This window comes from Coturnix japonica, chromosome 29 (genome assembly GCF_054131305.1).
Source record: "Coturnix japonica strain WE chromosome 29, WE-NBRP24, whole genome shotgun sequence".
In the NCBI taxonomy this organism is placed as follows: Eukaryota; Metazoa; Chordata; class Aves; order Galliformes; family Phasianidae; genus Coturnix; species Coturnix japonica.
This window is the reverse complement of record NC_140691.1, coordinates 7,224,573-7,338,788: the sequence shown is the minus strand read 5'-3', so window position 1 is coordinate 7,338,788 and position 114,216 is coordinate 7,224,573. Positions and strand designations below refer to the sequence as shown.

Sequence of the window (114,216 nt, the reverse complement as noted above, 5' to 3'; positions counted from 1 at the left end):
AGGAAAAGCAACAAGGCAAGACATGTAGTCTCATCGTTGATTCAAGGTGACTTATCATTGTCATTTGCTTGAATATGAGGACGTCTCTTTTTAATGGTTGAGATTTTCGATGATACAGGTCGAGAGGAACTCATGTTGTTTAGCTTCCTCAATAGGCGATTGTGGAAATCCTGGTTTCCATCATCTTGTACCACCGTGGATTCATCTACATCAGGCACATTAGCCAATTTGTCAATAATATCATTTTGTGTTTCCTCCACTTCGTTTAACCTTTCCACAATTTTGACAATGGCTGAAGTATACAGATTAACTTCTGTGGTGCTTATAAATAATCCAAGTTCCTGAAGTCTGCCAATTAGTTCATTCACAAAGGGTTTCCTGTCCCCTTTGCCATATACTAATGCAAGTGCACTGGCATGCTTTTCTGGAGCTGCTTTTGTAAAGTCACGCCACATTTGTCGTGGAACGCGGACTGCTTCAGGATCATGTAATTGGTCTGGATCATTACGATTGAACTCGCGGCTGTATAGCATTTCCACCAGAGCATTTTCTCTCAAAAATTGGATACCTTTCTCAATATCAGTCCATTTCTTTCTCTCAGGCTCCAAGTCCCGTTTAAAGGGGAATCTATCTCTTACCGCTATCAACATCCGCTTCCAGAGGGTTGTCACGGAGTTCTCTCTAGAGCTCACTCCGGGACAGTAGGCACAAACCCGGGGCAGCAGGAACAAAAGCCCCCCCCCCTTTTCTCTAGCGGCAGTGCGGCGCGGCCTGGCTCGGCCACGTGCGTTTCAGAAGAGGGGAAGGGAAGGGAGATTGTGATTAGGTCTAACAAAAAAAATGAGGGAGGAAAAAGGTGATCTGAGAACGAATGGCAGTTTAATAACCTAATAACACTAAACAACAACAAGAGAGTTTCAACAAAGAGAATACCAAGTCCCCAATCTCACCGATGGAGCTGTGGAAGGCAGGAAGGTCTGACCACGTTGTCTCCTCGCAGGGAGCCGGTCCAGCAACGCCGTCCCCTTCCTCACTTCCCTTCCGGTGCCCCACCCCACATGCTCATTAAGGCAGTTCACAGAAAAAAAACTTGTCCCCTTTACTCCCATTATGAAGCATGGTGTTCTGATGTGGAATACCAACACCAACCAAATTGCAAAACCATAACATTCCACCCCTTATTACACATCATCACATCATGCCTAACTTTTATCAACATATAACAGAACAGTAGTTAACATGCATTACATATGTACATACAGATATATATATATATATACACACATGGAATCACAGGCTGCACTCCCCCAGCATCAAATTTCCCTGTGGCACACACTGAACATCCCCATCCTTCTGCATCACCCACCAGGTGCACCCAGGTCCCTGTGCAAAGACAGTTCCACGGATGGGCCTCCCCTTTCCAGAGGCTGGAAGGACCCAAACCGCTTTTCCCAGCATATTCTTTACATGCACCACAGGAACCTTGTCTCCCTCCACGGTACGCAGGGAGTTGGACTGTGTAGGGCCATCTCGGTTGGCTGATCCTCGGGTGTTTACCAGCCAGGTGGCTTCTGCTAGATGTTTCTCCCAGTTCTTAAATGTTCCACCACCCATCGCTTTCAGCGTGGTTTTCAGCAAACCGTTGTGGCGCTCGATCTTACCAGCGGCTGGTGCATGATAGGGGATGTGATAGATCCACTCGATCCCATGTTCTTTGGTCCAATTGCTCACCAGTGAATTTTTGAAATGAGTCCCATTGTCTGATTCGATCCTCTCTGGGGTGCCATGTCGCCACAGGATTTGTGTCTCTAGGCCTAATATGGTGTTTCTGGCAGTGGCATGGGGCACCGCATATGTCTCAAGCCATCCGGTGGTTACCTCCACCATGGTGAGAACATAATGCTTACCATTACGAGTCTTTGGCAGGGTGATATAATCAATCTGCCATGCCTCCCCATATTTATACTTTTCCCATCGCCCTTCCCCCCAGAGAGGTCTCATCCTCTTGGCCTGTTTGATCATGGCACAGGTGTCACAATCATGGATGATCTGCGCAATAGCGTCCATAGTTATGTCCACCCCTCGGGCTCTAGCCCACTTATGTGTTCCATCTCTGCCTTGATGGCCTGAGGTCTCATGGGCCCACCGAGCTAGGAATAACTCTCCCTTATTCTGCCAATCCAGGTCTATCTCAGCCACCTCAATTCTGGCAGCTCGATCTACCTGGTGGTTATTTTGTTGCTCCTCTGTTGCTCGACTCTTGGGCACGTGGGCATCTACGTGACGCACCTTTAGGACCATGTTCTTTATTCGGGCAGCAATGTTCTTCCATAGTTCAGCGGCCCAAATAGGTTTACCTTTCCGCTGCCAGTTGTTTTGTTCCCATTGCTGCAACCACCCCCACAAGGCATTGGCCACCATCCATGAGTCAGTATAGAGGTAAAGCACTGGCCATTTCTCCCGCTCAGCAATGTCTAGGGCCAGCTGGACAGCCTTTACCTCCGCAAATTGACTCGATTCTCCTCTTCCTTCCGTGGCCTCTGCAACTTGTCGTGTGGGGCTCCACACTGCAGCCTTCCATCTGCGATGTTTCCCAACAATGCGGCACGATCCATCAGTGAACAGGGCGAACTTCTTTTCGTTTTCCGGGAGTTCATCGTATGGTGGGGCCTCTTTGGCGCGTGACACCTCTTCTGCTGGTGGTGCCTCAAACTTTTTACCTTCGGGCCAGTCCATGATCACTTCTAGGATCCCTGGACGGCTGAGGTTCCCCATCCGGGCCCGCTGTGTGATTAGTGCAACCCACTTACTCCATGTGGCATCTGTGGCATGGTGAGTGGAGGGAACCTGCCCTTTAAACATCCAATTCAGCACTGGAAGTCGAGGTGCCAGGAGAAGCTGTGTTTCAGTGCCAATTACCTCAGAGGCAGCCCGGACCCCTTCATATGCGGCTAGGATCTCCTTTTCAGTTGGAGTGTAGCCCTCTTCCGACCCCCTATATGCTCTACTCCAGAATCCTAGAGGTCGGCCTCGGGTCTCATCTGAGGTTCTCTGCCACAAGCTCCAAGTGGGACCTTTCTCCCCAGCAGCCGTGTAAAGGATGTTCTTCACATCCTGTCCCATCCGTACTGGCCCCAGGGCCACAGCACGGGCTATCTCTTGCTTGATTTGCTCAAAGGCCTGCTGCTGTTCAGGGCCCCACGCGAAGCTATTCTTCTTTCGGGTCACCTGATAGAGGGGGCTCACAATGAGGCTATAATTTGGGATGTGCATCCTCCAGAAGCCTACCACACCCAGGAAGGACTGTGTCTCTTTTTTGTCAGTGGGCGCAGACATTGCAGTAATTTTGTTGATCACATCAGTTGGGATGTGGCTACGCCCATCTTGCCATTTCACCCCAAGAAACTGGATTTCTTGGGCAGGGCCCTTCACTTTGTCTCGCTTAATAGCGAAGCCAGCAGACAGGAGGATCTGGATTATCCGTTCTCCTTTTTTAAAAACCTCCGTCGCTGTATCACCCCACACAACGATATCATCTATATACTGCAGGTGCTCTGGAGCACCGCCCTGTTCCAATGTGGCTTGGATCAGCCCATGGCAGATGGTCGGGCTGTGTTTCCACCCCTGGGGCAAACGATTCCAAGTGTACTGAACACCCCTCCAGGTATGCAAGGAGCCCCCTGGCCAGTCACTATACGATGTTTCTGCCAGTCTCTACCAGTGAGGCTTATCTCGGCCTCCAATACAGACAGTTCCTGCGAACCCCCAGTCACCCCATGTATATGTATCCGTTCTGTCCCTTCGAAACCTGAGGGTATCAGAGTGCACTGTGCACCGGTATCCACCAGTGCTTTATATTTTTGTGGTTCTGATGTGCCAGGCCACCGAATCCACACCGTCCAATACACTCTATTATCCCTTTCCCCCCCCTGGCTGAGGGCAGGGCCCCTCTATTGGTTGTCTGAGGCGGTAGAGGCAACCTCAGTAGTGGCTGACCTCTTTTGTAATTTTCTTACCCGTGCTCGCAGTACAAAATTGGGTTTGTCATGCCACTTCTTCATATCCTCTCCATGGTCACGCAGGTAGTTCCACATGGCACCACGTGACATAGGCTCACTGCGGTCCTTCACTCGGACAGGTGTGCGTTTGCATCTGACAGCTGAGACTGCCACAGGTTCACTGTGGTTCCTTGCCGCAGACCAGCTCTTCTGCATGTTGTCCTGTCTTTTCTCCATTTGGTCCATTCTATCCACCATTTTACAGATGGCTGCGATGGTGGTACGGTGTGGCAGTAGTGAGTATTCGATATTTTGCAGTGAAAGGATGAGCTCAAAAATTTCAGGTCTCCTATCCAGCTCATCATACCTGTTAGAGTTCGTTAATAGTACACTGGAATACTTCCCTGGTGCTGACCGTATGAGTTTCTTGCATATTTCCAGAGTACCACTCACCTTTTCTGGGTCATGGTAATCCTCTGGGTCCCCAGGGACAAACGTGGGATCGAACAGCATTTCTGCCACAGCCATTTCTCTCAGGTACTGGATACCTTCCTCAGCTGTACTCCATTTTTCCAGTACAGGCTCCAAATCATTTTTGAGAAGACAGGTTGCCTTTACAGCTGATAGAATCCTCTCCCAGAGATTGGCGACTCCATCGAGACATCTGCTGATCCCTCTATCAATAGATGAGTCTCGAGCAATGTTTCCTAATTGACGAGCCTCATCGCAGCTTAGGGACATGCAGGAGGCCCCATTGTCCCAACACCGGAGCAGCCAAGTGACAAGGCGTTCACCTGGGAGTCGGGCAAACTCCTTTCTCGCACTTTGGATTTCAGTAATTTTCAGAGGTTTACGAGTAGAGGAAGCAGTGACTTTTCCCTCATCATCACTATCTTCTCCGCGTCTGTTAGTCTTTTGGGTTGCCTTTCTCGGTGGTTTTGGGGAGGGTCCCTCGCCCGGATCTTCCTCTACTTCCTCCATCCGTTCCAGACGTGAGGACACACGTTCCCATCTCTGGCCTTCCACTGGGGCGACTGACACTGATGCTGGTGCTTCCTGTGGTCGGCTGGGATTAACTTGTTGCCTTCCCCTTAGGGTTTGGATCTCATTCTCGAGACTCTCTATCTTTTTCATAAGCCATTCGATCTGAGATCCCCCTGATCTCCCACACTCACTCAGGGGTTCTATTAATTTCCCAAGGTCCCTCTGGTGTTCAGGGGTGAGATTACCTGATACTGGGGGTCCCGATGCTTCTGGCCCTTTTCCTGAGTCTCTCTGCACTATTCTTTGCAAGTCTTTCTGCAATTTATAGTAAACTACTACAATTAGAGAGACTAACAACACAGTATTCCAATTGACACCCCAGTCATACTTAAGGAATTCAGAGCATTCGTGAGCCAGTTCAAGCACGGTGCCTGTGATGTTCGTTAGTCTGGAAGGGAGCCAGGCAGATATCTCTATCCCTGCCAGCCATCGGCTTAATAAATCTACCCGTACCCCCAACATCAGGAAGTCCTTAAGCCAGGACCACAGGAACCTACGGACTATCAGTCCTACATACAGGGCTGCTGAAAAAAACCACCTAATTACTGCCCAAAACATTGCCCTGAGCTCTGCCCGCATTCTCCACCAAAAATGTCACGGAGTTCTCTCTAGAGCTCACTCCGGGACAGTAGGCACAAACCCGGGGCAGCAGGAACAAAAGCCCCCCTCCCTTTTCTCTCACGGCACGGTACGGCAGAGTGCGGCGTGGCCCGGCCCGGCCACGTGCGTTTCAGAAGAGGGGAAGGGAAGGGAGATTGTGATTAGGTCTAACAAAAAAAATGAGGGAGGAAAAAGGTGATCTGAGAACGAATGGCAGTTTAATAACCTAATAACACTAAACAACAACAAGAGAGTTTCAACAAAGAGAATACCAAGTCCCCAATCTCACCGATGGAGCTGTGGAAGGCAGGAAGGTCTGACCACGTTGTCTCCTCGCAGGGAGCCGGTCCAGCAACGCCGTCCCCTTCCTCACTTCCCTTCCGGTGCCCCACCCCACATGCTCATTAAGGCAGTTCACAGAAAAAAAACTTGTCCCCTTTACTCCCATTATGAAGCATGGTGTTCTGATGTGGAATACCAACACCAACCAAATTGCAAAACCATAACAAGGGTGTAGGACCGATTTTGGCATGTGCCAATACCTCTGTCCACACGTGAGTCCCTGGAAATGCTACCCAGTTGGCGAGCTTCACTGCCATCGAGCCACGCACTGTTGGCACCATTGTCCCAGCAGCGAAGTAACCAAGTGACCATATTTTCTTTTGGCTGACGTGTGTAATCCTTTCTTAGATCTCGAATTTCACTCAGTTTAAAAGATCGATCAATAATGGTCGTAATACTTTGCTCACCTTTTGCTCTATCAAGAGTCCCAGGTGTTGATGGTGGCAACTGTGTTGATGAGGCTGCCCCATCTACAAGTTTGGACTTGAGAAATTCTCGTAAAGAAAAAGTAGCTTTTGGCTCCTCTTCTGACTCTGACTCTGACCCTGATGCTTGTGTTATTTCCTCCAGGTAACCCTCCTTCTTTTTCCTCTCTCCTAACTTTCTCTGCTCCTCTAACTTCTTCTGCTCCTCTAACATCTTCTGCTCCTCTATCATCTTCTTATACCCCTCTAACATCCTCTGCTCCTCCAACTTCTTCTGGTCTTCTGACTCCCCCTGCTCTCCCGAGTCACCTGAGTCTCCTGAGTCCTGCTCTCCTAACTCCCTCCGCTCTTCTAACTCCTTCTGCATTTTCTCTAACTGAGTTGAAACTTGTTTTGTCTTTCACCCTCTTACAGGGGCAACCAACATTGTATCTGGTGTCCCCGATGGTTGGTCCAATTGGACTACATGTGCCCCCGGTGGCTGGTCAGATTGGACTACATGCGCCCCCAGTGGCTGGCCCAATTGGACTACATGTGCCCCTGGTAGTTGGTTAAATACATTCAACTCACCCTGGAGGGCACATAGCTGGTCTCGGAAAGTGTTCCGCTCAAACTGGACGGCACCAAGCTCAGTCTGGAGGCTGTTGTAGTTGGACTGGAGAGTGTTGTACCCGAACCAGAGGATGTTATGCTCGGCCTGGAGGGCAGTGTGCTCAGTCCGGAGAGTGTTGAGCTCGGCCTGGAGGGTATTGTGCTCGGTCTGAAGAGCGTTGTGCTCAGACTGAAGAGTGTTGTGCTCGGTCTGGAGGGTGTCACAATTGGGTTGAAGGGCATCGTGCTTAGGTTGGAGGGTGCCGCACTCAGACTGGAGGGCGTCATACTTGGACTGGAGAGTATTGTACCCGGACCGGAGAGCGTTGTGCTCAATCTGGAGAGTATTGTGCTCGGTCCTGAGGGCATTGTGCTCAGTCTGAAGAGCGTTATGCTCGGACCGGAGGGCATTATGGACAGACTGAAGAGTGTTGTGCTCGGACCGGAGGGCATCGCAGTTGGGTTGGAAGGCATCGTGCTTGGCCTGGAGGGTGCCGCACTCAGACTGGAGGGCGTCATACTTGGACTGGAGAGTATTGTGCTCGGTCTGGAGGGCATTGTGCTCGGTCAGGAGGGCATCACGCTCAGTCTGGAGAGTGTTGTACTCGGACCGGAGGGCACTGTGCTCGGACTGGAGAGTGTCGTGCTCGGACCGGAGGGCGCTGTGCTCGGACTGGAGAGTGTTGAGTTGGGATTGCACGGAGCTTTTCTCATCCCAAAGTTTTTCTGCATCAGCTCTAAGATTCTCTTTCTCGTACCAGATTGAGTCTCGTTGGTACAGGAGATCTTTTCTCGCAGCTTCAAAAGCTTTTTCTCTCTCTACCTTCTCAGTCCAAAGTTTTTCTGCCTCAGCTCTAAGACTCTCCTTCTCGGCCCTGAGACTCTCTCTCTCAGCTTCAAAAACTTCCCTCTCAGGAATGGTACTGAATAAGGCCCGATAAGCATTAGCTAGGCCCAAAATCATTTGTGCCTCCTGAGATCTGCCTGAGCCACAACATTCCTGCCTCAAATATGCAATCAAACTCTCAGGATTCTTCAAGTGTTCAGGAGTGAAGCTCCATAACACTGAAGATGTCTGTCCTTTGAGAATCTCTTCAAAGCCTCTCCACACTCCCTGCCACTCAGTATTCTCTGGTTCTAGGGAAGACTTCCTCCGGATGTTATAAATCCAGATACTGAGTGAGATTATTACAATAATCAACAGTAAGATCGGGGAGATTAAGAGTGTGGCCCACTGATCATTCAAAAACTGCATAAAGGATTCATAGAAAGAAAGAGGAGCACGCTTAAAAATCACCATTTCTGTATAATTAGTTGCATTAGTTGCTCCCTCTGGAGCTGTATACAGATACGAAGTGAGCATTGCTAACCATGCTTTCAATCCATTATACAATTGTATAGCTCCATAAGAAAAAGTGGCTAGCTTAAACATGACCCAATATGTTCGGAGCGTCTCAAAAAAGGAACCAATGGCACACAGTCCCTGGTAAAACAAATTTAGTAGAGAAAACATTTTTTTTTCCTTTTTTTTTCTTCAATAGAGAGGAAAAAAAGTAAAAGAAAACAAAGCTCAGCAGTGTTTATAAAATATACCGGAGTATTGGCAGTCCGCCTGGACTTTCAAGGTCAAGCTCGCAGGTGCAGAATCGCAAACCTGAGATAGCTCCTTAACAGGGAAAAAAACTCGTAGCTCTGTTAAAAGCTAAAAGAGCAACAGAAGAAAACACAGAAAAACAGCAACTCAATTTGCCCGCATTCAAAAGGGGAGAGAGCGTCTAGGATGGGGAAGCGTCAACAGCTGTGCCGTTATCAATACCAACACCCCATTCTCTCATGAAATTCTTTCATTCCTACGAGCTAACTTGTAATGTTTTGCATGCCATCTGACACTCCAGTTCTTCAGGCATTGTTGCCTGTAGGTAATATGAGAAGTAGTGGTTGTTGGTTGTTGAATTGTTTCATTTTTTAATGAATTCTGATGGCAAACAAGCAGCGTTCCCTTTGATGAGACTGTACACCAGGCTGTGACAGCTTGTGTTGTGATGTGAGGTGGAATTAGATGGAAGAACATTAGCAGGGGGAAGATTGAGTGAGGGACTGAGTGAGTGTTGGAGCTCAGTATGCTTCATAGGGAGCATGGGAATGATGGTGGAGTTCTTTATTCCGTAGTGAGGCTGGAGAAATTTCTGTTCACCAGCTGTGCAGTAAACCAAGGGTACGTACTACCGTGTTTAAGAACCAGCTGTGTTGTCTTAGGAACGTGGTGTGAATAGGCACGGAAAGATTTTTGTCTGGTTTTGTCTTCTGTAGAGACATTTCAAATGCCTGCAAAGAAGGAAGTGTATAGGTCCCTACTTAAGAGCGGTTGTACAGGGATGGGCTGCGGATCTGGAGTGGTAGAACCGAATGGTCCACTCGTAATGGGAAGAAGCGTGTTTTTATCCCCTGTGCTGGGTAGCCCAGCTGCGGTCCCAGCGCTCCAGCTGTGACCTCCTCAGGGCTGAGCAGAGGGCGGGATAACCGCCCTTCACCCACGGGTGGCACCTGGCCTCACGCAGCCCAGGACAGCGTTCGGCAAGGCAGCCCGGGTGGGTTCCTTGCAGGTTCAGCCTGGTGTCCAGCAGGACTGGTGGTTCTGCTCCAGCTGGCTGACCCCAGCTGTAGCACGGCCTGTGGATGTTGGTCCCCAGGAGCAGAGGTTTGCCATTGCCCTCTCTGAAGCCCGTGGGGTTCGTGTCTGGAATGCAACAGTGGCAGCAGTTGCACGGCAGTAGGAAAAAGGGGAGAGAGCGTCAAGGATGGGGAAGCGTCAACAGCTGTGCCGATATCAATACCAACACTCAATACCAACACTTTGTTTTTCAATTGTTTTCAATGTTAATTTATTGTTTGCAGTCTTTCTGTTTTCTATTTGAGGTTAAATTGGACGGTGATGACAAGGGTCCGTTGGGGCCAGTGTGTGTCCCAGGTGCTGCCTGGCCCCAGCCTCCTCAGCTGCCCCATGGGCTCTTCTATTGCTGCCGGCGGGGTGGCCTCTTCTTTGATGGTGCTGAGGCCTGTGAGTCGCCGGCCTTCCTCTTCGGGGCTCGCCGGGTCCCCTCAGGTGGTCTGGTGCCGGAGGGCCCTGCCACAGGCTCTCCTGGCTCCTCCTGAGGCGCTGCCTGCTCTGTGGTGACAGTTGCAGGGTTGCCATGTGGGCGGCTGGGATGCCCACGAACCTCTTGTGTTGCCCTGCCCAGCATTTCGTCCCTGTTGGAGCTGGCAGGGCTGCTGGAGGGTGCTGAGCCAGGGACAGGTGGCTCCTCTGGTGTGGCAGCTCTGGGCTCTGCTGCTGTGGCCTCCTGTGCCCCAGGAGCAGGGGGGATGTTGAGGCCCAGGAAGCGGCCTGCCACCCGGCTGCACCTCCGCACCGCAAAGGCGATGAAGTGCCTCACAAAGGTCACCGTGTGGCCGTGCAGGTCAGGATCCAGCATTTCTATCAGGATCCCCTCTGCCAAGCCTACGAGGAGCAGGGCCCAGATGACACTGTCAACCAGGATATTTGCCTGTGGCCCCTCGGTGCCCAGGATGCGGTGCAGGTTCTGGCGCAGCCAGGACCGCAGGGGCCGCAGCAGGGCCGGCTGCTCCCTGAAGAGGGAAGCCCAGGTGGCAGGGGAGAGGCCGCCCAGAGGATGGGGATGCGTGGGCACTGCAGGCCATGGCCGGGCTGCGTGGTGGAGTGCGGGTCTCCGTGTAGCAACAGACGCCTGTGCAGCTGGTCTGACCTCCACCTCCTTGTACTTGTCGTCCGCTTGCACGGAGTGAATGATGGTCTTCACGTCCCGTTTGCACAGCGGACACTGGGGCCTGGTGCTTGTCCACCGCTGGATGCAGCGGAAGCAGAACTGGTGGCAGCAAGGCATGGCGTATGCTGCGCTGTCCCAGTTCTCCAGGCACACGGGGCAGCGGGTCTCAAAATCTGCCTCCATCCTTCCACCAGTTGCGGTGGGCCAGTGGGAGCGGGAGATGGTAACGTGCTCCCCAGCACTAACGCTGCAGCAGCAGCAGCAGGTGACACGCTGGAAGAGGACAAGAGACATTAGTCAGACTCCGGCCTCGGAAGGGTCCCTCAAGTTGTGCCCCCCCGCTGCCAGTCTCTGTGCCGCCTACCTGTGCTGCTGCACACGCTTCTTTCTCTAGGATGTCCCGTCTGCCTGCTCCCGGCAGGCTCGGGGAAAGAACAAATGGCTCTGAGAAGGCCGCTGGGAGCTGTGCTAACAGCACCCAGAGCACTTTCCAGCACCAAAGCTCGCCCTGTCTACACTCCAGTCCTCGCACACACGCTTGGTCAGAGGCCAGGCACGAACTGCTGGGCTGAGCTGCTGCGCCCGCATCAAAGCCGCCATGGCCTATGGGGTCACAATCCGTTGCCTGGTGATGTCTCCAACCATGGCTTGGCCAAGCTGCTGGGTGTCACCTTCGCTTGACCTTCGCTTGGGTACATCACTGCCCGTCTCACAGTGATGCCGCAGTCCACTGCTGGGTCATCACAGTGAGCCGTCCTCACCCGCAGCACGTGCTCCAGCCCCAGCTCAAGTTTCCGGGCTTTTCCCAGTGCCGCTGCCCTCTCCCTTCCCCACATCTCATGTGCTTGGCATGGGTGTTTCCTACCAGAGTGGGGCCTCAGCCATGTGATCCCATGATCCCCCTCAGGTCTCCCTGGCCATTACACACATGCAAAACACATATGGCGTGTAGTATTCAATAAAAGTTCATGTTTGTCTCTGATAGATGGACGTGATGATCTTAGTGGTCATTTAACACGTCATGGACTTTGAGTGTCCTCTGTTTTCACGCACGTAAAGTTCTTTTGTGATTAGTAATTTCTGTCTTTTGTCGCATCCATTTCAGTTGTCAAAAGAGTTATTAATCCCATCGGTTCTACCAGTGCTTATCTTTGATGTCTATGGCGCTCCATGTATCATTAGCCCTGTTCTCTCATGAAATTCTTTCATTCCTACGAGCCAACTTGTAATGTTTTGCATGCCATCTGACACTCCAGTTCTTCAGGCATTGTTGCCTGTAGGTAATATGAGAAGTAGTGGTTGTTGGTTGTTGAATTGTTTCATTTTTTAATGAATTCTGATGGCAAACAAGCAGCGTTCCCTTTGATGAGACTGTACACCAGGCTGTGACAGCTTGTGTTGTGATGTGAGGTGGAATTAGATGGAAGAACATTAGCAGGGGGAAGATTGAGTGAGGGACTGAGTGAGTGTTGGAGCTCAGTATGCTTCATAGGGAGCATGGGAATGATGGTGGAGTTCTTTATTCCGTAGTGAGGCTGGAGAAATTTCTGTTCACCAGCTGTGCAGTAAACCAAGGGTACGTACTACCGTGTTTAAGAACCAGCTGTGTTGTCTTAGGAACGTGGTGTGGATAGGCACGGAAAGATTTTTGTCTGGTTTTGTCTTCTGTAGAGACATTTCAAATGCCTGCAAAGAAGGAAGTGTGTAGGTCCCTACTTAAGAGCGGTTGTACAGGGATGGGCTGCGGATCTGGAGTGGTAGAACCGAATGGTCCACTCGTAATGGGAAGAAGCGTGTTGTTATCCCCTGTGCTGGGTAGCCCAGCTGCGGTCCCAGCGCTCCAGCTGTGACCTCCTCAGGGCTGAGCAGAGGGCGGGATAACCACCCTTCACCCACGGGTGGCACCTGGCCTCACGCAGCCCAGGACAGCGTTCGGCAAGGCAGCCCGGGTGGGTTCCTTGCAGGTTCAGCCTGGTGTCCAGCAGGACTGGTGGTTCTGCTCCAGCTGGCTGACCCCAGCTGTAGCACGGCCTGTGGATGTTGGTCCCCAAGAGCAGAGGTTTGCCATTGCCCTCTCTGAAGCCCGTGGGGTTCGTGTCTGGAATGCAACAGTGTCAGCAGTTGCACGGCAGTAGGAAAAAGGGGAGAGAGCGTCAAGGATGGAGAAGCGTCAACAGCTGTGCCGATATCAATACCAACACTCAATACTAACACTTTGTTTTTCAATTGTTTTCAATGTTAATTTATTGTTTGCAGTCTTTCTGTTATTTATTTGAGGTTGAACTGGACGGTGATGACAAGGGTCCGTTGGGGCCAGTGTGTGTCCCAGGTGCTGCCTGGCCCCCGCCTCCTCAGCTGCCTCATGGGCTCTTCTATTGCTGCCGGCAAGGTGGCCTCTTCATTGATGGTGCCGAGGCCTTAAGAAGGGTTTTTAACAAGACTAAAAGGTAAAAACAAGACTAAAAGGGAAAAGCAAGACAGAAAAAGAAAAGCCGCAGTGAAAGGGAAAAGCAAGACTAAAAGGGAAAAGCAGCAAGGAAAGTGAAAAGCAGCAGTGAAAGGGAAAAGCAAGAATAAAAGGAAAAAGCAAGACTAAAAAGGAAAAGCAAGACTAAAAGGGAAAAGCAGCAGTGAAAGGGAAAAGACTAAAAGGGAAAAGCAGCAGTGAAAGGGAAAAGCAAGACTAAAAGGGAAAAGCAGCAGTGAAAGGGAAAAGAGTAAAAGGGAAAAGCAGCAGTGAAAGGGAAAAGCAAGACTAAAAGTGAAAAGCAGCAGTGAAAGGGAAAAGACTAAAGGGGAAAAGCAGCAGTGAAAGGGAAATGCAAGACTAATAGGTGTCACGGGTTACTTAGATCTACCTATGCCCGTGACATGGGAAGCCACCACGTGGGCCCCCCCCCTGGGGCCCGGTAAGTAGGGGGAAAAGGCGAGTGGGATAAAACAGCAACAATCTAAGGAGGAAAAACTTATTTTACTAAATATGACATTGAAATACAAGATAACACAATATAATATAATTGAGGCTAACAAATCGAATGAAACAGAGAGAGAGAGTCCCCGAAAACCAAGAGGCCTACTGTGAACTCTAGGCAACACGGCTGCAACGCATCCCACTCTCCGAGAAGTTCGAGAGAAGAAGGAGAGCACTCCAGCCTGGAAACGAGATTATATAGAGTCCTGGTCCCGTAACTTATTGTTACTCCTGTTGTTCTCTGGGATATGTAGTCTTCTTCTGTGGACTGCACATTCAAGAGAAGTATCCATACTTCACAGTATGTTATGATGTGGAATACTGATAGCAAAATTACAAAATTACAAGACCATGACAGGGAAAAGCAGCAATGAAAGGGAAAAGCAAGACTAAAAGGGAAAAGCAGGACTAAAAGGGAAAAGCAAGAATAAAAGGGAAAAGCAGCAGTGAAAGGGAAAAGGAAGACTAAAAGTGAAAAACAGCAGTGAAAGGGAAAAGCAAGACTAAAAGGGAAAAGCAAGACTAAAAGGGAAAAGCAGCAGTGAAAGGGAAAAGCAAGACTAAAAGGGAAAAGCAAGACTAAAAGGGAAAAGCAAGACTAAAAGGGAAAAGCAGCAATGAAAGGGAAAAGCAAGACACAAAAGGGAAAAGCAGCAGTGAAAGGGACAATCAAGACTAAAAGGGAAAAGCAAGACTAAAAGGGAAAAGCAAGACTAAAAGGGAAAATCAAGACTAAAAGGGAAAAACAAGAGTAAAAGGGAAAAGCAAGACTAAAAGGGAAAAGGAAGAATAAAACAGAAAAGAATGACTAAAAGGGAAAAGCAGCAGTGAAAGGGAAAAGCAAGACTAAAATGGAAAAGAAGGAGTGAAAGGGAAAAGCAAGACAAAAAGGGAAAAGCAGCAGTGAAAGGGAAAAGCAGCAGTGAAAGGGAAAATCAAGACTAAAAAAGAAAAGCAGCAGTGAAAGGGAAAAGCAAGACTAAAAGGGAAAAGCAAGACTAAAAAGGAAAAGCAAGACTAAAAGGGAAAAGAAGCAGGGAAAGGTAAAAGCAAGACTAAAAGGGAAAAGCAGCAGGGAAATGGGAAAAGCAAGACTAAAAGGGGAAAGCAGCAGTTTAGGGGAAAAGCAAGACTAAAAGGGAAATGCACGAGTGAAAGGGAAAAGCAAGAATTATAGAGAAAAGCAGCAGTGAAAGGGAAAAGCAGCAGAGAAAGGGAAAACAGCAGAGAAAGGGAAGTACAGAAGTGAAAGGGAAGAGCAGCAGTGAAAGGGAAAAACAGCAGTGAAAGGGAAAAGCAAGACTAAAAGGGAAAAGCAAGACTGAAAAAGAAAAGCAAGACTAAAAGGGAAAATCAGCAGTGAAAGGGAAAAGCAGCAGGGGAAGGGAAAAGCAGCAGGGGAAGGGAAAAGCAGCAGTGAAAAGGATTAGCAAGAATAAAAAGGAAAAGCAGCAGTGAAAAGGAAAAGCAGCAGTGAAAGGGAAAAACAAGACTAACAGGGAAATGCAGCAGTTTAAGGGAAAAGCAGCAGTGAAAGGGAAGAGCAGCAGTGAAAGGGAAGAGCAGCAGTAAAAGGGAAGAGCAGCAGTGAAAGGGAAGAGCAGCAATGAATGGGAAAAGCAGCAGTGAAAGGGAAAATCAGGACTAAAAGGGAAAAGACTAAAAGGGAAAAGCAAGACTTAAAAGGGAAACGCAGTAGTGACAGGGAAAAGCAAGACTAAAAGGGAACAGCAGCAGTGAATGGGAAAAGCAGCAGAGAATGGGAAAAGCAGCAGAGAAAGGGAAAAGCAAGAGTAAAAGGGAAAAGCAAGAATAAATAGGAAAAGCAGCAGTGAAAGGGAAGTGCAGCAGTGAAAGGGAAGAGCAGCAGTGAAAGGGAAGAGCAGCAGTGAAAGGGAAAAGCAAGACTAAAAGTGAAAAGCAAGACTGAAAAAGAAAAGCAAGACTAAAAGGGAACAGCAGCAGTGAAAGGGAAAAGCAGCAGTGAAAGGAAAAAGCAGCAGTGAAAGGGAAATGCAGCAATGAAAGGGAAGTGCAGCAGTGAAAGGGAAGATCAGCAGTAAAAGGGAAGAGCAGCAGTGAAAGGGAAAAGCAGCAGTGAAAGGGAAGAGCAGCAGTGAAAGGGAAGAGCAGCAGTGAAAGGGAAGAGCATCAGGGAAAGGGAAGAGCAGCAGGGAAAGGGAAGAGCAGCAGGGAAAGGGAAGAGCAGCAGTGAATGGGAAAAGCAGCAGTGAAAGGGAAAAGCAGGACTAAAAAGGAAAAGCACGAGTGAAAGGGAAAAGCAGCAGTGAATGGGAAAAGCAGGACTAAAAGGGAAAAGCAGCAGTGAAAGGGAAAAGCAGCAGTGAATGGGAAAAGCAGCAGAGAAAGGGAAGAGCAGCAGAGAAAGGGAAGAGCAGCAGTGAAAGGGAAAAGCAAGACTAAAAGGGAAAAGCAAGACTAAAAGGGAAAAGCAAGACTAAAAGGGAAAAGCAAGACTAAAAGGGAAAAGCAGAACAGAAAGGGAAAAGCAAGACTGAAAGGGAAAAGCAAGACTGAAAGGGAAAAGCACAAGTGAAAGGGAAAAGCAGCAGTGAAAGGGAAAAGCAGCAGTGAAAGGGAAAAGCAGCAGGGGAAGGGAAAAGCAGCAGGGGAAGGGAAAAGCAGCAGGGGAAGGGAAAAGCAGCAGGGGAAGGGAAAAGCAGCAGGGGAAGGGAAAAGCAGGAGGGGAAGGGAAAAGCAGCAGGGGAAGGGAAAAGCAGCAGGGGAAGGGAAAAACAAGACTTACAGGGAAAAGCAGCAGTGAAAGGGTAAAGCAGCTGTGAAAGGATAAAGCAGCAGTGAAAGGGAAAAGCAGCACTAAAAGGAAAAAGCAGCAGTGAAAGGGAAATGCAGCAATGAAAGGGAAGAGCAGCAGTGAAAGGGAAGAGAAGCAGTGAAAGGGAAGAGCAGCAGTGAAAGGGAAGAGCAGCAGTGAAAGGGAAAAGCAGCAGTGAATGGGAAGAGCAGCAGTGAGAGGGAAAAGCAGTACTAAAAAGGAAAAGCACGAGTGAAAGGGAAAAGCATGACTAAAAGGGAAAAGCAGCAGAGAAAGGGAAAAGCAGCAGAGAAAGGGAAAAGCAGCAGAGAAACGGAAAAGCAGCAAAGAAAGGGAAGTGCAGCAGTGAAAGGGAAGAGCAGCAGTGAAAGGGAAGAGCAAGACTAAAAGGGAAAAGCAAGACTAAAAGGAAAAAGCAAGACTAAAAGGAGAAAGCAGCAGTGAAAAGGAAGACTAAAAGGGAAAAGCAGCTGTGAAAGGGAAAAGCAGCTGTGAAAGGGAAAAGCACCAGTGAAAAGGGAAAAGCACCAGTGAAAGGGAAGAGCTGCAGTGAAAGGGAAGAGCTGCAGTGAAAGGGAAGGGCAGCAGTGAATGGGAAGAGCAGCAGTGAATGGGAAAAGTAGCAGTGAAAGGGAAAAGCAGCAGTGAAAGGGAAAAACAGCAGTGAACGGGAAAAGCAAGAATAAAAGGGAAAAGCAGCAATGAATGGGAAAAGCAAGACTAATAGGGAAAAGCAGCATGAAAGGGAAAAGCGGCAGTGAAAGGGAAAAGGAACAAGAAAATGCAGCTCTGAAAGGGAGAAGCAGAACTGATAAAGAAAAGGAGCCCTGAAAGGGAAAAGGAGCCCTGAAAGGGAAAAGGAGCCCTGAAAAAGAAAATAAGCAAAGAAAAGCAGCCCTGAAAGGGAAAAGGAGCCCCGATAAGGAAAGGAACAGCATAAAGTAACACTGATAGGGAAAAGGAGTACATAAAGGGCAAAGGCAGCACTGAAAGAGAAAAGAAGCATGAAAGGGAAAAGCATCAAAGCAAGGGAAAAGAAGCACTGAAATGTAAAAGGAACAAGCACAGGGAGCAGGCAAGTAGGCACAGCAAAGCAGCAAGCAAAGCCCAATCTGTCAGAGGGGGCCTGCTAACAGGAAGCCCAGCTATTGCCCTCCCAAAGAAACTCCACCATTTTGACAGCCAAAACAGAAACTACGGTTTCGGTTCTCATGACTCTTCCCTGCGCTCCCAAATAAATGGTTTCGTGACATCCTCTACCACACTGCAACTGCTCAGAATAATCAAAATTATATCATTCATGACATAAGAAACTCACTTTTGCCTGGTGACAACGACAGTCCATTCCCATCCTGTCCCTCCATGTAATGAACATTGCATTTGGCCTTCTAACAGCCTCCTGGATGAATCCACCAAAAGCAAGGAAGCACCCTGCCCTTACTCTGAAGAGAGAAAGAAAGCAAGGTTCATGGAAACAGGCACACAAGGCTCGCAACAAGACACGGTGCTCCAGATCATGACAGAGATAGGACTACCACAGTGCCAGAACATGATTTACCACTAAAGGAAACATCTGGGAGCACATTCACAACTTCAGCACAAGCTGTAATGGCTCAGCATATTTAGCTTTCTTATCGTTCAGCTGGAGAACGAGATACTCCGAAGTATCAGTCAGCAAGCACTCGGATGAGCCTGCCCTCTGGTTTTAACGATGACAGACATCATTACTGCCACCTCTGACACCTTACCAGGAGATGCTTCCATTTGTTAGCCTGGTCTTGATTCCTTCCATCAGCAGCTGCTCCTAAACTGACCTCCATTCATACAGTGATACCACTGACTTCTAGCACGAGCTGACCTGCAATACAGAGAAGAGAAAGCAGGATGGCAACAAACACTGACATAGCACAATCTAATATTCTTGAACAGCCGCAAAAGAGACAAAACAGGAGAGAAACGCATCCGCAGCAACACCCCAGTTCATAAAGAAATGCAACTCCAGCCTGGCCTCAGCAGCCCTTATATATTTCTTACACATTTGATTAAGCCAACTGCAATTTGAACCAGGAGAATTCACAGTCTCTTGCAAATGTCACCGTAAAGCAGAACAGGACACAGCAAAAGGAAAAAAAAAAAAAAAAGAAAGAAAAAAAAAAAAAAAAAGCAATACAAAGAAATATAAAGAAAAAAAGCAAGCCAAAGACCTCGGAATCAAAGTTTAAAAAAAACACAGAAAACAAATAGAAAAAAAAACACATACTATCTGTAACAACAGAAAGACTAGCACAGTGTGAATACACTACAAAGGTAAGGAAAGAATGGCTCACCCACCACTGAGGATGGAAGTGCACAGAACAAACTCCACAGAGGAGAAACCATCAAAAAAAATTCCACCCAGGGGCAGTCAGCCTTCAAAAATGAGCTGTAAGAGAGGTGCAGCCAGGCTCCATCCCTTCCAGTCACTCAGCTGCATTGCCCTCACCTGCACTAACCAGGGCTGACCAGGTACCTTCCCTAGGTGATAATCAGTGGCTCAGACTGTGATTCAACAGTTCTCATACAGCGTATCTAAAGAAAAATAGCAAAGCATAGATGAAAAACACAACGACAAATAAACCATGAAGGATTTTAGGAAATAACACAGAATTTAAAAAAAAAAAAATAATAAAAGCAAAGAAAAAATAATAAATCAAACAAAAGAAAAAAACTAAGACAAGGAAAAACAGAAAAAAACTTATAAAAAAAACAAAAAACAAACAAACAAAAAAAAAAACACGACATAGAAAACGCCAAATAGGAAAGAAAACCATAGAACTGCAAAGGAAAAAAAATAACACAGCAAAGCAAAGCACAGATGATAAAAAACAACAAGGAAAACACACCTCCCTGACATGACATCTTGCCTCCTGAGCAGGTCACAGTGTCCCTCACTCAGATGTAGAGCAGGGAGGAAGCTGAGACCCCATGTGTTCCTTGCTGCGCACACCCATCTAAAAGGTCCATATGCTCCTTGGGAAGCACAATGCCACCTGGGGAAAAGAGAAAGCAGGAACAGGACATGCAGGCGGCTATCACCCAGCAGAAGGCCAGATCCTTCCGTCTGTTATCCACTCCTCTTTTTAGTCCTAATAGGGCCCCGAGGATACAGAAATAGCAGTGCTTAGCAGAAGGACTCGGAGAAGGACCGGTAGAAACTGTCAGGAGGACAACTGGCATCGTGTGGACACAAACAGGCTGTTGGTGCAAGGAAGGAAACAGCACCTGAGCATTTCACCAGACAGGTTCCCTCCTCTCTGTCTTCCTGCAAAGATACAAGGATAAAAACCTCATTTCCTCTGAGCAACAATTAGAAACAAGACCAGAAAATTATTCATTCAAAGGCACTTCTAGGAGATGTATAACAGAGTCCTTCCCAGTTACATGAGCTTACGCTGTGGCCTTTGGAGAAACAAGCTGCCTTTGTGGTCCTGAGGGTTCCTTTTTGTCATCTGTTGGGCACAGCAAGAGAGCTTTTCTTGTACAAATCTATGCCCTGTGTACCTTTCTCCATCCCAAAACCTAGAGTTGCGGTGCAGACACTGGATGCTGACCAGAGCAGTAAAAGAACAGAAGAGGGGAAAAGCAGATACAGGTAAGACACCTAAAAGAAAGGAAAAGAGCAGAAGAGAAGGAAGGATACGGTTAAGAACAAAGGACAGAAGATGGAAAGTGCTATAGAGGATTGGACTGGACATGAGCAGATCAGAGCTACACCAAGGTGTGGCTTCTCCCTGTGTCCCTGTCCACCACTGGCAACATCCCCCAATGACAGGGATGATGCTGCTCCAGCAGCTGATGGGGTTGTGGTCTGGGGTTACGTTCTATGCAGAGCCTCCAGAACCTGCTACAGACCTCCAGTTCCCTGCCACTTCTTTTTTTTCCAGGTGTCTGCACACAAGGAACAGGTGTTCTCTATGCCCTGCATGCTGGTAATTAGTGTGGGCAATTACTGTGTGGGAATTGGGGGAGGGAAATTCAGGGGTGGGATAGTGAGGAGGAATTGGAGGGGGCTGGGAAATTGTTTGGGTGGGATTGTAGAGATCAGATATGACTGTTAGGATGGGGGATATTTGGTTGGAAATACTGTCATTTCTATTACTCATTGCTTTGTATAAGTTATTAAATGCTTTATGTTCCCTCTGCTACATCTCTGCTTGCAGTCATTTGTGCAGTGACAAAGGTCCTCAGCCCACCTCCAAGGTAGGATGGAGCACCACAGATGGCAGTGTTCCACAGCTGCCACCAGCAGCCCCAGCTCGTCCCTCCACACCTGAGGTGTGAGTGGCTGTGAGAGGAATGTCTCTGTGGAAGTGCAGCTCATTCCTCCCCTCTGATGGGGTGTTATGGTTTTGCAATTTGGTTGGTGTTGGTATTCCACATCAGAACACCATGCTAATAATGGGAGTAAAGGGGACAAGTTTTTTTTCCTGTGAACTGCCTTAATGAGCATGTGGGGTGGGGCACCGGAAGGGAAGTGAGGAAGGGGACGGGGTTGCTGGACCGGCTCCCTGCGAGGAGACAACGTGGTCAGAGCTTCCTGCCTTCCACAGCTCCATCGGTGAGATTTGGGACTTGGTATTCTCTTTGTTGAGACTCTCTTGTTGTTGTTTAGTGTTATTAGGTTATTAAACTGCCATTCGTTCTCAGATCACCTTTTTCCTCCCTCATTTTTTTGTTAGACCTAATCGCAATCTCCCTTCCCTTCCCCGTCTCCCTAAACGCACGTGGCCGGGCCGCGCCGGGCCGCGCCGCCGTGCCGCTAGAGGAAAAAAAAAAGGGGGGGGGCTTTTGTTGCTGCTGCCCCGGGTTGTGCCCACTGTCCCGGAGTGAGCTCTAGAGAGAACTCCGTGACATTTTTTGGTGGAGAATGCGGGCAGAGCTCTGGGCAATGTTTTGGGCAGTAATTAGGTGGTCTTTTTCAGCAGCCCTGTATGTCGGACTGATAGTCCGTAGGTTCCTGTGGTCCTGGCTTAAGGACTTCCTGATGTTGGGGGTAGGGGTAGATTTATTAAGCCGATGGCTGGCAGGGATAGAGATATCTGCCTGGCTCCCTTCCAGACTAACGAACATCACAGGCACCGTGCTTGAACTGGCTCACGAATGCTCTGAATTCCTTAAGTAGGACTGGGGTGTCAATTGGAATACTGTGTTGTTAGTCTCTCTAATTGTAGTAGTTTACTATAAATTGCAGAAAGACTTGCAAAGAATAGTGCAGAGAGACTCAGGAAAAGGGCCAGAAGCATCGGGACCCTCAGTATCAGGTAATCTCACCCCTGAACACCAGAGGGACCTTGGGAAATTAATAGAACCCCTGAGTGAGTGTGGGAGATCAGGGGGATCTCAGATCGAATGGCTTATGAAAAAGATAGAGAGTCTCGAGAATGAGATCCAAATACTAAGGGGAAGGCAACAAGTTAATCCCAGCCGACCACAGGAAGCACCAGCATCAGTGTCAGTCGCCCCAGTGGAAGGCCAGAGATGGGAACGTGTGTCCTCACGTCTGGAACGGATGGAGGAAGTAGAGGAAGGTCCTGGTGAGGGACCCTCCCCAAAACCACCGAGAAAGGCAACCCAGAAGACTAACAGACATGGAGAAGATAGTGACGATGAAGGCCAGAGATGGGAACGTGTGCCCTCACGTCTGGAACGGATGGAGGAAGTAGAGGAAGGTCCTGGTGAGGGACCCTCCCCAAAACCACTGAGAAAGGCAACCCAGAAGACTAACAGACGCGGAGAAGATAGTGATGATGAGGGAAAAGTCACTGCTTCCTCTACTCGTAAACCTCTGAAAATTACTGAAATCCAAAGTGCGAGAAAGGAGTTTGCCCGACTCCCAGGTGAACGCCTTGTCACTTGGCTGCTCCGGTGTTGGGACAATGGGGCCTCCTGCATGTCCCTAAGCTGCGATGAGGCTCGTCAATTAGGAAACATTGCTCGAGACTCATCTATTGATAGAGGGATCAGCAGATGTCTCGATGGAGTCGCCAATCTCTGGGAGAGGATTCTATCAGCTGTAAAGGCAACCGGTCTTCTCAAAAATGATTTGGAGCCTGTACTGGAAAAATGGAGTACAGCTGAGGAAGGTATCCAGTACCTGAGAGAAAGGGCTGTGGCAGAAATGCTGTTCGATCCCACGTTTGTCCCTGGGGACCCAGAGGATCACCATGACCCAGAAAAGGTGAGCGGTACTCCGGAAATATGCAAGAAACTCATACGGTCAGCACCAGGGAAGTATTCCAGTGTACTATTAACGAACTCTAACAGGTATGATGAGCTGGATAGGAGACCTAAAATTTTTGAGCTCATCCTTTCACTGCAAAATATCGAATACTCATTACTGCCACACCGTACCACCATCGCAGCCATCTGTAAAATGGTGGATAGAATGGACCAAATGGAGAGAAGACAGGACAACATGCAGAAGAGCTGGTCTGCGGCAAGGAACCACAGTGAACCTGTGGCAGTCTCAGCCGTCAGACGCAAACGCACACTTGTCCGAGTGAAGGACCGCAGTGAGCCTATGTCACGTGGTGCCATGTGGAACTACCTGCGTGACCATGGAGAGGATATGAAGAAGTGGCATGACGAACCCAATTTTGTACTGCGAGCTCGGGTAAGAAAATTACAAAAGAGATCAGCCACTACTGAGGTTGCCTCTACCGCTGCAGACAACCAATAGAGGGGCCCTGCCCTCAGCCAGGGGGGGGAAAGGGATAATAGAGTGTATTGGACTGTGTGGATTCGGTGGCCTGGCACATCAGAACCACAAAAATATAAAGCACTGGTGGATACCGGTGCACAGTGCACTCTGATACCCTCAGGTTTCGAAGGGACAGAACGGATACATATACATGGGGTGACTGGGGGTTCGCAGGAACTGTCTGTATTGGAGGCCGAGATAAGCCTCACTGGTAGAGACTGGCAGAAACATCGTATAGTGACTGGCCAGGGGGCTCCTTGCATACTTGGAATAGATTACCTAAGAAGGGGACATTTCAAGGACCCCAAAGGATACAGATGGGCTTTTGGAATAGCTGCTATAGAAACAGACAATATTAAGCAGCTGTCTGATTTGCCTGGCCTATCAGAGGACCCGTCTGCTGTGGGGTTACTGCGGGTGGAAGAACAACGGGTACCAATTGCCACGAGAACAGTACACAGACGACAGTACCGTACTAATAGGGATTCCTTGCTCCCTATCCATAAGCTCATTCAACAACTAGAAAGTCAGGGAGTAATTAGTAAGACCCATTCACCCTTCAATAGCCCCATATGGCCAGTGCGCAAAGCCAGTGGAGAATGGAGGCTGACAGTGGACTATCGTGGCCTTAATGAGGTCACACCCCCATTGAGTGCTGCAGTGCCAGACATGTTGGAACTCCAGTATGAACTGGAATCAAAAGAGGCAAAATGGTATGCCACCATTGATATTGCCAATGCATTCTTCTCTGTCCCTTTGGCCACAGAGTGTAGGCCACAGTTTGCCTTTACTTGGAGGGGTGTTCAGTACACTTGGAATCGTTTGCCCCAGGGGTGGAAACACAGCCCGACCATCTGCCATGGGCTGATCCAAGCCACGTTGGAACAGGGCGGTGCTCCAGAGCACCTGCAGTATATAGATGATATCATTGTGTGGGGTGATACAGCGACGGAGGTTTTTAAAAAAGGAGAACGGATAATCCAAATCCTCCTGTCTGCTGGTTGTGCTATTAAGCGAGACAAAGTGAAGGGCCCTGCCCAAGAAATCCAGTTTCTTGGGGTGAAATGGCAAGATGGGCGTCGCCACATCCCAATAGAAGTGATCAACAAAATTACTGCAATGTCTGCGCCCACTGACAAAAAAGAGACACAGTCCTTCCTGGGTGTGGTAGGCTTCTGGAGGATGCACATCCCAAATTATAGCCTCATTGTGAGCCCCCTCTATCAGGTGACCCGAAAGAAGAATAGCTTCGCGTGGGGCCCTGAACAGCAGCAGGCCTTTGAGCAAATCAAGCAAGAGATAGCCCGTGCTGTGGCCCTGGGGCCAGTACGGATGGGACAGGATGTGAAGAACATCCTTTACACGGCTGCTGGGGAGAAAGGTCCCACTTGGAGCTTGTGGCAGAGAACCTCAGATGAGACCCGAGGCCGACCCCTAGGATTCTGGAGTAGAGCATACAGGGGGTCGGAAGAGGGCTACACTCCAACTGAAAAGGAGATCTTAGCCGCATATGAAGGGGTCCGGGCTGCCTCTGAGGTAATTGGCACCGAAACACAGCTTCTCCTGGCACCTCGACTTCCAGTGCTGAATTGGATGTTTAAAGGGCAGGTTCCCTCCACTCACCATGCCACAGACGCCACATGGAGTAAGTGGGTTGCACTAATCACACAGCGGGCCCGGATGGGGAACCTCAACCGTCCAGGGATCCTAGAAGTGATCATGGACTGGCCCGAAGGTAAAAAGTTTGAAGCACCACCAGCAGAAGAGGTGTCACGCGCCAAAGAGGCTCCCCCGTACAATGAACTTCCGGATAACGAAAAGAAGTTCGCCCTGTTCACTGATGGATCGTGCCGCATTGTTGGGAAACATCGCAGATGGAAGGCTGCAGTGTGGAGCCCCACACGACAAGTCGCAGAGGCCACAGAAGGAAGAGGAGAATTGAGTCAATTTGCGGAGGTAAAGGCTGTCCAGCTGGCCCTAGACATTGCTGAGCGGGAGAAATGGCTTGAGACATATGCGGTACCCCATGCCACTGCCAGAAACACCATATTAGGCCTAGAGACACAAATCCTGTGGCGACATGGCACCCCAGAGAGGATCGAATCAGACAATGGGACTCATTTCAAAAATTCACTGGTGAGCACTTGGGCCAAAGAACATGGCATTGAATGGATCTATCACATCCCCTATCACGCACCAGCTGCTGGTAAGATCGAGCGCCACAACGGTTTGCTGAAAACCACGCTGAAAGCGATGGGTGGTGGAACATTTAAGAACTGGGAGAAACATCTAGCAGAAGCCACCTGGCTGGTAAACACCCGAGGATCAGCCAACCGAGATGGCCCTACACAGTCCAACTCCCTGCGTACCGTGGAGGGAGACAAGGTTCCTGTGGTGCATGTAAAGAATATGCTGGGAAAAGCAGTTTGGGTCCTTCCAGCCTCTGGAAAGGGGAGGCCCCTCCGTGGAACTGTCTTTGCACAGGGACCTGGGTGCACCTGGTGGGTGATGCAGAAGGATGGGGATGTTCAGTGTGTGCCACAGGGAAATTTGATGCTGGGGGAGTGCAGCCTGTGATTCCATGTGTGTATATATATATATATATATATCTGTATGTACATATGTAATGCATGTTAACTACTGTTCTGTTTATATGTTGATAAAAATTAGGCATGATGTGATGATGTGTAATAAGGGGTGGAATGTTATGGTTTTGCAATTTGGTTGGTGTTGGTATTCCACATCAGAACACCATGCTAATAATGGGAGTAAAGGGGACAAGTTTTTTTCTGTGAACTGCCTTAATGGGCATGTGGGGAGGGGCACCGGAAGGGAAGTGAGGAAGGGGACGGGGTTGCTGGACCGGCTCCCTGCGAGGAGTTATTAGGTTATTAAACTGCCATTCGTTCTCAGATCACCTTTTTCCTCCCTCATTTTTTTGTTAGACCTAATCGCAATCTCCCTTCCCTTCCCCGTCTCCCTAAACGCACGTGGCCGGGCCGCGCTGCATTGCCGCTAGAGGAAAAAAAAAAAGGGGGGGGCTTTTGTTGCTGCTGCCCCGGGTCTGTGCCCACTGTCCCGGAGTGAGCTCTAGAGAGGACTCCGTGACATGGGGGCAGAAGGCATCTGCATTTCCCTCATGGCTCTTATTTCCTGTGTTACTGTGGGAAATGAGCTGAGCCACTGTGCCTCCCTACTATGGCAAGCTCTGCAGCTCTGCCACTGTCTTTATACTCAGCTGTTCCTGTGTGTAATGCTCCACACTTGGACCCTGCAGAGCCCAAAGGCCTCCTTGGCTGCTGTTACTCACCTGGACATTGAGGGTGCTGTGTCTCCAGTCTGTACCTGTTTCCAGGTGGCACTTGCAAGACACTGCGAGTCCACCTGGTTGGAACTGCAGTCAACAAACACAAATGTGAAAGAAATAAGAAAGGATTCTTTCATTTCACAGGCTTTCATCTCCATTGAAAGATGTTCTGCTGTGCAGCACAGCTGGGAGCATTTCATATGTGCAAAAAAGGGGGATAGGCCCTGGCTGTGCCCGGCCCCCTTCCGGCCCAGGCCCCAAAGCAGCCCCGACTGTGCTGGGTTCCCCTCTCACCTGGGCCCTGCAGTGGCCTCAGCTGTGCCTGGTCCCCCTCTGCTCTGGGCCCAGAGCTGGCCCCAGCTGTGCCTGGTCCTCCTCCATCCTGGGCCCCAAGGCCCTGCCTCTGCCTGCTCCCCCTCTGCTCTGGGCCCTGAGCTGGCCCTAACTGTGCCAGGCCCCCCTCTGGCACAGGCCCTGCCTCAAGCCCCGTCCCCTGTGGGCAGCAGTGCTAGTGCCTGTTGGTTTTGCTCTCTTCCCTCTCCTTTCCCTGTTCTCTTCACAAATGCTTTCAGATCCCCCAGGATGACGTGCACTGACACTGCTGCCTTCTTCCTGCACAAACTTTCTGGGCAGCTCAGCTTTTTCTACAGAGCAGCGTGCCTTTGGAAGTGCTTGGAGGATGTAAACTAACAGCAAGAGAACACTGAGCTCTTCTGGGTCTTTCTAGACATGGCAAAGGGACAGGAGAGAGTGCTCAGCCTCGAGTGGTTGCTTGTATGCAGAAATCACAGTTGTCAACATCTGTGCTGTTTTGCTGTAGGCAGTAGTGTGTGACAAGAAGCCTACAATTACCAATTTAGTGAACGTAATTAATTGTAACAGTTCCCCTTTCTTCTTCCCATGACACTTGGGTTATGGAGTTCTCCTATGCTATGTGCCGGTGTAATACCTCTGAGCCACAGCACTGTTGCGTTTAGCAAAGCTCATGGCAACAGTCTTTGGCCAACCTCAGAGCTACGTAGATGATGATAAGATATCCGATGATAGGAGAGAAAATGAACAAGCTCCAAGGTAAGTGTTGTTTTTTCCTTCTAGTCAGCATGCCATCGCTAAATCTTCCATGCTGTGACTTTTATTGTGACAGTGATGATCCCTTAACCTCACACCTTTAGCACAGCACTTTCTGTGGAGATTCCCACCAGTGACAAAGTATTAGTGCCGCTTTTCTGCCTTTTACTTTTTTGTCTGTATTTTCCAGAATGTGGGTATTTCTTTCATTGCCCACAAACACTGCCCAGTGCAGGAGGAGGCAGGGACAAGAGTCAGGAGCAAGGGCAGAATAGTTTCTCTGTTAGTGAATGGAATGCCAATGTTTTCTGCATATGGACTTGCCATAGTGCTTCTTACAAGGCCTAACAGTGGGATGAAATGTGCCCTGAAGCAGGTGTCCTTGCATGAAGGCAAAAGAGAATTGCAAATAATGCTAAGGGGGGCCACTAAGATGATCAGAGGGCTGGAGCACCTTTCCTATGAGGACAGGTTGAGAGAACTGGGCTTGTGCTTGGAAAAGAGAAGGCTCCAGGGAGACCTCACTGTGGCCTTCTAGTATTTGAAAGGAGCATATAAACAGGCAGGGGAATGGCTGTTTACGAGGGTGGATAGTGATAGGACAAGGGGGAATGTTTTTTAAGTGATACGGGGACGTTTAGGTTGGATATTAGGTTGATGTTTTTCACACAGAGGGTGGTAATGCACTGGAACAGGTTGCCCAGGGAGGTTGTGGATGCTCCATCCCTGGAGGCATTTCAGGCCAGGCTGGATGTGGCTCTGGGCAGCCTGGTCTGCTGGTTGGAGACCCTGCACACTGTGGTCCTTTTCAACCCAGGCTAATCTATGATTAAATGATTCTATGATTGTATCAGACCTCGGGGAAGTCACGTGGAAGAGACAAGCCTTTGAAATTAAGCTTGATTCGCTTTGCCCCTCATACACCTGATCACTGCATCCCTTACTTGGCAAATGGTCTTTCTGCGGGGTGTAGATGAGGAAAGGGGAGGAGGAAAATAAAGCAGCTGCTTTGTCTTAGAGCTCTTGTTTTGTTGGGGTCTGGCCCTATTTTCTGAAACTAAAAGACGATGTGTGAAAGAAGGACAGGGAAAGGCACAAGGAGGTTTTGGGTTTGGTGCTGACTCCAGCTCGCTGCTTGCTGCTGGGAAAGGCACACTTAGCTCCAAGGAAGGATGCATGCGTGGAAATCCAGTGGCCAGGGGCAAGGGGTACCCAGCAATAGAGGGCAACGAGAGCTGGGGTGATTTGCTTTTAAACTGCAGCCAGTGAAGTCCTGTCCCATTGGATCTGACATATGTCTCCCCATTCCCTTCCAGTTTGTGCAGAGATGGCATGAGACAGAGGGCATTGCTTTCTGCCAGACTGCCGGAGCAGAAGCATTTCAGGCGCCTAAATGGTTTGGTTTCCTCATTGTGGTGTAATGGGGTACGCATAGAAGGAAGACTTCCATTCTTGGGGTGGATATGCACATGGGAGGCTGTGCAGGGAAGGCTCCTTCCTGGCCAGTTCAGCCAGCAGCTGTATCCAGCTGGCAGAAGCCCCAGCCCATGAGGCCGGCACTGGCCCTGGGCCATAAAGCCACAGTAAGGGAAGCCAACATCAGCTCTGGAGCCTAAAGCCACAGTCAGAGAGGCGAGCACCAGCCTCGGGGCATACAGATGTGAACCCATATTCATTCCCACTATCTCCCCTGGGACTCCATTGAGCGCTATGAGGCCACATTAGTCTTGACTGGTTTTTAATGAAAATGACAAAACCATGACATCTGCACAAGAGTCACCTTCACTTCCCTGTTGTCTTTTAGTCTTGCTTTTCCCTTTCACTGCCGCTTTACCCTTTCACTGCCGCTTTTCCCTTTCACTGCTGCTTTTCCCTTTTAGTCTTGCTTTTTCCTTTTAGTCTTGCTTTTTCCTTTTAGTCTTGCTTTTCCCTTTCACTGCTGCTTTTCCCTTTCACTGCTGCTTTTCCCTTTTAGTCTTGCTTTTCCTATTTGACATGCTATTCCATTAAATTGTGCGATCATTAATCAATTATTAGCCCGGATAACTCAGTTGGTAGAGCATGGTTATGAGCATCCTAAAAGCATTTATTGCACAAATTTTAGTGGTCATTAAAATCAATATATCAGAGTATATGAAAATTGAAGACTTTTCCTGATCAGTTACAGATTAACACAATGGGACCCTCACAGATTTATTTTTAGGTTGCAGAAACTTAGGTTGCAGTACAAACATGTTTGTTCTTTTTAGTGGGTTTAACAGTAATGTTGTTATGTTGTATTTGACTTGTCTCTTTTTTCATTTTTAGAGTATTGTCAATCGAGGACTTGATTGAGTTATAATAGTTATGTTATTAATTTAAGTAGTGTTGCTATTCTATAGGCAGTATTGTAAGAAGAATTCTACGAAGCGTCCGTCATGGATCCAGATGAGAAGTTCACGGAACAGCAGCTACGAAGAAGGATAAAACTACATGAGAACTGATTGAACAAATGAACGGAACTGCTTGTTAAATATGATTAATCGGTCGTGAAATCAAACCCTTTTTCAGCCTAAAAGAAAACGGGGGAAATGTAGAGAGTGTTTTTTACAGCTAGTTAGCTGAGAAGGGTCGTAAACATGGTGCAGCTAAGCAAGCAGCCATAACACCTGCAAGGACAGGGAGAACAACAGGATGCCCTGGGATGGTGAGAATCTAGCCATGGTTCTGGGAACTCAGCAAGGGAGTAGCTTTCAGTTGATAACAACAAGCTGTTAAGATACTCGGGGATAGTATGTAATTGGGAACCAATGATGAGCTCCACTTTTGCAATATGTATGAGCTAATTATCCGTATTATAAAGGTACACGCAGCCAAGGAATAAATGAGATTCGCTGATCATATGTCAATGACAGGTGTGGTCGTCTGCTTTTCTCCCGCCGTTCTGCAACAAACACCTATATACAAATTTAAGAACACAACGGAGTAACTGTTACTGTTTATTAACAACCAGTTTTAATAATACGATAAAAGTATGTCCTGAGAAAGGGGAACAAACACGCTTCTTCAAGGTTTTTTAGCTGTTCTGGATCTCAGCCGTCGCTTGATGATCAGATGATCACTTTCCTTCTTTTGTTCCTCAGATTCCTGAAGAAAACATTTCAAAAGTTACTCATCTTTTCACACAAGACTGACAAGCTCTTCTTGACCCACGCAAACATATTTCTTCCCCTAAATGGATTTCAGAATGGCATTTGATTATTATATTTTATTCAGAAAACTATGGGATACCGAGATCATTTTAATGCAGCTTAATCACAAGGAACAAATATGGAGAATGTAAAAAATCCTGTTTATCTTAAAAAAGCACACACATCTGAGGAAAGCCTGAAGGCAGCTTTCATTTTGAAATACTTGTTTTCAAAAGAGTATTATAATACTTGTTTTGTGAAACATGAAGCGTTCAGAAAACATTTTTAGCCTCAATCCCTGTAGCTATGACTTGCCCAGAATTTCAGTTCTCGGTTCAGTTCCATGTTCTCAGAACTACAGTGAGAGAAGAAATTGTCTCATCTTCTTCATCCTCTAACAAAGAAAATAACATTTTGGTTTCTGCCCCTATCATTCGTCAAATCATCAAAAAATTCAGAGGGATATTACAGTATGGGCAAATGATCACTATGTTGAATAGATAAAGGACTATAATATAATTAAAAGATGCAGTTCCAACAGAGCAAGAATGTTCTTAGCACAATAACTGCCAACAGAGTCATGAAACTGGCATATCAGATCCAACTTGCAGTTGGCTTAGACAAGAGATCATAGTTTAAGCATACCTAAAAAGCTGTCTAAGTTGTGCTCTAAAAAAGCGTGTAGTAGAATAATCCCACTCCAACACATTGAAATTATCTATGATTCCAAATTAGAAGACATCTCCGTGATTGCTACATCACCTACTTAGTAAACTGTAAGCCAGCCAAACACAGAGATCTTTGAGGACAAAATAAAACAGAACAGCAGGAAGACCAACAAGAATGACTTGGTAGAATAAAGAAATACCTCAGTACTTTCAACCTCCTCCTGCAAATAGATGAAACCTCCAGTCTGTTTGGACTCCTTAGTAGTTTATTTTAAGCCAAGACTACAGTATAATCGCTTACCGAAGAAGCAGGTATATCTAGAGGGCCAGAAACGACAGTGGAATACAGCTTCCTTTTGCATCGTTTTGGCTTGGTCTCTCCTTCTTCGAGACTTTCAGGTTCGTTTGATTTAGGAGAACTTACTGCTGACATCAGCTTCTTGGCTAGAAGAAATTTGTTTTGATACATAAACCAATCAACTTACTGGTTTTGTGAGTCTTTAAATCACTGAATGCAAAAAAAGCTTCGTAACAAACTTGGTTTATAAATGACACATAAAATTTAAGTGAAAATACTCAGAAATTGTATTTGTTCATCGAGGTTCTTTATTGTTTCTATAGCTGAAACAGTTTATAGCTTCAGGTTCGGCAGCTTAAAGCACGCATTAATATGGAGTATGAAAGACAATCATGGCTCAGAAGTCGCTGGAAGTCAGAAACTTCAGCAGGAGTTAAACAACAGGCCTAACTTTCGTGCTGACAGAAGCACAAGACAGAACCAACTTTCTCTGTATACTTGTAGGTTTTCACAAATGTAATAATGAATCTCTGAAGAGACGAATAAATGCATTTACTTCATAAATCAAAGGACAACTTAACATGGCAGACAAGTCTAAGAACACATACATTAATAGCCTACAGCAGAAACAAGCCATTCTACAATGTCTAGAAAACATGGAATAAAACTTATTCTACACCAACCATTAGAGTGTATAATAGAAGGAGAGCTTTGAATAAAATCTCCAACTTTTTGCAGTGTTTCATCCTTCTTTTTAGTCAGTCTTGAAGCATGTACTCGCTTTCTCAGGAAGTAGTCTTTTCCGGATTTCTGTTCAACAGAGATGTGAACATGTGAAACAAGAGCATTGTTTAAACTTCATTTTAGTTCAACGTTATTTGAAGTTGACATTTTGAGCTTTACTACTGACACCTCTGTTCATTATTGATGATACCACAACGGCAAGTAATGTAGACAATTTTATACCCTTTAGGGAGTTGTCAAAATCTCAGCTATTTCAAGGCATACGTTTCTTAAAGTTTCTTAATAAGGCAGTAGTTTCTTTAAAAGTAGCTCCCAAGCTGCGGAGTTGTTTCTTACATAAGCTGTTCTAATTACATAAAATAAACAAACATACAAAACAGAAGACAACAGATGGGAAAAATCTACTACTCATACTCTGACCATGCCAAGGATACTGCTATCACATGTGAACATCTGTTTTTAATAACTGCCATGCATATTAATGATATGAACCTTAGTTTAATACAAGGGCTTCACTTACAAAAGCACACGATAATACACTAAAGCTTCTCTTCCCAACTATTCAGTGTGCAATATCCTTCCCTCCAAATCATTACACAGTACAGCCATTACACGCTCTGGGGACAGACTGACTTGCCCTTTGGTTAGCTTATGGAATTTAATAGGAAGAGCTCATAAGCATGTAAGATTCCCATTCAGGTATACACATAAGGATAAGACACTGCTTCTTTCGTGTGACCACACAATTACAGGAAGTCCCAAGCTAGCTTCAAAACTAGAACAAAAACCAACCATTTTCTCGTCACTTGCAGAGGGTGAATTAAAAGCCATGACAGATTTTGTATTTTTCATGTTCTCACTTTTCACAAAATCCTGGGAAAATAAGACAAGTTTCAGCCATGATTCTTTTGGAAAGAACAATTGATGTCACAAAAGTGAACACTTTAAACACTTTTGCTAATAGTAGGGAAGTATTTGCTAGTGGTAACTATTCCACTGTAAATCAAATAATAAATAAGCATTCAATTATAAAAACAGGACATGAAGATATCAGTATTAGACATCTCATAATGTCTAAAAAGCTGATTTATGTCTACAGGTTTCAAAGAAAATACACAATGGAGTTAAGAGAAATTCCCTTCTCTTAAACCATTATCACTGAGCTTGGCTATTAGTTTTGTTCATTAAAGCAGTTCATTGATTAAATTCTTCAACTACTTTACTGAGGTAGAAATAGCATTTTTTTAATGCTTAAATGAGAATGGTAAAAAGGCATCAGATATTTTGTTTTCTGTTGGGTCTAGGTCATACCTCATCCATGTCATCACTTCTTTTCTTTTTGCCTTAGGCATTTTCACTCCTAAAGGTATCATGCTGCCGTGCTGCTTTATCTCCATCTTATCAGGTTGCAGAGGTGTCAGTGGGATTTCCAGCTCCGGTTTTGGGAACCGACTAGTTTTGCCATTTTCTGCAGACACTCCAGAAGAGTCGAGGACAGTTTCCAAATGCTCCTGATAGCACAGAAGAATTTTAAGTGCAAGTGTTAAGGTAGCCATGAGATTAAAAAGCTATAAAGCAACTGGAAAAGGATATGTAAGCATTCGATTTCCTGCTGTAAGAACACTTGTAACAGAAGGAGTCTATTTCAGTTACAGCAGAGTTTTACCCTTCTTTCCTAGAACTTGTTACATTTAAAATTATTTCCAATCTATGATCACAAAAAAAGTTCTCCATGTTAAACTGAGCCTGATACTTTACAAGTCATTTTTTCTCAAGGGCACAGACAACTACACTTTCTTTAAATAGAGAATGGTGGTAGAACTGACACGATTTTCTTCATCTCAACTCTGCTGCGTCAGAACTGGGCAGGAACAGGAGCATTTGATTCAAGTGTTCGATTAACTTCCAGCTTAATCTTAGGGAATTTGCCCTTCCTCTTCTACACTAGAGATGTTATTTACATAAGTAAGGTCCAGATGGCAAGGTGCAAGCCCAGTACAAGTCATTAAAGAACTCCATTGCTATCTTTTCCCTGGAGAGAATACAGACATTCAAACAATGACACCGTACATAAGCTGAAGGCTATCATGTACCTGCTCATGGTCAAATGGCAGCAAATGCACAGCTAAGTGACAGGGAAATGTCAGTATGCATTTCCCCAGCAGCACTTACTGTCCACAATCCACCCAATCCTGTTTTTCTCAACAGGAACAACAAAGTCAGAACTGAGATCACCTGGACTCCTCCTTCTCTATGGCAGGAATTCAGCTAGCATATCAAAAATGAGTTCAGATGCTGGTTGAACACATGGAAGACAGGCTGCTGGGGACATCAGAAAATGGTAATGGCTGCTTCTACTGCTGCTAGTAACTAGCAAACTCCAGTGTCCCAAACACAGACTAGCAGCTTTTACTACTTACACTGTTCCGACCCCCTGAGGGGAGTCTTCTTCCTCTCAAAAAGTTACCAAAGATTGTAGAAAGACAAAAAGTAGTCAGAGCCACTTTATCAGGCTCTGCTAAGAATCTGAATGGAGTATCACCACCCAGTGTATTTCCAAGAATTAAGTTGGTTAATAAATACTTTGTTTTTAAAATATATGTAACTGCTATTTTATGAAAGTTAGCAATTAAAAACTTATATAGGAATGATTAACATCATCTGCTAACAAAACAATATCCAGAAATCCTGCAGAGGAAGAAAATAAGTTCAATTTGCTGTGCCCGTTTCAGTGGCTCCATGAATTTTTTCCAAGTAACTTATCTAATCATGAGCCACTTCATAAGCATTAACATGAGGAGAGTTTTCAACAGCACCTGACAAAAATTCATCACACAATTGTTTCAACAGCTTTTATTCCTATCAAAGGCTATAAAAACAGGTGATCTGATCACCTTGAAAGGGATAAATAAATTAAAACTTGGGAATTGTTTAGAGAACATGAGATCTTTTCCTACTCATTCCTTATCAAAAGCAATACAATCACAACATTTTCAGATCTGAAGTTTCATACTAACCTCAGATTCATTTAATGAAGTGAGGCTCCTAGTACATCGACGTGACAAATAATTGTATTCAGCTTTGCATCCTAATGGAATACTTTCTCCAGTTTTAGTTTTGCTTTGTTGTTTCCTAGGCTGTAAATATTTAAAAGGAGTAAAGATTAGGCTATGCATTAGACCTCCAAAATATCTCGAGTTTTCTAAAGTTACAGTGTAAAACCTCAAGCTCAGACGCCACATGAACACGTAAGCTGAAACACAGCACAAGTGTGGGAAGGTAGTAACATCTATTCATTGTGTGATCTTCAGATACACCCTACTGGGTCTCACTAACAGTCTCAGGCAGTATTCTGCCTCCAAAAGAGAGAAAGCGAGACATTATTTAGGGACAAAATCTGTAACGCTGGTCATTTTGTCATCCATTCCCCCCATACTCTGCACGCTCACAGCTGCTATGTTAGAACACCAAAGGCTAAACCTCTGCCTAATCTTCAGCATCCACATACGAATACATGGAAAACTGCATGGAAAAGTTCCATAATGTACACAGAGAGATGGTGTTCTAGTAAATAAAATATTTTTGAGAAGATGAGAGCTCATGTTTGAGTGGAAGACAAAAAGAACCAACAAGTACTCATCACTGAATATGTAGTTAAAGGACTATATGCTAAGAAAAATGATTCCAGCTCCAGTATCTCCTAGGAAAACAGAAGAACAAAAAGGGGTTAACAAGATGTTAAGTACTGACTTTCTATAAATATAATCATACCTTTTCATTTACACAGTCATTCCTTCTACTTTGTCTTTCTTCAAGTAAAGGTATTTCTGGCAAACACTGAGGGCTACTGTGGTTAAAGCGTTGTTTTAATTCCTTTATAAAGTCATCTTTGTCAGCCAGTTCTTTTCTTAACTCTTCTATCACAGTTGCATTATCCTAATAAACAGTAAAAACTGCTGAGTTGTGGGATTGGCAAAATGAATTAACACATACAAGCAGTACTGCAATTACTTAGTAGCATCAGTTTTAGAATTGCAGGCTAGAACACTTAACTATTCAAGAACAGTAACATTTCACGGATTTGTACGGTCACTGTTACAAGTGCAGTAGTCACAGAATTGCCTGGGAAGTTGTAATACAATATATTTTGATTCTTCTATTTTACTTATGTGCTTCAGCCTTCATCTCTCTTAAGATATAATAACCCGAGCTTTTATTTGTTCCCAAATCCTCGGTACTGTGAGAAAGTCGGCAGTTGTAGGGGAAGTTTTGCTATGAGAACATCTTTCTTCTCAGAGAAAGTGAATCCAAACATTCTCAAAAGAGCACAACTCATTTAGTCTTCTGTTTAGCTTCTGAAATTCTATGCTACGGCTTAGATTGGCTATCCTGATTAAAAGCTGGATGTTGAAATAAGAAATGCAACTTCCAGAGATCATCCCCCCTCTGCTTTTTGATGCTTCCCTTAATCTCTCTTTTTGTATGGCATTAGAAGCCAAAGTTTTGAGCTGTTTTTCCAAAGCTTCAACTAACTGATCTCTCTCCTCACGCCACTTTTGAATATTATGGTCCTTTCCCACCAGCTCCTATATTTCATGTTAAAAGAAAAGCATACACAGTAGAAACAAGCAGAATCTTTAAGACAGCCTAGAATTAATAAGTTTTTCATATAGCATAAATAAGGACTCAAGCTGATAGAAAGAGTTTATGGTAAGACATTTCAATTAACATATCGTGATGTCACTCAACAAGATCAGGTTATATGCATGTATTATATATGTATTTACTATGCAGTTTATTGTATTTAAAGCAATCTGCCAGTGCTCTGTAGTGACTAATTATTTGAATATCTTTCATGGTCTACCACTAATTTCAGTTGGCCACTTTCATTTTGCTCCAATTTTTTTTTTTTTTGACCTTTTTCCTGTTGCTTGGAAAACCTGCATCATTCATTTAAAAAAAATTTAAGAGCAAGTAAAATAGCCGTTTCAGTTGTTGGACAGTATAGTCTCTAAAATCCAGCTCATCCTTAAACTGGTTATTAATCCTTTCAAGTTCATCCATCTTGTTCCTGAGGGATTCCTCCACAGAACGCATCGTGGACACCTGCAATGTAAGCACAGCTCACGGTTAATTAAAAGACTTCTGTAATCCAACCTGGCCAAATACTTCTTTGTTAAATAAAGAGGAATTCACAAACAAGTGCTGAGTAGGAAAACGACAGCAAGTGCAAGGTTACCAAGGAAGACATGAATTATTTTTAAGCTTCAATTTTCCACCCCAAGCACACCCAATAAACTTTCAGACTAAGATCCTGCAAAATGGGTTTTAAGATATCTTCTTGTTTAATAATTAAATTTTAACTATTAACATCACTGAAGCTGAAACTGAAGAAAAAAAATATACATACTTATATTAAAGAGCCTCTGGAAATTAGTCTATTTCTCTTCAAGTAAATAGCATTCTTCTTCCCAATTATCAGCGTTTTTTCACAAGACTTAGGTTTTAGGCTTTGGAGTTACCACGGATACCAATGGCAAGTCACCAGTAACGTAGAGATAATAACAAGTCCCCTCCAGAGGCAGATTAGCTATTCTCTTCACAAACCTTATTCCAGACTACCAACCAACTTTACTTTCCTCTGTTCATTATCTATGTGAAACCATGTTTTAACTTCTGGTCCCCTCTAGAGCTTCAATGGCAACTTTACCTAAGACTTGCTGCTAGCCACACTAGAGTGAAATTTCCAGCTTCATAGTTAAAGTTTGAGAAGTTTTAACAGCAGAAAACCAAGCATAATCTTACAGAAAAAAATAGCTCTGACTACAAACCTCGCTTTGTACTTGCTGAATTTGTTTCTCGGCATCAGAATGTTTGCCTTTTAGATCTGCATACTCTTCTTCTTTCCTCTGCAAATCTTTTTTCAAATTCAGTACAAGGGCAGAACTCTCAGAAAGAATATTTTCTAGCCTTATGTTAAAAATAAAGAGACAAAGAACATTACTGTTACACATCTCATGGAAACAGCAATTACAGCTTAATCCATGCCCTGCCTGTTGGTTTCTATTTGTAAATAGACTCTTAAATCTATCTAGACCAGTGACAAGATTTAAACAATTACTTTTGAATTTCAGCTTGCTTCTCATAATCAGATTCTGAAGCAATAAATTATTCAGATGCTATTCTGAGGGATGTACAACAAAACCACCAGAAATCCCCATATTATTCTTTATTTCCTTGCACACTCCTGTTTTCCCTTGGAACTCAAGTAGCATACCAAAGCATCCTAAAGTAGTAGTTTGGCCATTGATAAGCATGCAAATGCATTAAGTCGAAGGGATGTTCCCATTAACTATTTTTAACTCTAGTTCATTCTCAAAGGGCTCTAAGTTAACTCAGTGGTTACTTACGATTCTATACGTTGCACTTTCTCCATTTCACTCTTTTCCTTTTCCCGAAGAGAGTGTTTCATCTGCTCCAAGCTGTTTTTCAGCTGCATAACTTCTTGAATCAGATTTGCTTTTTTGCTACTTAACTCTTCAACCTTTTTGTCTGCATTAGCAGACTTCTCCTGCAGAGTTGCTCTAACTGTCTCTAGATTAACAATAATAGATTCTTTTTCTTTAAGTAATTCATTGAGTTTTGACACATTGTCTTCCATTGTCTTGGAAGCCTCCAGGAGATATTCAAGCTCTCTTATTTTTACCTCACAGTTGGCAACTTCCTCCTGAAATTGTGCAATCACTCTCTGATCTTCTGCAGTCTTTTCTTCAAAGTCCTGAGTTTTCTTTTCTATTTGCTCATGTAACTGATTCACAAGATCATCTTCCTGACTAGTGTGAGTTGTAATCTCACATAGCTTCATTACAAGTTGACGATTATGATTTTCAGCATTATTCAGTCCCGCCTTTAGGTTTTCATTGTCTTGAAGCAGTGCTTTGATGTGCTGACTTTTTTGTGAGGAAACATCAACAATACTTCTGCATACTTCCCAAATCCTTTCAAGACTATAGTAAAAGGAGAGGTCCTGCACAAGATCTGAGATGGAAGAAGTCTGTGACTGAATGCATGCAGAACTAATTTGAGATGTCCCTGTCTCATCTTTTTCAGAGTCTGAGGAATCCTTTACACTGACAAAGTCAGTACCGATGGCGTGAAACTCTAAGTGACATTTGTATAATTCATCTAATTTGGTCCGCATTTCTTTTACTTGTGACACTTTATCAATTATATATTCTTTGGCAACTTCTATGTTGTTAGTTAGTTGTGAATTTTTGTCTTCTAGTGTCATATTTATAGATTTCTGTTTATCCAGTTCAGAAGCAATTCCCCGATAGTCAGCTTGACCCTTCAGAATTTGTTCACGGAGGACATCAGCTGTTTCTTCAGAAAAAGAAAGCTCAATACGCAGGCTTGTTACCTGCTTACTGAAATCTTCTTTTTTATTTTTTTCTCTGCTGCATTGTTCTTCAAGCACAGCTAAATGACGTTCCAAGATTTCAGTTCTTTCCCTCAGTGCTAGTACTTCCTTTCGGTACGTGGAGCACTTTTGTTTCATGTGTTCAATTTTCTTTTGCTCTACAGTGTTCTTTTTCTCTCATTTACAACTACTGTAAAACAAACAAACAAACAAAAAAGGGAAAAGGAATGTAGCTCAGATTGATTAAAATCATTATTACATAGCAGTTCACAACACCAAGTAGCAACTTCTAAGTGAAAAACTGTCATAATATGCAAGCCATGCCCTCACATCACATAGTATTTGATACTAGTGAAGGAATTAAAGTCCTCTGAACACGTAATCAGGTGCCTCAGATTTCTATACAGAATTAACAGCAAAAGGTTTTCAGTCTGGAAGAACACTTTTACCATGGCACTACTCAAACCTTCAACTCCACACCAGTATAAAATCTAATTAGATTTAAGAAACATGGGAACGAGATAGATAATTCACAGCTATATTCTTTCTATCTTCCGTGCTTCAGCAATCCCTATAAGGCAGCCAGGAATCACTCCATCTACATCTAAATGGTAGATAAACAGTTCTCTAAGAAATTTCATTCCAACTCACAGTCCTCTTACTTTCAAAAGAAAGATAAAACCCTGGACAAGTTGATCACTTAAGTGTTGATATCTGTCTCTCTTATTCAGTTGATCTCTAAACAAAATATGAGGATTCCTACTTCTGTCCACACTTACTCTTTTGCATATAAAGTTCACTCATAAAGTTGTACAAATTTGCAGATTCAAGTTTCCATAAATATTCCAATAGCTTGGGGCTGTTTTTTTCTTTAACTGGTGAGCAATTAGCTAAAATCACATGCATTTTCTTTCTATCAAAAGCGACTTCTGCTGTATTTCATCATTGCTTTAGAATCCAGTTATGTCCATTCCATAATATGCATACTTTAAGTATTAAAAAAAATAAATATAAGTCAAGACTTACTAGGGATTGTGTCACCACAACAATATATTCCATGGTGATTCTTGTACAGTCCTTTTATTACTACAACTACAGAAATGCAGAATTTTATAGCGCCCACGTGCAGCCTGCATTACATACAGATTCACATGTACTGCATGGAAACAGCCTCTTAATTCATCTAAGGAGTTTTATATACAGTCCTCAACTGATTTAAAAGTCATACTGAAGAAACAGCAGTGGCATATTCCACCCCAAACCAGGTTTTGGGTTTTGATTGCTGCTCCCAGCAACACTAGTGAGGGGAATATGATTTATAAGTAATCTAAACACTTTATGCTGAAAACAACAAGCAAGCACTAAAGCAAGATAAATAAGACTAGGGAGAAGATGTGTAATGTTCAGTCTAGAAGCTCCTTACACAGGAAGTAGGGAAAAAGCATTATTACAGAGCATAGGAAACAAGACCTAAAAGCTCAGAGAATGGTGTAAATATCCTGAACTTTAAGCTGAGATAACCTAGCATCTCCTAAAACACTTTTGCTCGTGCTACTTATATAACTAATTCTACAAAAGAACCAGCACAACATACCTGTGCTCATTGTTCTACTGTGTATATTTAACATAGCTAAAGAATATATATTAAGCGGTTTTTGAAATTGGACGCTATTAATACTCACAAATAGAAGAAAATTTTAACATGATTGAATACTCAGTACATCTTAACAGAAAACTTCATGCTGACATTGTGACTATCAGCTACCCATTTTAATTCCTATGTGGAGCATTGCTGTCATTAATTTTTAAATGAGAACTTTGGTCAAATGATTAGAACAAACCCACTACTATTTGGAGTATGGAGGAGTCCACATCCCTCCCTCAGTCTCTGGTAAGATGCTTATATGTGATGCCATTCAGTGGTCACATTAGGATTCAATATTTATGCCAAATAAAGGCAGCAGGGACAAATCATCCAAGAACAGCATCTCATCCAAAGAAGGCCTTGACATTCTCCCTTGCACATATTTTGCAAGAGGAATACAAGAAAGGAAGGGACTACAGCTAAGTTTTAGATTTTCCCTTCTACATTGTATATGCCTTCCGTAATTCTAGGAACACTGATGCTCAGCTGTGCCCAGAAGTGAAGTTAAATGCATCAGAGCTTATCCAAACCATTTTGCTCAAATATTGCCCATGAGCGAGCAATTAGCAGGTCGTCAACAATTTTGATAGTTGCTTCAGGAAAAACAAAACAAACAAACAAAAAAAAGCACTTGAGCAGCTGATGCTACTCAGAAGATCAGCAACAGCAGTTGAAACAATCATAAAGAAACTGCTTTAAAACTATTACCAAATCTGCAAGTGCATCAACAGATGAGGAAAAAGCAGCAAAAAGGAAAAAAATAGTGCAAAAACTTTTATTCTTAAGCATTCAAAAATGAACAGCATAGGACCTTCTGAAAAAGGGATATTTACATAACAGTTACTTCTATTTACAGTTTAACACAGTGGCTTTTCTCCTTATACCATAAGGTAACGTGCTTCACAGCCTTTTGCTTCCTATCCGGAATAGGAAGCAATTTATTGTTTTGGAAGACACCCTGTTCAAGGATGGAAGAAACTGTACCTTTCTTTGGAGGTGGCTCTTCCACAGTAGGCTTATCTTCATCAGTACTGCGCTTTCTTCCCACTTCCAACTCAGTTTTATCTTGTTTCAGTGCTTTAACTGAAAGCACTGAAAATTGGCTGCTTTCAGTTCCTTTATTAGTGTTCTCTTCTGCCGGTTCTGCTTTAATGGTAGTTAAATGGTAGGTAGTCTTTTCCTGTATTGATATAAGATCAGTTACATTGAAGCTTAACAAAAGGAGCACTTAAGTCTCAGTAATCTTCTGTAGGCAAATATTTACACAAAACCATACAGCTAAAATATTTACCCGGTGACTCTATAGACATCAGTTACAAATCTCAATAGCAGACAGAACAAGTACACCTTCAGATAATGACAAGTGCAATACTCGGTAGAGTATACAAGGGAAAGCAAGAGCCTAGCAGGTTACAAAGTAAAAGACTTGCACACAATCAGGAGTTTACCAGTTTATCAAAGAATTTCCTGTTTCCAAGAAGTCAACAAAATTACAAACATGGTCAAAGAGCAAATGGTCAGCTCTCATACAAGTTCATCACATCACACTTCTGCTAAGCTGCTAAAATCACTTTCATCGTGACAGATATAATCCAACCTTAAAGCTTAGTCAGCTCTGTCACGCATATTTTAGATTGTGTCCTTGACCACAAGTGAAGCTTCCTTACTTACAAGATGACGATTGTTAAGCCATGCTGGCACTGCCAAGGACTGATTATTCATCTTTAGTAACTTATGAAAAGAAAAGCCTCAGAAGTGTTCAGGCTACACGATCTCACAGATAGAGTTGGAGCCTTGTTCTTGGAAGAAGTAATAGGTGAGGACATGACTACTCATCACAGTCAGCTTTAATACCATGGAAATACTAAGTTGCAGTGATGCAGACAGTCAAAGACTAAGAAGGGTCAAGTTGCTAAGCTTACAAGGTTAGAGATCTGAGTGACAGAATTAACTATAAATGTTTTCAGAGCTACTTCAGGCTACCAAACATCAAAAAATGAACAAAAACCACCAGAAGTGGTATGCACACATACTTAATCAAGCTAGTCTTCACATATTCAGTAGCTCGCAGTACATTAGTCAGGATAAAGTTTTATGGACTGCATAGAACGTGGAGATATCCTGACCATTCATACTCGTACTTCCAACTCTACTCAACATACTTTTACTGTTGCTCTTCCTCTGATGTAGGAGTGTGAGGCAGGAGTTAGTGGAACACGCTGATATTTTTGTTGTTTGTGTTAACAACAACTACCTTCAGATAAATTTGAATTGTTTACAATTTCAAGCGAGTACCAGCTACATACAGAAAATCAGTTTTCCAAAAATGTGTTGATTACAAGCATAGAATTAGTATTTTTCTTTTTTTGTATAAGGATACGGAGATGTGTAAAACTCACATAATCTTTTACTTTTTCTTCTAAATGAGATTTTAAGTCTTGTAGCTCTGTAATAATGTCATCTTTCTGCACCACGATGTCCATTAGCTCTCGAACCCTTTCATTTTGTGCATTCATTTTCTTGGAAATAAAAAATAAATAAAATTCAGTCATCAGTTTCTAATGTAGTGTTAAGTAGCTGAATTACACAACGCATTAAAGGCAAATTCAGTTAAGCTAGGCTTGGTAAGAAATCTATTAATGGAGCCTACTGGAATAGCATTTTAAGCTACCACAAGTTGGTATTAAAACAATTTTACACAACATCTTCTTGATAAAGTTACCTCAGTTGCTTCTTTAAATTGCTCAACAGACTCATCCAATTTAATCACCTGCATTTCAAAGTCTGTAACACACAGAAAAGGTTGTATTAAATAAGTAGCCAATAGATAGTTTATTAAGTAATCAATTTTTCCAGATATTCTAACGCTTAGGTAGCTTTTGAACAGATTAATTAATTTGCATGTGGTCTTCACTTATTGGGAGTGATTCAAAAGTTTTCTATATTTCTTGGAACGAAAACATTGCATCAACAAGACATAAAAGAAGAGTAGAGATTACAATATAAAAGTAAAAATCAAGATATAGATATATAAGATATATTTAACCCCATACTTACGAAAGTGTAAAGCTGCTAGTTGCAGTTTAAAGGAGAGGGGAAAAAAAAGAAAAGAAATAACCAAAAACCGTGGAATTGCTGAACCTGAATATACACAAGGAACAAATTATCACTTATCTACATGCTATGGTTCCAAAGGTAGAACATCTCCTCTAATTCCTACTCAAACTGGTTATTTCTCTTTTAGATTAATGAACTATTTCTGTCTTCTACCTTTCACATCGCATAACTCACCTTTGTTTTCTGCATCAGCTCTTCTTCAGTTTTAAGTAGTTTGCTGTTTTTCTCTGTTAGCTCTTCTTTGGTCTCCATCAGTTCAAAGTTAGTTTTCTCCAGCTGCTTTTCAAACCAGCCAATATCTTCCTTCGGGTCCTCCAGGGATACAATGGAACTATGTGCTGCCTCAGCTTGCTCTTTAATATCCATGACATCATAATGCACAGAATCAAGAATGCCCTCAGGATCAACACAGGTGTCAGGCACTATGCTATGTTCTCCACCCTGAAACGTAATTTATAATCAGTTAAAACTGGTGAATAGCTGACTACATAATAGCTGTTATTTCTACAGATAGTCTGGATAGCCACTATGAAGACAGCCATACAAGAAGTTTTTAATTTCAGCTTCAAAACCCACCTCACAAATTCACATACAACACGACAGTGATTCGTATGGGGGGAAGATAAGTGGCATTCTAGTAACAGCTAATATATTTTATAGTATTTGATGACCACGCTCCCTTTTTTTTTTTTTTTTTTTTTTTTAAATATTATCCCAGATTGATCTCCTTCAAATTTAACGTACAAGTTCGGACTCCCCTTTTCTTTGTAAGACAGCGTAAATTTTCATTTTGTGTTGCAGAAACAAGGAAAATGCCCAAATTCCCAAAGCTTTCTGAAACTGTTCTTAAGGCTCAGCAACTATTCCTGCTAGATGAAGAATAGATGTATCTTGCTCATCATACAGCAACACAGCATGCACTTCTTTGTAAACAGCCTTGTGTTTCTACAAGATGTGCCCATAACATTTAAATAGTAAAAAGGAAAATATTTAAGAAAAAAAAAAGAAAAATACCAGGGTGTCATGGTTTAATAATTTTGTAATTTTGCTATCAGTATTCCACATCATAACGTCATATAAAGCATGAATACTTTTACTGCTCCCGAACACTTGCAGTATATTGATGATATTGTCGTGTGGGGCCATACAGCAGCAGAGATTGTCAAGAAAAGAAAACAGATAATCCTAATTCTTTTGCAAGCTGGTTTTGCCATTAAGCGCAGCAAGGTGAAGGGGTCTGCCCAGGAAATCCAGTTCTTAGGTGTAAAATGGCAAGATGGGCATTGACACATCCCAGCAGATGTGATTGAAAAAAATCACTGCTATGTCTCCTCCCACCAACAAGACAGAGACCCAATCTTTTCTGGGAGTAGTGGGCTTCTGGAGAATGCATGTCCCAAACAACAGCCACATAGTAAGCCCCCTCTATCAGGTAACACGGAAGAAGAATAATTTCTCGTGGGGTCCTGAGCAGCAGCAGGCTTTTGAGCAGAGAAAACAAGAGATAGCCCATGCCGTGGCCTTGGGGCCAGTACGGACAGGACAGGATGTAAAGAACATCCTCTACACTGCTGCTGGAGAGAAAGGTCCCACTTGGAGTTTGTGGCAAAGAGCTTTAGGAGAAACCCAAGGCCAACCCCCGGGACTTTGGAGTCGAGCATATAAAGGGTCTGAGGACTGCTACACTCCAACTGAGAAGGAGATCTTAGCCATGTACGAGGGGGTTTGGGCTGCTTCTGAAGTAGTTGGGACAGAGGTTCAGCTCCTTCTAGCACCTCGCTTGCCTGTGGGCCCCCCTGTCACGGACACAGGTAGATTTTTGTTTAAACCGTGACAACTACCCAGAATGCAGCATAAGGGAATTTTTGCCTAGAACTCTGGAGGACTATTTTTAACTCAGAAAGGTCAGAGATAGAAAGTTCACACTGATTTCTGGGTCACCAGCCTCACCGTACATCAGCATTTTTGGTTTTTAAATGATACATAAAGTTCTCAATAGCACTGCTCTAGTCGGTAGTTCTTTCCCTTTCCGTGCAGCTTGCTCTGTGCATGGCTTGTGAACCGCTATTCAGGCCAGACAGCTGCAGCCCCAAAGACCTGCCATAAATGTACAAATTCTACCAGGATAATGTCTTGGTAGTGGAGAAACAGGATGCGCAGTCATATGGCTCTCACACATACCTTGTACAACCAGCTTGGCTCTGGACTGGGCATCACCAATGTCACAGGTGTACACGTCACTGTCACTTTTCTCCAGATTTTTTATGCTCAGCTGCAGGTCTTGTCCTTTCTGTGCCCTCTTGTATTTCCTGCCAGGCCTGAGCTCAGCAATGCCTTTCCTCCATATGACGAAGGATGCGGCTTTCTCGCTCTGACATGTAAAAAGTGCACTTCCACTTTCTTCAATTTTCACATCTGAAAGTTCCTTGATAAAGTAATTAGGTTTTTCTGGAAGGAAAAAAAAAAGGATGAGGGTGTAGGACAAAGGGATTTGTTACCACAACAAGTCCCAAGCATACAGAGGTGTCCTGAATCTCCTTTGCCCTCATTTCAGAATATCACATAGAGATGCAAAGAGTCTAAGAAGACCACAGAGTCCACCCATTTACATAGGTTTGATAATTCCAGTAGATATCTGGAAAGTTCAATACCATTATACATGCGCTGGTAGGATATCATCTGATAAACTGCATATAGTTTTGATTACACATATTCAATAGAGACTAATTCAGATTGACATCTTTTCTTGGCTCACTAACAACCAAGATCATAGAACCATAGAATGATCACAGAATCATAGAGTGGCCTGAGTAGGAAAGGACCTCAAAGAGCTTCTAGTTTTAAACCCCCTGTCAAGGGGCCACCAACCACTAGACCAGGCTGCCCAGATCCACATCACACTGGAGAATCATTCGGTTTCCAGATTATTTTAAGGAAAAGATTTTAATCCACCGTATTTTCTGAAAACTAAGAATTGATCCTTCTCAAGGAAACAGAAGAGAAAAACATCACCCACAGGCTGCAGATATTTACCTCGACTTCTCTACATGCCATCCCCAGTGTGCTTTTCAACTCACCTTGCACAGTGACCCTGGCTTTTGTTATGGAGTCCTCTGTCTCACAGGGGTACTCCCCACTGTCCTTGGCAGTAGAGTCATGGATGATCAGAATGGTCCCACTTCCCTCCTGCTGCAAGTCGTACTTCTGGCTTTTTCTGATTGCTTTGCCATCCTTGTACCACCTGATGTTCAAATCCGGTTTTGACAGCTCACAGCTCAGGCTGATGTCCTGCCCTGCTGCTGCTGTCTTATCCTCCAGCTGTTTTGAAACCTCAGTAGGTTTTCCTGGAAGAAAACATGCTTTTTGAGTAACATACACTTAGGGTAGGATGCCTCTCTCAAAATACATGCATCTACATGCTGGAGATAAGTTAGAGAGGCACTTGCAACAGACGCCATCCTACAGCCAGCAGTAATCTGAAAAGTACAGACAATAGAATTCCAGGCAGCATTTATTCTCTCTTAAATCTACCCAATTGAGGATGATGAACCATGTCTGAAAACTGCCTCTTTCTTCTCTCCACTCATCACACTGGGAGCCTCGGATGATGCTCTCAGATGCACATGCTCTAGATAGGAATTTGTTGTACAGCTAGATGATGTGAAGGCCATCCCTTCAGCTTATACTTAGAGGATATTTGCTCCCACAGTTCCCTCAACAGAGCATTCCTGATTTACTGTTAATGGAACAAGCTGTAGTGAGATGCCCATTTCCAACACTACCCCAGTGCTTTGGGTAGTTCTCACATTTGTGTAAAATGTTTTGTCATTTTACTTATTTTTAAGAGAAATTCTCAGTGCTTCGAGGTTCAAGTAGAAGGTTGCTATTCACTTTAACCATATTATGAGTTAGCTCTCACGACAATCTTATCAGAAGACAGTTGAAGGAATTAGACCCCAGAATCTCTCCCATCTCATTACCTTTCACAGACAGAGAGGCTTTGGAGGTTAGACCACGGGCAGTAAAAACGACTTCCCCAGCGTCAGTAGGAGTCACACTTTTGATAATGAGAGTATATTTCCGACTCACGTTAGAAGCTTTAAATCGCCCACCACTTTCCACTCTGCTTCCAGTCAGTGTCCAGTTGAACTCATCAATGCTTTCATGGGACAGAATGCATTCAAAAGTACAATCTTCTCCCTCCTGGATTTCAGTGTTTTTCAGCCATTTGGTAATGCCACTATTCAGCTCTGGAAGGTAAGAGATAGGTTAGTATGAGGTTTATATGGAGAAAAGGCATTTGTGACTGACATGAGTAGCAGTACTGGTGTTTTAACTCAGGATTTGCAGAACATGGCTGCATTCCTTACTGATGTATTCTCTAAGACATTCTCCACTCAGAATTACCAGAAAGCTATAAAAAAAAAAAGAGACGTGAATCTCTTGTCTTTGCTCTGGAAGAACTACAATTAGAGCAGCTCAGTCCATGGAGCAGAATGAAGATTCAATGAGCTACAGAGGGAACAACCTAACAGAGAGGACAACTCTAGGATGCTGCGTGAGAAAAAGGGTTTTGCCTATGACAAGAAATTAAATGTTTCTATTAGCTAATTTGTTACCATCCTACCCCTACTGGTATTCAAACCATTTCTCCATTTTAGGGATGTTTAGAAAGGAAATATTTCCAGGACATTCTTGATGTGTTTGGTGATTTTCATGGCAAAATGAGATACATTTACATCAAAAGCAATGGGAATTTTCCAGACATCACTGTGCTAAATTGCAGTAATACACTTCTATTGTAGAAACTATTAAGGCTCGTGGGGGAATAGGTGTAAGACATAGTGACCACACTGAATGTGCTTTCAGCACTCCTTTACTTTCCACAGTACTTACCCTGAATGCCGACCTTTGATTTGGCAACATCACTGCCAATATCACAGGTATAGAAACCTGCATCTGACTTCTCGAAGTCATGGATAAGGGGATATAGGGTCTTCCCAGACTGTACCAGCTCATACTTGTTGCCAGAAGTGAGCAGAACACCATCCTTCTTCCACACTGGTTTGACCTTCTCTTTAGAGACTTCGCATTCCAATTTAATCACACCCCGCTCCTCACCAAAAACATCATCCAAGGACTTCACGAAGACAGCAGGCTTCTCTGCAATTAAAAGGGCAAAACAGAACAATGTGATACAGAAGTTGAGACATTTCCAGTTGCTTTCAGATTTTTAAAGAGGGATAAATAAATCTTTACCAGCACTGACGACACCAATATAGAACCTAAAGCGGTTTCATGTGTGTTGACTGAATGCACTTTATGGAATTCTGAACTAATCAGTAGGAGAATACAGGGAATAGGAGGGACAGCCTGCATTGCCGTGGGTGGGACTGATATCATATGAAGTAATTGGGATGCAGCTCTTCTAAAGCTGGAGAGCTGGCATTGCCCTCACATGGAGCAGAGCTCATACAGCAGGCCACAGGATTAAGAGGATAAGCTGCTGAACACTTTTGATTTTCCTGTTTTATTGACTCCTTTTATCTATCTTCTACTTCACACATCAGATGTTTATACTAGGGAAAAAACTTCCACCAAATGCAAAAGAAAGGAGAAAGAGGAAATCCTTCAAACTCTGAGCGCACAGAGTAAAAGAGCTTAATTGCTGGGGAGAGCAGATTAGAATCTCAGTACCCTTAGAATTGGAAGAGACCCTTAAAGGCCATCTAGCCCAGCTCCCCTGCAATAAAAAGGGACATTCACAGCTAGATCAGGTTGCTCACAGCCTGGTCATTAGTCATCCCAGAGGCAAAACACACACTGAATGATCTCTCCCTGCAGTCATAAATCCTTGGAGACAACAGCATTGACACTGCATGTTACTGAAGCAGTAAAAGAAATTGCTCTTGTAACTCTTCTTGTGTTAAGTAAAATGATGATAAAAAGCAATGGAATGCTTTGGCAGGACACCAAAACCATCCTCCTTCGTTGATATCTGCTGCAATGGAACCTTCCACTGGAAGAAAGCCTCTGATGACTTTTCACCCCAGAGAGGTGAGCTTTAGAAGCAGGATTGCTGCACAATAGAATGAACTGGTGCTCCTTAGCATCTCTTACATCCAGGAGGGCTGTGATCAGACCCACCTATCACCTTCAGGCACGCGCTTTCTGACACCTTGTCTGACTTCACTGTCACTGTGCCAGCATCCTCAGGCTTAACCTGCTTCATTGTCAGTGTGCAGCAATTGCCAACGTTCTTGATGTCCTTGTAATTGTTGGTGTAAAGGAGGTTGCCATTCAGGAACCATTCCACGTCCTCGTCATCATGGGACAGCTCGCAGGAGAAGACAGCAGAGCTCTCTTCTTCAATTTCCACATCCTGCAGGTGCTTCGTTACTTCTACATTGCGGGCTGTGGGGAAACAAGGTGAACTGTTACCACTGTTACTATAAATCATACTGGGATGTGGTAGAATGGTTGGACTAGATCTTTGTGTAATCTTCTCAGTGAAGATAATACATGTATAAAGTTAGCAGGAGAGAACGGCAGAAATCAACCCCAAGAAGAGAAATCTGAGGTGAAATAGGACATGGAAGAGGCCACCCTCCCTGCTCATACCTTCAGCTGTCAGTGTGGCCTCAGTCTCTGCAATTCCTGCCTTGCACTTGTACACACCAGCATCATCGGGCTTCAGCTTCAGAATCTTGAGCTCTGCTGAATGCTTATCCCTCTTGATCTTGTACTTCTCAGAGGGCTTGATGAGTGTGTGGCCCTTGAACCATTTCACAACCTTTGGAGAAGGCCTGAAGTCACAGGACAGGATGACAGAATGATGTTCCAAAGCTGTCTTGTCCTCCAACTTCCTGGTGATTTCTATATGGTAATCTGCAAAGCAGGGGTGGAAGAGAAGAAAGGATGAGGACAATTGGAAGAAGAGGAAAGTCTCTTGCGTGTATTCCATTCCAATTAATGTCAAGTTCACAATGGTTCTTTGAACGACTCTAAAGATAAAACAAACGATTGTCTATAGGGAATGCCATTGACTACATTTCTATGAAGTAATACTGTACAGTATCTACCAAATGCAAGGTCCAGCTCTTGTTCTGTGCTTATTAAATTGCTCCCAATTGTTGAGGCTTTTATTCAAATAAGAGTGAGTTGAAAATATAACAAGTACTTTAGGATGTGAATGGATAATCTTACGCTGGGGACAACAGCAGATAAAAAGCCTGGAAGTTTCTTTCAGGTGAAATCAATGACAAACTGCATCAAATTTAGGTGCTACCAAACTTAAACTTGTCTAGTTCAGAAATACAATTAATTTCACCTGATTTGACTTCTTTGGTATAGCCAAGGACAAAACCTCAGCTCTGTAGATCTGAATAGTAAGCACATCACAGCTATTCAAACAGATCTTTTACTGAGATGCAGCTGTCTCATTTAGTGTCCAACGACTTTGAACTGGAAATGGAGCAGACCCTCCAGACACACACACAATATTTCAAAGACCCCAGTGAAGGAAGGCTGTACGTTAATTAATTCTTCATCTTCATGATGTAAACCAAGCCTGGATATGTTACCTCTGACAAGCAGATTGGCTGTGGATTTGGATTTGCCAATTGAGAACTGAATGGTGCTTGTCATATCAGTGGTGGTTTTCGGTATGGTCAGCTGGTGGATGGTGCCTTCTTGCTGCATAATCAAGTTTCTGCCAGCCTGTAAGACTTCCCCACGTAGGAATACCACTTGGGAGGTTTCACAGAAGGAATGGATATCTCGCATTCAAATTTGGCTTTTTCAGGCTCAGTCACATAGTCATCACACAGCTCCTTCACTAGATTAATGGATTGCTCTTTAAGAAGGATGGAACAAGAGAAAGCAGAGATTCAGAAGGAATGTAAAAAACCCTTACATTATCACCCCACTTACTCACGTCAGCATTACTGCACATGAACACTACACCTATCAGCTCAGAATGCCTTGAAACATCATTAAAAAATAATAGAAAGAAAAGAATGTTGTTAAGAAGTCAGACAATAAGACTGACAATCTGAAAAGAGCCCAGATCTTCTGATTCCCAGTCCAACATCTAAATCAAACCATGACCTTCCCATCCCGATATCAAACTCCTCGCATTACGAAATGGAAAAGAGGTTCATTGAAACACGGACATTGATAATTACTTTGGTTAAATACAGCAACTTAGCTCTGAACAACAAGTTTTCACCTAGTAAAGGTCTCTGTAGCTCAAATGTAATGACTCTACTTAGGAGAAATTCATTTTCCAGGATTTTCTTGCCCTTATAATGGTAACAGTGGCAAAGCTGGGGACTGAACTCTTGAGTAGTGTGCTAACTCAAATGTCTCCCTTTTCTTTATCACACTTAACATCATATATATACCCTAACATTGTATATATTAAAAAGAAAACCAAAACCCTGTGTTCTTTTCAAACAGCAAGAGAAAATGAAGAAAAGGTCAAGCTATGTTTTTTATCCCTCAACGTTCAAACACAAATCTGAAGTCTAAACGTAGAAAATCAACCTCCTAAGAAAATAATCGGTCTTACTTTGCAAAAGTAAATTCCAAAAGAGAAGCTGGATATTTTGTGGGCAGAAAGGTAGGTAGGTAGGAGTTTTTATTTCTGTGAAAGGTCCTGGTGGTGTTTAACTTCCTTGACATTAAAGCAAAGGATGTTAGCTCGTTTATAACATAAGATAATTTAATCAAAATCGTCATCAGAAGCATAATTACCTTTAACTGTAAGATGGGCACGAGATTCTGCCTTTTCTGCTACAGATTTTATTTCTGCTGCATCCTTGACATGGACACGTGTGTAAGTCAGCGAGTAGCTCTTTCCTGAAGCAGAGAACCACAGAGTCACTAAGGCTGGAAAAGACCACTAAGGTCATCTAGTCCAGCCACCAACTCATCCCTACCAAACTGTGCTCTTGAGAGCAAACCCACAACTACACTTGGCTTCCTTGAGCAAAGAGCTCTGAGGCACATGGCCAGGCTGAGCATCATCCATCTGGTTTCACAGTATCACTGCCTGTTCTCTCATGTCAATGAAACCACCCATTCCCCCACGTCCACATCCCCACCAAAGCGTAATCTAAACATGGCTTCTACAAGGACTGACCGAATGTGGCTGTCGTCACCTTCAAAGTACCTGATACAGAAGGATCACACTCACTGTCAGACAAAACCTCTTTGGAGAGGTGAACTGACTGCCCTGTTCACCCCCACTTTGGAAATAACTGCACTCATTTCCTACCTGCTCCCAGCAGTGTGGGATGGTGGGATAGCATCACACTTCCCACACTAAGCATCCCACCATGTCACTTGTTCCACCTAAACCTCAGTCCCAAAACAAAAGGGGAACTCGCTTCTGAACCCTCTTCACTTCATTTCAGATGTCTTATATGCTTGATCTCCAACCCACCCCCCACTCAGGAGAAAGATCCCCCTCTTACACCCTACCATCTTGCTGCATTCTAATGTTGTCATCAGCCTTCAGCTTGTTGTCATCTTTGTACCACTGGGTCTGAACCTCATCGTGTGAAATCTCACAGACAAAAGATGCACTCCCATATTCATTCACTTCCACATCTTCCAGTGCTTCAACAATCTTGATATCTCCAGCTGTGAAACAGTAGAGATATATTTGTCAGGGTATTTCCAGAACTGAGTGCAGCATCTTTTCCTTACACATATTTGCATAGAAAATAAGTAGGATTATGTTTTATTCTAAACCATCATCCATTCCTGAGTCATTTCCCTTTTCAACACAGTCAATGCATTATTGCCCTTGAACTTAAAGATAGACTTACTAGCTACAATGGAGCTCCCTGCAAACAGTTTTCATGGAAACCAGAACCTCATTTATTCTAAAACCTTTCAAGCAAAATTAAGGGTAGAAAAACAATAGAACTGAATGAATCTTTAAGGTCATTTAGTTCCAGTCCCCCTTCTATAGGCAGGGACATCTCCCTCCACACCAACTCTTCTCCTCAGGGTCAAGGCTTCTCTCAAATCATTCTCCTCTAAGCCTGTGCCTGTGCTTGGGATTGCCCTGACCCAGGTGCAGGGCCTTGTACTTGGCCACACTCAAGTTCATGAGGCTGCCAAGGGCCCAACTCTCCAGCCTGTCCAGGTCCCTCTGAGTAGCATCCCTTCCCTCTAGCACATCAACAGCACCGCTCAGCTTGGGGTCATCTGCAAACTTGCTGAGGGTTCATTTGATTCCACTGTCCATGTTGCCTACAAAAATGTTAAATAACACTGGTCCCAACACCACCCTCCACCTGGACACTGAGCTATTGACTGCAGCTCTCTGAGTGTGACCATCCAGACAGTTCCCTATCCTGCAACTGGTCCATCCATCAAAATCATTTTTCTCCAGTTCGGTGACCAGGATGTCATGCAGGACGGGATCAAATGCTCTGCACAGGTCCAAGTAGATGATGTCAGTTGCTCTCCCATTATCCACTGATGCTGTTACTCCATCATGAAAGGCCACCAAGTTTGTCAGGCATGGCTTGACCTCGATGAAGCCATATTGGTTACCACCAATCACCTCATCTTCATTTTCCAAACTATGCCAAGGAGAACTAGACAGAACTCTACAATGTCGTGTCACTACAAACCTGTCTGAATCATTGGCTTCTCTGCATGCTCATCACTAGTCTCTCCTTAGCTTGTGTGCCCACAATGTACGGGGAATGTCAGCCACAAATCTTACCTAGGGGACGTCTTTGCTTCAAAATCCCTTGAACATCACACAATCCCTTTTAACTCTCCAGGTCTGCACTTCTTTATGTCAGAATCAGACCATATTTCTGTGCTGCTATTTCCCTTTCCTTCTGAAGGGCCTGGATACAACTTAGATTAACCTCAGGAGCAGAGTTCCTGCATAAAACAGCCAGTACTGAAACAGCAACCCAGCCTGGTTGCAGACTGAGAGAGAAAATGAGAGTTCACCGCCTGTGAATAATGAGACTTCTCTTATTTCCCTGGGAAGTAATGCCCACATTTTTACTTTGACAGAGCTCCTTCCCATCCTAGAAGGTAAAATATCAAGTCAAATCTACATTAGTCCTTCCATCTCTGCACTGGGCAAAGGCAGCCTTCAGATCTATGCTTAATTCACCCAATTCCCTAGAATTAATGGAACTGTACTTACTGGAACATATGCTGAAGCTTAAGCACAGTGCAGTGTTTTCAACATGTAGGAATGGCTATAGAACATGCATAAATTCTGGCTGACCTATGACAGCTTAAAGCACTGTGGAGGACTGTTAACAAGCCCGTTTGGACATCACCTTGAATAAATGATGTTATCCCCAAGTAAGGGAAGGAACAGCTGAGCACCGGGGAGGTACACAAAGGGCCAGAGCAAATTCTCACACTGTCAGGTGCAAAGAAAACTGAGATTTCACCCTAAAACCCAGTTCACAACAAGGCTACAAAATCCTGACTGAGAATTTCTGAATGCTCACCAGTTGTTTCCAGCTCGAAGGTCATCTTCTGGCCAGCAGCCTCGCAGATGTATTCTCCAGCATCTTTCTTCTCCAGCTGCTCCACAACCAGACGCCGTGTTTTGCCCACAGATTCCATTCTGAACTTTCTGGAGGAGGCAAGCAGTCTTCCATCCTTGAACCATTTTACTCCAGTTGGATCCTGTGCTACTTCACAGCTGAGGGAGGCACTTGCTGCCAGGGCAGCACTCACCTCTTTCTGCACCTTCTCCTGGTTTATAAACACAGGTTTTGGCTCTGAGGGAAGAAAAGAAAAACAGAAGGACTGAAATGAGACCATCTTGCAGGTTTGTATGTACAAATTGGAACAGGTTTAGGTTACCACTTGTGCCCAAACTAATAGCCTTCACTAGAGAATATCAGCTCTTCTGTTGAAACAAATTGTCAAATCTAGGCAAGAAAGAACCTAGGAACTGAAGGAACCAAGAGGGTCCTGAACACCAGTCCTATGGTTGCAAGTCACTATGCAAACATATTGAACCCAAAAGAACATCTGTCCTGCAGGCAACCAAAACCTGAGTTCCTTTTGCTTAAGACCCACTGTGAAACATCAAAACACATAAACATGTGATAGTCAAACCACTGGCTGCCTTTTCATGACCCAGAACAGTACTCCTGGCTTCCTGAACAGACTCCTCATGGCCTCTACCATTGCCACAACTGTGACTGTCAAAGGCACAAAGGAAATATGCTCACCAATGCAGTCCTTTGTTCTTTGTGTGTGATTTGCAGATATCTATCTTACTTTGAGCTCTGGGAATAGTCAGCTCTACCAGGACTCTTACTGTGAGTAGCAGACTCACCTATCCAGATGCAGCCTCCAACATAAAGGCATAGTAAAAAGGCAGTGTACTACTAGGAGAAGTTCCTGCTTCTCCTGCCATGAAAGGCTGCACGTACAACATGCACTCCAGCCTCACTGCACATACTTATCTTAGTCAAATGTTTCGGTGAACAAGAATTACAGTTTGGGATCTCAGGCACTGGAGAGATTTGAATAATATCTTGAATATTGCTTCCACTGTACATATATCAGTAATTATTATTCTACAGACAGACTGAAACAGGTCTTTGTGCCATACTAAAACCACATACTTGCTACAAACCCAGGCAATCAAGTATAGGGGAAAAACCTCAGCACAGACTACTGCACCTGGATCACAGTATAATAGAAACTAGATTTTACCTTAGTGATCTCTGCTATATTTCAGACAACACCTGTCTTACCAGACACCCCTTACCAGGAGCCACCAGTCAGTGGCTCCTGGCTGGCTCGCCAAATGTATTGGCAGTAACTATGCTGGTACTAACAAGGATAACAATTACAAGCAAAATGGTAGAAATACAGAAGATATAAGGAAAAGGGAACTCACCAGAGCTGAGGCAATCCTCCCTGGTGAGCGATCTCCAAGAGATGCTGCCTCAGTGAGGGTCAGCCCTTAAATGAGGTCTCAGAGGAGGTGGAGTTGAACTCCACCCCTCCAGGGAGCACAGCTACATAACTTTCACCTGTGCTCCCACAGCTGACCCCACACTTGCCTCAGCTGATCAATCAGTGGTTCACATTGTGATCTCCCATCCAGAACTGAATGCCAACATCTGAACTATATCAATTGCCAGTGAAGAACTTCCTCCCTGCCAGAACAAAACAGCTTAGATAGCCCTAAACTTGTTTTCATTTCCACCAGTATCATGTTCCAAAATCTTCAAAAATTAAAAAACACCCCTTTCCCCACTGTCCAGCAGCACACCAGCATACGCAGTCATTGAAAAGTCTGTTTCATACAAGGGGACAGGCATTAAATTGTCCAAACAAGCTGACAGCTGTAAGTTGCTTTGCCAGCAAAAGCCAGGTGAGGGTCAAGGTTAAATTCTGTTTGTGATTAAGTCATAGTGAGGAAATGTATTTTTCTCACCTACTTATTTCTGAAAACAGTTCTAATATCTCCTGAGTTTTCAGAGGCAGTAATAAAATGGTTTCCCCTATGGAATCATAGAACGGTTTGGGTATAGAAGGAAACTTTAAAGATCATCCAGTCCAACCTCTTGCCGTGGTCAGGGACATCATTCACTAAATGAGGCTGCCCAGGGTCCCCATCCAGCCTGCCCTTGGACACTCCAATGATGACTCACCCACAACCTTCACTGGACCATCTGTTCCAGTGTATCACCACCCTCATCATAAAGAACTTTTCTCATGTCCAAACTGAGTCTACCCTCTTCACTTTTGAAACCATTGCCCCTTCTTATGTTGCTATAGACCCTGGTAAAAAGCCTTTTTACACTTTCTTATCAGACTCTCCTAATAAATGAACGCCTGTCTTCCTCCATTTCTGGAAAGAAAAGCACCAGCTTGAAGCCTTTCTATTTTTAAGCATTTCTTTTGTACCTGCTATAGAGAAGAAAACAAAAGAAAATACGGGAAAACCTTTTTAGTTGAAGGTTTCTTTAATTTAATAGAAACCACCAGTGCCGCCGTCTAGCATTGTGACCAAATGCTGTCTCTGAGACTATTTAGGAAGAAGCATTTGCAGGGGTGTGCTTGTGCCCTGAAGATATCTTTAATAACCTTTAATTTCCCCTGTAATTATTGACTTCTCATTTTGCTATCATTGCATCTACTTGAGATCCCCAGGGAAATTCCCAAATTATTTCCAGCCTGTCTTAAGCTGAGGCTACACAAGTCCTAAGTGTTCATAGCTTCGGAAGGCAAACAGAAAACTATATGAATTAAACAGAAATTAAGCAACGTCTACATCACTGAATGCTGGGGTTGAATGTGTCAAACCACTTAAATTTCCCCTCCTTCTTTGTTGGGGGGTTCAATACAGTCAAAACAATTTCTCTCACCTGTGACATGAATCTTGAAGGTGAGTTTCTGGCCAGCAGCCTCGCAGCTGTACTCCCCTGCATCTTTCTTCTCCACCTGGCTCACCACCAGCTGACGCTGTTTGCCCTCTGACTCCACCCTGAACTTCTTGCTCGAGGTGATCAGTTTCCCCTCCTTGTACCACTTCACCTCCGTCTTCTCCTGGGTCACCTCGCAGCTCAGCGTGGCATTTTCTGTTGGTGCAGCCTTCACCTCCTTCTGCACCTTCTGCTTGTTGATAAAGGCATCCTCTGCTTCTGGAACTGGAAAACATTGGGTAAAATATACATTAGATATGAACAGCTTGTGACTAGAAGACATTAAAAGTTGCTTCTATGTTGTATTGGACCATTTCCTGGAGCAACACTGCTTCACAGTGTTTATCACACATTATAATGCATCCTCAGCACAGTCCCTGTGGTCATCCCATCCCTCTGGGTAGTCTTTACTATCAGCTCGGACTCCTAATTTTCAGATTTCTTCTAATGAAGACAATGACAGATCTTCATCTGTCTGTCTTTTTGATATTGCTGCACTCTACACTGGATATCAGCCAAGTACAGCTCAGTTATGAAGACCTCAAAATCAGGAAACCATAGAAATTTAAGAGCAGAAAACCATCTTTTGACTCTACACTATGGTAATGATATAGCCCTTAATATGGTGAATATTTGGCCTACATTAGGTTTTGTAGCTCGGTTTTATGCATAAAGCATGGTTTTCTACTCTCAGCAACCTCTGATTCTTCAGAGAACTGGCTGAGGTAATCTCCTCTTAATACCTAACACATAAAGAAGAAAGTGTTTAAAGCCCACCTTACCCTTTGTGTCAACAAATGGAGTTAGCATCAGAAAGATAGCAAGTATAATTAGTTAGGCATACACACTTCAGTTAAGGGGATTCAGTTAATCACTTTGCTAAGTGGGATCGATTGATACATTGAATCTTTTATTGATTACTTTAATCACTGTTTTATCTGATTCTCCTTTTACCAACAACTGGTTGCTGAGAGCATTCATGCTAGTTCCTATTTGAGGCGTGGGAGAACAGATAAACCCTAAATAAATGGGCTTCCATTGACATTGCCTTTTATTTGCAGTGGAGACATGGAAGACCACTCATTCAGATCATTCATGCAAGCATATTCAGGCATACCCAGCTCAGGTGACTGGGAAGGCTCCTGCTCCCCAGCAGTCATGGCAAACCCTTCCAGGACCTGTCCCCTATCTCCTTCCTCCCCGCTGTCACTCTGTGAAGCCTTCTGCTGCCATCCCTTTCCCTTCCTTCATGACTTTCTCCTCTGCATGCTGTCTGAATTCTGAGTGGCAGCAGCTGCCCAGGAGGGTAAGTTCAGCTCAAGTTCCTGTGCTGCTGACCGTTGCAGTATGTGCAATCCCAGGATTCACACCACAGCTCTACCACCAGCACTGCAGTCCACTGAAGGCGAGGGAGCAGGGCAGCAAGCCAATGCAAGAATGCAGTTGATACACTCTACATTTGATCTCCCTGCTTGTACTGACTGTAGAAGCATCATTCTCTCCGCCCATCTTCAACAGCCCCTGTTTTGACTGATGATTTTCAGAGAAGGTTCAAGTTGGATGTTAAGAAAAACTTCTTCTGAAGAGGAGTGGTGATGTGGTGGCACAGCTTTGCAGGGAGGTGGTGGGGTCACCATCCCTGGGAGTGTTCAATAACCATGGAGATGTGGCACTGAGGGACGTGGGCAGTGTGCATGGTGGGATGGGGTGAGGCTGGATGTGGGGATCTTTGTGGTCTTTTCCAACCACAATGATTTGATGAAGATCAGAAGGCTTGCTTATTAGCAAGACAACAAACATGGCCTAGACCAAACAGGTGATGCAAAACTTCTCACAAATGCAATGGAGCTTTGGCCCACTTCAAATAAGGATTTCAGCGTGCACCACAAATACTGAGATAATTAGATGGCAGAATCAGCCCTTTTTACTCTAGTTTTCTATAGGTTTCCAAGGTGTGCAGCACTTGTTTCTTTTAAGCAAGAAGGTCTAATCTGCATCCCATAATGCTCAACACTCAGCACCTAACATTCAACATGTCCTTAAAATGGGATTGTTCTGTGCTACCAGTGGAACCCTGGGGTAGAGGAACCCTGAAAAGCTTTCTGAGTGCAATGGTAAGAGGACAAATTAAGACTCAGAAAGCCATTGCACTTTGGGAGAAGCTAGTAAGATGAGGATTTCTGTAGTGAAAGAGCCAACCACTCCAAGAGTACTCATAATCCCTCCTGACTTTCACACCACATCATTCTGCAGTGAGGGCTGGACCTGCACGTCATGTTACAGTGGTACACATGAGAAACGGTAGCTAAGCAAGCACTCTCCATGTATGGCAGAGGAGGAGGTATTACATTACCCTGTGCAGCCATGAGCTCATCCGGTCTGAAAGAGAACAGAAAACCTTTGGTTTCTGAGGCAAACAGCTAATAATAGCCCTCAGCTAGCAAAATTCAAGTGTAAAAGCACTACATTTCTGGGTTTTCTCCCTACACCTCTGCAATAAGACGTGGGCTGGCTTTGGCTGCTGAGGATTAACTTGGTTGATTCCAGCTGTTGCCATAGTCTTTCTGTCAACGTTCATGTTTCATTTGCTCTGACAGATACCTCCCAAATCTACCCTTTCTGTAATCCACTATTTGCTGAAACTGCCAGTTTCCTGAGCCAAAAGCATGAGCGACACAACTCACGGAACAGATCCAAAGGCCCCAGAATCACATCCACGTGGTGTGGGAATAGTAAGAGCTGATAGTTTAGAGTCTACACCACAGGCAGCAGCAAAACTGTCTACTACAGGAGCAGAGATATATTGCACACCAGGGACTGAAGGAGCAGAATGCCCCAAGACGGAGAGAGCAAAGACTGTGACCTTTACAAGGGAACAGAACGCAAGCTATGCCCTGCAAGGACACCAGGTCTGTGTGAGCAGAAAGGCAGTAGACTCCCAGTACAGTTGCTCCTCCACATAGCTGATCAAATGCCAAACCTTGACCAGGATTAAGCTCCAATGTGTTCACTGCCATAAGAAAGAAGAGGAGAAAACAGATTCCCTGTCCTAATCAGCTCAGAATACAAGATGAGAACTGTAAAGTTAACAGAGAACAAGATGACTTATGAGCAAAAACCTGTAGAGTGCAGCTACAAATAAAACAGAAGACAAACCCTCGTCATCAGCCAGCTCACTAATGGTCACTCAGAATGCAGCTGATGTGCCCATGGCTATCTGGAGTCTAAGTTAAAATTTACCAGATCTTGTGCAAAATATACTGACACCAGAGCAATCTCTACTGCAGCTGGAGTGAGAGATCTGCCTCCATGCTAAACTCTCAGACTAATGAGAAATGTACAATTAGAAAGGTATCAATGGATTCACGACTGATCATTACATTTACAGAACATGGAACGAATGGTCGTCAACGTGGGATTCAACAAACCAAAGGCAAGTGCAATGCCTCTGACTAAAAGTTCTTAGGACACCGACAACCAAACCTCAGTGCAGCCACAGTAGAGATCTGTAACTACTACTGTTGAAATATCAACTGGCAGAGCAGTGTTGCACATTGTACAAATCACAGTTGGACATCCATGGACAGCTGATGATAAAAGTAGTCCTAGGGGAAGAGCTGGATGAAACACTGTTAAAAACAAATAATCATTTTAGCTGCATGTTTGTAAGCATTTATTTTCATCCTCCCCAAAACAGTTTCATGGCAGAATAAAGAGGACACGTTCACACAGACGTTTCCACAGCCAGACTATGGAATAATGAAAGAATATCAACCAAAATGTGTTTCCTACCAGTTACATGAATCTTGAAGGTGAGTTTCTGGCCAGCAGCCTCGCAGCTGTACTCCCCTGCATCTTTCTTCTCCACCTGGCTCACCACCAGCCGACGCTGTTTGCCCACTGACTCCACCATGAACTTCTTGCTCCAGGTGATCAGTTTCCCCTCCTTGTACCACTTCACCTCTGTCTTCTCCTGGGCCACCTCGCAGCTCAGCGTGGCATTTTGAGTCAGTGCAGCCTTCACCTCCTTTTGTACCTTGTCCTTGTTTGTAAACAGGTCTTCTTTCTCTGCAGGGACATCACAACAGTCACACCGTTTTGCTGTAGTCTGCTGCAGACCTTACTCCAGCTCCCCGTTTTCACTATACTTGCCCTTCACATTGAGCATTGTGATGCCTCATTAAGACAGGAAAATACTTTCCCCTCTATTTTGCTTTGGGAAATGATAGGCATATCACTTCATATCATATCATATCCTATCATATCACATCATATCATATCAGAAAGCTAAACATTTCGCAGTCTGATAGCAGATTTGGACATGAGATTTAGAACACATGCATGCACTGCTGAACCTCCTCCCTTCTCTTTTTTTCTTCTGATGTCTCTCTACATTTCCAGAAAATCGGAAGGGAACGGCCCTCTAGAACAGGTTGCCCAAGGAGACTGTGGATGCTCCATCCCTGCAGGCATTCAAGGCCAGGCTGGATGTGGTTCTGGGCAGCCTGGGCTGCTGCTTGGCAACCCTGCACATAGGAGGGGGCTGGAACTGGATGAGCACCGTGGGCCTTTGCAACCCAGGCCATTTATGAGTCTGATTATTGGCATTTTCCACCTAATTGTGTCATTCAAATTCTGTAACCAGATCTCTTCAAACACCTCCCCTTTTCTCACTCCTTGCATGCCTGGTGTGCTCTTGCACTGTAACCCTGCAGACACCAGCTGACTACAAGAGGTGCACAAGTTACCCTCCTTGCCTATTGTTTGTTGCAGTAATTCATTCCTGGATGGAAAAGCACATGTAGAAAAGTGTTGCTATGACACTAGATGACAAAGAAAGTCCTATAGCCAAAGTGTTTTGCATCAGAGAGGCTGTCAGTTGATCCTCCAAATGCAAGACACACCAAATGAAGCATTCCTTTATCTCCGGGATTCCAAGCATTTTCTCACCTCTGACTTTCACTTGGAATGTTGCTTTGTCATCTTTTGTTTCACAGCTGTAGCTCCCTTAGTCTTTCAGGGTCACATTTTTGACCATGAGCTTGAGGTGCGTCCCCTGGGAGATGATGGTTGTCTTCTGGTCCTGCTTCACCTCTGTTTGATCTTTCTTCCATACGACAGCTCCGCTTGCAGCTGACACCTCACACACCAGCTCCAGGTCTTCAGAAGGACTGACTGATATTTCTGGAGTCGTTTTGGGCTTGTTGACAGAATTAATGGCTTCATCTGAAAAAAAAAGAGAAAGTGGTTTACATCCTGACTCAGGCTTATTCAGCACAGCAAGAAGATACAGTTAGAACTGATTGTAATGTCTCTGCTCATTACATTTGGGTGATCGAGTTTCACCTCTGGGGGTACTCACATACAAACGTCTGTTTGATTCTCCTGTGTAAGGAAAGAGTAAGTTCTATGCAGACATTTCTTATTTCTTTTAATCATTTCTGTATTCTGCACATGTTCTTCTGAATCTAAAATGAAGGTAGCTAAGTAACGTGTTTGCAATACATGAACAAACCTATTCAACACTTTATCTCTAAGCTAACAAGCAGAGTTTGATGAGCACATCAGTATTTCATGCCCTTCATTCCATCCACACAGAACCTGCCTGAGGAGCAAGCTGATGGCTGTCAGCTACAGGCAGACCTAGCTTAGTATTGCATTTCTTAGAGCAACAACTGTTGCTTTCAGTCACTGAATATACCAAGGCCAATTGCTATGCCAGGCACATTTATGGCATCAGTGAAGAAATAATTCGTTAAAAATTGTAATAGACAGGAGCCATCTATTCTTTTAAAACTAGGTGACCAAAGAAGAACAGTCCCTCTAGAGTCAAGCTTTGAACAACAAATAGCACCAACCAATATCACATAGATAGATTACTTCCCTGCCCTAAGACCATCTTGCGACCATTTGGTGCTCCTAATTAAGCCCTCTTGATGGCATTTTGTCTGAGCCATGTGACATTTTGTGATAGGAGTTACTGCTAGTGTTCCCTTAACCCAACACCAAAGTAGGAGGTATCCATTCTCAGGGAATCATGCAGGCTTCCTCTGTATTTGATGCTCAGAGACAGCCCCAGAACTTTTTAAATCTTAGCTTAGCTCTCATCCAATAATGTTCATCAAACAGTGCAACTTGTCCTTTGGGGATGCCTTTGTTCTGCATCAACCAGTTCCAACGGAGTCTTCTTGCTTGTTTTAGATCAGTTTTTCAACAGATAAAGCCAGAGTCTTTGAATTACAAAGTGAAATTGCAGAATGCATGATTCTCAACCAAACAGAGCAGGAGGTGGGATGCAGGGTGAATACCTGAGCCAACACCACCTGCAAGCAATCCTTCAATATCTTAGGAATCTCTAGCCATCCCAAATCCAGTGTTGTGCTTGATCTATCATCTCTGCTGAGTTTTTAGGTAGCTGATGGTGAGCATCATGGTGGTGATGGGTGAGCAGTCGGACTAGAGGGTCTTAATCAACCTTAAGGATCCTGTGATCAGAGGAACGTGAATGTGCTGTTAAAGGTCACAAGAGCTGCACTGCAGCATGAGCATACACAGCGAAAGGCTTTCAGTAGAGCTTCAGTTCATAACTGAGGACTGGGTTATGGAAAATAGGCTCAAGATAGAAACCAGAAAACAGATCTTAACACCAGGTTCTGTGAATGCAGCCAGCTGAATTTCACAGATCTTGAATTTCAATGACAATTTCTTGTTATTTTACCCTTCAGCTCCACCCTGAACAGGAACATGTCAGTGACAAGCATTACTCCTCCAGGCTTGACCTGACAGTGCTTGACTTGTACTATGAGCTAATGCCCGGAAGAGCAGGAAAAGAGTTTCATCCACGTGCCTTCTCCTTCCTTAGTAAAACCAGTGTGAAACTGCAGCCACGTCAGGCTGAAGGAGGCGTCTCAGATGTCCTGCCTGGATGCAGGAGGTCACGTGTCAGAGGATGTCTGGCACGTCAAGTCTCATGGCAGTGCAGTGCATGACAAACTGCAACAACACTTTCCTGTGGGCTCCTTTGGGCACGAGGCCCAGCGGGTGACACACCTCTGGCTGCAGCTCTTCAGAGCCTCCCAGCAGCCACGTGATGCCCATGGGAGAGACACAGCTGACCCGCACAGCAGATGATTTACCAGCTAGCTCTGGTTTACAGCAAGAGAAGATACAAGTGGCGATGCTGAATGGTGAAATACTGCGAGTGTGTGGCAGGGGTATAAGATTGGTGAGCCTGAGGATGTTCAAAGTCAGGCTGGACAGGGCTCAGAGCACCTGATGGAGCTGCGGTGCCCCTGTTCATTGCGGGGGGAGTCCAACTAGCTGACCCTTAAGGGTCTCTTCCCTATCTATGAGATACACGAAAGCTGATTCTGCAGTAACCAAGCTACCAACAGCAGTTGTTTGTCTTAAAGTTTGCCAGCACATATATTAAAATAACAGCATTGATTACTCATTTGATAGTCACATTACAGTGCAAAGCACATGGAAACGTCCACCAGCTAATTCAATTAATTCTGGGGGCAGACCTGCCAGTATGAAATATTATGCTAACATGACAGAGAGAAGAAAAGCAAAATTAAGACTAGCTGACAAGCCTTGGCAGGAAGTTCTGCTCTCCATCAATTTAGTCCCATTATTCAATTCTGTTGGGAGATGTCTCCATGCCTCTCTGGAGTTTGTTCTTTGAGAAGAAGCAATTAAGTAAGCTCTCCAATGCCAAAGTGCATACACTACTCTAGGGCTTTGTTGTTTCTCCATGGACCAACAAGGGTGACAAGCCAGCAGAAGATGATGAAGAGCCTCATGCATACTCAGTGTGAAAAAAAAAAAAAGCAAACTGTTGCTGGGAAGAAGGTTCATTTGCATTTGTGTCATCTGCAGAGGGTACTGCAGAAATGGAAAGTCTTCCACTGGAGCAAACAAAGGGCTCTCATTTATTGCAATCAAGGCCCAGCGTGTGGATCTCAGAGATCAGACCTACACCCTGCAGCAAAACAGAGACCTGCGTGGGAAAGTTCAGTTTCTCTCTACATCCGTGTCAGAAAAAGCCCACCATGGAATGACAGCTAAGTAAACATCCCTGTGACTCTTCACAGGTCTCTTCTACGTTTGGGATCACTGCTACAAAAAGAGCATTTTACATCATCTCTCGTGGCCACCCTGAGAGAAGAGCAGGAAGGCTGGGATGCTCTTTTTCCTCTCTTTCCCTTGACTTCCTCTATATCTTAGGGACGAATCACAGGACAGAACACAGAAATCAAATGGCTCTACAAAGCAGATTGGCCAGTTCAAGTCAAAACAGCCACTGAAAACACCCCAGATGCTGTCTGACAACAGCTGGACTGTCGGGGAGTCAGGTGAATGCAGTCTGCTGGCCCTGGGCCGGAAGAGCACAGCCCAGACTGTCACATACCTTTCACTGAAAGCTGATAGAGCATTTTATCCCCCTCACAGATGCACTGACAACTTCCAGCATCATCCATTGAGACGCTGTGAATTTTCAGGGTGTGTTTCTTCCCCTCAATGTGCAGTTCATAATTTTCACTGGCCTTGAGCTCCTTCCCATCCTTCATCCACTCCACAGTAGCACCTGTGTCTGAAAGCTCAGCCTGCAGTTTGGCTTCCTCACACAGCCGAGCGGAGATCTTTTCTACATCTTTGCTCTTATTGGTAAATCTCACTGCAGCACCTGTCAGGAGCAAAGGCCTCGTTATTTCAATTGATATCAGGCTAACGTGGTCAATGTTTGCTGCAACATCTCTGAAAAAGTATCACCTTCTGTTCCTGCACTCATCATTGTGTCACTGCTGAGCAATTCAAGATATTTCATTTGCTCTTCTTGCCGGATTTACTAAGTAAAAATCAACCAAACATCTCCTTCTACTGATTAAGAATGCTCTAAACATGCTTCTGCAGAGGTTTCCACCCAATGACAAACAGCTCCTCCCATAATGAATGTTTATTTGTTCTATTTTGTCATGCAAAGCTGATTGATAGAGATATTATTGGAATGATTGCTCCCCTACTTCTAAACTATTCCAGTGCAGTCAGAAAGGCTGTCTGAACCTGGAGCTGAAAGTACTGCCCTATGGTGATGCAGTGGTAAACCTGCTGACTGAATGCACTGGCCAAGAGCTGTGAACTGCAGACATTCATCAGCTGGCATGAAGCAATCTGGTTCAGATACCAAGCAGCTGGGTAGATTGGCTTACCCTACACTCAGTACTATCATGTTTAGGTCATTACCAGGACTCACGTCAGTCCATGGGATGCAATTTCAGGTGTTTGGTACAGTCAGTGAATGCCTGCAGCCCCAGTTCTAATCATCAGATCACAGCAACTATGCATTGACTGTAAGAGGAAAGGAGAAGGATCAAAGCAAATACCTCTCACTCTCATCTTGCTGCTGACATCAACATTTTTGGCAACAAATTTCACTTCTGCTCCATCATCGTTCTTGGTGACGTTCTTTATGATTAGGCTGTGAGTAGTTTGGGTTCTCTTGATGATGCAGGTCTCGCTTTCCTGTAAGACTTTACCATTGAGGCATCAAGTGCCGCAACACGTTGTTGTAAGGTCAATAGTAAACATGGCATCCCCTCCAGGTACAGCTTCACCAGCTGTTAGGGGGGATTTCACAGCCAGGACTGGGTCTGAGGAAGAACAACGTTTGTCTTAATGCTCTTTAGATGCAAGTCTGGTATCTCATTTAGAGATGGAAGATTAAATCATAGGTACATTTCTACTTCTCCCTTTGCATGAGTGCTGGAAGAAGCACTTCTGTGCTTAAGATCTGTTACAGAAAGTTCTGCCTCTTGCACATGTGACATATCAAAAGATAAGGATATTCATCTCTCTGTCACAGAAACATAACTCGTATCACTTTAGTGGTATCTGGAGGTTGATAGGAGATAGGAGAACTGGGAATAAAGGAAAGCCTTTGGTGTGTTAATGCACTACTGTCCTTAAAGTCAAAGGAAACATCTTTAGGGAACCAACACAGATGCTCAGCACACACTGACCCATTTCCATTGGGGTTTTTGTGCTTACCAAGGTGCACGCTCCCTGGGAATTCCAGAGACGGGCTCTGTGCATGCGCATTGACTGCAGACACTCGGAACTGATCATCAGCCTCTTCAGACAGATTGCTCACCGTGAACTCTGGGACGGGGACATGAGACTCGTGGCACTCACCCAGGTGAAGCCAGTTAGTTTATTGGGTTCCACATGTAGCCATGGATTGGAATGGGGAGGTGCATCTTCGGAGGGGACCATGCCAGCGTCACTGAGGTTTCTGTTTTATTTTTCACCACGGGGTCAGCTGGGGGCTGGGTGGGAGGTTTTCTGGGAGCTGAACAGAAATAAATACAGAAATATTAGCATAAGGTCATGTAGGCTGGAAAAGACCTTCAAGATCAGCAGACTCAACTTGCAGCATGACCTACTGAGTCCCACCATTAACTACTGTGCTACCTGAGGACATACATGACAAGCTTATTCCTGCAGGTATTTGCATAGTGAATATATTGACCCTCTGGTTGCTTTGGAACATTTTATAGGTTAAAATCCCATCAGACTTTTTCACTGTGTGCAGCCACTGATACAGGCAGGAGGCTGGGAATTACCTGATAAGCTCTAGTTACAGACTACTGACACAGTAAAGGATTGATTTCATTTCATTTTGGCCATCAGAAAGTTTGGTGTCTGGTTTAAGTCATTCATCTAGACTCCAATTATAATCATATGGAGAACAGCACATTTAGAAGAACTCATCTCATCTTAATAAACCTGAATGAAATCACAGAATCATAGGATCACAGGAGGGCTTGGGTTGGAAGAAAACATCAAGATCATTAAGTTCTAAACACCCTGCCATGGGCTGGCTGCCCACTAACCAGCTCAGGCTGCCCATCACCCATCCAACCTCGCCTTCAACACCAAGGACAGGCATCCACAGCTTCTCTGGGCAGCCTGAAATGGAAGCAATGAGCCACATGTTGAAGATACTCAAATATTCATGACTGTAGAGAGAGCCAAATACTCCATACATATTGCCTGCCTGGTAAATGGCATTAAAATGCCAACAACAGACTCATCCAGCTCATTGAAAATGGTGTGAACATGGCGTACAGGATTCTTCCAGCAGCTAGTTAGATCTGCAAAGTGTAAAAACATGAAATCTCAATGCGATACCATTTTCCCTCATAACATAAACAGACACATAACTGCTTTGGGGTGCACTGTTACCAGCCTGTCAGTTGCTGTTGGTCAGTGCTAGATGCCAAAGGTCCCACTAACATAGCATGAAGCCGAAAGCTAGATGCTGGAATCAGATCTCCTGACCTTACCATCAGAAACTGAGATGTCATATTTTGCTCAGAGGTGCCTGCTTGTAGGAGGGACAGCTTCCGAGCTTTTTCTGCTCCAGGAACCAGCTCCAGCTTCAGAATTTAAACAGCAGTCAGAAATTAAACTGAGCTTTGTCACCTCCATCAAATAGAAGGAGTGGTTGGGTGGTACAGCTTTCCAAATAACTTAGAAACTGTCACAACAATCAGATGCCTACCTTTTCTTTTTGAACTTGTTAATACATAGAGATTAATAGCATCAGAATGCCCCAAGCACTTCAGATAACACGACAGCTGTAAACCCTTCTTTAAGGATTCCTTTGTTTAACCACTGAGTAACTGTAATTCAGTGGTGCTGGTGGGAGAAGGGAAGTCCTAATCTTCCCAGATGGTGAATAGAGTTGATGTTCACATGCAGACTGGTGCTGCAGCACAGCCAGAAACCACTCATTTGGGAAACACAGCACCAAGAAAATAATGGGAATAGCTTCATAAAATCAGGCAGCTTCACCCAAATTTCATGTCAGGTCCATTATTCTTCCTATTTTCAGGAAGAAATATTTTCCCTTTTTCTTGTAGTTTTATTTTCTTTTCCTTTCCAGCAAGCAGCTTTGTAGCTTACAAATTGTTTTCTAATCACCTCCTGGTGTGGACAAATCACACAGGTTTGACTCCATGCTTTACATAGTTAGCATTTTATATTTGTTCCAGTATGGAACTGTACAGCCATAGAATGGCCTGGTTTGAAAAGGATCCCAAAGATCATCCAGTTCCAACCCCCTGCGATGTGCAGGGTCGCCAACCACCAGACCAGGCTGCCCAGAGCCACATGCAGCCTTTCCTCATAGGAGAGCTGCTCCAGCCCTCTGATCATCACAGTGGCCCTCCTCTGGACCCACCCCAACAGCTCCACATCCTTCCCCGGCCTGGACACAGTGCTGCAAATGGGGCCTCACAAGAGCTGAGCAGGAGGGGACAATCCCCCTCTGCCCCCCCACAGCCCCACACCCCCCTGTCCTCCCCGCACTCCCCATCAGCCCATCCCACCTCAGTGCTGCCTCTGTCTCTTCTCTCCTCTCCCCGTCCCAGCGCCGGCCTCCCACGGCCTCCCATTGGGCAGCGGCAGCTCCGCCGGCTCCGATTGGCTGAGCCGCAGTGCGCGGGAGTGGCCGTTGTGGGGGGGCAGAGGGGGATGTGGGGCTGCAGTGTGTCAGCGTCAGGAGCACAGGTGAAGGCAGCTGAGCTGTGTGAGCAGTTGTGTTTGAGTCTGGCTGCAGCTCTCTTAGACCCCACTGAAGGGCTGAGTGCCACTGGGAAAGGATCTCTGTGTGGAGATTGCTTCTACTAGAGGTAGTTCTGTAAGACTGTTCTATAGAGCTGTGCAGGGGCTGTAAAGGGAGTTGAGGGGGACTCTAGGGTGGATATGGGGCTGTGGTGGGCCATAGGAGGACTAGGGGCTCTAGGGGGCTCTGAGGGTGTGTAGGGGTTGTGGGGAGCTATTGGAGGATATGGGCAGGTCTGGGGCTTTAAGGGGTGGTGTATGGAGAGATAGAGGGTTGTGGGGGCCTTAGGGTGATATGGGGCTACTGGGGGCTGTTGGGGGCAAATATGGGAAGGAATATGGATGAGTACTGCTGCCCTGCAGCCAACAACAGCCTGAATGAGATCCTGGAGTCCCAGACGCTGGAGGATGAGCTGGGAAAGAGCAGAGGCTCCCCACAGAAGGGCAAATCACATCTGATAACGTGAGTGTGGAGCACAGCCAGCCCCTTCCTCACATGTGTGGGGCTTCCATGTTCCTCTGTGCCCATTGCAGTGTGCCACCCCAATCCTGCTGCCCAGCCAGGAGTGGATGGGATGAGCAGGTTGGGATGCACAGAGCAGTGCTCAGACATTGCTGGGACATTTGTGCACTGCTGTTGAGCTTCCCTTTGTGCAGCAGGGGAGAGGATGGAGGTTTACAGGTGGATGGTTGTTCTTTCTGTGGCATTGCACAGGTGGTAGAACCTTGTCCATTCCCAAACTTATTCCAGGGCATGCGGGAATTTGTGCAGTTGTAGTTCCTGAATTGTGCTATTTAAAACCCTCCTGTAAATGGGAATGTTTTGTAATGCCTGCTGGGGCTGCAGGCAGCATTGCCTTCCTCCTTAGGGGGCAGGTTTAATCACAAACCTCCCTATTTCCTCTCACAAACATCCTACAAACCATGTCTGGGCATTGCTGTCTCGGCCTGGATCTCAGCTCCTGAGACTGTCAGATGTGAAGCAGCAGCAGCTGGGACAGGGCTGGCTCTGTGTGCCCTCTGTGGGTCTGTGGGCACAGAGTGGGGCAGAGGGATGACTGTGAGAGGGAGGAATTGCCCAGCCACTAGAAAGAGGAAATCAGCTGAAAAGGGGAGATTTTAGAAGCACTGAGGCTGTGGCTGCTTTGACAGTAAGAAGAAACCAAGCTGTCACTGTGCAGATGGGAACTCCAGTAGGAGAGCTGTGGTGGCTTTACAGATGGCAGACAGCAGCTGGAGTGTAGAGCCAAGGGTAGGGGGGGGATTTTCCTCTTAGCAATGCCATCCAAAGAATGATGCAGACTCCTGCAGGGTCGGCTTTGCTGTGTGACCCTGGGTGGAAGCAGCTGGAAGGTCTCAGCCCTTCTGCGTTATCCCAGGAGCTGGGGCAGTGCTCGGTCTCATCCCACCTCTGCTAATAGCAAATGCAGAATCCCTTATCTGAGTGCCCTTTTCTCTCATGTAGAGTCACCGACCCTGGGAAGTTCAAGAAAAGTTTGGATGTTGTGTTGAGGGATATGATTTAACTGGGAAGTATTGGTGATGGTTGGTCTGGATGATCTTATAGGTCTTTTCCAACCTTGATAATTCTATGGAGTTGTAGCAGATTGTGGGGGTGTAGGTGTGGTATATATATGTACATCTATGGGAATATACGTATGAAAAAGATAGATCCATGCACATAGCAGGGGGTTGGAACTGGATGATCTTTGAGATCCTTTTCAAACCAGGCCATTCTATGACTGTACAGTTCCATACTGGAACAAATATAAAATGCTAACTATGTAAAGCATGGAGTCAAACCTGTGTGATTTGTCCACACCAGGAGGTGATTAGAAAACAATTTGTAAGCTACAAAGCTGCTTGCATGAAAGGAAAAGAAAATGATACTACAAGAAAAAGGGAAAATATTTCTTCCTGAAAATAGGAAGAATAATGGACCTGACATGAAATTTGGGTGAAGCTGCCTGATTTTATGAAGCTATTCCCATTATTTTCTTGGTGCTGTGTTTCCCAAATGAGTGGTTTCTGGCTCTGCTTCAGCACCAGTCTGCATGTGAACATCAACTCCATTCACCATCTGGGAAGATTAGGACTTCCCTTCTCCCACCAGCACCACTGAATTACAGTTACTCAGTGGTTAAACAAAGGAATCCTTAAAGAATGGTTTACAGCTGTCGTGTTATCTGAAGTGCTTGGGGCATTCTGATGCTATTAATCTCTATGTATTAACAAGTTCAAATAGAAAAGGTAGGCATCTGATTGTTGTGCCAGTTTCTAAGTGATTTGGAAAGCTGTACCACCCAACCACTCCTTCTATTTGATGGAGGTGACAAAGCTCAGTTTAATTTCTGACTGCTGTTTAAATTCTGAAGCTCGAGCTGGTTCCTGGAGCAGAAAAAGCTCGGAAGCTGTCCCTCCTACAAGCAGGAACCTCTGAGCAAAATATGACATCTCAGTTTCTGATGGTAAGGTCAGGAGATCTGATTCCAGCGTCTAGCTTTCGGCTTCATGCTATGTTAGTGGGACCTTTGGCATCTAGCACTTAATGATCTTGAAGGTTTCCTCCAACCCAAGCCCTCCCGTGATTCTATGATTCTGTGATTTCATTCAGGTTTATTAGGATGAGATGAGTTCTCCTGAATGCGCTGTTCTCTATATGCTTATAATTGGAGTCTAGATGGGTGACTCAAACCAACCACCAAACTTTCTGATGGCCAAAATGAAATGAAATCAATCCTTTACTGTGTCAGTAGTCTGTAACTAGAGCCCATCAGGTAATTCCCAGCCTCCTGCCTGTATCAGTGGCTGCACACAGTGAAAAAGTCTGATGGGATTTTAACCTGTAAAATGTTATAAAGCAACCAGAGGGTGAATATATTCTCTATGCAAATACCTGCAGGAATAAGCTTGTCATGTATGTCCTCAGGTAGCACAGTAGTTAATGGTGGGACTCAGTAGGTCATGCTGAAAGTTGAGTCTGCTGATCTTGAAGGTCTTTTCCAGCCTAAATGACCTTATGCTAATATTTCTGTATTTCTTTCTGTTCAGCTCCCAGAAAACCTCCCACCCAGCCCCCAGCTGACCCCGTGGTGAAAAATAAAACAGAAAGCTCAGTGACGCTGGCATGGTCCCCTCTGAAGATGCACCGCCCCATTCCAATCGATGGCTACATTGTGGAACCCAATAAACTAACTGGCTTCACCTGGGTGAGGTGCCACGGGTCTCATGTCCCCATCCCAGAGTTCACGGTGAGCAATCTGTCTGAAGAGGCTGATGATCAGTTCCGAGTGTCTGCAGTCAATGCACATGGATAGAGCCTGTTTCTGGAATTCCCAGGGAGCGTGCACCTTGGTAAGCACAAAAACCCCAATGGAAATGGGTCAGTGTGAGCTGAGGAGCTGTGTATGTTCCCTTAAGATGTTTCCTTTGACTGTAAAGATAGTAGTGCATTAACACACCAAAGGCTTTCCTTTATTCCTAGTTCTCCTATCTCCTATCAACATCCAGCTACCACTAAAGTGATACAAGATATATTTCTGTGACAGAGACATGAATATCCTTATCTTTTGATATCTCACATGTGCAAGAGGCAGAACTTTCTGTAACAGATCTTAAGCATAGAAGTGCTTCTTCCAGCACTCATGCAAAGGGAGAAGTAGAAATGTACCTATGATTTAATCTTCCATCTCTAAATGAGATACCAGACTTGCATCTAAAGAGGATTAAGACATAGTAATAGTAATAGTAATAGTCTCGTGCGGGTTGGAAGGGACCTTAGAGATCATCGAGTCCAACCCCCGGGATTCGAGCCTCTGTGCTGCAGACCGGCACTTCTACCACTTGCGCCACAGGGGGGATTCGAACCCGGGGCCCTGGTGTTGCAAGGAAGCATTCCTACCACTTGCGCCACCGGGGCACACTACATGTTGTTCTTCCTCAGAACCAGTCCTGGCTGTGAAATCCCCCCTAACAACTGGTGAAGCTGTACCTGGAGGGGATGCCATGTTTACTATTGACCTTACAACAACGTGTTGCGGCATTTGGTACCTCAATGGTAAAATCTTACAGGAAAGTGAGACCTGCATCATCAAGAGAACCCAAACTACTCACAGCCTAATCATAAAGAACGTCACCAAGAACGATGATGGAGCAGAAGTGAAATTTGTTGCCAAAAATGTTGATGTCAGCACCAAGATGAGAGTGAGAGGTATTTGCTTTGATCCTTCTCCTTTCCTCTTACAGTCAAGGCATAGTTGCTGTGATCTGATGATTAGAAGTGGGGCTGCAGGCATTCACTGACTGTACCAAATACCTGAAACTGCATCACATGGACTGACGTGAGTCCCGGTAATGACCTAAACATGATAGCACTGAGTGTAGGGTAAGCCAGTCTACCCAGCTGCTTGGTATCTGAACCAGATTGCTTCATGCCAGCTGATGAATGTCTGCAGTTCACAGCTATTGGCCAGTGCATTCAGTCAGCAGGTTTACCACTGCATCACCATAGGGCAGTACTTTCAGCTCCAGGTTCAGACAGCCTTTCTCATTGCACTGGAATAGTTTAGAAGTAGGGGAGCAATCATTCCAATAATATCTCTATCAATCAGCTTTGCATGACAAAGTAGAACAAATAAACATTCATTATGGGAGGAGCTGTTTGTCATTGGGTGGAAACCTCTGCAGAAGCATGTTTAGAGCATTCTTAATCAGTAGAAGGAGATGTTTGGTTGATTTTTACTTAGTAAATCCGGCAAGAAGACCAAATGAAATATCTTGAATTGCTCAGCACTGACACAATGATGAGTGCAGGAACAGAAGGTGATACTTTTTCAGAGATGTTGCAGCAAACATTGACCACGTTAGCCTGATATCAATTGAAATAACGAGGCCTTTGCTCCTGACAGGTGCTGCAGTGAGATTTACCAATAAGAGCAAAGATGTAGAAAAGATCTCCGCTCGGCTGCGTGAGGAAGCCAAACTGCAGGCTGAGCTTTCAGACACAGGTGCTACTGTGGAGTGGATGAAGGATGGGAAGGAGCTCAAGGCCAGTGGAAAATATGAACTGCAAATTGTGGGGAAGAAACACACCCTGAAAATTCACAGCGTCTCAATGGATGATGCTGGAAGTTGTCAGTGCATCTGTGAGGGGGATAAAATGCTCTATCAGCTTTCAGTGAAAGGTATGTGACAGTCTGGGCTGTGCTCTTCCGGCCCAGGGCCAGCAGACTGCATTCACCTGACTCCCCGACAGTCCAGCTGTTGTCAGACAGCATCTAGGGTGTTTTCAGTGGCTGTTTTGACTTGAACTGGCCAATCTGCTTTGTAGAGCCATTTGATTTCTGTGTTCTGTCCTGTGATTCGTCCCTAAGATATAGAGGAAATCAAGGGAAAGATAGGAAAAAGAGCATCCCAGCCTTCCTGCTCTTCTCTCAGGGTGGCCACGAGAGATGATGTCAACAGCTCTTTTTGTAGCAGTGATCCCAAATGTAGAAGAGACCTGTGAAGTGTATACACTTTGGCATTGGAGAGCTTACTTAATTGCCTCTTCTCAAAGAACAAACTCCAGAGAGGCATGGAGACAGCTCCCAACAGAATTGAATAATGGGACTAAATTGATGGAGAGCAGAACTTCCTGCCAAGGCTTGTCAGCTAGTCTTAATTTTGCTTTTCTTCTCTCTCTTTGTCATGTTAGCATAATATTTCATACTGGCTGGTCTGCCCACAGAATTAACTGGCACAGGCTGCCCAGGGAGGTGGTGGGATCCCTGGAGGTGTTCAGAACTGTGGAGATGTGGCCCTGATGGATGTTATCAGGGGACATGCTGGGGTGGGTTGGGGTTGGAATCAAAGGAGGACCCCCATGTATTTCATCAGGAAGCACTACTGGTAATAAGACCTTTGGAGCAAATCCTGGTAGGGCCACGCTCAGCTGGTCCAGTCCGGAGGCTGTTCCTCCTTACTGCAGTATCTGCAGTGAAAACCAGCAGCTGCGTTTGTGTGGCTGGGCTCACATCCAGCAGTGGTGAGGGGACTACAATGATAAGAGACAGTTCCTGAAAAAATGAATGAAATTTGACAGTATGATAGGATGGAGTTAAATGTATTGACAGGATCTCAGTCATCCCAGTGTCCATCAGCTGGCTCTCGAGCTCCTAAATACAGGCATTCTGTAGAACGTTGTTGAATTTGTATTATACATGCGTGTTCTTGGAACTGCAGAACAAATGCATGCATAATCCAGACTTTGATTTTAGCAGCTCTGACTGCGCTGTCTCAACAGACCCAACTCAGTTGTGTGCGCTGTTTTGAAATGATATGTTAACAAGAAGTTGGAAAACAAGCTCAATTACCCTCAGTAAAATAGGACCGTGGACTTAGGCTTATACTTTTGGCTAAGACAGTGGTGAGATTTTGAATCTTTGAAGTCAATTATTCCACTGTGTGTTAATAGGGGCCAGTTTTATCATCTAACTTTTGCGCTCCAATTAATTTCCATAAAGGAATTCTGTTTTTCTTTTCAGTCCTAAGTGATATCTCCATCTTTTAGGCTCGATTTGTTTGCCAGGGGGTTACAGTGCAGTAATAGATACCCCCTCCATTGATTTCCTTCTAGTTTGCTTGTTCCAATTCTTTCCTCAGTTTTCCTATTTTAGACATTTTCTTGAAGCCTTGGGCTTCTTCCTTTGGCTCTGTCCCCTGTCTAGTGTATGTCCTTCAACTTGTGGAGATAAGGTAATCTGGTACGTGGTTTATAAAAGCTGCCAATTTGCCAGCTTCTGAATTAGAATCTAGCAATTAGAACTAGGACTAAACGTGCACGTTTGATCTTATGATAAATGAATGCCTCATGGTCACAAATGTCCCTGCAGTTCTTTACCATCATATGTATTTTGTGTGTCCATATTTTGTTTCAGCACTGGCAAACTTTGTAATCAAAGAGACAACTGGAGGAGTAATCAGGGCCGTTGCTGGAAAACAAGCTGAATTTGTTTCTGAGACCTCTGAAGCCAATGTCATGGTGAAGTGGTACAAAAATGGCAAAGAAATCACGACCAGTAAGAAATTCACAATGGAAGATAAAGGGAAACTGCATAAGCTTGTGGCTTCAGCTGTAACGAAAGAAGACGAGGGAACATACATCTGCAAAATTGGAGATGACACTCTGATTTTTGATTGGAAAGTCTCAGGTAAGTTTGTGAGGCAAACACAGGATCACAATCCATATAAAGCACTTCAGACTTAATTCATTTGATTTGTCCAACCCTGTGGGTTTCCAGTATTTAGGACAAAGATTGCATATCTCTATTGAAGTAATTCTGACCTTCCTGTTGTCCCTGTGCAAATCCACAGTATGAGCAAATAATGTAACTGTGTTGTGATGAATTCAAGACAGCCTTAGCTCCAGCTGGGGCTGGAGTCACGACTTGAGCCCTGACATCTGGGCTTCATTCTTCTAGTTCATGAATTGCCTCAGCACTTACATCATCTTTAAACCTATGACTGAAATGTTCCTAAGTTCTTAGCATGGGAATCCTGTCTCCTCTTTGGACAAATTAAACTCCACATTTGGAGAGTTGAGTGTCTCCTGCTGTACCCGAAGGACGTTGTGATCTCTGAGGTGTCTCCCTGAGGTGCTGTAAGCACAGCCATTAGCTCATAGTGCAAGTAAAGCACTGTCAGGTCAAGCCTGGAGGAGTAATGCTTGTCACTGACATGTTCCTGTTCAGGGTGGAGCTGGAGGGTAAAATAACACAAGAAATTGTCATTGAAATTCAATATCTGTGAAATTCAGCTGGCTGCATTCACAGAACCTGGTGTTAAGATCTGTTTTCTGGTTTCTATCTTGAGCCTATTTTCCATAACCCAGTTTTCATTTATGAACTGAAGCTCTACTGAAAGCCTTTCGCTGTAATCTATCTATGTGATATTGATTGATGCTATTAGTTCTTAATAGCTTGACTCTAGAAGGACTGTTCTTCTTTGGTCACCTAGTTTTAAAAGAATAGATGGCTCCTGTCTATTACAATTTTTAATGCATTATTTGCATGCATTATTAACCTGGCGTTAAGATCTGTTTTCTGGTTTATTTTCCATAACCCAGTCCTCATTTATGAACTGAAGCTCTACTGAAAGCCTTTCGCTGTGTATGCTCATGCTGCAGTGCAGCTCTTGTGACCTTTAACAGCACATTCACGTTCCTCTGATCACAGGATCCTTAAGGTTGATTAAGACCCTCTAGTCCAACTGCTCACCCATCACCACCATGATGCTCACCATCAGCTAGCTAAAAACTCAGCAGAGATGATAGATCAAGCACAACACTGGATTTGGGATGGCTAGAGATTCCTAAGATATTGAAGGATTGCTTGCAGGTGGTGTTGGCTCAGGTATTCACCCTGCATCCCACCTCCCATTCTGCTTGGTTGAGAATCATGCATTCTGCAATTTCACTTTGTAATTCAAAGACCCTGGCTTTACCTGTTGACAAACTGATCTAAAACAAGCCAAGAAGACTCCGTTGGAACTGGTTGATGCAGAACAAAGGCATCCCCAAAGGACAAGTTGCACTGTTTGATGAACATTATTGGATGAGAGCTAAGCTAAGATTTAAAAGGTTCTGGGGCTGTCTCTGAGCATCAAATACAGAGGAAGCCTGCATGATTCCCTGAGAATGGATACCTCCTACTTTGGTGCTGGGTTAAGGGAACACTAGCAGTAACTCCTATCACAAAATCTCACATGGCTCAGACAAAATGCCATCAAGAGGGCTTAATTAGAAGCACCAAATGGTCACAAGATGGTCTTAGGGCAGGGAAGTAATCTATCTATGTGATATTGATTGATGCTGTTAGTTCTTAACAGCTTGACTCTAGAGGGACTGTTCTTCTTTGGTCACCTAGTTTTAAAAGAATAGATGGCTCCTGTCTATTACAATTTTTAACGCATTATTTGTTCACTGATGCCATAAATGTGCCTGGCATAGTAATTGGCCTTGGTATATTCAGTGACTGAAAGCAACAGTTGTTGCTCTAAGAAATGCAATACTAAGCTAGGTCTGCCTGTAGCTGGCAGCCATCAGCTTGCTCCTCAGGCAGGTTCTGTGTGGATGGAATGAAGGGCATGAAATACTGATGTGCTCATCAAACGCTGCTTGTTAGCTTAGAGACAAGGTGTTGAATAGGTTTGTTCATGTATTGCAAACACGTTACTTAGCTGCCTTCATTTTAGCTTCAGAAGAACATGTGCAGAATACAGAATTGATTAAAAGAAATAAGAACTGTCTGCATAGAACTTACTCTTTCCTTACACAGGAGAATCAAGCAGATGTTTGTATGTGAGTACCCCCAGAGGTGAAACTCGATCCCCCAGATGTAATGAGCAGAGACATTACAATCAGCTCTAACTGTATCTTAATGCTGTGCTCAGTAAGCCTGAGTCAGGATGTAAACCACTTTCTCTTTTTTTCTTCAGATGAAGCCATTAATTTTGTCAACAAGCCCAAAACGACTCCAGAAATATCAGTCAGTCCTTCTGAAGACCTGGAGCTGGTGTGTGAGGTGTCAGCTGCAAGCGGAGCTGTCGTATGGAAGAAAGATCAAACAGAGGAGAAGCAGGACCAGAGGACAACCATCATCTCCCAGGGGACGCACCGCAAGCTCATGGTCAAATATGTGACCCTGAAAGACCAAGGGAGCTACAGCTGTGAAACAAAAGATGACAAAGCAACATTCCAAGTGAAAGTCAGAGGTGAGAAAATGCTTGGAATCCTGGAGATAAAGGAATGCTTCATTTTGTGTGTCTTGCATTGGGAGGATCAACTGACAGCCTCTCTGGTGCAAAACATTTTGACTATAGGACTTTCTTTGTCATCTAGTGTCATAGCAACACTTTTCTACATGTGCTTTTCCATCCAGGAATGAATTACTGCAACAAACAATAGGCAAGGAGGGTAACTTGTGCAGCTCTTGTAGTCAGCTTGTGTCTGCAGGGTTACAGTGCAAGAGCACACGAGGCATGCAAGGAGTGAGAAAAGGGGAGGTGTTTGAAGAGATCTGGTTACAAAATTTGAATGACACAATTAGGTGGAAAATGCCAATAATCAGACTCATAAATGGCCTGGGTTGCAAAGGCCCACAGCGCTCATCCAGTTCCAACCCCCTTCTTCCTATGTGCAGGGTTGCCAAGCAGCAGCCCAGGCTGCCCAGAACCACATCCAGCCTGGCCTTGAATGCCTGCAGGGATGGAGCATCCACAGTCTCCTTGGGCAACCTGTTCTAGAGGGCCATTCCCATCTGATTTACTGGAAATGTAGAGAGACATCAGAAGAAAAAAAGAGAAGGGAGGAGGTTCAGCAGTGCATGCAGGTGTTCTAAATCACATGTCCAAATCTGCTATCAGACTGCAAAATGTTTAGCTTTGTGATATGATGTGATATGATATGATATGATATGATATGCCTATCATTTCCCAAAGCAAAATAGAGGGGAAAGTGTTTTCCTGCCTTAATGAGGCATCACGATGCTCCCTGTGAAGGGCAAGTATAGTGAAAACGGGGAACTGGAGTAAGGTCTGCAGCAGACTACAGCAAAATGGTGTGACTGTTGTGATGTCCCTGCAGAGAAAGAAGACCTGTTTACAAACAAGGACAAGGTACAAAAGGAGGTGAAGGCTGTACTGACTCAAAATGCCACGCTGAGCTGCGAGGTGGCCCAGGAGAAGACGGAGGTGAAGTGGTACAAGGAGGGGAAACTGATCACCTCGAGCAAGAAGTTCAAGGTGGAGTCAGAGGGCAAACAGTGTCGGCTGGTGGTGAGCCAGGTGGAGAAGAAAGATGCAGGGGAGTACAGCTGCGAGGCTGCTGGCCAGAAACTCACCTTCATGATTCATGTCACAGGTGAGAGAAATTGTTTTGACTGTATTGAACCCCCCAACAAAGAAGGAGGGGAAATATAAGTGGTTTGACACATTCAACCCCAGCATTCAGTGATGTAGACGGTGCTTAAATTCTGTTTAATTCGTGTGCTTTTCTGTTTGCCTTCTGTAGCTATGAACACAGAGGACTTGGGTAGCCTCAGCTTAAGACAGGCTGGAAATAATTTGGGAATTTCCCTGGGGATCTCAAGTAGATGCAATGATAGCAAAATGAGAAGTCAATAATTACAGGGGAAATTAAAGGTTATTAAAGATATCTTCAGGGCACAAGCACACCCCTGCAAATGCTTCTTCCTAAATAGTCTCAGAGACAGCATTTGGTCACAATGCTAGACGGCAGCATTGGTGGTTTCTATTAAATTAAAGAAACCTGCAACTAAGAAGGTTTACCCATATTGTCTTTTGTTTTCTTCTCTATAGCAGGTACAAAAGAAATGCTTAAAAATAGAAAGCCTTCAAGCTGGTGCTTTTCTTTCCAGAAATGGAGGAAGACAGGCGTTCTATTTATTAGGAGAGTCTGATAAGAAAGTGGAAAAAGGCTTTTTACCAGGGTCTATAGCAACATAAGAAGGGGCAATGGTTTCAAAAGTGAAGAGGGTAGACTCAGTTTGGACATGAGAAAAGTTCTTTATGATGAGGGTGGTGATACACTGGAACAGACTGTCCAGTGAAGGTTGTGGGTGACTCATCATTGGAGTGTCCAAGGCCAGGCTGGATGGGGACCCTGGGCAGCCTCATTTAGTGAATGATGTCCCTGACCACGGCAAGAGGTTGGATTGGATGATCTTTAAAGCTTCCTTCTATACCCAAACCATTCTATGATTCCATTGGGGTAACCATTTTATTACTGCAGCAAACAGCATGGGCTGGTGGTGAGCCAGGTGGAGAAGAAAGATGCAGGGGAGTACAGCTGCGAGGCTGCTGGCCAGAAACTCACCTTCAAGATTCATGTCACAGGTAAGACAGGTGTTGTATGAAATACAGCAGAGAACAGTAAAGTAAAATCTAGTTTCTATTATACAGTAATCCAGGTTCAGTAGTCTGTGCTGAGGTTTTTTCCCTAGACTTGATTGCCTGGGTTTGTAGAAAGTATTTGGTTTCAGTATGAAACAAAGACCTGTTTCAGTCTGTCTGTAGAACAATAATTAGTAATATATGTACAGTGGAAGCAATATTTAAGATATTATTCAAATCTCTCCTGTGCCTGAGATCCCAAACTGTAATTCTTGTTCACCTAAACATTTGACTAAGATAAGTATGTGCAGTGAGGCTGGAGTGCATATTGTACGTGCAGCCTTTCATGGCAGGAGAAGCAGGAACTTCTCCTAGTAGTACACTGCCTTTTTACTATGCCTTTATGTTGGAGGCTGCATCTGGATAGGTGAGTCTGCTACTCACAGTAAGAGACCTGGTAGAGCTGACTATTCCCAGAGCTCAAAGTAAGATAGATATCTGCAAATCACACACAAAGAACAAAGGACTGCATTGGTGAGCATATTTCCTTTGTGCCTTTGACAGTCACAGTTGTGGCAATGGTAGAGGCCATGAGGAGTCTGTTCAGGAAGCCAGGAGTACTGTTCTGGGTCATGAAAAGGCAGCCAGTGGTTTGACTATCACACGTTTATGTGTTTTGATGTTTCACAGTGGGTCTTAAGCAAAAGGAACTCAGGTTTTGGTTGCCTGCAGGACAGATGTTCTTTTGGGTTCAATATGTTTGCATAGTGACTTGCAACCATAGGACTGGTGTTCAGGACCCTCTTGGTTCCTTCAGTTCCTAGGTTCTTTCTTGCCTAGATTTGACAATTTGTTTCAACAGAAGAGCTGATATTCTCTAGTGAAGGCTATTAGTTTGGGCACAAGTGGTAACCTAAACCTGTTCCAATTTGTACATACAAACCAGCAAGATGGTTTCATTTCAGTCCCTCAGTCAATACTTTTTCTTTTCTTCCCTCAGAGCCAAAACCTGTGTTTATAAACCAGGAGAAGGTGCAGAAAGAGGTGAGTGATTTTGTTCATCTTCGCACGCCTAATCACCTGATCTGTGTCAGTGACCAGTAGCTGAAAGCAGGCATGGGACGTTCTAAAGAGCAGAGAAAGAGATAGGGAGGAAGGTGATTAAGACAATCCCCTCTGCTGCTGTGTGTCCCAGAACTGCCCAGTTCTGTGGCAAAGCGTTGTACAAGATGAGGAGGCCAAGAGAACGGGAGTAGAATGAATAGAAAATATGCCTTAGTTAGGCCATGCTCAGCATATTAATACATCTTATCTCTTCCTAAAGCATTTGGTAGGATGTGTTCAGAGCCTCAGCTCTTCCTGGCTCTGCTAAGACATTGGAAGGTAGTCTTTCAGACTCTTTAAGGCACTGTTCTTACATTGCAGAAATATGATAATATAATTCCATGCTGATAATATCTCCAGATTTCTGTCTTTTGGGTTTCTTTCAGCCTGCCCTGATCCCTGAGTCTGTCTGTTCATGGGGCTTTTTATTTGGTTTTGTAGAACATGTTTCTTAGCTTCTGCATTCTCATAGTTCCTTTCTTTTTTCTGCGTCTTTAGAAATCGCAGTAAAGTTCACTAAGAAGCTCGAAGCTGTTAATGCTGAGATTGGAGGCACAGTCACTTTAACCTACTCACTTTTTAAGTGAGCCATGCCAAAGGGAAGGTGGTGTGGAGCAAGAATGCAGTTGAGGGGGGTTGGACTCGATGATCTCTAGATGTCCCTTCCAACCCCTACAATTCTGTGATTCTGTGAGATCAAACCAAGCAAAGGTTTCCAGGTTGATGAGGAAGGGGTCAGAAGAACCCTGACAATAACAGGGATCCGGGCTGAGGATGAGGGAGAGTACTTGTGTGAGTCCAGAGATGACAAGAGCAGCATTACCATCACCCCCAAAGGTATGTCTCTGGAAATGAAGGCTGACAGTGTGGAAGGATCCTTGGCTTTCCTCATCAGCCATTACAACACTGCAAAGCTGAGTTCATTTGTGTGTTTATGCTGTTCTTTGTGTTAACAACCAAGTACAAAACTTGTCTTTCTCTCTAAATAACTGTGGAACAACTGCTTCTGAAGAGCACAGCTGTTAAGTGGGCAAATCAGCCTTCAAGGCTGGAATTAAGCATCCCAAATGTAAGATGGGATTTATTTTACCCCTTCTTTGCCTCTTTTCTTCTTGCATCTTTGTAGATGCAAGGAGGATCTCCTCTACAGGCAGGAGATGTGAGTGTGAGTTATGGTGATCACTTACTGCGAGTCATAAAATCTGATGCTTCCAATGAAATCATTGACTCTGTTGGCTCTTTGAAGGTGCTCATATATAATATGATAGCAGGCTTTGAGTATATAAAAGGCTCTTAGAAAGTGGAAGCAAACAATCTGTTCTCTGTGCAGAAATAAGGGACTTCAATTGCAATGACAAAGATGCAAGTTCTACAACAGAAAAGCTTTTTAATGGCTGGATGACTGGATAAGTCATTTGGAGGGGCTTTGAAGCCTTCACGGTGGATTTCAGAAAAGGTTAGTGAAATATCTGGGGCACAAAGAGCTGAGCATGTCCTGGAGCAATGGAGAAGGGCTGGATGATTTTTGTGGGTATTTTCAGCCATAGAATTTTGGTTCTGGTGGTGTCAGTACATTCCTTCGTACTACATGGACGGGTTGGTTTGTTGCATTGGTTCAGACTTTTGTACTAGGAGCTCAGCAGTGGTTAAAGCTCACACTTCTGCAAAGTAAACAAGCTCCTGCAATTCGTCTCTACTCTGTTTTAGCTGTGGATTAGCTTGACAGTTCCCTTCCATAAGCTTTATGGTTCCCTTCTGTAAGTCTACTTACATAGAGTGAGTTACTTAACTTGAAGTCTTCCTCCAGGACTTTAAGCATATTATTAGCAAAAAATATCGCAAATAATTTCACCAACAATTCTCCCCACCCATCTGTAGCTTTCTTTTTTTTCACTGGAAGGGTTTACACTGGCAGATAGGGTGGGCATGTAGAAACAACCGCATTAATTCTGACGAAGCTCTGATTTCTCTGACTGGCCTTTGTTTTGTGATTCTGCATGCATGCCCTGTAGCTAAAGCCTGGATGTCTTCCCCAACACCTTCAGTCTCCCATCCTTACTTAAGTTACTCCATTGTAAATCTCTCTGCTAGTCCAAGAGAGTTTTTATTTTACCCCTTCTGTGAGGCAGCAGCTGGATGGGAAGGATGAGATGAGGACTAGGTTGTTTGGGTGGCTTTTTTTTTTTTTTTGCCTAAGAGCCAACTGGGAATCAAAGATACCAAAAATTGAAGACAAACTGTGTCATACCGAGCAGGGTTTGTCAAATCACTGGCATGCACTGTTAGGACAACTTCATCATCAACATATTCCTGGCTGACAGTTGTCACAAAATTCTGCTTCTGTGTCCCAAAATGTGCACTTATCACTTCTATTGGCAGTTGCTCATCTTTTCTCCAAACTGAATGGTTGTAGGAAATAAAACAGACAAGCAAACAAACCAAACAACCCGCAGATACTAACTTGCAGCTGATTGTCAGTGCTGATCGTTGGGCCATGTGCATCACTTCACATACTTCTGCGGCCAACAGAGATTGGAAAATACAAAGACCTTCAGAGACTACTTGAATTTCTAGATGCACTGAATTACCCTCTAGAGTGTATTTCTGAATATATAAGGAACCACGGGTGACTATGATCCTGATTTATATCTAGGTTCAGGCTTACTGTTTCAGTTAGGTTAGATGAATAATAGTTCCAGAGAAGATAGGGAAATACAGCACTTCATTGATACCACATGTCGGAAGAATGCAGCTCAGTGCTGGGCAGTTTGCTGCTTCATTCCCTCTTACAAGTTGGACCCAAGGCTGGAAAAGACCACTGAGATAGCTGAGCCCAACCCAGCCCACCCTCACTGGACTTACTAACCACGTCCCCAGTGCCACATACCCGTGGCTCTTGAGCACCTCCAGTGACTGCGGTATATCAGCGTGGTTGCTTCAGCTGTGTGAGTTTTCACCACTGGATGTTGTTCTAGCGAGGCAAAAAACCCAAACTGATGGAAAAGTGTCTATACAGGAAGCAACTGGCTGTCCTGATGGCTGCCAACAGTTTTGCACAAGGTGTGTCATGCAAGCTTGCATGAGTCTAGTTTAAAAACTTGCTGTTCTGATGGAAGGAGAGGATGTTGGTACAGGATAACTGCGGGATTTGTGCTCTCCCGACATCCAGTTGCAATCACAGCTTATTGTTGCTATAGAAAACAGCTTATCTGTAGACAAACTGAGTTAGTACCATTAAGTGGCTGAATCCCTAAGTGATCCAAGGTGAAGCATGATCCAAACTGGAATTTAGCTAATTGTAGTAGGAAATCCAAGCCTTAATGAGCTGAGTTATTTAAAGTATGAGTCTTCCATCTAAAACAGCATTGAACTGTTACCCTGGTTGATGATAGAAGTGAGAGTTCAACAGCAGAAGTCTGAAGTTATGCTCCATATTTCTCATCACTCAAGAGAATATTTGAATATGTGAATTCCTTTGGCTATGTTAGAGCTCATAATGAGGTAAGCTGATGTTCTTTAAATGCTCGGAGTCTAGCAATGTGGGCAAGTGGACTGCTATTTGCTGTTGAGCTTTAGGCTAAGAAGCCTGATTTTAGAGGACAGTGGACTTCCCCTTTCCCTTCCCCTCTCCTCCCCTTCTCCCTGGACTGATCCCGCATGGTTTGTGAATGAGTTCAGAGCAAGGTAAATGAGGAATAGCCATGTGAAAACCTGTTGTTTTACTGCACTGTAAAAGACACTTAGTCAAAAGACAAGTGTGTGTTCCAAGCTTGAGATTGCAGGAGATCCTAGAAACAACCCAGCTGCTCAAACCTGTAGTCTGGCTGAATATTTTATTGTCAGTTTTGGTCAGGAGGAGATGCTTGAGTAAGACAAATAAAAGGTCATGGGTAAGTTGGTCCTTCTTGTGATATACTTCTAGGCTTTCATCAGGGAAAAGCTTAATTAGTCCAAATAATTATAGCAGAAACATCACACCAAGAACATGTGAGTGATATTTCAAATTTCTTGACGTGACGGTAAATTTTACCCCATTCTGCCATTCCCCAAATGTTTGTTTCCTTATGACAAGAAGAACTTTGCAAAAGTAATTTATTTTCAGTCTTGTGTGCAACACAAAAAGGGGTAAAATCTAGGAGGCCACCTGAAATGTTTTTTCCATCTGGAAGAATCCATTTAAGAGCACCCATGGACCTGGTTATGAACAAGTTTTCTTCTTTGCAAAGGCTGTTGCTTAATTAGCAGATACTGTACCTGGGAGAGGAAGAGGGAAGTAACTTGTTTTGGAAGTCCTGATGCTATTCAAGCATTCAAGGCCAGGCTGGATGGGGCTTTGTGCAATCTGGTGTAGAGGGAAGCATCCCTGCCTAAAGCAGGGGGGGGTTGGATCTGGACGATCTCAAAGGTCCCTTCCAACCTACACCTTTCTCTGATTCCTTTGATGATTCTATTTCTCAGCTGCTGGTGTGAGATCTCCAACCTGTCCCCATTGTCTTTCAGTGTGGCAGATGAAGCTGGTGAAAGGTCTGCAGCCCCTGGAATTCCCTGAGAAGGGAACTGTCACCTTTTTGGTGGAGGTGTCCCATGAGGATGTGGAAGGGACTTGGCAGAAGGATGGCGTGCGGCTGAAGCCTGCACCAAATTTCACGATGGGTGTCCAGGGGAAGAAACATTCCTTGACACTTTCTTCTGTGACCCTTGAAGATGCAGGACTCATTTCCTTTAAAGCAGAAGGCATTAATTCATCGGGGAGGCTCACTGTGACCGGTATTGGTTGGTGCAAGGTGTCATTATCTGCTCCTGTCCCAGATTACTTGAACAGCAGAACCAGCTTTCCTTCCAGCTGCAAAGAATGTTATGCACTGGGCCATTGCCACCAGAATATCCCTCCAATATGAAGAGGATTGTTGTAACATGATTGTCCCTAGCACAAGTAATGATAATGGGCTCAGAACTGCAGGTTTTATTGTTGTGAATTACAAGTTCTAGTAAGCATGGAGAGTAGGCACTGCCTTTCATTATTCTTTATGCCAGATGCTCCTAGAGACCTCATTCCCAACTAAATCCACATCCTTCTTTCTACTTCTCAGAATTGCCTGTGAAAATCAGCAGACCATTGGCAGACATTAGCATCACTCAGAAGGACAAGGTCACATTTGAGTGTGAGCTGTCCAGGCCCAAGGTGGACATCAAGTGGTTCAAGGTATGGCATGTAATGGAATTTTCCTTTCTGACTTCTCTGGAAATGAATGAGAGCCTTTAATTTCACTTCCAAGGGATGCGAGTCTGAGCTTTTGCCTGATAGCTTTTGCACTGCTCTCTTTTCTCTATGGTCTTTTACTTGCCCAGATCAACACTCTTAGTTATTATGTCCTGAGTTCATTTATCAAGTTTAAATTGAAGTTTGTGTTTGGTTTCTTGTGAACTCCTGAGGTCTTGCTGTACAAAATATTGTTGGTTGGAGTACAGTCTTGAGCTTCATCTCTAACACAGAAATTGTCAGCCAGGATTTTGTAGCCTTGTTGTGAACTGGGTTTTAGGGTGAAATCTCAGTTTTCTTTGCACCTGACAGTGTGAGAATTTGCTCTGGCACTTTGTGTACCTCCCCGGTGCTCAGCTGTTCCTTCCCTTACTTGGGGATAACGTCATTTATTCAAGATGATGTCCAAACGAGTTTGTTAACAGTCCTCCGCAGTGCTTTAAGCTGTCATATGTCAGCCAGAATTTATGCATGTTCTATAGCCATTCCTACATGTTGAAAACACTGCACTGTGCTTAAGCTTCAGCATATGTTCCAGTAAGTACAGTTCCATTAATTCTAGGGAATTGGGTGAATTAAGCATAGATCTGAAGGCTGCCTTTGCCCAGTGCAGAGATGGAAGGACTCATGGAGATCTGACTTGATATTTTCCCTTCTAGGATAGGAAAGAGCTCCATCAAAGTAAAAAAGGGGGCATTACTTCCCAGGGAAATAAGAGAAGTCTCATTATTCACAAGTGGTGAACTCTCATTTTCTCTCTCAGTCTGCAACCAGGTTGGGTTGCTGTTTCAGTACTGGCTGTTTTATGCAGGAACTCTGCTCCTGAGGTTAATCCAAGTTGTATCCGAGCCCTTCAGAATGAAAGGGAAATAGCAGCACAGAAATATGGTCTGATTCTGACATAAATAAGTGCAGACCTGGAGATTTAAAATGGATTGTGTGATGTTCAAGGGATTTTGAAGCAAAGACGTCCCCTAGGTAAGATTTGTGGCTGACATTCCCCATACATTGTGGGCACACAAGCTAAGGAGAGACTAATGATGAGCATGCAGAGAAGCCAATGGTTCAGACAGGTTTGTTGTTTGGAAAATAAAGATGAGGTGATTGGTGGTAACCAATATGGCTTCATCGAGGTCAAGCCATGCCTGACAAACTTGGTGGCCTTTCATGATGGAGTAACAGCATCAGTGGATAATGGGAGAGCAACTGACATCATCTACTTGGACTTGTGCAGAGCATTTGATCCCGTCCTGCATGACATCCTGGTCACCAAACTGGAGAAAAATGGTTTTGATGGATGGACCAGTTGCAGGATAGGGAACTGTCTGGATGGTCACACTCAGAGAGCAGCAGTCAATAGCTCAGTGTCCAGGTGGAGGGTGGTGTTGGGACCAGTGTTATTTAACATTTTTGTAGGCAACATGGCCAGTGGAATCAAATGCAGCCTCAGCAAGTTTGCAGATGACACCAAGCTGAGCGGTGCTGTTGATGTGCTAGAGGGAAGGGATGCTGCCCAGAGGGACCTGGACAGGCTGGAGAGGTGGGCCCTTGGCAGCCTCATGAACTTGAGTGTGGCCAAGTACAAGGCCCTGCACCTGGGTCAGGGTAATCCCAAGCACAGGCACAGGCTTAGAGGAGAATGATTTGAGAGAAGCCTTGACCCTGAGGAGAAGAGTTGGTGTGGAGGGAGATGTCCCTGCCTATAGCAGGGGCATTGGAACTAAATGACCTTAAAGATTCATTCCATCCTATTGTTTTTCTAACCTTAATTTTGCTTGAACAGTTTTAGAATAAATGAGATTCTGGTTTCCGTGAAAAGTGTTTGCAGGGAGCTCCATTGTAGCTAGTAAGTCTATCTTTAAGTTCAAAGGCAATAATGCATTGACTGTGTTGAAGAGAGAAATGAATCAGGAATGGATGATGGTTTAGAATAAAACATAATCCTACTTATTTTCCAAGCAAATATGTGTAAGGAAAAGATGCTGCACTCAGTTCTGGAAATACCCTGACAAATATATCTCTAGTGTTTCACAGCTGGAGATATCAAGATTGTTAAACCACTGGAAGATGTGGAAGTGAATGAATATGGAAGTGAATCTTTTGTCTGTGAGATTTCACACGATGAGGTTCAGAGCCAGTGGTACAAAGATGACGACAAGCTGAAGGCTGATGACAACATCAGAATGCGGCAAGATGGTAGGGTGTAAGCGGGTGATCTTTCTCCTGAGTGGGGGGTGGGTTGGAGATCAAGCAGAAAGGACATCTGAAATGAAGTGAAGAAAGTTCAGAAGGGAGTTCCCCTTTTGTTTTGGGACTGAGGTTATGGTGGAACAAGTGACATGGTGGGAAGCTTAGTGTGGGAAGTGTGATGCTATCCCACCATTCCACACTGCCAGGAGCAGGTAGGAAATGAGTGCAGTTCTTTCCAAAGTGGGGGTGAACAGAGCAGTCAGTTCACCTCTCCAAAGGGGTTTTGTCTGACAGTGAGTGTGATCCTTCTGTCTCAGGTACTTTAATGGTGACAGTGGCCGCATTCGGTCAGTCCTTGTAGAAGCCATGTTTAGATTACACTTTGGTGGGGATGTGGATGTGGGGGAATGGGTGGTTTCATTGACATGAGAGAACAGGCAGTGATGCTGTGAAACCAGATGGGTGATGCTCAGCCTGGCCATGTGCCTCAGAACTCTTTGCTCAAGGAAGCCAAGTATAGTTGTGGGTTTGCTCTCAAGAGCACAGTTTGGTAGGGATGAGTTGGAGGTTGGACTAGATGACCTTAGTGGTCTTTTCCAGCCTTAGTGACTCTGTGGTTCTCTGCTTCAGTAAAGACCTACTTGCTGACTTACACACGTGTCCAAGTCAATGATGCAGCAGAAATCGAATTTGTAGCATAAAGGGCAGAATCTCGTGCCCATCTTACAGTTAAAGGTAACTATGCTTCTGATGATGATTTCGCTTAAATTATGTTATAAACCAGCTAACATCCTTTGCTTTAATGTCAAGGAAGTTAAACACCACCAGGACCTTTGACAAAAATAAAAACTCCTACCTACCTACCTTTGTGCCCACAAAATCTCCAGCTTGTCTTTTGGGATTTACTTTTGCTAAGTAAAACAGATTATTTTCTTAGGAGGTTGATTTTCTACCTTTAGTCTTCAGATTTGTGTTTGAATGTTGAGGGATAAAAAACATAGCTTGACTTTTTCTTCATTTTCTCTGTCTGTTTCAGAAGAGCACAGGTTTTGGGTTTTTTTTAATATATACAATGTTAGGGTATATATATGATGTTAAGTGTGATAAAGAAAATGGAGACATTTGAGTTAGCACACTACTCAAGAGTTCAGTCCCCAGCTTTGCCACTGTTAGAATGGTAAGGGCAAGAACATCCTGGAAAAGGAATTTCTCCTAAGTTGAGTCATTACATTTGAGCTACAGAGACCTTTACTAGGAGAAAACTTGTTGTTCAGAGCTAAGTTGCTGTATTTAACCAAAGTATTTATCAGTGTTCGTGTTTCATTGAACCTCTTTTCCATTTTGTAATGCGAGGAGTTTGATATTGGGATGGGAAGGTCATGGTTTGATTTGGATGTTGAACTGGGAATCAGAAGATCTGGGCTCTCTTCAGGTTGTCAGTCTTATTGTCTGACTTCTTAACAACATTCCTTTCTTTCTATTATTTTTTAATGATTTTTTAAGGCATTTTGAGGTGATAGGTGTAGTGTTCATGTGCAGTAATGCTGACGTGAGTAAGTAGGGTGATAATGTAAGAGTTTTTTACATTCTTTCTAAATATCTGCTTTCTCTTGTTCCATCCTTCTTAAAGAGCAATCCATTAATCTAGTAAAGGAGCTGTGTGATGAGGATGTGACTGAGCCTGAAGAAGCCAAATTTGAATGCGAGATATCCACTCCTTCTGTGAAACCTCCCAAGTGGTTTCTACGTGGGGAAGTCTAACAGACTGGCAGAAACTTGATTATGCAGCAAGAAGGACAGCCCTCCCGCCCACGTGACCGCTACTGTCCAATCACCGTCTCCGCCACCCCCGCCCCTCGTGGTGCTGTGCTGTCCTGTGGTGCATTGTGCGGTGTCGGTAAGATGGCGGCCGTGAGTCTGAGGCTCGGAGACCTGGTGTGGTGAGTTCAGTGCGCTGCGCTGCGGGCGGAGTGCGGTCCGATCCCATCCGATGGAGTAGAAGGACGCTAAAGCCAAACATGGGGCAAAGCAATGGCAATGGCACCTGCAGCACGGACACCCCGCAGCTCTGCCCGGCCCCGCACCTTCATAGATGATCCCGCATCCTCCCCGCTGGGTGGGCGGGGAGGAACGAAAAGGGACGGGATGGGGATGGGATGGGATGGGAAGGGATGGGATGGGATGGGATGGGATGGGATGGGATGGGATGGGATGGGATGGGATGGGATGGGATGGGATGGGATGGATGGGGTGGGATGGGATGGGATGGATGGGGTGGGATGGGATGGGGATGGGGATGGGATGGGATGGGATAGAGATGGGATGGGGATGGGATGGGGTGGGATGGGATGGGATGGGGAACGGGAGGGAATGGAAAGGAACGTAAGGGCTGTGCCAGCAATGCCGCCGCCAGAGGCCGCCCAGGCCCCGACCACCGGGGTACCACGAAGCCACGGCGGCTGCTGGGGCCGCTCCCTGCACAGCGGCTTTGCCCCCAGCTCCTGAATCCCCCGTCGTTGTGTTCCCCCATGAGCCCCTGCCCTGAGTGCTGTGCTTCAGCCTCAGTTATTGAGCCCACTGTTACTGCCTTCTCAAAGGGTTGCCCAAGGAATCAGAACAGCAGAGCTCCCATTGGGCCCAAGGCAGAGTTTTGCTGAGGGTGAAGGAAGGAGGAAGTTTCAGCCCTGGATGGACGCCATTCTGTGCCCACAGAGGAGCTTTGTGCCCTCGATGCTGAAGCAGCACCCAGAGCTGGCGGCGGGTGCAGGACCTGAACTCAGAGCCACAAGGAGATCAGAACAGGATGCAGTCAGTGCTGATTGTCACTGCTTTGACTCGGCTTTAAGACTGTGCAGAGTCTCAGAAATACCCACAGAGTAACAACAAAAAGGAGCAGGGCTGGAAAGGAACAGGGCTGGTTTTAATTGTTGTTGTTTTAAACTGTCCAATCAGGCGATGGTGTTAAGCCGTCATGTCGGACAGGTCCAGAAGGAGCTCATCCACATCCTCAACGTCACATCAGTTTCTCCTTCCAGTTCTTCTGTGAGCTCCATCAGAAGCTCCTCAAGGTTGTTGTCTTCAGTGATGGCTGCTTCCCCCGCCCCTGTGCAGCTCAGCTGCTAATTTTCTGCCCCTTGTGAGGAACATGATGTAGTGTTGGATTCCTCTGGCTGTGCCATGGGGTCTGCATGGCTTCCTGGGAGCAGCTCCAGACTTGTGGGAAGGAAAAGAACAATCTACGTGACATTTCTGAGATGTGCTTTCAGCTCTGAGGTCTGTAGTTGACCCTCCCGCCCCTCACACCCACATAGGGATGGTGATTTGATTAACCTGCGGCTGCCTTTGGAGTTAAGAAAACCAGCAGGTGCCTTTTTCATCTGTTCAAGTAGAGCAGTTTGAGTCTGGCAATCAGGGGCTGGGCTTTGTAGCAGAAACACATTGCCACCCTCAATGCTTTGTCTGTAAACATGTCAAGAAATCTTCCTCTGCAAAATCCTGCTTGCTGGCTGAGGTACTTTTCCCCATGAACTCAGCAGAGGTTTTGACAAAGCAGTTTCAATGATCTCAGATGACCTCTTCCTTTGTTGCATTATGCCATGACACATCTCAAACACCCCATTTTCCCCCAGTGTGAAAGAACTTCTGTCTGATGGGAAAAGGGCATTAAGGAAGAACAAGTTGTGGTCATCACCTGCTTGGAAGCTTTATGACTTCGGTGCTGAGCACGGTGTATTCGGGCGGGACTGAAGCAAGAGTCTCCTAGGAAGAAACAAGACAGAGTATGAAGCACAGGTCAGAGTTTCCACAAGTACCTTGTGAGACATCTGCTGCCTTCAAGGAAAACAGAAGAGCTGTAGAACACTTGGAATTTCTTCCTTTTCTTCAAGGGCAATGTAAACCTTTCATATCCACTACTGCTTTTTCCACTGCTCTTACCATTGGTAGTTTTTTAGCTGGGGGCTCATCCGCGTCCTCAGCAGCAGATGGATGAATTTCTGCTGCTTTTCGTTTCTGTCTCCGCGTTGGGGGGAAGGTGTTTTTCCAATCAATGGGCCTCACAGAGACCCTGCGCCCACCTAAAGTAAAAGGAAGAGAGAGCTGGTACTGTCTTGCTGCGCCTCAAGAGAGATCAAGTTCTCTTATCAGTCCCACCACCCTTCCACAAAGTTAAATACATTTGGCCAGTGGAATTGCAATGCCCTGTCCGGGATTCTCAGCCATGTTTTGCACACGGTCATCTCTGTGTACCAACAACGCGTACAAAGGAACAAAGAAACCCAATAGCTGCACTCAGTAATAATCCAGGGCAAGGAAAAGTCTGACAGAGAGCAATGCAAAATGACAGCACTGCTTTTCTGAGGCACCGTAACGAGTTCCTCGTGCTCACCTTTAACTCTTTTCTTGCAGGGCGATTCCCCCGCTTTTCCCTTCTCCTCCTCCGACCGTTTGCGTTTAAGTCCAGCCGGGCCATGGGAGGAAACTGGGATGTCAACTGCAAAGAGTCCCGGGAAAGAACAGTCAGATCTCAGTAGAAAAACAGAGCATCAAACCCAGGAGCCTGTTGAGTATCTGTACCTCTCTCTGGTGCCTTGTCAACCTCTGTCTGGTTCCCCAGACTTTTTGCAAGGCCGCTCTTTGGAGGAAGGCCACTGGTGTCAACTTCTGGCAGAAAAGAAACAAGGAATGATTGATGAGCGTCTCTTTGGGGGCAGGTTTGAGCACAGTCAACCACAAGCTTCACATTTTCAAGCACTGTTTGTTACATTTGCCTTCCGCTGCCCAAATGCTGTGCAGTCAGCACAGACCTGCAGTGCATCTTCCTCACTCCAGAAAAAGCCCAGCGCTGCTCTGACAGCCAAAGCACAGACGGATATTTCACTATCACGACTCTCCCCTGCCACCCCAATGAATGGTGACATGCATCCCGCACCCGCTCAGAACTGACATTCAGAATTGAGCCTTTCATGCTTCACGCCATCGGACACTCACTGTGGCTCAGCAGTGCAGTTGGTCTGTTCCCACCGCGTTCCTTCAGGTGACGAAAGGCGCAGTGTGGTTTCTGGCAGCCTCCGGGCTGGTTCTCCCAGAAGCAGGGAATCAAACTGCGCTGCTTCTGCAGAGAGAAGGAAAGAAAGGGCCATGGAAACGGGCACATCAGGTCTGCAGGGAGATGCCGCGCTCCAACAGCCATCAGAAACCATTGTGTGGAGCCTTAGCTCTGTACCCTCATTTCCTGCCCCTCCTTTCACTACTCCAAGCAGCCAGAATGAACTGCTCTGGAGAAATCCAGGATGGAGAAGGCCCGATAGGGCACAACCGAGCCCTGCTGGCAGGAGGGCAGTGCCACTCTCTCCTACCACCCAGCTCCAGCAGCTTTAGGAGGCTGAGCAATGCGAGCTTTTTGCATCTGGGGAGAAAATGCTTTTGGCTCCTAATGCAAACATCTCCCGCTGTGATATACCTAAGGCACTGAATTCTCTGCCTTCTTTACCTCCTCCCAGTCCCCTCTAGAAACAGAAACCAGTAAGATTTTCACAGCAAACATATCCAGCCTGCAGAAGTGCATTCAGCCCAACCACAGCCATGAAAAGTGGTGTTGTAGACTAAGCTGGAAAGCACATCTTTAGGCAAACACTCACATCAATCCTCATGTGACGGAACTTGCAGTTACTCCTCGAGCAGCCGCCCTCCATCCACAGTCTGCAGACTCGTTCGCTCCCCAGAGCCGCTTCACAGTGGCGGAAGGGGCAGCTGTCTCCCTGCAAGCACAAGGAAACCACAGGAAAATAAGAGCACAGCCTGAAACATGTCCATGCCATTAGCCCAGGCTGTTAGCAGCGCTATGAGGGTAACATCACCAGCAGGTCTCCCCTGCTCCACCACTTTCTCTTCAACATGAGGAAATGGAAGAAAACCCAGGCAGAAGAAAGTCAACCGTACCTTAGTGCAGGTGGAGTAGAAGTAGAAGTAGCAGTCGCCTCTTTGCTGAGACATGGTGAAATTCTTAGAGCCCGTCTGGGTTATCTCCAGAGGAATTCCCTGCTCTTGCAAAGAGACGGTTGTGCTCGAACTGCTTGGATCCCCAAAGAGTCCTCTCGGACCGGAACCCTACAGGAAGTGCCTACAAGGGAAGAATCATGAGGAATAAGCATTTTCCCAGCTTTCTTTTGATGCAGTTTGGGCTCTCGAGGAGGGCAATGCCTTGGAAGCAGCTGATTGCAAGAACTGTGCCAGCTCTGGAACCAATGTGTGTCTAAGTGCCATGACTTCCCCAGCAAGTGCTGTTCTCCATCCCACCAGCAGTTATATACCTTGCAGCATACATTTTGTGTTCCTGCCATGAGAAGGACTCCATCATCTACCCTTGCTGCAGCTGCAGTGGATGCAGCGCTACCACTCACACGTTTGAGAAACCTCCAGTTCTGGCTTACCCGGGCACAGCTGCAGTTCTCCTCCCTTCCAGCTAACACACCAGTGCAATGGCTGGGCAACACCGTCAGTGAGAGCAGGTAGCACCAGCAGCCACCACCACCGTCACTGCCAGCTGGGACGAGGGCTGACACAGCGTGTCCACACTCTGCGCAGCACTCACGGCTCTGGCACTCACTGGTGGCAGCCGTGGCCCCAGGCAGCGCTTGTGAAATCACTGTGCTTGTGATGTCACTGCACAGCCCACGGCCCAGCTCAGCACCTGGATCTCACCAGGACTTCAGGGGGTTCTGTTAAAAATGTGCTGGATCCGGGGGTCAATAAAGCACAAGTTGCACTCCATGAAGTCTGTGCTCTCCTTCCCTTCTAATGTCTAAAACAAAGGCTGGGGACCAGCAGCAGTTCTGCAGGGCTGTAGCAGCGATGCTCAGTCACGGCTTGAAGCAGAGATTGAGCACCTGGTGGGATGGCAGGGCCAACCCAGGGCAGCTCAGGCACATGCAAACCCCTCCCAGACATCACTGAAAGGTTGGCAGTGCAGGTGAGGGTGTCTGACTGGAGATCACTGCCTGCCTGAGCCCTTCCAATGGTCAGCAGTTTTTTCCTTCCTTTCTGTGCCCCACAGCTGCTGCACTCGGGCTTATCCTCACCTGCTGCAGCCCAGGACTTTGATACCCCATTATCACTGCTGTGCTTTCCATTGCACTGCAGCATCACACAGGGCAGTAATGGCAGTTCATCATCCTCACCAAAACGTGTGACAGAATCTCACAAGGAATCAATTTCCCCTGCAAACAGCCACTCGGAAGGGCCTCCATTGAGCTGGGAGCTCCTCCCCAGCCCAGCTGTTCTGCTCAGACTCCTTCCAGCAGCCGCCCAGCACCAAACCCAGCTCACCTTATTGGCCTGGTCAGTCCGGGCTGTGCCCAGCTCACACACACGCCGCAGCGGTGCCTGCAGTGGGCTCCCAAAGGATGATCTCCAACAAGGAATGCTCACAGCTCAGTGTCTGTGTGCAGTACGCTCACCAGAGCACCAGCTCTGCTCGACAGCTGGGGGCCAAACCCTCCCAACCCAGCAATGACTGTGACCTCACACAGACCCACATCACTGCTGCTCTTTCATCATAAACACAGGCAGCCAGCACCTCCTAGATCCAATTGTAAGAGACCAACACAAGGGTCACCCAGTGGGGTTATCTGAAGTAAAGTAACAGAGAACTGAGGTGACTCTTGTCACAACACTGGGAATGGGGACCAAACCTTCAGGCCAGGTTTCTTGCAGTTAAGATTCCTCAGAGGGAGGTTTGCAGTCCCAGAGAAGCCCATGAGCTCCTCTGCACGATGCTCGGAGCAGAGCTGCCTCGTGATTCATCAGTGCTCCATTCCATAACTAAGTACATCTCAGATGAAATAATAATATTTCATGGTCACTTCTTCCTTTCTGTGAGACAAGCCTTAAATGTGTCTTTTTAAAGTCGTCGTGCACCGAATCTACAGCATGCTAGCAATATAGGTATAATGACATCACATAGAATGGAGTGTTTGCAGGGCTTAAGGCCGTGAATCACGGGTGAGATGTGATATTCCCACTGCAATGATGCTTTTAGGGCAGGTTTAAGTGCCTTCCGCTTTGTGTAACGTGGAGTCTGTAGGATGACAATAATGATTGTGGAATCACACTCATCTTTGAGCTCTAACTCACATCCACGTCAGGAGCCTTCCCAAAGATCAGGCCCTGGTTTGCCTGCCCTGCTGGGCCCAGCTCAGTGCAGGACAGGAGATGGATTTCTGCTGTCCCTGTGCTCAGACTCCAAAGCCCAAGATAAGCTGCAGCTGAGATCTCACAGAGCACTCTGAGGTTTCTCTGCAGCTGTTTTCTGCTGCTGTTACACAGCACGGAATAGCTGGGATCCCCCAGGCACTGCCCTCGCACCAATAACTCCATTGTGCTCAGGATGTGCCAATGTGCTGAAGTCAAACTGTGCCATGTGGGTTTCACACAGATCGAACGCAGGCTGCAGATCTGCTGGCAGCCCTCAGGAGCTCCCCTGCCCTAATCCCACTCTTGCACTCCTTCCCTTCGTGCTCTTGTGGCCTTTAATAACACCGTGACACCTGACAGCCTCCTCCTGTTTGTAAGCTGTCATTTTATGCAGCCGTTTCTCTTCCGTTTACCCCCCAAACTGAAGATGTTTCCCTGCAGTGAATAAGCGATGAGGTTCTTTTCACCTCTCCTTGGACAACTTCCTTTATTGTTTCTTCGGAGCATTAGGGACTCTGAGACCCTGGAGTGTGTCCAGAGAGGAGCAATGGAGCTGAGAAGGGCCTGGAGCTCAGTGGGGTCCTATGGGGGTGACCAAGGGGACGGCAGGCAGCCAGTTTTCCCTGTTTTTCTCTCTGGATCCATCCCCGCCTCAATGGGGCCATCAAACCCTTTTGCTGCAGAACCCGCAGGCACTTCACCTTGAAGGATCATTACCTACATTGAAACTACTGTTACATGCAGGCGCACAGGAGTGCCCTGGTTTTCACAGGCTCTGGGCAGAGACGTTCAGGTCTGGAGGCGTTTGGGGCATCACTAATTGAGCTGCAAAATGAGCTTATAGCTCCTGACTCCTCCCATCCAGAAATATCGCTCCTATATCGGCCCGCGCTGCCGGAGCTCATGGGACTCGGCTCCCCGCCGCCGGGATTGGGTGGTGCGTGCAGGGCTGGGGGTCGGGCTGTATTGTGCTGTTGTGTTGTGTTGTTGTGTTGTGTTATGTTGTGTGTTCCCGGTGTTCCCCTGCCGCTCTCCAGCTCGGCTCGTTCCGGCCCCGCATCGTTCTGTGACTCCCCCCCCCCCGCCCCTTGGCGGCTCCATACATGCACACGGCGGCAGCGCGGCCCGCACGGCGCACACGGGGATGCCGCAGCTCCGCCCCACCCCGCCCGGCTGCAGCTCCGTCCGCTCAGCGCCGCGTCTCGGTGTCGGGGCGGCGCCGCGCGGCTCATTGGGTCCCGTTGGTGGGCAGAGCGCGGTGGGTCTCGGCAGCGGCGGATTGGAACGGAGCGGATCGGAACAGAACGGAGCGGATCGACGCGGGGCGCAGCGCATCGCTGTGGGGCTGGCACGATGCTGGAGATCCAGCTGGATGATGGCGGCGTGGGGGGGTACCCGGGCAACGACTATTGCTCGGGGTCGGTGATGTCGGAGCAGGTGTCGGGCCTGGCCAACAGCATCTACCGCGAGTTCGAGCGGCTCATCCACTGCTACAACGAGGAGGTGGTGAAGGAGCTGATGCCGCTGGTGGTGACGGTGCTGGAGAACCTGGACTCGGTGCTGACCGATAACCAGGAGCACGAGGTGGAGCTGGAGCTGCTGCAGGAGGACAATGAGCAGCTGCTCACACAGTACGAGTGGGAGAAGGTGCTGCGCAAACAGGACGAGGAGGTGAGTGAGAGCGGCCCAGCGCCAACGGGGCCCAGCATCTATCTTGTGCGCGGCGCCAAAGGCCGGGGATGTGATGCAATGTGATGCGATGATATGATGCGATGCGATGTGATGATGTGATACGATGTGATGTGATGTGCTGCGGCGGTACCCGCATCGCAGGCCGCGCTCCCGGCCCCGCTCCATCTGCTCCGCACAGCCCGTGCGGAGGGGAAGGGGAATGGCTGGGAATGGCTGGGAATAGCTGGGAATGGCTGGGAATAGCTGGGAATGGCTCCGCGTTGCTGCGCTGCCCCGAGCTCGAACACCGGCTGCACGGGGATGACTGGAGGATTCCTGCCGGTTTCGGGTTTAAACGCGGCCCTCAGATGGTTGATGTCTTCCCTGTACTTCCCCTGCCCTGGAGATGGTTCCCTGTCTGATCTCAGCGGCCTTTCCCCGGGTGCTGCGGGTCCCGGATCCCCGGGGCTGCGGCAGGTGCTGGGAGCGGGCGGCATCGGGGCACAGCGCCTCATGCGGGGACAAAGGAGCTGAGCTGAGCGCGCTGCTCCGCACTGAGCGCTCGAGTCCGCCGACACCACCGGCATCTTTCTGGCCATAGGCGCGGCCGGGCGGCTCCGGCCTCCAGCAGGGCCGGTCTGCGACGTGCCGGACACATTGGTACCGCTAGAAGTGTAATGCTGTCGTGTCATCAGCATGTCTTTGCAAAGCTGCTGGGAAAGGAATGTATGCGTCTGTATTGGCTGTGTTTTAACACTGGGAGAGTAGAGGGTTTTTTCCGTCCCAGGAGTCTTGCTCAGAGTCGGGTTTTGATTTGCTTAGATGTGGTAAATGAAATCCCTTCATGACTCCAGAGTAAAGCGCCGTGCAGTATTTCAATGGAGGTGCTCTGGGTGCTGGATGGTGAGGACGTGAGCCCAGGACATTTATCGCCCTGTACTAATGCTGGTCAATTTGGGTTGTAGCCTTAAGTTTTAAGTATGTGTTAATAAAACTTACAGCTGATCTTTTCAAATTCATATGAAGGCAGGGAGGGATTGAAAAGCAATTCCAAGTGTGGGACTTCATTCCACAAGCCGGTATTTTGTAGCTTCTGAGAATTAAATACTTGGAAATGTGCTGCTGCTGGGGAGGAGTGGGGCTCGGGGCGTGGGGTGGAACAGCCCCATGGATGGATCCTGCATCTTTGGACTCGTATCTTTCTGCTCTCAGTTTACCAGGTACAGGGGGTGCTGCTTCCTGCTGTGCCTGCTCCTGGAAGCAGATGTGGTGACAACATTTACGTCCTGCAGGGACGCTCAGACCCACAGCATGGTGCTGTTGGCAGATGTAAAAGCACTCTGTCATCCTCAGGTGCATCTGAGCTGAATGGGCAAAAAAGTATCTGCATAGGGCCTTGTTAGCAGAAAGGAATAGATAATGTGCTTCTATGAGAACAAATGGGTTTTGCCCCCTGTGTAGCCTCTGCTATCAGCTCACGTGTGTGAGATACAGCTGTCATTCCCTTTGTGTGTGACCAAAGCACACCATTACCTGCAGCAGTTTCCTGTGTGCCTCTTCCTGTGCAGTGGATTACGTGTTATGGAAGTGAAAATCTCTTATGCTACAGAGAATTCTGCTGTTCATCAGCTCATTGTAAGCAGAGAAATGCACCCCCCACCAGAGCACGCCTTGCACTTCTGTAGCAGGGGAAGCCCATCTCCGTCCCTGAGCAGCACTCGGCGCTGTGTGCTTTGCCTGTCCTGGGTCTGCAGCTTCCAGCCCCACCTTCAGTGGGGGTTCCACCTCCAGGAGCGATGTTCAATCCCTTGCTGTTGAGTTCTTTGCGTGTATCAATGATCATTTCAACAGCTGCAGCAATGCTGGGGAGCTGGGAGTCGGTGATCACAAAGTAATTTGTTCCTGTATTGCAATATCATGTCATGGGCGTCTGATTACATCGTTAGTTTATTGATGTTAAGTGAACTGAAACCAGCAGTGGATGTTATTCTCTGGCATAAAAGTTGTGTCGTATCCTCCTGTTCCCGCTACTGCAGAACCACCAGATCTTGTTTTACATAAGCGTGCACCCAGCCATGTCCTGCTCCATTGGGGCAGCTTGCACAGCCTTCATTTCCCTTCCTCTGAAGCAGAGGTTTCTGTCTCCATGTTCTGCCACTCATTTCCCCAGGATGGTTGCATTCAGTATCTTTCAAAATACTCTCAGCCAAAAGCGAAGCTTTTCTGGACACTTTGACTGCAGAGTGACTCAATATTTTCCACTTGCTCTAAAATAGGGCAGCAGAAGCACCCGGACAAGAGCACTGAAGTCAGAAGTCCCTTGAAATGAAGCAGTGCAGTCAGTCTGTGATTGCAGGGCTCAGAATGTCACATTTCTTTTCCTTGACCTCCTAAACACTGAAGCTGTGGAACAGCGTCAGCTTTTCAGTATTGCCGTGTTCTTCCACCTGCTTTGCATTGTGTGAGCGCAGGGTAATGGCTGCACCTCTCCTAGAGCCCATTTAGGGGCTGACTGCTGCTGGCAAGGGTCTCTTTCTGGAGATCCCCCCTTGGTGCAGCTTTCCCATGTGAATCCGAGATCTTCTGCTCCAGGTGAGCGATCTTCTTCCCTTCCTTTATAGCACCTCTGTTGTGCCGCTCCTGTCATTGCACAGAGCTGGGGCTGCCCTGTCCCAGTGCAGAGTACAGCACTTCCCTTGTTAATCCTCATGTGGAGCCTAATGCACATCCCACTAACTCGTCAAGCTCTCACTGCAAGGCCTCCCTACACTCCAGGGAGCCAGCAGCTCCCACTATTTAGTGACATCTGCAGCTTATGCATAGGACCTTGCATAGGAATTTTCTTCCTGCTCTGTAGCGGGTGTTAGGATGGCACCCACTTGTAGGAGCACAGAACTGGGAGGGACCTGCTGACTCAGCAGCCCATTCCTCAGCACTGCAGGCAGTTGCATTACAGAAGCTGCTTCATAAATGTATCAGGCTTTGTCTTAAAGCCATTACTTAAACCTCTTGCGTCTGCTCTTCTAAAAGTGACCTCCTCCTGAATTCCACTTTCTTTTTTTTTTTAACTTGCAGCCTGTTTTTACTGGTTTGTTCTTGTGCCAGCATTGACTTTTACTCCAAGTAACTTCTGCCTCCATGAGATATCTGTGCCTTTGAAGTATTAATAGAAACCAGTCCTGCCTTTGGTCTCCATTGTGTTGGTGGCACGAGCCGAGCTCTGCTCGCTGCCTGCTGGAGGAGGGTCAGGTTGGAGTGCCCCATGGAGGGATCTGTGTGCAGCTGGTTTGGGTGACACTTGGCTGTGCCTGGTTTGATCCCTGGGCGTGTGGGGCTGCAATAGCAGGTGGCTTTCCTGGAAGGCTTCAGCATGAATTGGAGTGTTGCACTGTTCAAAATGACAATGGTAGGATTTATCTGGTGTGATCACCCTGCGTGTTCACCTGTGTGACATCCTGTTGGCTGGAGATGGCAGCACGTCTGTCTGTCTCCTCACACTGTGTTGCAGCTGACCTGGGGCTCATCTTTGCTTTGTGCTCAGCTCCCTTCTCTCAAGTCTTCTCATTGCAGTCACGATGTTTGCATGCCCTTGCCCAGTCCCAGCTCCTCTCTGACCATCAGCATCGCTTCGTTCCTCCTGTGTGATGTTTTGATTCTCTTCATGAGTGGCATCTCCCAGTCCGGTCTCATCTGCTGCACTCGAGTAGCACCTCCTGCCCTGTCAGCCCCACTTACCACAAGGCTGCCTTGAAGAGCTCTGTTAGCTGCCCGTGCTCCCTTTGTGCTCCTCTACAGTGATCCATGGTGTGCGGGGGCAGAGCTGTGTCAGGGCTGAGAAGAGCCCATCTGCCTGCCCTGGCTCTGCCATAGCACCAGGCCTGCTTCATGGAGAGCATTTAAAGGGCAGAGCATCTCATTCTTCAAAAAAAGGCTCAGATCCCTTGGAATAGGAATCCAGGAGATGCTTTTATTGATATATGCCAAAATAACAGCATTTGATTTCACAGAAGCATTTGAAGACCAATCTACAACTATAAAGTAGCTAACACATAAAAGATGTGCTTGTGAATCCTTGAAATTAGCAAGAGAAGCAAAAGCCCTTAAGGGCTGCAGTTGTCAAGGGGATGTTATTTAACTGAGGCTGTGTGCTCCTGTGCAGGTGGAGGTGTTCCTTCAGAGGAGTGTTTCTCTTTGGGGAGGATAGCAAAGATTTGAGCGTGGGGTGTAGCTCAAAGCATCTGCCCACCAGGCAGTACTGCGTCCTGCCACCAGTGGGTTCTGCCCTATTTCTTTGTCTTGGCCTCCTAAGACAGAATACTGTCAACGTAACTTCCCGAATTGCCAGTTAATTACTGCCCCAAATTGTGAGTTGGAGGCTGCACAGCCTGCATTGGCTCCCTGGCTGACAGCCTTCCTGCAGGTGGGGAGTGGAATGCGGTGTGAGTCCTTCCTGCCCTGCAGACAGCCCCCTCCTCACAGGCACCTGTGCGTCCAGCTGTGCATCCAGCTGTGCGTCCAGCTGTGCGTCCAGCTGTGCATCCAGCTGTGCATCCTCCCTGTTCTCCCGGGCAGTGCATCCCAGCGCTGCTCTCTGCCCAGCCGCAGGGTAAGGTGACGGCTGAGCTGCTGCTGTTCCCGTCAGCATGTAATACGTGCTGCCAGCCAGCCCAGATTAAGACCTTATAATAAGATTTCTGCATATATGCACACCTAGCTCACTCTGCCTGATTTATTGTTAATATGATATGATGGTTTCTGACCGCATGCTACTATTTTTAGTCATTTTCTTCCTCTGAAAGCCAGTAATGCAGGAAGCTCAGCCATCTCCAGTGTACCGCTGCTTTGCAGAGGAATACTCGTTCTTTCACTTAAGATGATTTTGTGCTCGTTGTTTTCCATTTAACGATGAGCGTGTGAACCATGGTGCTGGTTGTAACCTTATCCTGAGATGTTAGAGACCAGCGATCCTGCTTGAAATCCAGGGAGAGGCTCCAGCAAGACTAATTTGTATGTGTACAGTAGCATCATGTTCCATCATTACTAACTGTTTAAAATATATCTGGCTCCTATAACTGCTGGAAAATTATCCTTTGAAAGCAAGTATGAAGGGATTGGAAAAAATAGTAATGCTGTGCTCGGCTTTGCTCTCCCAGGACAAGTGGGAGTGGGCTCTTTGTTCTTCCAGTTCACCCATTGATTTCATTGTAGTGGGGTAGAAAAGAAAGGAAGATTTTCCCTTCAACATCATTTGAATTACCTGTTCCTGAGGCCTCACTTCTTGAGCCTGTCCAGGCTCCATGGCATCCCTTCCTTCTGTTCTGGTGCAGTTTGTAAACATATGTGTGGAAAATAGATAGCTGTGTGTTACTGTCAGTTAACATCTGCAATGTTGAAGTCACCCATAAGGACCAGGGCAGCTGGGTTTCAGGTCTCTCTCAGTTCCTTAGAGAACAGTGCCTCCATGTCCCCATGCTTGCTGGGTGGCCACTCCCATGGCACCCACTTTATTTGCTTGTCTTGACTTTCTGATGCAGGGGGAGACACTGGCTGGGAGATTCTGATGGAGGAACAGCCAAGAAGCGTTTTGGAGCCAGACAGAGTGAGGAGCCGTTGGGTCCCTGTGCCCAGAGCTGGTGTTCGATCTCCGTAGGAGATGGAGCAGGATATTGCTGCAGTGCACTCACCTGAGATGCTCTTCTTCCCTGAGAACACTTAGAGTGGCATTAATTTTTAATGCTGCTGTCTCTGTTTCTTCTCCACGTGGTCGGCTCATTGCTAGTTTGCAGTTTGTTTGAGTACTTTGAGGCTGCAAGACAGACAGGACTAAGAAGAGCCTTAGTGTGGAATGTTTAATCTTCCAATCGGTTTCACTAAACTAAACCAAAGCAACGGTAGCAAATCCAGGAATCCTATTAAAGTTGACCTACATAGTGGGAATAAAATTGGTCTCCTGCTTTCTTTTGCTTCCTGTTTTACTGTTGAGAGTTCTGTGAATGTTTTCCTTAGAGTCAGTTAAAGTTTATTGCTACTCCAAGCACAATTCCTGCCTGGCTGGGTGGCACACGCCTGGGTGGGGAGCTGGGAAGAGATGGGCACCTTGTGCCAGGAGAGCTGCACAAGAGTGAAAGCCAAGCAAGTGAGAACGGAGAGGGATTTAGCGCTGGGCTGTAATTGGAAGTTTGTCAACAGAGCATTAGCATGGAGTGCTTCCAGCAAACCCTGAGAGGGGGCAGAGGGAAATACTGCTTTTCTTAGCATAGCTTCAACCAGTCCAAACCAAGTGAAATGGCTTCTTTAGGCCTGTTGCTCAGTGTGGCTGTCTTGGTTAGAACTTTTTCTTTTTTACTGATGCCCAGAGAAGACTGGCCGGGATTTTCTTGCTGTGAGGTCTCATCACTCACTGCTTCCATTCTGCACCAATTGAGGCATAACTCAACTTACAGAACTGAAAAAGTAAGACTCAAGTTTTTCTTAGCAGCTCTGGAGCTGAATGTGCCATCCTTATAGAATCACCTGTCAAAGTTGCTCTGGTTTTTACCATGTAACTCTCTACCCCTTCTCTGATGTGTGCCTGAAAAAACCTCTGGTCTGAGATCTGGGAAGTGGATTGCAAAGGAGACTGTGAGGTGTGACGGTTGTGGGTTGGTTTTCCACAAGGCTTTTATGTTTCCTGCAAAATTTAGATGCAACATCATTAATAGTGGGAACTTTCTGATGTCTGAAGGAGATTTCTGACGTAGGCACTTCTAAATGCGTGACCGTAGACACAGAATTTGGCTTTTCTGACATAAAACTAACAGGAATCCAAATTCAGCCTAGCATGATAAAGGTGTTGTTGAAGATGATGGAACCGTGTTGGTTTACATAACTTGCATTGGCCAGCAGATTATATCTTAATGATACACAAAGTACATCTTTTACTTTATTTTAGAAGATAAGTATTTCTAGCTTGAGTAAATGCTGTTTTAACTTAAAGCACATAGAAATTCTTATCTCTTGCTTTTTTTGTGTGTGTACATATATATGTGTATATATACGCACACATAGTATAGGAGGAGAGAAGAGGAAAAGTCAAATACGTTTAGGTCTGTTCCTCATCCTTGCTTCCTTCTCTGGTTTTTCCCTGTACAGAAGTTCATAGAGTTTGAAGATGCACTGGAACAGCAGAAGAAAGAGCTACAAATCCAAGTGGAACACCTTGAATTTCAGACTCGACAGTTGGAGCTGAAGACCAAAAACTATGCAGATCAGAGTAAGCAAAGTTGTGCACCAGATACGATTATGTAGTTTGCTTTCCATGAGCATATACTTGCAGATATTCTTCATGTGCTGTTTTTTCTTGTTTGTTTTAATGTAGTTTGTGGAAAGCCTGAAATCTGTGGCTGTCCCTTCCTTTGGTATAAAAATCAGAGCAATCTACAGGGTGCGACATATCCACACTAGTGTAGTGCAGGTTTCATTGCTTCTCTTGCATGGAGCATGTCTAGATCTGTATGTTAGCTGATGGGTGGAATCTTTTCTTGGCAGTTTCACGGCTGGAGGAGCGTGAATCAGAAATGAAGAAAGAGTATAATGCTTTACATCAGCGTCACACAGAGGTAAGCTGTTGCCTGATTCCTTCCAAATAAACAAACTCTTAGCTTACCCATAAAACCACATCAGAGAATTGGGTTTTTCATCCTGACAGTGACTAGAGCTTCAGAAACTTGAGAGCATCAACATTATCTGAAGGGAGGGTGCAAGGAGGATGAAGCCATGCTCTTTTCAGTGGTGCCCAGTGCCAGAACAAGAATCAGAGGGTGCAAACCGGAACACGGGAGGTTCTGTCTGAACATCAGATAGCACTTTTTAAAAGAAATTTTAAGTAATTGGAAGTAAATGCTGGAAAACAATATTCAAAAAACAGAAATAACAGAATATCCCAAGTTGGAAGGGACCCATAATGATCATGGAGTCCAATGGAGTCTTTTGTTTTATTCTGTTTGCCTCACGTATTTTTTCCTCTTCTCAGATGATCCAGACCTATGTGGAACACATCGAACGATCCAAGATGCAGCAGGTTGTGGGAAATAATCAAACTGAGGGCAGTGTACCTGGGAGAAGGTAGGGCCATAACCTCTCCATATAATGTTTGCCATCCAGGAACTTATCAAATGAGTGCATATTTGCAAGAGAAAGAAACCAAAGGATCTTTCCCTGTGGGCATGGATTGTACCTGAAGCTTTTTGTAATGGGTTGAGGGTGAGTTGTGGATAAGTTCTCTAAGGTTTGACAGAGAGGAGTTTTTTGTGTTCTGTTACAAAGCTTAGACTTCATTGTGCTGCTGCAGATGGACGTCTTCTGGAAAGCAACGTTTGTGTTCTCAGGTATCATGTATAAGACTGATCCATAAAATGGATGGGGATGGAAGAGAGTGTTCATTTGTGTGTGTCTGTGTGCATGTGTGATAGCCAGCGAAACTGGAGTAGTTAAACGCATTAGCCTTTATGTAACTTCTTCCCCAGTTTCTTAAGGGAAGATTTATCTGAGTCAGTCACTCAATAGATCTACTTATGCCCATGAAAGTGCTTTGTTTTTTTCCCCTCTGTTTTCATAGCACCAAAGTGATCAGAGCCAGCCTCTGTTTAAAGGAATGGCAGTAGCAGGAAATGAAGTGCAGTATATAAAACCACTCTATTAAAACCACATATAAAAAGATAATTTCAAATGAAGAAAAGAAGAAATATTCTTCCTATTTTATAAAAATAAGGTTATTTTAGTACCTTCTGTTTAGATCCGTAACATTTAAATACTAGTGTGTCCATTAGGTTTGGGATAAAGAAAGTGGAAGGAAGTGTCAGGTCTTGAAATAAACAATATAAGCTCTCTGGAAGCTGTGGCTTCCTTTTGCTGGGTTGGAGTGCCTGGGAAGGAATTCAGATCATCAAGGTTTTGGTTGTGTATTGTAAAACAGCAGAGGAGAGAGCAAGAGAGACACAAACTGCTCCCCGATTCCTTGCAGACGTGATGTTCCTTCCCCAGCCAGTGCTTGGCCTCCTGCCCGAGCATCGTGCTGTGAGGGGAAGGTTTGGGGGTCAGCCTCTGGTTCTGTGCTGGTGCCTTACTGGTGTGAACACAGGGCTGCTGGGGGGAACGGGAGTTTTGTTCACAGCTGTTGGTAACGTAACATTGTGTTAGAAGGAAGGGAGGATGCTGAAGGAAAATGGGCTCTGTAACTGCAGAACATCCATGTTTGAGACTTCTGCTGGGCTGTGTGCCTCTGCTGTCAGATGTCTCTGTACAAGCTCTTAGGCACACCCATGGTGAAGGAGAAACAGGGTGGATTAGGTCTTTGTTCAGTCCAACTCACCTCTCCCACCTACCTGAAAGGTATGAATGTTTGTAGGAAGAACAGCTGTGCTGATGTGTGCGTTTCTGTCTTGTTGCCATCTCCATGTCTCAGCTGGGAACAGGGGGAGCTGGGAATTGCTGAGCTGGCAGGGTGCAGCATTGCAGGAAGCCAAGTGTCAGTGTGTGGTCCTGTTTCTTTTGTTCTGCAGAGAGCAGCTCAGCTCTCCTGCCATGGAGAATATCCAGCAGTGTTTCAGGGGCAGCAATATAGCAGTTTGAAGCAGTTATACCCTAAACTCCAGAGGCAGAGAGACTTATCTAGGCTTTCTCCTGCACAAACTCTGAAGGACAGCACAAATCTGTAGCGGATCTAAAAGGAACTGGAATAGGAACATTCTGATCTGGCTGAGTTCTTTCCATATAGTAAGTTCTCAGTGCTGTGTTTTCTGCAGAGCAGTAAATTGGTGTCATGTCAGAGAGTGGCTTAGAAAAATAAAACTGATTACAGAATACAGTGTAACCCTTTCCCATCTGAAGGTAATGCTTTTCTAGCAGACCAGTGGAAAAATATAGAAATCTATACAAGGAAAGAAGAGCAGAAGCTGGATGGTGGCCTCTGTAGGTGAATGGAGGCAGGCATGATGGGTATGGAAAGAGAAGATATGGGGTGAAAAGAACCAGTAGGTTGTTAGGATTGTGAGAGTGTGTGTTCCTGACAGCTCCCTCAATAGGTTGTTTCTGTTTTCCTCTGCCCCAAACCAATCCTGATCACAGCTGTAATGGTTGGAGTGTGTTAGGCTGGTTGCCCCCCCACACCCCGTTCTCTGGTATGAAGGACAAACCTTGCACTGAGGATTGTCTCTATGTTGGAGGGATGCTATTCCATGTAACGTGTTGCTAGTTCCTGGAAGAATGGGAAGAAAGAGCAGCTCTCTGTGTCTGTCACAGCCCTTGCCAGGCCTCCATCTGAATCTGTAGGAACAGCAGCTGGGAAGTGGGTCGTTTTCCTTCATTTCAAGCTTTGGGCTGTTCATGTGTGCTGTATTTGTGTATGTTTGTGCCTTTGAGGGTTGTGTGGTCCTGTGTCTGCACAGCTGCGTGTGGGTGAACACCAGCACTTGTGAGTTGGTACACTGATGTGTTTTGGGGGGGATATGGGTGTAATCTCTCAATGTCTTCCTACATGTTTGTGAGTGCATTTGGTTACCTTCACCTGTGGATGTGCTTGGGTGTGTTTTATATGGTAGACTGTGTAAATACATATTTGCATAAGGCTGTAAATGCACCAAGGGTGCTTCCTTGTCACTTGAGAGAAGATGGTGCAAGAACTGCTGAGGGGTGTGTGTGTCTGCTGCCATCTGAGGAGGGGAATGGGTACAGTGCACACCTCCAAGTAGTATGAATAAAAGTGCATGCATTCGCTGTCTCTGATAGGGCTGCATGTTTGCATGACCTTCATTCTCTAATAGTTGTTGTTGTGTTTTTTTGTTGTTTTTTTTTTGTCTTGCTTTTTGTGCAATTGCTGCTCTGTTTTGGCTGTTACGTTTGTTGCTGCAGTCATCGCCAGTCATGGAGGAAAAGGTAAATCCTACTGCTATTTGTTAATCATAGTTCTGGAGGTTGCTGTTGGGTGGTCGTGGTGTGATGCTGAAAGGTTCTGTGCTGGCCTATTTGCCCTCTTTGTGTACTGACATCTGCATTAGATTCACTCACATGGCACACTTCCCTTGGCTGGTGCAGAGGGAGCCAGCAAGCTGCTACATCAGGAAGGAGCTCATGCACCCAAAGCAGAAGGGGCAGAGGCTGGATTCCAAACTGGGATCATCCCTGTGTGATTGGACATTTGCACTTCACCTTCCAGATTACTTTAAAAAGTTGTCTTTTCTCCTTTAAATTAGAATCATCAAATCACCAAGGTTGGAAAAGATCCCCAATGATCCAAGTGTCCACCTACCACCAATATTTCCCTTCTAAACCATGCCCTGCCTACCGCATCTACACATTTCTTGAGCACTTCCTATATGAGCACAAAATACACCTCTTTTCTAAGCAGGGCAGGAAATGCGTGTCACCAGTAACTGTCAGAATGCACATCTGACTTTGGCTGAGGCAGTGAGTTCTGCACCCTCAGCCTACAAAGAGGGCTGTTGCCACCTTGCAATGATGGCAAACCTAGTAGTTCTGTTACATTTTCTAAGCTTTAAGGTCTTACAGGAGGAGCATTCTGATCCAGGTTTTGGCTACTGCAAGCCCTTATAGAGGCTTTTGCTGTTTTCCTCACAACATGAGGTGGAACTAACCAAGTGCTCAGAGTCCCCCTGGACCAGAAGGACGTGGGTGTATGAAAGTCACTCCAAAGGGCTGTAGTCAGCACTGAAAATTTATAGCAACCCTGAGGATATTCTGAACTACTCTGGGGACTGGTAACACCAACGTCAGGACTGTGAAACTGAAGTTATCTTTCCTGCAGTTTTTCCTTGATGGGGCACAGTAAGCAGCCATTCCAAGCAGGAGCCATGCTGGCACAGCGGTGCAGTGCGCCGTGTCAGCTGGACAGTGCTCAGAATGGAAAGGCTGAGCATTGGTCTCTTCCGTTAGACATTTTGCTTTCACTTTGTAAATGAACTCTTTTCTGCCCCTGCCATGTCAGTGTGTTTGAGTCAGTCCTGGGGCAGCCTCAGATGCAGCTGCAGTTGTTTTTCACCCGTGGTCACAGATCACAGGATCACAGAACAGGTTGGGTTGAAGGGACTGCTGGAGGCTGCCGGTC

At 45.5% G+C, this 114,216-nt stretch overlaps 4 protein-coding genes and 1 long non-coding RNA gene across 8 annotated transcripts; all 5 read right to left on the bottom strand.

Moving 5' to 3' along the window:
• Positions 1-17,368: 17,368 nt before the first annotated feature.
• Positions 17,369-26,640, bottom strand: LOC146755921 (uncharacterized). 2 transcript variants are annotated; one of them, XR_014937822.1, is made up of 5 exons: positions 26,603-26,640; positions 19,436-19,854; positions 19,036-19,121; positions 18,302-18,411; positions 17,371-17,995 (listed from the first exon to the last, which is right to left on the bottom strand). It is a non-coding gene; the product is annotated as an uncharacterized LOC146755921 (long non-coding RNA). The 2 variants fall into 2 exon arrangements; XR_014937821.1 differs by lacking the exon at positions 26,603-26,640 and having other exon boundaries at positions 17,369-17,995; positions 19,436-20,774.
• A 4,876-nt stretch (positions 26,641-31,516) lies between these two features.
• On the bottom strand, positions 31,517-36,479 carry LOC146755920 (kinesin-like protein KIF20B). Its single transcript, XM_085525045.1, has 5 exons — positions 36,319-36,479; positions 35,565-35,684; positions 33,340-33,420; positions 32,487-32,613; positions 31,517-31,949 (listed from the first exon to the last, which is right to left on the bottom strand). The coding sequence occupies exons 3-5, from the start codon at positions 33,397-33,399 to the stop codon at positions 31,777-31,779; spliced, it is 360 nt and encodes a 119-aa protein (XP_085381171.1). The 5' UTR covers positions 33,400-33,420; positions 35,565-35,684; positions 36,319-36,479; the 3' UTR covers positions 31,517-31,776.
• Positions 36,480-36,969: 490 nt separating this feature from the next.
• Positions 36,970-44,398, bottom strand: LOC146755919 (kinesin-like protein KIF20B). Of its 3 annotated transcripts, none has more exons than XM_085525044.1 (6): positions 44,335-44,398; positions 44,012-44,131; positions 42,597-42,792; positions 38,958-40,154; positions 38,379-38,517; positions 36,970-37,653 (listed from the first exon to the last, which is right to left on the bottom strand). In XM_085525044.1, the coding sequence occupies exons 4-6, from the start codon at positions 40,103-40,105 to the stop codon at positions 37,501-37,503; spliced, it is 1,440 nt and encodes a 479-aa protein (XP_085381170.1). In that variant the 5' UTR covers positions 40,106-40,154; positions 42,597-42,792; positions 44,012-44,131; positions 44,335-44,398; the 3' UTR covers positions 36,970-37,500. The 3 variants fall into 3 exon arrangements, 2 of the variants coding, with proteins under 2 accessions (XP_085381170.1, XP_085381169.1); XM_085525043.1 differs by having other exon boundaries at positions 36,971-37,653; positions 38,958-40,157; XR_014937820.1 differs by having other exon boundaries at positions 37,512-37,653; positions 38,379-38,512; positions 38,958-40,157.
• LOC146755918 (obscurin-like) lies at positions 40,436-94,782 on the bottom strand. The gene is made up of 6 exons (XM_085525103.1): positions 94,635-94,782; positions 94,088-94,258; positions 50,877-51,143; positions 49,626-49,892; positions 48,710-48,979; positions 40,436-40,458 (listed from the first exon to the last, which is right to left on the bottom strand). Exons 1-6 carry the CDS (start codon positions 94,780-94,782, stop codon positions 40,436-40,438), a joined length of 1,146 nt encoding a protein of 381 aa, XP_085381229.1.
• A 589-nt stretch (positions 94,783-95,371) lies between these two features.
• LOC146755917 (uncharacterized) lies at positions 95,372-98,287 on the bottom strand. The gene is made up of 8 exons (XM_085525102.1): positions 98,193-98,287; positions 97,892-98,011; positions 97,242-97,365; positions 96,828-96,914; positions 96,640-96,744; positions 96,189-96,328; positions 95,944-96,011; positions 95,372-95,465 (listed from the first exon to the last, which is right to left on the bottom strand). The coding sequence occupies exons 1-8, from the start codon at positions 98,244-98,246 to the stop codon at positions 95,372-95,374; spliced, it is 792 nt and encodes a 263-aa protein (XP_085381228.1). The 5' UTR covers positions 98,247-98,287.
• Between the last annotated feature and the right edge of the window lie 15,929 nt (positions 98,288-114,216).

What these genes read in the sequence shown, in the direction of transcription:
- LOC146755917 (XM_085525102.1), bottom strand. Translation starts at nt 98,246, where the DNA reads ATGTCTCAGCAAAGAGGCGACTGCTACTTCTACTTCTACTCCACCTGC. An exon ending in TCTACTCCACCTGCACTAAG is followed by an intron (nt 98,012 to 98,192) that starts GTACGGTTGACT and finishes TTGTGCTTGCAG; the next exon opens with GGAGACAGCTGCCCCTTCCG. An exon ending in TGACAAGGCACCAGAGAGAG is followed by an intron (nt 96,745 to 96,827) that starts GTACAGATACTC and finishes GACTCTTTGCAG; the next exon opens with TTGACATCCCAGTTTCCTCC.
- LOC146755918 (XM_085525103.1), bottom strand. Translation starts at nt 94,782, where the DNA reads ATGGGGGAACACAACGACGGGGGATTCAGGAGCTGGGGGCAAAGCCGC. An exon ending in CGCGTGCCTGAAGGTGATAG is followed by an intron (nt 49,893 to 50,876) that starts GTGGGTCTGATC and finishes TTTTAATTGCAG; the next exon opens with AGAAGCCTGCTGTCTTCGTG. An exon ending in ATCAAAGGTCGGCATTCAGG is followed by an intron (nt 48,980 to 49,625) that starts GTAAGTACTGTG and finishes CTTACCTTCCAG; the next exon opens with AGCTGAATAGTGGCATTACC.
- LOC146755920 (XM_085525045.1), bottom strand. Translation starts at nt 33,399, where the DNA reads ATGAAAAATACAAAATCTGTCATGGCTTTTAATTCACCCTCTGCAAGT. An exon ending in CTGCAAGTGACGAGAAAATG is followed by an intron (nt 32,614 to 33,339) that starts GTTGGTTTTTGT and finishes TCTGTTGAACAG; the next exon opens with AAATCCGGAAAAGACTACTT. An exon ending in TTCTATTATACACTCTAATG is followed by an intron (nt 31,950 to 32,486) that starts GTTGGTGTAGAA and finishes AATTTCTTCTAG; the next exon opens with CCAAGAAGCTGATGTCAGCA.
- LOC146755919 (XM_085525044.1), bottom strand. Translation starts at nt 40,105, where the DNA reads ATGAAACAAAAGTGCTCCACGTACCGAAAGGAAGTACTAGCACTGAGG. An exon ending in AAAGTGCAACGTATAGAATC is followed by an intron (nt 38,518 to 38,957) that starts GTAAGTAACCAC and finishes TTTTAACATAAG; the next exon opens with GCTAGAAAATATTCTTTCTG. An exon ending in TTCAGCAAGTACAAAGCGAG is followed by an intron (nt 37,654 to 38,378) that starts GTTTGTAGTCAG and finishes CTTACATTGCAG; the next exon opens with GTGTCCACGATGCGTTCTGT.